Source organism: Petaurus breviceps, unplaced genomic scaffold, assembly GCF_028583685.1.
Source record: "Petaurus breviceps papuanus isolate PSGF00001 unplaced genomic scaffold, PetGlider_PUasm1.0 90919, whole genome shotgun sequence".
Classification (NCBI taxonomy): domain Eukaryota; kingdom Metazoa; phylum Chordata; class Mammalia; order Diprotodontia; family Petauridae; genus Petaurus; species Petaurus breviceps.
In genome coordinates, this window is record NW_027187378.1 from 40773384 (window position 1) to 40917562 (window position 144179).

Consider the following 144179-nt stretch of genomic DNA (forward strand, 5'->3'; position numbering starts at 1 on the left):
GCAAAGGAGTTGGATAGGGGATGTCTTCTCACATCTCCTCTGGAGCCATCTTGCTCTTTGTCATTTTGCACACTCACTTGTTTTGGGGTTGTTCCTTCCACTTACACTGTTGTGGTCACTCTGTATTGCTTTCTTGGCTCTGTTTATTTCACTCTGCCTCAGTTTCTATTCTATTCTATTCCTCTGCCTTCATCATGTACTGTTTCTTATAGCACAGTAATATTATGTTACATTCATAAATCACAATTTGTTCAGTCAATCTCTAATTGAAAGGTATCTACTTTGTTTCTAGTTCTCTGTTACCACAAAAAAAAGTACTTCTAAAAATGTTTTGGTGTATATGGACATCTTTTTTTATTATCAATGATATTCTTAGGGCATAAGTCTAAATTGTGGAATCTCTGGGTCAAAGAGCATGGTCTTTTTGTCACTCTCTTTGCATAATTCCAAGTTGCCTTCCAAAATGGTTGTATAATCAGCTGCACCAACAATGCATTGTTTTCCCACAACCACTCCAACCTTGACTTTTGCCATCTTTTATCATCCTTGCCAATTTTCTGGATTCAGGTGGAATCTTAGTATTGCTCTGATTAACATTTCTCTTATTTGGAGAATTCCTTCATTATGGTTGTTAATAGTTTTTTCAATTCTTTTTAGACTTGTTTGTTCATATCCTTTGATCATTTAGCTATTAAAGAATGGCTTTTGCTTTCTCTCTTTCTCCATATACAAATGTATGTACATGTACACGTGCATATATGTTTATATATGTATCTCTATTTGTTGTCTATATACATATATGTAAATGTTTATGTATATTTATATATCTGGGATATGAATCTGATAAATTTGCTATAAAACACATATATAAACATGTATGTATATCTATATTTCTTGGATACCAATCTGATAAATTTGCTACAAAGAATTTTTTTCCTATTCAACTATTTCCTTCTTACCCTAGAAACATTAATTTAGTTTGTGCAAAAGCTTTTCAATTTCATATAATCAAAATTATCTATCTTTTGTAATAGTCTATTCTACCCTTTGTTTGATTAAGAATGCATCTACCCAAAATTGTGAGAGACATATGAGCTGCTTCTCTTCAAAATTTTTATAGTGCCATCTTTAATATTAAGGTCAAATATCCATTTTTAAAATTTATTTAAGAATATGGCATAAGATGTTGGTCTAAACCTAATGTCTGCCAGACTGTTTTCCATTTTTCCCCGGTTTTTTTTTCAAATAAATTACTTTCCAGAGTAATTTATGTTTGGGAATCTATTGAACGTTGAATTATTGAGTTCTGTTGTTTCTGAATCTCCCTTGTCTGGTCTGTTCCATTGAGCTACTTCTGTATTTCTTTCTTAACCAATACCAAATGGTTTTAATGGCCACCATTTTCTAGTATAATTTGAGGTCTGGGAGTACTGTTATCCCTTCATTACTATTTTTTTCATTACATATTTCTCTTAATCTTCTAGATTTTTTGTTTCTCCAAATGAATCCTGTTCTTATTTTACCAAGTTCTATAAAGTATGCCTTTGCTAATTGATTGGTATAGTATTGAAATTATAAATTGACTTTGGTAGGATTGTGATTTTTATTATATGAGCATAGCCCTGCCTGAGCACTTAATCATCCTCCTACTATTTAAGCTGATCTTTATTTCTTTAAGGAGCACTTTGTAATTGAATCTATACAAGTATTTTGTCTGCTTTAGTATATTGATCCCCAGATACTTTATGCATTTTGTAGTTATAATCATAATATTAGCCAGTATTTATGAGTGCTTTAAGGTTTACTAAGTACTGTACAAATACTATTTAGTGTGATTCTTACAACAATCCTAAGATAGGTGCTATTATTGTCCCCATTTTAAAGACAGAAAACTGAGGCAGACATATATAGAGTGACTTACCCAGTATCACACAGCTAGTAAGTGTCTGAGGATAGATTTGAAGTCAAATCTTTCTGACTCCAGGTTCACAATTCTTTCCACTGCCACATCTTTGCTTATTTTATTAAAATCATTTTGAATTCTGTAACGGAATTTACCAAACATTTGTTAAAGTACCTGCTGTGAGAAGGTATTGTGCTATACATTGGGAATAGTAATGATGAAGACCTTGCTCTCAAGGAACTTAGAATTTTAAAATATATACATAAATAAGTAAGGTAAAGATACTAGGGTTAGTATGAAAAGTACAAAAGAAATGTCTAGGAATTGTGCTATGAGAAACAATCCTTTCACCTTGGTGGTGGGGGAGGTTATAGGGCATGAAGGAAAGACTTTAAAAAAAAGGCATTGAGTCGTGTGTGTGTGTGTGTGTGTGTGTGTGTGTGTTTTCAATTGTGGGCCCCATTTTTTTAATTCTGAAAGAATTTGGCATTGATTTTATACTTTTTTTCGTTTTTCAATCGTATTTTTTATTTATTTACATAGTATTTTATTTTTTCCAATTACATTTTGAATTTTAAATTTTTCTTCCTCCCCTCTTCTCAAGATGGTAAGCATAACTGATATAGGTTGTATGTACACAATCAATGCATGAGTCTTCAAAGAAGGAAGAACCTTCAGGAGGCAGAGATGTAGGTTAGAAAGGGGAACATAGTCCATGCCACCATGGGGTACTAATGTGAATCATGATACCCAGATTGGAGAAGGCAGGAGCAGAACAGAGAAAGGAAATAATCTAGTTTGGGCAGAGTGTAGAATATAAAAGAGTATGGAGAATCAGGATCACAGGATTTGAAGCTAGAAGGAACTTTAGAGATGGTCTGATGCAGGGGATCATTGAACTTGGCTTTTAAAAAGATTAATAATTCTAACTCAAGATAATTATTTTCCTTTGAAATACTATGTGTTTTATTTTATACATGTAAAAACATTATTCTGCTTCGAAGTGGTGGCAGCTTCTGCCTATAATCCCAGCTGCTGGAAGAGGCTGAGGCTGATAGCCTGAGTTGAGGAACTCTGAGCTTCAGCAGGGTTAAAGCCAAGGGTGTGCTGGCAAATGTTTAACAACCAGCTCTGCAAAAGAAGATTGCTGTTTTATGTTTAATCTACTCTATTAGCATTCTCCACTGCTTTCTTAAGTCTAAGGCAATCAACAAAACAATAAATCGAGCCCTAATTTATAGTATTTGACAAGCCAATCTGTCTCCAGTGTCCAAAGTATAGCACAATTATTGGGGAGGAGGAGGGCCTGTTATAACTAACTACCAGGCTGCCTAAAGATGGGCAAATCTTCCAAAGTTGGAAAAACGAGGAGGCTAGAACTTCCATGCTAACCAGTATTAAGATCAGAACTGTTGAGTCGTCACTACACTTCCAGCCTGGGCAAGGTAGGGAGACTCAGACTGAAAAAAATCTGGGAAGAGGTCCTTAGGTTTCAAAAGATTCCCAAGGGTTGCTTGACACATATAATAGGGTTAGAATTCTTGGCTAATCCAAACTCTTCATTTTGCAGATGAAAAAAAAAGAGGTAAAATGACTTGCAGAATCAGAATTCGAATCCAGCTCCTCTGACCCAGATTCAGGACTCTCGTTACACCATAGCTGGCAGTTAGAGCCAGACTGTGAGATTTCTTGAATGCCAGAACTAGTTGCTTAAACATTATTCTTTTTAGCAGGTAAAGGGGCTGGGGGGGGGGGGGGCGGGCTCAGTGATGGTTTTTTAGTAGAATAAGGACATGATAAGAGCAGTGCACAGGGGAGGTTACTTTGGTAGTAGTATGAAGGATGCACTGGGCATTTGGGGAGGTTAACATAAAAGTCCCGAGGAGGTAATAAAAGCCTGAACTAAAATGATGACGGGGTAATGCGTGTCCAAATGGAGAATGTAGGGGAATCTTTTCCACTAAATTCTCCCAGAAGAACGACTCTTCCTATCTGACTCAGAAACCTTGCACGACACAGTCCTATATGGAATGTGCAGACCCCCTATCTAACAGGACCACAGACTCTTGAGAGACTAGCAAGGCAGCCCAGCTTTGGTTTTCTCCTCTGCAGCAGTGGTAAAGGAACTACAAGGCCCAGCAGGCAGCTGCAGCGGGAGGAGGAGGAGATGGAGGTGGGGACTAGAGTCTCGTCTGAGTGAGCGAGGCAGTGAGTGAGCCTTCCAGGCGCATAGCCTTAAAAGCGCTCCAGTTGGATACTCAGGCAGCCGCCGAAGCTGCAGCAAGAGCAGCCTGGAGAGTCAGGCTGGGGCTGAGCGAGAGCCCGGACCTGAGCTCAGCCTCAGCGCGCCAAGAACCCGGGGAAGTGTACCTGGATCGCCTTCAGACAGTGTCCAGAAAAGACCCAGAGAGAGAGTCCAGGCTTAGCTTATTGAGAAGACTTCGTCTCTTCCCCCACCCCCCCACCCCAAAGAGCCGTTGCAGCTGGAGAAACAACTGTGACTGAAGACTTTTCCTCCAGTCCTGTGGATACATTGCCAGTGCCCACACATATACTTGGATCTGTACCGCAGCTGTAGCCGCCGTCGCCGCCACCGTCACAGCCTGGGCGCGCTGCGGAGCCGGGGCCCCTGTGGGGAGATGGAGCCCGGGCTGCAGAAGGTGTGAACCGTCCGAAGCCCAGGCTCTCCGGAGGAGGGGGATCAGGGGGTCCAGAGACCCCAGGAGGCGGAGGGGAGAGCCCTCCGCCCTCCCCCCCTCCGGCGGGCACCCGCTTCAACCCTATTGTTCCCGCCGGGGCTGGAGGCGCCGTGTAGGGGCCGCTCCCGGGACTTGTGCACCGGCTGCGGGGTTCTTGTGGCCCGCGGGATCGGGTTCTGTCCCCGGGGCGGCCAGTCAACTTGAGGGACCCGGGGGGCTCCAAACCACTGGAGCTGCGGCCGACTCTCCTCTAGGGGAAAAGCAGCCCAGACAGAGGTAAGAGTGACTGGGGCCCCTCCAGATACGAGGCCGCCTCTCCCTTAGTTCTAGATCCCCACGCCAGGAAGATTCCCTTCTCTCCGCCTGCACCATCCTCCTGGCGCTAGCTTAACGACCTGTAACCCTTCGGAGCTTAAGCTGTTCTCTGTGCTCGGGAGGTCTCCCCTCTCCTCACCCCTCATTCCCCCCTTTTGTCTCCCCTCCTCTCCCTTCTCCCGCTCGCAGTTGTGCGCCCCTACCCCCTCCGCGCCTCCCTTCCAGCTCGGCTCCTCCCGCCGCCCAACTTCTCCGCAAACTAGCGCCCGGGGTTCTGGGAGACTGCGGGGTCTGCAGCCTCCAGGCCGGGGAAGGGAAAGGGCCCGAGGGAGAAGGCAGCCGGCGATTCGGGGGTCGGAGGACGACTGAAGAATTGTGCCTGAATCTTGAGTAGTACTGCATTCCACTCCACCCCTCGTGGTGACTCACCCCCAATACTGCAGCAGGTAGCTTTGGTCCGACCACTGGATCGGACCAATTTCTAATCCCTTTTTCCCACTCCCAGTAAAGTCCGGGCCCCGATGTGTATGGGGGTGGGGGGGGGAGGGGAAGGAGAGATTGGTTGGATAGCTTTTCTTCGTTTAGTTTTTAGGGAGGTGGCGAAAGGTGGCGTCACTGAATGGCAAAGAGTCCGTTTTAGGGGAGGACGAGGAAGGTATTTCCTTTAGGGGAGGGGGTTATCTTTTCCTACGTAGTATTCCTTAGAGACGAAGGGAGGGAAGTTGAGGGAAATTGGAAGGAGCCCAATGGACGAATAAGCCCTTGTGTGGGTTGGGGGTGGATGGGGGTGGGAGGAGGGAGGAGGAGCGTTCAACTCAACTAATCTATCTGGATATGGGAGATGAGATGAGAATGTTTTGTCCAGTGCTGTTCACTTTGCAGTAGTCAACCTCACTCCTTTTTTTCTGACAAAGATCTGTCCTGGATTAATTTGCCCTCTGGCCCCTGTGTGATTTTCTGGAGAGACGGGCTGGCTAAAAAAAAAGGGGGGGGGGGGACCGGAAACTCAGTTTCCAGAGTGACACCTTTGTATAGTTTGGCAATCCGAGTTGGCTTCATCCCATCCCCCTTTCCTCTCTCACTCAACTGGGTGGGGGGTGGGGAGTGGGGGGTTGAAATCAGCCTGCTTCTGCTGGGACCAAAAGCGATTGGCCCATTTACAAAATGTTGCTGTGGTCTCTTTCTCCCTCCCCCCACTTTAAATTTTTTTAGTTTTCCAGATGTTGCACCAGTGAGCCCCATCTGGTTCCATTTCACCCAGTACAGGCAGCATTGCAAACACAGTGCCTAGCATTTTTCTCTGTTGCTTTTTATTCCTCTCCCCACCCCCCAAAATGCTAAGATCCTTCACTTTCCTCAGCGGCCAGGAGCTTTTCCTGCGCCTAAGAGATGGATGGGAGTAGGAAGAGAGAGGAAGGTTACCTTGGACCCCAGGTTATTGGAACTTCATTCCAGCGTCTTGGGTGGTAAAAATAGATGGGAATAGAAGCTTTGGAGGAGGAGGACGGAGGTGCTGGACACACATTTGGGTAAGCCACTCTCCAGTGGTTTTCTGATCCCCTTAGGGAATGACTCCGCAGGGACTCAGAGCTGATGGCAGACGTAACTCTCCAAAGCCCCAATATTCACTTTTGTGCTTTGAATGAAAAAAAAAAAAAAACGGGAAAGGTGTCCTACCCAGTTGGAGCTTGGATTCGGGGCAGGGGGAGGGGGGGGGGGCGAAGGAGTTCGGGGGGGGGGGGGGGGTGCAGTTGGCCTGAACTCTTGGGCTGCTGTTTTTTGGACTTTCTGGGAAGGCCGATTGCCCCTTTCCCATCGAGGGAGCCCCAGGGGGCCGTCCCCCAGCGGTGGCAGTCATGCGTTGCTTTTTCCACTCTTGCTCTGGAAGGCTGGTATGTGGCGGCGGCGGCGGGCGCTGGGGGCGTGTGAATGGGGCCAGGTTGAGGTGTTTGCTCTCGCTGCCCCTAGCGTAGTTGGTCTCTTTTTTAAAGAGTCTGGATTGCAGCCCCCGGAAACTAAAGTGACTCTGCCCTAGTATTTAAATAACGGTTACCGGTTGAAAAGTAGACGGAGGGTGTGTTGCGTGTGTGTCCATTCCTTAAACTAGGAGAGCTCCTTATGGTCCAAAGTTTAGTGGGGGAGGGAGAGAGGGAGACAAACTTCCCTCCTCCTCCCCTCCCTTCTGTCTCTCTTTCAAATTGAAAACACTTCTCTGGTTTCCTTCTCTGGGCGGTAGTTTTGGAGGTTGTAATGAAATCGCACTTTCTCTAGACATGGTAATTAAGGTGACTGTTTCCTCAGCAGATGTGCCCTTCTCCCAGCACCTCCGGACCCAGGCTTTTTTTGGTATACCGACTGCCCTGAAGCCTCAGGACAATTGGGCGGGTTGCTGCTCTCCCCCTCCTGTTCCCGCCTGTCTTCCCCCCCAACCCCCATCCTCAGCCTTTTTCCACCCCGCCCTTCTAGGATGATTTTACGGCCCCTTACGAAGTCCAGTTCTGGGGCTTTAATTAGCCCACTGGCCAGTGCTCTTTCTACTTTCGGGGAATGGATGAGCAGCCTTTGCCGCGAACTTGCCCTTATGGCCTTCCTAATGACTTGTTTACATATTTCCTCCCAGTTAGGGCTGAAGTTTGTCGGGAGCAGCTCCAGCCCCGATACTTTCTAGCACCCGGTCAGCATTCAGTGGACTGGAGAAGCCGCTATAGCGGCTGACTAGATCCTCCAACTATCTGTTACGTTGACTCTTAGTCATAGCTATAGCTAAGCGTTATGTCAGTTTTTAATAGAGATCGTCCAGATTCCCCGGCCACTCCCCGTACACGCTCCCTCTCAGCATGCTTCGGCTTTGGGGAGGAGGGGAGGGTAGATATGATGTATATTTTGGAGGGAAATGAGCATTCTCCCCTGTATTTTTTTCACCTACGTTAGAAAGTTTCATAATGAGCACTTTTGAAAGTGCGGCTGTAGCTCTAGAAGCACCGGACATATGGAATGTTCGAGATGGAAGGGACCTCAGCTTAGGGGTCATCCAGTCCAACCCCCTCGTTTAGCTAGTGAAACGCCTGGAGCAAAGACACAGTCAGAAGCCTAGAAGAACCCAGGAGTGTTGGTTGATGCCATTGTCCTGCAGATCCTGCAGGAAAAGGATTAGAATACATCCAAGCAGCCCTTGCGCCTGGGAGGGAAATTTTCCAGTCCATACAACCACCAGCCTTTGTCCCTGGTTGCTAATGAGCCCGGGAGAAAAATGAGGGTTGGGGCTTTAGTGCTCTCCTTTGGGGAAGAAGGGGATCACTGCCGGAGGGACCTTCATTTGGGTACTTAACTTCTGTTTATATTTTTGAAATTTTGTATTTACTTACCTTTCCAGTTTAAAAAATCAACCTATACTCAAGATATTCCTGGCAGCTTATGTGTAACTACAGTGTAGCCTCTCCATGCAATGATTGTACATTGCACTATTTTTACATAATTGTCCTACAGAAAGTGCTTCTGCCTTTTCCACTTTGCCTTATTTCCCATATGCTTTTCCATATTTCTCTTTGTATTTGTCAATCTTTATGGTACTGGTAGGGCTTGAGGTTTGTTGTCTCAGAAACAGCCAAGCTGAATTCTGAAAGGCTCATCCCCAGAGGGCTGGCTATCAGCACTATTTTTTTTTTCAGCCTCAACAATTCATGACAATCAAGGGGAGTTTGTGGCAGGGATAGAAAGGGCACCCTCCATCAATGAAATCATATATGCTTTAAGTGTGGTGGTATGATTGCAACTAGATGACTCAGTGGGTAAAAAATCAGGCATGGAGTCAGGAAGACCTGAGTTCAAAATGGGCCATCAGACACTAGCTGTGTGACCCTGGACAAGTCACTCTAATCTTAATTTGTGTCATTCCACTGGAGAAGGAAATGGCAAAGCCATCCAGTATCATTGCCAAGGAAACCCCATAGACAGTATTGGCATGCTGTGGTCCCAGGGGTCAAGGAGAGCTGGATAGGACTGAACAATAAATAGTTATTAATTACTTCATAGCATCAAGTAATTAAATTACTCCATTACTCACATTTCTACAGAGCACTTTCCTCACAACAACCTTGGACAGGTAGGTAGATAGTGCAAAAATTAACATTCTCCATTTTATAGATGAGGAAACTGGAACTCAGGGAAATTACATCCATGCCAGAATCACAAAGCTAGTCAGTGAAAAGAGAAGGAATTCCAACCAGGTCTTCACATCAAAGACTCAGAGAGCATCCTCTGCATCCCCAGGCCACCACTGGCTGTCCTGATTTTTGTCTTGCCACTGGACTTTCCAAAGAAGCGCACAACTTTGTGCAGCTCTACCTGCCTTGAATCCAATTCACACACAAGGCAAGATTCCACCCCATGACATCATTGGTCCTCTTCAAAATGAAGGACAAATAATAGGACCAGCACTCTCCGATGCAGGTTCTCTTTAGGGTACTACAACAGTCTATCCATCCTCCACCCACAGACAATAATGTTTAGATTTGTTTGCAGTTGTCACTGTTATAAATTTATAAGGTCAGGAAGATCTGAGTGCAAATCCTGCAGCAGACACTAGCAGTGTGACCATGGGAAAGTAAGTGTCACTTCTGTTTGCCTCAGTTTCTTCATCCCTAAAATAGGGACATTAATAGTCCCTACCTCCCCGGTACTTAAGCGTAGTGCCTGGCACATAATAAGCATTATATAAATATTAGCTACTATTATTATAAATAATATACTTAATTTGGTATGGGCTCTAGATGTTGGAAGGGAATTCAGGGAGTCATGACCCACTTATACCTGAGCTGGAATTCCTGACAAGTGACCATTCATCTTGAAGACACATCTTCCCCCAAATACACACTTGTTTTACCCATTTTCTTTTATAAAAGCACTTCAGTAAAGCCTGTGCTTCAGATAAAGGGTAGTTCATGTGTTTGGGGTCACAGATAACTGTTGAGGGTCACAGACCATTAGAGCATAGGATCTGGGCTTAAAAGAACCTTAGAATGTAAATGGGACGACCCCTGAATTTTTTAAAAGGGGAAACTGAGGCCCAGAGGGTTAAAGTCATACAGAAAACCTGGATTTGAGCTGAGGACTTTTAACTCCAAATCCAATGTTTCTCTCACTGGTACCTGCCTCTTTGATCTTTATTCTTAGCTCCTATTCAATCTTTATGGGTCCTATGGTCTGGGGGCTTCCTTAGAAAAGTTAAGGAGTTTCTCTTCTATACTTCAAACATTACAGCTTGAGAAAAGAAAGCAGATAGAACTGACTCGAGAAGCTTGTTGTGGAAGGGCCCGAGCTGGCTCCAGATGAGTTAACTTCCTCTTGTGGAATTCGTCTTACATTTCCCTTCTCAAGAGCCGTGTAAGAGATCTTACTGTAGTAAATATACTGTTTATACAATACTGGGTTGTAGGTATTATAGGTATCCCGTCCCTATAATTTTAGGTCAGATTCTAGAACAGGGGTGGGGAACCTGCAGCCTCAAGGCCTCATGTGGCCCTCTAGGTCCTCAAGTTTGAATGAATTCAAACTTTACAGAGAAAATTTGTTTGGGATTTGTTCTGTGGAATTTGCATTCAGTCAAAGGGTGGCACTTGAGGACCTAGAGGGCCACATGTTACCTCGACACTGCAGGTACCCCACCTGTTCTAGGGATTCCAAAGAGGATTTAATACCCAGCTTTGCTGAGATTCTTGTTTTTTTCAAGTTGTCTATTTTAGACAAAAATGTTTCCTCCTCCTCTTCTCCATTGTTGTAATACAAAACAGACTATATTTGCCTTTTTAAATTTCAGTAAGAACTGTAGTAGTGGTATAGTGAATAGAATCAGAGAGAATTGGGTTCAAAGTTCCACCTTTGCTATATATCGGCTGTGCTACAGTGGACGAGTTATTTAACATTTCAGCCCCAAAGCTTCTTTCTTAAATAAGTAGGAAACCAAGTGCCAGTCTGCACCAGTAGAGAGATTTTGTCACTGGGATCTCTGTTGTTCAGTTGTTTCAGTATGTCTGGCTATGTATATTGTTACTGTTGTTCACTTCCTTTCAGTCATGTCTAACTCTTCTGTGACCCCATTCAGGGTCCTCTTGACCAAGATACTAGTTTGTTGTTCCTTCTCCAGCTCATTTGACGGATGAGGGAACTGAGGCAAAGTTAAATGACTTGCCCAGGGTCACCCAGCTAGTAAAGCTGGATTTAAACTCAGGTCTTCCTGACTCTAGGTTCACGGCTACATCCACTGTGCCACCCAGCTGCCCTACAGTAAATTTCCCTATACTTTTTTTTGTTTATTTGTCCTTTTTGGAGGGGGGAAGGCAGAGCAATTGGGGTTAAATGACTTGCCCAAGGTCACACAACTAGTAAGTGTTAAGTGTCTGAGGCAGGGATTTGAACTCATCCTCTGGACTCCAGGGCTGGTGCTGTATTCACTGTGCCACCTAGCTGCCCCTCTCCCTACAATTAATAAAATCACTTCTCTGTTTCAGAAAAAAAAATTAACCTCAGCTGAGCAGTTTATCTGTAAAATGGGGATAATAATAATCCTTCCGTCTCACAGGTTGTTGTGAGCATCAAATGAGATAATAATCATATAGCACTTAGCATAGTTCCCAGCATGCAGTAAGTCTATAAAAAAGCTTATTGTTGTTGTTGTTGTTACCTGCCCAGATACATTCTAGATCATTTTATCCTAGATCCTGTCCTTTATGGAGAGATTACTTCATTTGGCCCTAGAATATGGCAAGGTATCTTCAGTTTCTTTTATTATTGTTCCTATTTTTATGTACCTATTTTATCCCATGCCTCATTGTGGTATAGAGGTGACCTTGCATTAAAGACTGTTCCAGAGAAGCACAAATCCTCCCAAGCTGGAAGGGTTTCAAAAGGCCCAGTGATGGATTGTTGGCCTGTTGTCCATGGGCCAACCTCACTTAATTCAAAGGGACTTACCACCAGGATGTTGACTTCCAGATGATGATATTTTTTCTACCATATCAATTCAGGAGGCAATTCAGGAATTCTGTAGAGTTGGAAAGGACGTTTGAGTCAAGGACTGGGGTTCAAACTCTGCCTTTGAAGCTTATCACTTGGGGGACCGAGGGATTACTTTGATTGGAATAGTTGGCCGCTAAATTCCCTTCCAGTTCTTGCTTCTGTGAAGTCACTTAAGCTCCCTGGACCTAATTTTTCTCGTTTCTAAGATGAGGGGGTTCAACTTGATGGCATCTAATGACCCTTCTACCTCTAAACTTAGGATTCTAAGAAAACAAGGTGTGGAGAGGTTGTGATGTGTGTTGGTAGGAAAAGTATATAGACTGAGGAAAGCAAAGATCCTTGAAACCTTGATAGAAGTATTTCTTCCCAAGGACATTTGGACCCTGTTTGTACAAAGACTTAAGAAAAATATTAGGATTTCCCTTGAGTTAAACAAAAAATTTTCAAGCTGAACTGCATAATCTCTTTCAAATGTTTGTTAAATGTTCACATCAACCACTCCCTAAACTAAAGTTTCTTTTTTTTTCCCCCATTCACTTTTGGGAAAGGTGACCATTTTTCATAAGATCATGGGAACACAGATTTAGAGACACAAAGGAACTTTCTAAACAGGTCATTTGGTCTACCCTCCTCATTTTACAGATGAGGAAACCGAGACCCAAAAGGATAAAGTGAGATCACTTCTAGCTGTGATTCTCTTACTTGTCTGAAGTCCCACGCTAGTAAGTGGAAGAACCAGAATTTGAACTCAGAACCTCTGACTGCAAATCCAGTGCTCTTTTCACTTTTGTTTGTAAGCAGAAAGGTTTATACTCCTGAATCCAGGAGGTCACTATTTTGATGCCTCTTGTCCTACCGGACTAAGGAAGTTGAGAGAATTTCTTTGTGGTAACTAGCTCCCTAGACTAGGATTATGGCTGAGTAAATGTGGGACTTTGGATTGTGCCATCCTTCAGCAGTCTGTCCCTTGCAGAGAAAGCGGACCTGAGGCCAGTTCCTCTTGTCAACCATCTTGCCTTAATGGACTAGTTCATGCTTTCTGCCAGTGCCCACTGATAGTCCCAGAGCCTCCTTCAAGAGAATCATTATAATATTGTGCAATTTCAAATCTGGAAGAACATGAGAGCAGCTGTCTTTTTCTGGTCTGGACTCCATGTTTGACATGAGGAGATGGAAGACCAGAGAGGAGGACTGATTTGCTCAAGTAGTGGCAAAGTCAAAACTAGGATTATAGAATCCAGATTTCTTTACTCCCCAGCCACTACATTACTTAAGAATAACCCCAGGGTGGTGTCCTGATGGTGTCCTGTCCTTTCTCTGATGTTTCCTGAGTATCTTCAGTCAACTCAAATTTCTTTTACTGAGATGTGACCTTCTTCAACTGACACAGAATCATTGATTGAAGAGATAGAAGAGTCTTCCACAGATCTTCACTTTCCCCTCTTTCCCTCCTCCTTTTTGATATAAAACCTCATTTCTTACTCCTCATATTCAGGTCCTTTGGGCTAATCAAAATCTGACAACCTTGGGGAATATAGCAAGAATTGTGGAAATTGAAAATAATGAACCATTGATCTGTATTGGACATTTCTTAGGGACAGAGCCTTTCCTGCAGTAGGTGGTAAGCCAGTTTTAGGCTGCTTCTTTGGAAAGTATCTACAAACAATGATGTTCCACCTGAGCTCTGTGCTAAGCATTCAGATCTTCCAAATGGGTTGTAAGAATTCATTAGTTAATGCAAAATGGACAAGATGGCATGAGGGAAAAGGTGAATGTTTCCAGGGGCCTTCAAAGCGAAGAAAGTGTGTTATATAAAAATAATGTTGGTCTCAGAATTTGGAGGAATCTGGTTTTGTATCCTTGCTCTGACACTCAACACTTGTGATCCTGGGTAAATCTCTTAGCCTCAATAGCCTTATCTACACAATGGGAATAATAATATTCATACTACCTCCTTTATGAGTTTGTTGTGAGGATCAAATGAAATGACATGTAAAACATTTTGCTAACTTTAAGCACTTTATGAGTTATTACAAAGGTTGCTTTACAAGAATCTTTATAGCTCTCCTTTCACAACTAACATCTCTGGATGTTAATGATAGGATGCATGTGTCTGCTGAACCATGCAATATTCGAAGATGGTAAAGGGCAATGAATGGGAAGTAATGCAGAACGAGGCTAATGGATTTAATATACAACCTCCTTGAGGTTAATGGTCTGAATTATTTTAATAGACCAGTATCCTATTTTTACAGGTAAGGAAACTGAAGCCCAGAAAGGCCAAGTGATTTCTTCATGGTCACACAGCTTGTTTCCTCCCATCTCCATTTTTAAAGTTGAACTTGGAAAAGATAGGACTTGGGCCCTTTCTGAGAAAGTGTCTTGAAATAGGTACTTTTTTGTTCCCCCTCTGCCTTCCTTATCTCAGGGATGACAGGAGATATGGGAGGGGGGGAGAGGGACCCTGTGGTCATCAGGGCCTGATCATTGTGAGGGGACAGGAATAATTTGAGACATGATTTTGCAGTGCCTATGGGCATAGTGAATAGGGAATAAACTTCAGAGTCTAGATAACCTGCATTCAAGCCTAGCCTTTGACACTACTAGCTATGTGACCAAGAGCAGGTAGCTTAATCTCTTAGGTCCAGGTTAACCCTCTAAGACTATGAATTTCAGAGTAGCAGCTGATCTGCTGGGAAAGGGAGTTACCTCATTGGGGAGCTCCCTAAACCCATGAAATCAAAGTATACAAACAAACAAAAACCCAGTGAGGAAGGGTAGCAGTCTTGTAGCTGACTGTGTTTGGGAGGTCAGGCTCTTTCTCCTATGTCTAAAATGGAAGATCAGTAAGAGAGCTCCTTCCTCAATTCCTGGAACATAGAACTTCTACTGGGATGAGGAAAGAGAGAATCGGAGGGAAGAGTTCTGTTGAATGATTCTCAGTTGTTTACTACCTGTCATGACACAGCCCCTTAGTTAAAATGAGCTGAAGTTGTGGTGAAGAGTGGGGACAGATGTGTGTGTGTGTGTGAACACAAGCCCGCTCACCCACTCCTGTGCTCACTCGAGAGAACATGTGCCCCAAGCCAAGAATTCATGGAGCCTGCTGCCAGCCAGCTAGCACTGACTCACTTGCAGGGGGCCCAGCCCAGCTCAGGGGGGGAAGCAAGGTCAATGTATCACAGGAGGGCATGTTCCAGGGAAGTGGGTTTTCTCAATAATTTAGGTGGCTTCTCAGAGCATTTAAGATGAAAGCCACCTGGTTGTGTGTGTGTGTGTGTGTGTGTGTGTGTGTGCGCGCGCCTGTATGTATATGTATGTGTGAGCGTGTATGTAGTCTAGTAGATTGAGTGCTAAACCTGGAGTCAAGAAGACTGGAATTCAAATCCTGCCTCAGACTTAATAGCTTATGTAACCCTGGGCAAGTCATATAACTTTTGCTTGCCTCAGTTTCCTCATCTGTAAAATGGGGGTAATAATAGCATTTACCTTTCAGGATGATTCAACTTAAGTGAGATAGCCTATGTAAAGCACTTTGCTAATTTTTAAATACCATATAAATGTTAAATAATACATTTGTATGTAACGGTGTCTATCTACATATACATAAATATATAGATGAATAGGTAGAATCTGCCCAGTACCCAGGAGGCCTCTTGTTTTATACATATTTAATCCCAGTGAGTGGACCCCAGAGGAGTAGATGGCCTTGCTTTTGTCTTCACTACTTGGAGAATTATATAAAGGAAGTCACAGAGGTGGTATGCCGTTGGCTGAGAGCCAGCAATGAGCCATCTTTGAGTCATGCCCTAATTACACAGGCCTCCCTGATTAAGCAGACAGCAGGTCATAGTGGAAAGGGCACTGGATTTATACTCAGAAGACTTAGGCCCAAGCAGTAGCAGTAGGGCCTTGGGGAGATCACTTCCCTCCTCTGAGCAAAAATACGGGAACTGGGCTAGATGGCTTCTGAAGACCTTTCTAGTTCCTGTGTTTCTCCTTAATCATCATTCCTAAGTTCATCCTCTAGTTCCACGATAACATCTAAGAAAGTTGTCTTTAGGAGCTAGAAAGGTTTGAGACTCTTCTGGTAAGTGAAGGCTAGTAGATTCTTCCTGATTCATCAGATCATAGAATCTTAAAACCAAAAGACTTTTTTTAGGCCTGTAAGGAATCTAACCCAATTTTTTCATTTTACAGATGAGGAAACTGAGGCCAAGGGTGGTAAGGTTACATTATAGGATTACAGGATTCAGAGCCAGAAAGAAATGTAAACATCACCTATTTCTGCTCCCTCGTTCTGGAGATAGAGAACTGAAAAAATTAAAATGACTTGCCTGAGATTGCACAGAGAGTTAAATTAGAACACAGAACTTATAACCACCAGCTAGTGCTCTTTCCTCTCCACCCTCACCACCAAGGTAATTGGTTTTCTGAGTGAATTTGGTGGTAATAATAACATTGCAAATATATTTTATCCTCAACAACCCTGGGAGGTAGGACCATTATTATCCCCATTTTACAAATGAGGAAACAGGCAAACAGATGTTAAGTGACTTGCCCAGAGTCACACAGCTTATAAGTATCTAAGGCTAGATTTGAATTTTGTACTTTCTGACTCCAGGTCTAGCGTTCCTCCTAACCACCCTATCTACCATGTTCTCTCCAGTCCCATCAATGGAATTGACTCTGAGTGAATTGTAATAACAATTTAAAAGTAGCATTTATATTGAGCTTTGAGATTTTTAAAGCACTTCACATATATTATCTCATTTGACCCTCACAAAAGTCCTGGGAAGTAGATGTGTCTGAGGCTGGATTTGAACTCGGTTCTTCCTGTGGACTCCAGATTCAGTGATTTCCTCCTGACTCAATGTCCAGAATTCTATCCAATTCACAATCTAATAATTGGTATCATCATTAGGATACTTGTGATTCTCTCCCACCTTCCTCCCTTCCCCTGAAAAAGGTTGTAAAGCTTTTGACCAAGTGATACTTAATTTAGGAGGTCCTAGTCCAGGTAACACTGGATTTCCTGGAATTCTGGCCTTATTGGCAACTTTGTGGCAAAATTTTTGAAGTCTTTTTGGTTTTGTATTTGAAACAGAACATCAAATACAGTATATATTATATATATATATATATATATATACATATATATATACATGGGTGTCTAGGTGTCACAATGGATAGAGTGCTGGCCCTGGAGTCAGGAAGACTGAAGTTCAAATCCAGCTTCAGACACTTCCTAGCTGTGTGACCCTGGGCAAGTCACTTAACTTTGTTTGTCTTAGTTTCCTTATCTGTAAAATGAGCTGGAGAAGGAAATGGCAAACCATTCCAGTCTAGAACACCCCAAACAGAGTCACAAAGAGTCAGATTTTACTGAAAGGACTGAACAACAATTCTATGTAGCATATATGTGGAAGTGTGTGTGTATACTGTATACCTTGTGTGTTATAGCTATACTGTATGCACAGTATATATACACAGTGTATAGGTTTATACTGCATGTACTGTGTTCAGAATGGGTGGGCATGGTGGTGAACACCTATAATCTCAGCCACTGGAGAGGTTGAGGCTGTTGGATCTCCGCCGTGCAGGAGTTTTGAGCTTGCATTGGGCCATTCAAAGGCCATGCCAAACTAAGTTCAGCACCAGTATTTTGAGCCCCTGGGAGCAGGATTCAAATATTGACCAAGGAGGGGTGAACAACTCCACATCATAGATGCAGTGGGTCAAAGCCCCCGAGCCAGTCAGTAATGGGCCCAGAAGGAGCCCCTACACTTTCAAACAGGGCAAGAGAGAAGACCCAGTCTTTAAAAAAAAGTCAGATACCTAGAGTCTAGTACCAGGATGGGGATAACTACCTCCATGCCTTAACAAGTTATCCCTTTACGCATAGCTTAAAATCGGTAACAGTTTAGGGGACTCCCCACTCACCCAGCTGTGCTGTTTTCTTCTGCAAGTAATGTTACCTCATCACTTTCCGATCTTCCTTTTCCCAGGTACACCTTGAGAAGGCGGGTCAAGCCCAAGGATCAGGTAGAGTCCCCATGGAGGTGTGGAGCCTTGTCACCGATCTGTAACCTCAGAACTGGGATGTGGAGCTGGAAGGGCCTCCTTTTCTGGGCTGTGCTGGTCACAGCCACACTCTGCACTGCCAGACCAGCCTCGACCTTGCCTGAACAAGGTAAGGGAAATAAGGGCCTGGGACCAGCCAGGAAAGCCTTGTGAGCCTTTGGTCTCAAACATGATTGCTCTGGGATGTGGAATCTCATCATTTAGCCTTTGATTCTGACCTAAGGGGACAGAGGAGAAGCAATCTCAGGGCTGAGAAAGGGTCTTGTTTTCTTTGTAAGAAAATCTTGTGGCATCTGAGCTAGCTTATTTGGGTGAAGTCTATTATTGGGGCTAGAGACCTTGGTGTAGTCTGTGGTGGTGTGAGGTTGTGGGAGGGAGCCCTGTGCTCTTTATGATCCTGCCCCTGGAGGGAGATGGTTTTGGCTGGTGATTTTGGAGCCCACTTCACCTTTTAAGAGATGTGAAAACATTTTAAAGTTCTGAGGAAGATCAGAGTGTCCTGACTGTCAAATTTGCAAATGAATGAATGATATAAATGCCCATTTAGCACTTGGCTCAGATGAGGTGGAATTTTGCCCAGGTCAGCTTCCTTCTCTTTCTGTGATATGGAGGCTTTTTTGGGAGCAAATTTGCCCAAAGGAAAGGCCTTGATAAAGAGATCAACAGTTGTGTCTGGGCCCCTGATATCCCAGGGCGACACACTCACAGACATACTTGCTAACTATCTTGGGCCATATACAAGTCTGAAGGACTTCAGAAGGACCAGAAAGTTTTCATAACCCAATGGGAGTAATGAACTCTGTGGGACTAGTATCAGTCTTCAGTGGGTCAAAAAAGAGTGGGCCAAAAGAAAAACAAAAGGCCAGGCAACTGAGGAATGGAAATGAGCTTGTAGCGATTCTGGGGGTTCCAGAAGTTCTTCAGAACAAAGATTCAGGTATGGTGGTAATTGAGTTCTTGAGGATAAAACATATTTGCAATGTTATTATTACTACCATATTCAGGACCAATAGGTCCATTTGTGACCTTCTGGCTGCTGGTCATTGCACAGAAATTGGCAAACGGTTGAGAAAGGACTTGGTTAGCTCATGCTTTGGGATAGACCACTGATGTCAGGGTATCAAGTGACTGAGACTTCTGACAAGTACACCAATTATGCATATGCTTCTTTCATCTAATAATGCTCTGGAACACATATGATTGCCAAATTCATGTCTCAGGCACCTACGTATGGTGCTTTGCAAGGCTCTGTACAAAGATGTTTCACAAACACCCGATGTTGAGGGGCTTGAGGTCTAACAACACTGAATAAGACATATAAATAATATCCATATCAACCAAGATCAATAGTATCAGTCAAATATAGTACATATCTACTGTGATCAGAATAGGAGCAATAGCGTTTAGTGGAAGGTAAATAGAGAGGGAGTCTTAGTAGACTGACCAGTTTAAATTAGGAGGAATCATCAAAATGATCCTCACTTCTTTTTGTTAGAGATGAGGTTTTATTTGTTTGAATGATGATAGGAAAGTGAAATGATTTGTGTTTGTGGGGTGGGGTGGGGGGGGGAGATAAAAGGAGGAGCCTGGGCAGGTTTTGGCATTTTCTCCCTTGGAATGCTCCTGGTACTTTGTCCCTACCTCCCTTATATGACCGTCATGCATAGGTTCCATCCCCTACCTCCCATTTCCCTCACTTGATTATAAATTTCTCAAGCAAAAGACACAATGTATGCCATGTGGCAAGTTATGTGTACATAGCTGGGAGCTTGTGACTTGTTGATTTGAATAGGATGTCTCTTTCAAGAAAAGTCAGAGACTAGAGTTGGAAGATTATCCAAAAGGGAACCACTTAGTAGTGTTATATGGGAGGAGCAGAGGAGGGGTCTCTGGTAAAAGTCTTTGGAGTAGGGCACACTGCTGGGACATAGGCTCTTCATCTATAGTCAGGCCTGAAGTTTGCACTGGTGATCAACAGGGCCATTCTGATGGTTCTCTATAGTACTTACTTGAGAGGTCACCTTATTGAAGAAGGCATGCAAATTCTGTTGCCTAGAAACCAGATGGCTCAGGACATGCTATTGCCAGTGCTTAAAACAGTGCCTAGCCCAGAGTAGGCACTTAAAAAATGCTAGTTGACTGACTTGACTCAGATCTACCCATTCTTTATGGTTGGCATACAATGGGTTGTCTTTTTTTTGTGGAGGGGGGAAGGCAGGGCAATTGGGGTTAAATGTCTGAGGGGTCACATAGCTAGTAAGTGTTAAGTGTCTGAGGCAGGATTTTAACTCAAGTCCTCCTGACTCCAGGGCCGGTGCTTTATTCACTATGCCACCTAGCTGCCCCAATGGATTGTCAACTGACAGAAAAAAATCATCTACCATGGGTCAAAATTGATCATGTGACTAAAAAGGGGACACTGTGACAGATCTATAATCAATCATGTATGTTCTAGTTGATCTCTTGTACTTAAATTTTTTTTAAAATCACCTTCAGAAGTATTAAGGGGGAGAAGATCAGTCAAATGTTTATTAAAAGTCTACTACAGGGGCAGCTAGGTGGTGCAGTGAATAGAGCACCGGCCCTGGAGTCAGGAGGTCCTGAGTTCAAATTTGACCTAAGACACTTGACACACTTACTAGCTGTGTGACCTTGGGCTAGTCACTTAAACTCAATTGCCCCTTCTCCCCCTCAAAAAAAAAAAGTCTACTATGGGCCAGGCACTGTGCTAAGCTTTCAATATACAAAGAAAGGTATAAAATAATCCCTGCTCTCAAAGAACTAACAATCTAATGGGGGAGACTAAATACAAATAAATATGTACAAACAAGCTATATACAGGATAAATTGCAAAGAATTCATATTCTATCTTATGGAGGTGATAGCCCCATTAATATTGTGCCCTGATCATTTCTGGCTGCCATCTTTTAGGAAGGACATCGAGGAGTTAGAGTGTCCAGAGGGTGTTAACCATAATGATGAAAAGGACCCGAGATCATGACATAGAAAGATCCATCGAAGGAACCGGAGATATTTCACCTCAAAAAGAGAGGATTTATAGAGGAATTTTTAGCTGTCTTTGAGTATTCAGAGGGCTGTCATATAAGAAGGATGAGACTTGTCCTCATCATCAGAGGGCAGACCGGAAGGAATGGGTAGACTGTAGAAAGAAGCAGATTTCAGTTTAATGTCATTTTTAGAAACTCTTTCTAACAATGAGTTAGAACATTTCTAACAATGAACAAAAAATAGAATGGGCTACCTCATTATAAGTTTTCAAGCAAATACTATATGACCATTTGCCTGAGATTTTAAAAAAGGGATCCTCTTTCAGGTGTAGGTCAAATGAGGTATGATAGCTTTTGAGGTCTGACCTAAGGGTCTGTGATTTTCAGTATCTTGGCCAAGTACATGTAAAATGAGTGGTGTTCATTTATATTATTAGAAATTTCAGAATATTTGAAGAGTTAAGTAAAGAGATAAGTATTCATAACCATTACCCTGATGAAACATATATCCATAAACTTTGTTACAGTACTAAATCCCAAACTACTGAAGGAAATGCCAGTACAGTAGTAGCTTTCTCCAGTTTAGGCTTCCTTGTAGAAACCTTAATAATCAGCGTCTGTTATGTTAACAGAATCATGGTTCTAGAAAAATTACAAAAGCATTTTCAAGCAAGATAAAGCAATTTTTAAAAAAAATATAAGCTATTGATAAAACATAATCAAATAAACATACAAAACAAGTAATAAAATAGTCTATAAAAACCTTAGCATTTAACAAAATACAGGAGACCCAAATGAAAGTTCCACAAGTAAAAATGGTTTTGTTCTCTGTCTCCTTCCAAAAATGTCTGAAGTGCTATTGCCTCTGGCTTTTATTTTTTAAAAATACATATATGTGTATGTGTCCTTTTAAAAAGAAAACATTATATAGATATGTAGTTGCAAACAATGTATGTAGACTCTCCTAGCTTTGTATGGTTCTTTCCTTGCTTTCTCGTATATGTCATTTATCAAAACATAGTGAATTTAAAAGCAATATTATTGAATTTTTCAAATGAAAATATGAACTGAAACAATCTCAAACATTACTGGCTTATGTAAATAAAAGGGAAAATGAAAATTGTTGTGCAGTAGCTTTTAGAATGAGCTATTGTTCCCAATGTTGTTTCCAATTACAAAACACTTCCAACTAAATAGCAAACAATTCGGTCCTTCTGAATAAATAATTTGTATTATTGTTAGACTGAATAAAACTGATCTGAAAATAGATTTTTTTTAAATCAGTGATATGTTTTTTTGGTACCATTAGTCCTAATCTGCTTTAAAAAAAATTGTAAAGATTTTCCTGCAAAGGTAGCAAAGGATTCTGCTGCTAATACATTTTCCAAAACTCCTGTCTTAAAGAGATGGGGCTACTCTGGACCTTCCTAGCTGGAGATGTTGGATGCTGAATAGTGAAGAGATGTAGGAACATAGTTGTGCCACAAGAATAAGAATATGTAGTTTGGGCCAGTTCATTCTGGTAACTTCTAAATGAATCCATCATATGGGTCCTCACTCCTTCTCATGCTATGCAACTGTTGTCTACATCTAAACATAAATCTGCCATTATCAGATCCACTCAACACACTGAAAATCTTCCTCAGGGTTTGGTAATGGTCATCAGAGCATAACATTTTATTGAAGGGACTCCATGTACTGAAAAGTGTCGGTAATTTGCCCTCAAGAAGAGTGGGTGATCCTTAACGAGATAGAGGTAGAATGTCTTAGTAGCAGCTAGATGGCTCAATGGATTATCAATGGGCCTGGAGTCAGGAAGGCCTTAGTTCAAATCTAGCCTCAGATATTAGCTGGGTGACCCTGGGCAAGTCATTTAATCCTTTAGTTTTGTTTTTGGGGGTTTTTTTTCCATCTATAAAATGAGCTAGAGAAGGAAATGGAAAAGCATTCCAGTTTCTTTGCCAAGAAAACCCTAAATGGGGTCACAAAGAGTAGATAAAACTAAACATCAAGAACGTAGTGGCCGGAACATTGAATTTAGTATCTGGAGACCCGGATTCAAATCCTGGCTCTGCCATTGACTGTGGATGAGGCATTTAACATCTTCCTTAAGTGGTAGGCATGTTCCCAAAGGAGCTGGATAAGATCCTTTCCCTGCTGAACAAAGTACAATTTCCCTGGATAAGGCTTGGATTCTCCTTGTTCTGGATCCCCATTGCTACATTGAAGAGGCCTTTGTCTTTGTACTCAAACTTAGAGCTTTGTAGTTGTGGGAGCAGTGATAATCACCTGTCTGATGCCATTTTAAGGATAGAGTCCAGAGGCTTGAACTGACCCTTGGGTTTGGCTTTTAAAAGGTGAGGTGGGGATGGGGGAGTCCAAGGAGAAAGAGAAACAAGGAGGAGAAGCTCTGAAGGCCATACAGATATCAGATTTGGTGGGAACCTTTAGGCTGCAATATCTTCTGGGTCTGTAAAGCCTCAAAATGAAGAAGGTTCAGTCCAGCAGGAAATCATGCACACCCATGAGGAACCCAGTCCTATTCCAGTCACTGGTCCTATAAATGTAAACTATTGTAGAGGTTGGGGCCAAAGAAGTTAGGTGTGACCTGGAGGAGGGGAGGATTGGCTACTGCCCTAAGGAAATTGGAGGAGAATTTTCCTGAGCATCAATGGGTTCAAATACAAGCACATTTTCCATTTGGTGAGGTTAAAGAAAACCATTCTAGTATCCATTGTCTTGTGTTAACCTAAACACTTACAGGGTCAAATTTTAACATTCCTAAGGGAAACCTTGGGTGGGAACCCAAGTATTAGAGATGATAGAGATTCGGGCCCTCAAAGCCAACCCCTTAGAAATATCAGGGGCCTGGGCCCACTTGGTACACCAAAGGACTGGACTGAATGATCTCTAATGTCTCTTTCAGGACTAATGTTCTGTGATATGCAAAGTATTTGTCCAAATTCTAAAAACAAAGAACCTCCAAAAAAAAAACCCTCAAACTCTCAGAATCCAAAAATTGAAAGGCTTTCCCTTTAAAAAAAAAAAAAAAGGTTCCATTTCTGAGCATTTTGTTGGTATTGGAAGCCCCTCCCCCAATTTAAAGCAGAGTCTGGCTAGCTAGCAGTTCACAAATGTTCCTGGGGGAGTGGGGAGGGGTTAGAGTTGCCTGTATTCACTTTCTGGCTGTTGTTGGAAAGTTTAATAAGGATTCCAGGAAAGCCTTCCCTCCCTTCTTCTCACTCTCCCTCTCTCCCTCCCTCCCTCCCTCTCTCCCTCTTACCTCTTCTCCCTGACGCTAAGCATGTTTTACCCGAGCCTATGCCCTTATGTTCCATAGAGGGGACCTGAAGGAAGGATTGATTAGTGAGTGGACAGAGGAGTACTGGTCTTGGGGAGAGGAGAAGGGGGAGGGCAGGGTATTTTAGTAAGGAGAGACAGCTTCTCTTCACTTAGGAACAAACATTAGGCCTTGGGGAAACAAAAAGGGAGTGAATTCAGAGTTGCTAGCAAGCCAGCATCATAGCACCAAGATTTCAGGTTCTGCCCGATTCCTTATAGAACAGTAATATAGGGGCAGCCCCTCAGGACCTCTCTGACCCAGATATGGGCAGGAGGTAGGGAGAGGGGGTCAGCAAACGGGATAGGCTGGCTCAAGGTACTTTGCTTCTTATATGCTCAGAAACCTGCAACCAATAAAAGGATTTATTGGGGGAGGGAAATAGCTCCACCCACCCACCCTGATTGAAGGAATCTGGTGGCTGGTTGAAGGAACTGGGGCAGGGGGAGGAAAAGTTGCAGTTAGATGGAAAAGCTGACCGTTTCCATTCCTGACTGCCGTCCCCTTGAATGCTGTGGACCACAAAGCAGGTCTTTGTCTCTATATTTCAGCACAAACCTGCCATGACAGGGAGGGGCTGTGTTGCTTGGTGCCAAAACCATCACCCTCCAACCCCAAGCATATAACAACCCCTGCTTTCCTTAGGCCAAGCTTCCCCTGCTTTCCCAGGAGTCCTCCAATCTGCCTTCACCTCACCAAATCTAAGTGCCTAGTGAAGAGAGTTAATTGGATACTAGAAGAATGTTAAAGACAGAGGAGGTTAGGAAGGGGAGTCACTGGACAACTCCTGGCCTGTCCTGATGGCCCAGAGTCTCATTCTCCGGTACTTTCCAAGCTCCCCTCTGTACTCTAGTCTTGGAACTGGAAGTTCCTGTCTTGAGGGCTGTTGCTGACTGGGGTGGGCCAGGCAGAACCCAATCCCAGGCAGTTTCTGCAGCCCCACTCCCTTGCCCCACCTAGGAAGTTTTTGCCTGGGAAAAAGCTTGTTTTCCTCCATTTCATATTGGGTGGTGAAAGAAGTTCAGGCCTATGCCACAAGGTCAGTGAAATTACTTGGGGCAAAAGGTGATGTTGAATAACCTACTTGAGATCAAAAATGGATTTGGGGCTTGGGAAAAAAAAAAAAAGATCTGGGAGGGTGGGGGTGGCAACTGGCTGCTAAAAGCTGCTGGATTTCCTCCAGCCCAGGTCTCCCAGTCTGGAGGAGGGTGGCTAGTGATCTTAGAAGGGATGGGTTTTTCCTTTTTTCCAAAGTAGAGAGAAGAGGTCAGGAGGATGGAGATCATGGCAGGCAATGCAAGCCTCGAGTCTTGTTGCTTGTCCACCTGGGGCAGTGCAGCAGAGTCCCTCCAGGGATGTATTCCTAGCTTTTGCCTCTGCATTGCTGTACCATACCATTCATTAGATTCACCAATTTTCCACTCAAGCTTTGCCAGCCAGCTCCTCGAGCTGAGGAGGTGGGGAAGAATTTCTCAGGGCAATCCTTCAGGGAGGAAAGAAAGGAACAAACTGTTAGAAGGGTTTTCCCCCTCCAGAATCAGGGTGAAGGGAAAATTAGTTCATCACCTTTTGCTGTTAGGGGCTTAGACTGAGCATGGATGGCTGGGAAAAACAGCACTGGTTGAATTAAGGGCCACTATCCTCTGGGAAGGCTAGTCAGCAGTTCTTGGAGCTTGTAACCCTTGCATAAAGGTCATGGGGTGCAGCCCAGCTCAGGCAGAGGGCTTTTCTTGGCCAGGCCGGAAGCAATGAGTGATGGCTTGTGTCTGGTGCATGATGGATAGCCTCACCCTAGGGAAGGAGAGGTGGAGAGGTGAGTTTGGGGAGCCATTATCCGGCAAGGCTGAGCCCTAGGGTCAGAGAGTGCAGCCAGCAGCTGGGCTCTGTTTTGTTTTTACAATGAAAAATTCTCCTGGGGCCTTTGCGGCCCTAGTTCACCTCCATGGACTCCACCTCCTTCTCCTCCCTCTCCTTAGGGCCTCAAAATGAGACAAATGCTTCCCCTGTCCCCACAAGCTCCTCATGACTGTCCTGGTGCCCTGGAAGAATCCAGCCACTCTGTCTCTCCTAGTTTCCTTGTGTTTCAGCTGCCCCTATTTCTCCTGACTCTTCTGGGAAGATGGAATGTTCTTCACACATATCACAAAAATCCTCTTTCCAGTGGTAGTAGCCAAGTAAATTAAGCAGAGCCTTGTGCCTTGTTAGTGATAGCCCCTTCAGCTTTAAAATGTTGTATTCTTGCCTCCAGAATTCACCTCTACCACTGATCCAGGATTTATGAAGTCAGGTTTGTTGTTGTTCAGTCGTATCTTGTGAACTATACTGTCCTTGAGATTTTCTTGACAAAGATACTAGTATTGTTTAACCATCTCCAGTGGAGTAAAGCAAACAGGGTTACACAACTAATAAAATCCAAGGTCGGATTTGAACTCAGGTCTTCTTGACTCTACACCCAGGGCTCTATCCACTGAGCCACCTATCTGCCTCTGTCAGATTTAGATTTTGCCAAATGAAATGACCCTGTCTTAATTTACGGAGCAGTGCCCCTAAGCAGAGAGTGCCAGGGTTAAGGGGTAAAGGAGCTAACCCACTGTTCCTGGAGTACAAGAAGACTCAGTTCTTGTCAAGCTTGAAACTCAATGCCTTTCTCCTGCCTAGCACATTATGGCTCTGCTGTGCCCCCTGGGATAAGTTGGGTAAGAGGAGGTGACTGTTGGGGCAGCCAGCTCTGCTATTTGAGCAATTGTTTCTGTGTTTCTCAGACATCAAATGTGTAGGAATATGGAATCCCAGATTGAGTAGTCCATGAAATCTTCAAGGAGAAAGATAGACTTGGTCGTAATGGGCCAGGGGGGTCAGAGTGAAAAAGACAGTTATATACTTACTGAACATAGTTTAAGCCAAAGTATAGCTTCATCTTCTTCTCCTAGGACCAAGGCATTTCTCTCACCAGACATTTTCTCATTGATTGATTGATTCATTCATTCATTCATTCATTCAGCACTTACCAGATCCAAAATAGTGTTTTGGAGAGTACAGAGATCCTGGTACTAGTAGTTATTGATTGGAACCCCGTTGTGAAGAGTGCTATGTTTGTCCCAGTGATTTCAGGGAGACCCCCCCTCCCATGTCCTGTGACTCCAACATCCCAAGGAATCTGCAGGGGGGGGGTGTTTTTGTGTTTGGGCGAAGGTGAAGAAGGCTATACAGGGTGTCCAGTTCCTGGTATGACATTCTATTCTATTCTATGAGGTTGTGCTGAGGGGACAGGTCTTTGAGTACCCTTACGGAGAACTTTTCCCTATCTTAATGTAATCACCAAGAGAACAAAGGCTTCATTGAAGCTGGCCACTCCACTGTAGCCAGAGACTGAGTTTCTATCCAAAGGGAATTTAGAATCTGATTCAAGGGTCAGAGGCCCCAAAGCAACTTTAACACCTGAGCATTCTTTGTATGAATCAATTAAAATCAATTCAATAAACATTTTATTAAGCTCCTACTGTATGCAGAACATACAGAGCTGGATGCCTGAGAAAATACAGTTTGGATATATCAGATTCCAGAATATCATGGTACCCTTGCTTAGGCTCTAAAATTTCCCAGATTGGGGGCAAAAGGGTCTATCTACTTTGTGAGAAAGGACTAAGTCTGAAGAAAAGGAAATAAAGAAAGGTCCTCTTAAGACTCCATACTAAGTCTGTATCAGTGGGGTCACTTCTACTTTTCTGCCAAACATGGATTAAGAGAATATATGATACCACCAGAACCTCGAAGGGACCACCTAGCACACAGGGTCTTACCCGCTGTAGGTGACCAATTAATGTGTACTAAATGAAACTTAACTCACCCACAGAAAAAATATCAGCAAAAAGTCAACATATGTTTCTTTTAAAAGTAATTTAATTTCATTAAAAAAAGAAATACAAAATATTTAGCTTTCTGGGTTTTTTTTTAAATTAAGAACAAGAACCAAACATAAAATTTAATTCAGTAAAACTACAACAACAACAATGGTCAGTTTCTTATAACAAAGGGAGGTAGGAAGAAGTGAAGAAAATAGGGGAAAGAAGGGAGATTTTAGAAGAATAGAAGAAAAAAGATAAGAGATTAGGATTGGTGGATGAAGCTCAACTGATTGAGAGGTGATCTTGTTGGAGATAAAATACTTTTAGAACTTGGGCTCTAGGCACAAAGTAAGTTACCCCCTGTTTGTCACTACTCTTTGAAATTCTTATTATTTAGCTAGTAGACTTTCCTGCAGTCTAGTCAATATGTATTTATTAAGCCTTTATAGTGCTAAGCCGGAGATGCAAAGAAAGTCTTTTTGCCCTCCAGGAACTTATATTCTAATGGAGAAGGCAACATGCAAGTAAAACAAACAAGATATATACTGTATAAATTAAAAATAATCTCAGAGGGAAGGCACTAACAACATTCAGAATGGGGAAAGGCTACTTGCAGAAGAAGGTGGGATTGTAACTGACATTTTAAGGAAGCCAGGAGGCAGAGATAAGGAGGGATGAGAATTCCAGGTGTGGAGGATAGCCAGTTGAGATACACAAACAGGAGATGGGAGTGTAATGTGTGAGAATGGCAAGGATGTCAGTCACTGGATCTTAGGGTAAGTAGAAAGGAGTAAGAGAGTATTATGGAGTGACAAGGATATCCTGAGCTTTAGGGAGATCGCTTTGATAGCTGAGTAGAAAATGGACTGGAGTGAACTGGGAAATCACTGGTTTTTTACCTCTAAACTTTAGTTTTCTGTGAGATTCTAAAGGTTTATGGGTATGTGAAGGAATAAATTAGGTTAAGCAGTTTGATGTAATTGAAATTAATCAACATGCATCTCTTTTTGTGATGGTTAAGAATTGGAAATTGAGGGGATGCCTATCAATTGGGGAATGGTTGAACAAGTGGTGGTACATGGTTGTGATGGAATATAATTGTGCTATAAGCAGCAGGAAAATCTGGAAAGATTTACATGAACTGCTGCAAAGTGAAATGAGCAGAACCAGGAGAATAGTGTGCACAATAACAGCAATATTGTAGAGTGATCAACTGTGAATGACTTGACTGTTCTCAACAATAATACAATGATCCAAGACAATCCCAAAGAACTAATGACAAAATATGCTATTTGCCTCCAGAAAAAGAACTAATATTGTCTAAATACAGACTAAAGCATACTATTCTTCGTTTCCTTTCATTCTTTTTTTTTTGTTCGAGTCTTCTTGTACAAAATAACTAATATGGAAATGCTTTACATGATTGGATGTATAAGACCTATAGCAGATTGCTTACCATCTCAGGAAGTGGGGAGGGCAGGGAGGGAAGGATAGTATTTAGAACTAAAAAGTCCAGCATTTAAATTCTACCTGAGACACTAAACATATGATCGTGGACAATTTCCTCAGAGCTTCATTTCACTTATCTGTAAAATGGAGATGAATCACAGAATTTGAGTTAAAAGATATCCCATCAGTCATCTAATCCAATCCACACCCAAAGGAATCTCCCACCATATCATACCCACCAAGTGGTTAGTTATTCAGCCTCTTCTTGAAGACCTCCAAGAAGGAAGAATCCACCACCTCCCAAGACAAACCATTTCATTTTTAGACAACTGGAATTGGTGGGAAATTTTTCTAGATATCAAGCCTAAATTAGTCAATTTGCAACTTTTTTTCACTCCTCAGGGTTCTGCTTTCTCTGGAGCCAAACAGAACAAATCTAATTCTCTCATCCACATGCTGTTCTTGCTCAGTCTCTATGTGACTTCATGGACTTTATTCATAGGGTTTTCTTAGCAAAGATACTGGAGGGGTTTGCCATTTCCCTCTTCATTGTATCCCCATTTTTTAGTTAAGGAACTGAGGTAAATAGGAGCTAAATCACTTGCCCAAGGTCATACAGCTAGTAAGTGTATGAGGCCAGGTTTGAACTCAGATTCTCCTAATTCTAGGTCCAGTGTTCTATCCACTGCAGCACCTAGCTGCCCCTCCTCCATACGATAGCCCTTCAAATACAGTATTTGAACACAGATATCATCTGTGTTGTTCCCAGCCTTCCCTTCCCACCACTACCAAGCTTCTTATCTCCAGGCTAAACATGCCCAATTCCTTCAGCCAGTGTCTCATAACCATTTTTATCCCTCCTAATGCAGCCCATGATCACATTACCTTTTTTTTTTGACCATCACATCACACTGCTGATTCCTATTGAGCTTGAAGTCTACTAACCCTACCTCCCCACCCCATTCTTTTTTAGAATGACTGCTATCTATACACACCTCCCTATTTTCTATTAGTGGAATTGATTTTTTGTACCCAAGTGTAAGATTTTACATTTATCCCAAAAGAACTTCATCTTATTAAATTCAGCCCAATGCTCTTGCCTGTCTACATCCTTTTGGATCCTGACTGCCATCCACTGCCTTAGCTATCCTTTTCAGCCTTGTGTTGCCTGCAAATTTGATGACCATACCATTTATGCTTTTATTCAAGTTATTGGTAAAAATGCTAGATTGAATGAGGCCAAATAGAAATCCCTGGGGTGTTTCACCAGAAACTTCCTACCAGGTTGACATTGCACCATAAATCACTGCCCAACTTTGCTAAAATATAGGTAAATTCTATCCACAGCATTTTTCTTATCAGTTTGGTAATCCTGACCAAAAAAAAAAAAAAGGCAAACTGGCTTAGTCTGCCATTTCTTGCTCTTGATGAAGCCCTTCTGGCCCTTTTTAAATCACTGCTTCCTTTTCTAGAGATTCTCCAACTATCTCTTTAATGAAATGTTGGAGAATTTCCCCAGGAATCAAAGTCAAACTCACTAACCTATAGTCTGTTTTCTTCCCTTTTTTAAAAAAATTGGGAAATTTTGAAAATTTGTTCTCTGATCTTGTAATACCTCTCCCTTTTCCCTGTCATCTTTCAAATATCAGTGACAAGGGCTCAAGGTCACATCTGACCCAAGGAAGTAGTTCATCTGGTCCTGGTCCCTTGACTATTGAAGGCAACTAAATACTGTCTTAATACCTCACAGGTGGGTTCTCTAGGTGGCTCAGTAAATAGAGCACTGGCCCTGGAGTCAGGAGGACCTGAGTTCAAATCTGACCTCAGACACTTAACACAAAAACTACCTGTGTGACCTTGGGCAAGTCACTTAACCCCAATTGCCCTACCTTCCCCCCTCCAAAAAGCAAAAAAAAAAAAAAAAAAAACCTCACAGGTGACTTGAATTCATCAAGGGCAGCTGAGTACTGTCTTAATATCTCTAGTACTTAAATGTTTGAGTTGTTATTAGAGGAAAATGGTCGGTTTATTGACTATATTTTTATTTTATCTAGCAGTGGAGTGCTAGACCCAGCTCATACCAGGATTGGTAGATTTTCAATGTAAACATTTATACCTTGGAAATGAACACTGCAATCAGGCCTCAGTTTATTATTTTATTGATTCTCTAGTCTTAAGAAAGTGATGGAGAAAATGTTATTAGTTCAGATTAAACTTAAATTGTATCCTGCACACATATACCCAGATCCCCCAGGGCTGGTTGTTAAACATTTAATACCCTTATCTGAATGTCACATGGTCAGGTTTAGAGATAGAGGAGACTAGTATCTAGTCTCAACTAACACCTTTTTATAGATGAGTAAAATTAACTCCCTTTGACATTCAAAAGTTTACTTTTATGCTTTGAATATTTAAGATTGCTACAGTGCTTAAAGATTAAACCAGCATTAATCTAGAAATGGAACATTTTCTACCTCATTCTAATTCTTTGGTCAAGTACAATCCTACTGAGAATCAGATACAGTGGCTGCTATAAAAGAATATTAAAAACTACTTCAGGAATAAATGTGTTAACCACTATTCACAGCTTTTAGAGGTTCTTATCACTTTCAGAGGCATCATCTGAACGTACTAATAACTCACCTCTATATTACAGCTTACAAAATGCTTTCACATTTTTCATTTGCTCCTCATAACAACCTTGTAAAGTAGATAAGACAGGTATCATTCCCATCTTAAAGATGAGTAAAAACTGAAGCTTGAAAGAGGAGTGATTTACTTACGGTCACATAAATAGCTTGTAAAAGGCAGAATCAAGACTCCAGTCAAGTTTTCTGACTCATAGTTCAATGCATTTTCAAAGAAATTAGTGAGACAAAAAACATTCAGTGCTTACTGTGTGTCAGGCTCTCTGCTGAGTACTGAGGATTCAAGCAAAGACAAAAGACAATGCCTGCCTTCAAGGAGCTCATAGTCTAATGGGGGAGACAACAAGCAAACAACTGGACATATTCAGGATGTATTGGATATATCCAGGATTCAGGATATTTTGGGTATTCAGGATAAAATGGAAATAATCAGTAAAGACAAGGCACTAGAACTAAGGGGAAATCAGGAAAGATTTCTTGTAGCTCATGGGACTTCAGCTGGGACTTGAAGGAAGCCAGAAGGTGATAAGAAGAGAGAGAATTTCCTTGTCAGTGAAATCAGACTGCTTCATTTTAGTTGTGGTAGAGGACCAGAAGGACATCAACATTTATGGAGAGTATGGGACTGGAGGGATCAGGGTTACATTTATGGCTGAAGAGCCACACAACCAAACTAATATCATCTTATCTTAGGAAGAAATGGAGTTGAGAGCTACTTCCTTACCTTCTCTGTTTTGCTGTTTACATGGAACTACCTGTTTTACTAGGTATTTGTTAAGAATTTTTTAAAAGAAAAAGAATATTTTTATTAGAGTATTGATTTGGGATGGCATGGCTAGATATATGTGACCAAAGCGAGGGAGGATGAAATTAAGTTGACAGCTAGTTCGTTACCTGTGTATTAGACAGAGATTGATGCCAACTTAGGGGTTTCTGAATGATGCCTATTGTTAAAGCAAGATTTAAAGTCACCTGAGAGCTATTACGAAATAGATTAATGGTCAAAGCATATGAATAAGCAGTTTCATAAAGAAGAAATGCAAGCTGTCAATATTACAATAATCATTAATCACAAGCATGCTCGGAATCCCTAATATTAAGAGAAATACAAATTAAAACAACTCGGTTTTCACCTCATACTCAAAGAAGACAGAAAAAGAAAAAGTTGTTGAGAGGAAAGGCATGCTAATTCACTGTTGGTAGAGATGTGAATTGGTCTAGCCATTCTGGAAAATTATTTGAAACCCAAAAGGTAGATAAACTGTGCATACATAGACTTAAATCCAGTGAAACCACTGTGAGGTCTAGACCCCAAAGAGATCAAAGAGTGACATATATAAAAATGTTTATAGCAGCACTTTTTTGTTGTAGCAAAGATTGGAAACTAAAGGGGAACACGCAACAATTGGGAAATGGCTAAATTATGGTACATGGATATAATGAAATAGTATTATATCACAAGAAATGACAAAGAATAAATTCAGAGAAACCTGGGAAAACTTGCACGAACTGTTATATAACAAAGTGTACAGAACCGGAACAATTTATACAATGACTATAGCATTGTAAAGGAAAAACAATTTTGAAAGACTTAACTCTCTGTTCAATACAGTACTCCGGAGGACCAGTAGTGAAGTGTGTTACCCATCTGCTGACCGAAAGGTGCCAGCCAGATTCAAGTTGTAGAATGAGAAAATATTCTAAGGAAGGCATGAGCAGTGTGTGGATTTGTTTTTGCTTGATTGCTTGTTGGTTACAAGAGAGATATTTTATTTTCTTTAAGTTGGGGAAGGCAACTTAAAGAGGAAGGGGGGTTAGTTATAGATATACCAATTTTAAAAGGGAAAAAGAAAGGAAAGGTGGCCATCATGGCATTAAAAAAAAAACCCTAACATCTGAAGAAAGTTCAGAGGCAGATAAGACAAGCAGGAAATTAACATGTTAAGATAATGTATACCTTTTAAAAAGCAAGCTGGATCAGAATATCAAGGTTTTATATACAATCCACTTTTTATTTTCTTTGTACATGGAAATGTTCATGTTTGTTGGTATTTTTCACATTCAGATTAACAAAAAATAAAAAAACCACATAAGTGGAAAACTAGAAAAGATCTTAGATTTCACCTAATCTTAAATCCTTTTTATAGCTCATGAGACCCAGTGGATTAAATTAACTTGCCCAAGGTCATTGGGTCCACTGGTGTCAATGCCTAGAGCAGAATCCAGTCCTCCTTACCTCCAACACATATTTATTCCACTATGCCATGTTACCACCATGGACATATCCTCAAATAGTCAGTCACTTTTAGAATTTCAAAACTTTGAGGGATCTCAGAAGCCATCTAAAGCCAACCCTGAGTTATATCTTCCCCAATAATTGGCTGTCTGGCTTCCATTTAAAAACCTCCAGTGACAGGAAACGTACTATCTCATCATGGTGGTCTTTTGGACAGCTCAAGTTACTAGAAAGTTATTCTATATTATCATGCAAATATGCCTCAGGAATTTTCACCCTTTGCCCACTATTTTGCCATCAAACAAAATCAGTGCAGTCCTGTTTCCCATACCTGAAGACAGCTATCACGTTTTCCTAGGTCTTTCTCTTCTTTTTCTAAGGCCATATACATCCCTACTTCCTTCAACTCATCATTATAGGATGATTGCCCTTGCCATTCTGGATGTCCATTGAAGGCCTGTTAGATTCTAAGCTCCTCCATTAGATTCTAAGTTCATTGAGGGAAAGGACTAGCTTTCTTTTTTGTAATTGTATGTCCACTGATTAGCACGGGGCCTGGCACATAGTAGTTTCTTAATAAATGTTGATTGAATTGGATTGGTTCACTCCAAGTTCTCATCCACATTCCTAAAATGTGGTGCCCAGAGATAATCCAGAAATGTTCTAAACAAGGCAGAGTTTGAGGAGACCTTCACCCTGGATTGTATGCTTCTGCCGACTCAGCCTGAATTAACAGTAGGAAAGCATTGTGTCTTGATGTGAATTTGCTTTTGGACTTTGTTAGGGAGCCCTAAGTTGGAAAGTCCCAACCTCATTTCTGACATTTGCCATAGATGTGACTGAGGGTAAATTACTTAACCCCTTCAAGGCTCAGACAATCCTCTAAAATGATCTACTGAGTTATAAAGACAGCTGATTATCCTATCTGAGCAAAATACAGTTCATATAAATTTATATTTGCATTTTTGGCTGCCATATCACAATATTAACTCATTCTAAGCTTGCAGACCACAAAAACTCCTGGGACATAAGTTCATCAATGTAGAATTAAAAGAAACCTCCTAAATCATCTTATATGATCAATCCCACTACTCTAACTCTTACCTCCATTTTACAGATGAGGAAACTGAGGCCCAAAGGAGTTAATTGGCCTGCCAAAAGTCACACCAGTAATATATGGCTGAGTTAAGATTCAAATCCTGGTCTCCATAACTTTAAACCACTATTCTGGGTGTCCATCTCAGGACTCACTCCAACTTTTCTACACGCTGTTGTCTAGTCATGTGTCTTTTATCTTGTATTTGTGGAAGTGGCCAAGTAGCACTGAAGAAAGACTGCTAGACTTATAGTCAGGAAGATCTGAGTTCAAATCCTGCCTTAGACACTTAGTAAACTTGTTACCTTTGGCAAGTCACTTAATTCCTTTGGTTTTCAGTTTCCTAATCAGCAAAATCGGGATAATACCTATCTCAGTGAGTTGTAAGATTTAAATGAGATTATATATGCAAAGCACTTTGCAAATATTAGTGCTATACAAATGTTATCAAGTTATTGTACAGATGATTTTTTGAACCCAGGTATAAAGTTTTACATTTATTCATATCAAATCCCATTTGATTAGATTCAGTCAATTATTTTAATCCACTAAGCTAATTTTAGATCCTGGTTCTGTTGCTCAGTATATTACCTATCCCTTCCACCTTTGGGTCACCTGAAAATTGATCCACATGCTATCTGTAACCTTCATCCAACTCACTGACAAAAACTGGACACCCAGTAACTTAAGGAAAGTTTGTAATATTATGATTTAAGTGACTTTAATTGGAACTGGGACCTGGGTGTAAATCCCCTTAGGATACCATCACACATCCTAGGAAGAAAAACAGGAATGTCAGGAAGCAGGTTGATGCATTGAAATTGCTGAAAATGAGTGTTATTTGCTCATACTGTTTTCTAATCCCCCAAGCAAGTGAGGATCCAGGGAGATTAAGCTTTCATGGGAATACTAGAGAAGAGATGAAAATTCAATCCATCCTTCATACCCAAGTAATATTCCTAAAATACAGGCCATTTTTATTCTTGTGTTTTAAAATTTTGGGTGCTTTTTCATCACCTATAGGAGAAAGTTAAAAACCCTTTTTGCCTGGTACATAAGGCCTTTCATCATCAGACTCCAATTCACTTTTCCAGTCTTATCTCACACTATATTCTCTTTTACATATTCTTCTGTTCTTCTTGCCTCCCTGCATTTGTACTGGATATCCCCCGTGCCTAGAACACACTCCTTCTAAACAGTCAGCATTTATTAAGGGTCTGCCATATGCCAGGTGCTGTTCTGCAAATCTTACTTGTGAAATCTTTCTCTTTCTTCAAGGCCCCAGCCAAGGTACCGTCTTCCTCCATTAAACTTTTCCTAATTCCCTTCCACTCCTAGCTAAGATCCCTGCTCAAATCTCTCTCTTCTATGCTCCCTGTGCATTTATCACATTGTAATTAGAGCTGTCTCTAGATACCCTCTCCCATATCCCATCCCCTCCTTAGATTATAAGATGTTTGAGGGAAGGGACTTTAATTTTGTCATCATATTATTCCCATTGTTGAATAGTGCTTTTGCAGAAAATAAACCCTTTAGCAAATGTCAGATTGAACTGAAAATAGTTTCCATCCCACTTAGATCTGCCTCTAACCATACCACCTCAGAACTGAAGGTTTGTGGTGCAGTGACTCTATCCACTATGTACTGGACTTAAAGTCAAAAGATTGGAGTTCAGATTTGGTCTCAGACTCTACTAGCTATGTAACCGTGTGTAAATTACTTAACCTCCCTGTGCCTCAGTGTCCCCTTATGTAAAATGTAGATAATAATAATACCTACCTTCCCGGGGGTTTTGTGAGACATGAAGTGTGAAGCGTGCTTTACAAGCCTTAAAATATTATCTATTATCTAAATCTATTATGAGAGGAAGATCCCAATGCTATATACTTTATCAATCTCAATTTCTTTAAAAACAAAAAGCAGATCATGATATCTTCCGAGTGAAGAAATTTAAAAAGCAGGCTGTTTGTGTCATGTCTGTGTCTGGAATAGCTGTGGAGATGGGAGCCGGGACAAGTACTGAGAATGGCCAGGTCTCGTGATTCCTTCTCTCTCAGGTAGATCGAAGAGATAGGAGTTGTTCCCTTCAGGCCAAACTTGGGGCTTCCAGGGTATTCGCCTCTGAGCTTTGGAGTAGGACTCCGATGCTTGGCAAGGGGCATTTCTCATCTTTGGCCTGCTGGAACTCGATTTCTTACTCCCAAACCACTTCTCTTAGCGGGAAGGGGAGAGAGCCAGGTTAGTCTGCTAGTTAGGAGGAGAGTGGGGCTCCTGGTAGGGGGAAGGGCAGCTCTACATTCCTTTCTTTGAAGGAACCTGACCAGCCTTTAGGGTCAAAGAACTGTGCTGAGTAGGAGCAGCAGTATTACCATTCTCCCGTTGATTCATCTCCCAATTTTCCCTCCCCCCACCCTTAATGATCTTTCCATTACAGAACCCAGACCAGGAAGTTCATGACAGGTCACAGCTGCAGACACATGGCTGGGAGACCTCAGCTGGGCCAATAATGGTGGGAGGGTCCTTTAGCCACACATCTCTTCCCACCCCCATTTCTCTTGGCCTCACATTCCACCTCCCCCCCACCCCCAACTTCTCCAGTAGTTTAAGGAGCATTTCCCTTAACAGGACCTGAGGGAAGTAAGGGACCTTGCTATTTGTAATAAGAAGCTTTACTTAAGTTGGTAGCCTATTGTATTCATCTTAGAAAGTGGGGTTTTTGTTTTTGTTTTTCTTCAGCTGCAGGCAAGGGCCGGCCTGCAACCTTCACTCCAACCTATTCACAGAATTGTCCGGTGTGAGATACCTTGTTCGATGCCATCTAGGTGATGCAGTGGAGAGAGGACTGGACCTGGAGTCAGGAAGACCCGAGTTCAAATCCAAACTTAGACACTTAAGTCACTTAATTTGTCTGCCTCAGTTTCCACAACTGTAAAATGGGGAGAATAATAGCACCTATTTCAAAGGGTTGTTGTGAGGGTCAAATGAGGTGACATTTGTAACGTGCTTAGCACACTGCTGGGCACACAGTGGGTATTTAATAAACGATTGTTTCCTTCCAATTAAATCTAAGTCGTTAATCAGGGTAGGGAAGACAGGTGGTTGAGGTGAGAGAATATGGTTGCTTTTAAGTCCAGTGCTTTCCCCAGATACTTAGCTTACTGATCGAGGCTTTAGCACCTTCCTCAGTCCTCTGGAAGTAGCTGGTCTTGAAACCCAATCCAATTCCACAAGCATTTTTTAAGCACCTACTATTTGCAAGGCTGAGGAAGACCAGAATTCCAAGTCCCACTTTAAGTACATCCTGGCTCTGTGACCCTGGGCAAGTCACTTAAGACCTCTCAGTGCTCTAGATGGCACTTAAGATTGTAAGTTGAAGAGAAGATCTGAATTGGTAGAGGGAGTTTGTTCCTGTATCATCCGAATTATAGTTTCAAAGCCTATCCCTATTTGCAAAACACCATGCTAGCTGATAGAAAGACTAAACAAAAATAATCCAGCCCTCTAGGAATTTGCACATGGGGGGGTGAAAGGAAGAAAATATACAAAATGTAAATCTCAGGCTTAAAACCTTAACAGCTAATGAAGTTTTTTTCCTATTTTCTGAAGTTCGGTATCAGCATTCAGCCTAGGAGCTGGAAGAATGAGATTCTAGTCCTTGTTTGCTCACTAGCTCTGTGGGCTGCAGCAAACCACTTAGCCCCAATTTCCTCATCTGAATAATGCAGATAATAATACCTGTGTGTGTTTCATTGAGTTGGAAGGATCAAATGAGATCAGATATGTAAAAGACATAATGTTAGTGATGTAAGGTATTATTATTCTCTTAAAGGTCCCTCCTGTATCCTAAGGGGTTGCAGCCACACAGAGATTACTGGTTCCAGAAGCATTCCTTTTGACTTTTCTTTACGAAGGTGCAAAGGCAGGGACATCCATTTGGTGCCAGATTTGATAGTGATGAAGATAGGTTGGAAGGCAACCACTTTGAACCATCTAGTAAGTAAACTTACCTCCTGGAACAGTCTTGTCCCTCTGGGATCAAGCTTTATCTAGCCAAACCCATCCCTCATCTTGGTAAGATGGCAAGAGCAGGAACAAAGTAGGCGGAGATCTTAGTTTGGGGAGTCTTGGTATTAGGACAGCATTGTTTTCCAATTTGTCTGACGTGAACCTGGGAGACTGTGAGTATGGGGAGAGGGTCGTTTTGCGGGGAGAGTCTCTTAAAACTTGCTATTAGGTGGGCACATTCCTCTGCTAATCACTTAATTACAATCCCTTGCCCACAACTGGAGAGAACCACACTCAGTTGTGGGAAGGGAAAGAGGAAAGGTATGGATGAGGAAGGGGAAAGGCCACCAGCATAGAATATTATTAGAAGCAGGCCTTGGAGGCCACCACCCTAATTTATAAAGTTCCTCTACCCCACTATTCTTCCCCAATAACTCTCCTCTTCTTTTTCTACCTCCTCACAAGGTCTACCACTTCTTGTCCTTCCAACCCCAACCAAAATCCTGGCCGATTTCCCAAATGGGGGTCACTATGCCTTTCCCTTCTCTCCCACCCCCATTTCCTCTTTATCCTCTGGGGCTTTTGGTAGACTGCATGCTCCATATGAGTCAACAGTGTGATATGGCAGACGGGAAAAACCAACCAATCTTATACTAGGTTGAATTAAAAGAGGAGATATAGTGCACACAACAGCAGTAGTGGGGGTGACAGTCCCACTGTACTCAGCCCTGGTTGGAATGCCATCTGGAATATTAGGTTCACTTCAGGGCACCAACTTCAGGAAGGACATTGATAATCTAGAGAGCTCCTACTGGAGGGCAACCAGAATGGGAAAGGGCTTGAGTCTGCATTAAATGAGAAGTGGTTAAAGTAATGGGATGGAGAGCTTAGACTAGGAAGACTTGGGGGATTGGGGGGGGGGGGGCGGTGTGGAAGGGGAACCTGAGGGCGATCTGCTCTATGAATGAAGGACTGTCTTACAGAAGGAAGATTAGGCTTATTCTGTGTGACTCCTGAGAGAAAGTCAGGTTTGGGCTCTGGGAGGAAACTCACAATTCATTAGAGTGATCCCCAGTAGAATGGGATGCCTAGTGAGACTGCCCCTCACTGTTGGGGGTGGGGGGTGTCTTAGAGCAAGAAGTCCACTTGCCGGGGAAACTGAAGGGTTTGGCCAGTGAGCATCTTCCTGGCTCTTGAGATGTTGAGGGTCCTACGATTCCCTGCACCCCAGCAGCAGGAGCTCAGACGGTTTCCTCTCTCACAGCCGGCTTAAAGGAACTCAGAGGAAGAGGAGGAGAGGAGGGAGGGCGCCAGGGACCTTAAAGCCCCCAGACCATTTGCTGCCTGGGCCCAGGCCCTGTACTAAATTACAGTGACGAGGTGAGACGCACAAAAGACAGAAATCTTTTTTTAATAAAAACAAAACAAAACCCCAGACCCCTGACCCCCCCACCCCCAAGCCCCTGGGCTGCTGAATGGTGAGGGCTTCCTGTCAGGATTAGCAGGGCTGCTGGGCATGTGTGTGCTGCCTTTTCTCTTCAGGAAATACCTTTAGTAAGCCCCGGTGGGGTCGCCATGGCAACGAGAGAGAGGACCTGCTGACAGAGGCCATTCAGCCGCCATTGTTCCCCCAGCCCCTTTGTTGGGAGCTTTATTGCTAGCCCTCTGGCAAACACAGCAGTTTGCACCGTTTTGTCGGGCTGAATGTGGAGTTTTTACATTTTAATGGGATCCTCTGGCAGCCGCCCATTTGCATGCAAAATGCTTCTTCCTCCTTTCCCTCCTTCCATTTAAAAAAAAAAAAAGGCCTATCTTAACTCCAAATCCCCAAGGCCTGGAGAGGCTGATGAATGCTGCAGAGCTTAGGGGTATCGGCCCCCTTCCTACCCCTCTGCTCCCCATTTCCACAGCATTCCTTCCCTCTATGGGGAGGGAGAGAAGCAGTCATGAAATGATGGTGCTCTAGGACTGCCCACTCCCCCAGACCCCTGTGCACGGGGGCTTGGGTGATTTCACCCCATCTGGTCTGGCCTTTGCCAGACCAAAGTAAGTTTTCAGTTCCATTTCAAAGCCAAAATAAAGTAATAAAAAACCTCTACAGAGGGTTCCCGGAGCCCTGCTGTGCTGCTCTGTCTTCCTTTTGAGCTCCTTTCAAAGCCACCCTGAGTTCCTCCCCCACCCACAATTGCCCCCTCATTTAGCTGGAGAGTTTGTGCCAGGATTGTAAACACCCCTAGACCACCAGTCTCCACACCCCCTCCTCACTTAGAAAGACCTTTCCCGTCAAATTTCTTCTTATAACTAGAAATACTCAGCCAGGAGTAGTTATTAAGAAATGAATGACGTCCTCAGTCCCACCCTCTTAGTACTGATTGAAGAAGTATGGATTTTTTCTGATCCTGTGGGCCTTTTACTAGCACTCAACAGCATCCTGGGGCTCCCACGAAGCCCAGTTACTAACAGCCGAGTAGATCATTCCTGAGGCATGAGCCCAGCAAATAGCAATGATAGCAGAAGCAGTGGCATATGTCCTTACTACTGCAGAGACAGACACACTCAAATACCCAAAGAACAGAGCTTTATGGGATACTTCAGGGATCCCTGACTTCACTGGTATAGATACTCCCCGGGTGCCTTTGAAGCTGTAAGAGTTAGTCACCAGGTGACTGATGGCCCAGAATCGACTTCTCTAAAGTTATCTTGACTGGTCCTCCCAGAACAGACACACACGAGTCTTTTATTGGGACCATCACTAGAGGGGGAAAACTGCCTCAGTTTACACACATTATGCTGTCACAGTCTTGGAGACAAACCTTCTCTTGGAAGAGTTCTTTACTGAAGGGATATGTGAATACGTGAATGATTACAGTAAAAATTATGTGAGTTAATGCAGAAATGAAAGACAGTATGAAAGGGGATGAGGAATGGAGTTAAGGAAGACTTTGAAAAGTCCCCAGCTAAAATATCCACCTTCTTAAGAAAGAAGCCTTTCCCAGACCCCCTTAACTCTGATAACTTCCCTCAGTTTATCATATTTGATTTGTACTGTATATATCTTATTTGTACATAGATGTTTGCATGTTGTCTCCCATTAGAATGTAAGTTCTGAGAACAAAGACTGTCCTTTTTCCTTCTTTGTATCTCCAGCACTTAACACTGTAACTGACATATAGTAGGTGCCTATTAGATGCTGATCGACAGACTAGAAAGTTGATTTTTATAGTAGTTTCCATTAGCCATGGATTTTATAAGAATGTACGCACCCTGAGGACAGCAGAGACTTTTCTGTTTTTCTTTGCCTCCCACCAATGACTCACATACATAGTAGCTATATAATTTGTTGAATGGATAGATTATTATTAGAGAAGAGAAAAGGAAAAGATTAATTTTTTTAAAAGGCATTCCTGTGTATATGGGGGATGTGTGGGTAGATGAGGAGAATTAGTAAATTGTGGGTGGGGCTATGTTGGAGATTATAGATAGAGAAAGGAATTTGCAAAGGAATAAGGGAGAGATGTAGAGGGCAGCTAGTTGATAAAAACCTCAAAACCTAGGCTTGAATAATTTAGATTTCAGTTTATATTATGTTTGATATGAACCACACAACTCAGCATAGTTTAAGTTTAGCCTGGTTTAATGGGAAGAACGCTGGACTCAGGGTCAGAATGCCTAGGTTGGAGTCCTAGCTTAACTTCTTACTAGTTAGAGTGATCTTGGCTGGGAAGCAGGGTACAAATATTAAGAGTACTGGCCTTTGGAGTCAGAAAGCTTGGGTTCAGAGCCTACCTATAACTGGCAGCGTGTCCATGAGCAAGTCACATACCTTCTGTGGGCCTCAGTCTCATCTGAAAATGAGGGAATTGGATTAAATGAGCTCTTGGGGTCCCTGTTCCAGCTCTAAATCTGTGATTTTAGATACTCTTTAAGGTATAGTCCAACCCAGATGTCATATGATTATATAATTTACTTAACTACTTTGTGCCTCAGTTTCCAAATTTGTAAAATGGGGGGCAATGCTCTCTATACTTGCCCCATAGGGCATTTGTGGGGAATCAAATGTGATTATGTGTGTGTGTATATAAAACTTTTTAATTCTGTGTGTGTATAAAATTTAGTTGGATATGTATTATTAGCTTTATCTCCCAGAACTAGAGTGTAAATTACTTAAGGGATGGGGTTCTTATCTTCTTGTCCTTCCCTTGTATCTCAATATATCCTTATTCTTTGATATGATAGGAGGTATTCCAGGGACGATTAATTCTTTTGTCCCAATAACTCTCAAAGTCTACCTACTAAATTACAGAGGGGTTGTGAACTGGCCTTGTTAGCCAGACAAGGAAATCACAGCTCCTTGAAATATCAAAGAGGAAATTTGAGCATTTTAACGATAGGAGAGAAGGAAGAAAGTAGACTAAAACAAGCCAGAGAGCAGATAAGTTAAGATTCTTATGAGGTGAACAGGGGTAAAAGGCATAGTCCAGATGTAGCCATCCTGGTGAGTTAGCTTTTGAGAAGAGGAAGGACATATCTAAGGAGGGAAGGAAGAAGGGTTCTGGGGAGAGGGTGACTAGCTGCTTCTGCCAAGTGTTCTTAACTTTCTTCATGAAATAAAACAGATCATTAGAGGTCATCAGCTGTAAGCTGTAATCGAGGCTCGGAACTTGAAGAGAAAGAAGGATTTGGGGAGTGAGCCAAGGAGTCAATAAAAGCAGAAGGAGAGCCCTGTCAGTCTATGGCTAAAACAGATTGTAATTGGAGTGGGGCAGGTCTGCCCTCTGCATTGTAGCCTTACCACTGGTTTATGCTGCACAGGGTCCTATGGCTAGAAACAGAGCCTGGGGCTGATCTTTCAGCCCAGGACTTGTCAGGTGATCTGGGTTCTAGTCCTACCACTTAGCTGCTCAGCCTATCATTCCAGTCTCTCTGGACATTATACCCCTTCCCTTACTCTGCAACCCTGACAAACTGGCCTGCTCAGTGTTACTCACTCAAGACACAACACTTCACCTGCCATCTCCCATCTCTATTCCTTTTCATTTTTTGTTTGTTTGTTTGTTTTTTTGGAGGAGGGAAGGCTGAGTAGTTGGGGTTAAATGACTTGCCCAAGGTCATACAGCTAGTAAGTGATACGTGTCTGAGGCTGGATTTGAACTCAGGTCTTCCTGACTCCAGGGCTGTTGCTCTATTCACTGCACCACCTAGTACCCCCTGCATTCCTTTTTGATGGCCTTCCCAAGGGCCTGGAATTTGCTGCCTCCTTGCCATAATGTCCCTCTCTGTAAGTTGCCCCTCACACACTATCTTTTGCATAAAGGCTTTCTTGTTTCCCCAAGTACTCCAGGCCCTCCTTCCCAAACCACCCTGCATTTAATTACTTTGTGTGTGTATGTACTTATTAACTTCATATTTTGTACGTAATTGTAGTCTCTCCACTAGAATGTAAGTTTCTTGTGAATAGAGGTTATTTCATTCTTTGTACTTTTATCCCCAGCACCTAGAATAGTGCCTGTTAAATCGTAGGTGCTTGCTAAATAATAAATGACACCAGGGAAATGACTTAAATTCTATCTCCCAATTACACAAACACTTAGTTGTAAGAAAATTTAGGACGACACCCACTTAAGAGGAATATTGATTGGTTCTACCTTGTAGGATTGTTGTGTGTACAAAAAGAATGTGAAAGTGTTTAGAAAATTCAAATATATTGTAAGGTGGAAATCAGTCCCGGAGCAAAGACCCTAAGGCCCTAAAGGGAATAGTGCTCCCCAGAGTTTACCTTGGAATCTTAAGCCAGCCAGAAGGCTGTATGTGTGTGTTAAGCCGAGGATCAATGGCCTCGTTTGTCCAAAGAAGGTGGGTGGGAATCAAGAAATGGAAAGTGTGTGGGCTGAGAGGAGGTTGTGGTCTCTCTCAGAAGAGGTAATACTTTTTAACATCCTTCCCCAGTTCTCAAAGTTGCCACCCAACCCGTCTTTAAGCTATGCCCTCTAGTCTCCCCTGACTTCCAAATTGGAGAGACTTTGTAAACAAACTAGGTAGGTAGTAGGATCTGAATATAAACAGTTCTGCCTCAATCAATTAACAAGCATTTATTAAGTATTTACTTACCTTGCCTCAGGCACCAAGTAGTGGTAGGAATACAGAGAGGCAAACAAACAACAACAAAAAAAAACCTGGCCCCTGCCGTTCAAAAACTTATATAATCTAGCAAAGATAGCAGCATCAGTAACAGGGAGTCGAATTACATCTGGATGGGAATAGGAGAAAGAGAAGCAGCTATGTTATTTTCCCAGATGAACCTTTTATTACCTGATCATAAGATCTTTTACATCCTTTTCTAAATTATGGGGCCTTTAGGTGGTGAAATGGATAGAGTGCCAGGCCCGGAATCAGAAGGACTCCTCTTCCTGAGTTCAAATCGGGCCCCAGACCCTTACAGTGTGACCCTGGGCAAGTCACTTAATCCTGTTTGCCTCCGTTTCCTTATCTGTAAACGAGCTGGAGAAAGGAGTGGCAAACCATTCCAGGATCTTTGCCAAGAAAACCCCAAATGGGTCATGGAGAGTCAAACACGACTCAACAAAACTATGCCGTATTCTTCCCTTTCAGGAATGTAAAAGTCTTTACTGGCTGTTAGTAGCCAAGGGGATAAAGAGAGCCCTAGAGCAACAGTATTCTAAACTCTTCTGCTAATTCATCGTTCAGTTGTGATCCCATTTGGGGTTTTCTTAGCAAAAATACTGGAGAGGTTTGCTATTTCTTTCTCCAGCTTATTTGACAGATGAGGAAATTGAGGCAAACAGGGTTAAGTGACTTGCCCAAGAGCACACAGCTAGTGTCTGAGGCCAGATTTGAACACAGGAAGATGAGTCTTCCTAACTCCACACCTGGCACTCTATCCACTTTGAAACCTAGCTGCCCCATCCACTAACTAGCTGCCTAATAGTAACCAAGGCACTTTACCAGCCCTCTGAGGTTCAGTTGAAGAGATTAGACTAGATGGTTAAGGCTATTTCCAACTCTAAAATTATTTTAAGCTGCAGCAACTCATGAGGATCATTTATTAAGGCAAGGAGGGGTTTTTTTGCATTCAGGATTGGTGGAAGGACCACTCACACTGATGAAATCACAGCTTTGAAGGAAGAAGTAGGGAGTGGTGTTCTGGAATATTTCCTAAATATGTGAAAGCTCTGTGGTTTTATCAGAATGGGGAACCACAGCCTATTTATGATTTAATAAAGGAGTTCTTTTGGCAATTGGATGATGCCTATGTAATTCCCTTCTCAGAAAAATGTTGGAAAAGTGAAATTTCAGTTAGAGGTTAGTGAAAATAACAATGTTTGGGTTTTGTTTGTTTTTTCTCCATTCAAATTCACAGACTCCTGGAAATCTAGGGTTCTTTAGGTCCCAGGTTAAGAATTCATGTGTTTAATAGATAAGTCAGTCCTAAGGAATTGCCTGAGGCACGTAAAGATAGAGGAACTTCGCCTGAATCCCAAAGCTACCGTGTTTCCCCGATAATAAGACACTGTCTTATTATTTTTTTTTGGAAAGAAAAACACCAGAGGGCTCATTTTCAGGGGAGGGCTTATGTTGTCCTGCCTCTGCTCTCAATGGCACTAGCAAGCAAATCACTGGGGAAGAACAGGATGACGCGCTCACTGCTGCAGCTCTGATTGGATGCAGCTTGGAAGGCGGCGTGCGTTTCACGGGGGGGGGGGGGTGGGCGGGGGAGGCGGTGCATACAGAGGGTACATAATGTAATGTGTAGCGTAGGGGATCACCTTCACTACAGTAGCAATCTCAATAGGGCTTATTTTCGGGGGAGGGCTTATTTTAGGGGAATCTTACACAATACGGGGAGGGCTTATTTTCGGGATAGGTCTTATTATCGGGGAAACACGGTAGTAAAAGGGATCTGAACTCAGGTACCTCTCCAGACCTAGCAGCTACAGAATACTATAGTCTGCCTCATACCCCCAGAATATCTCCTACTGATATTTATGTAAAAACATGGAGTTTATGTTAATTAGTGGTTATATCCCAAGTATTTGATCAAGTTGGCTTTTAGGAACAGGGCTAATATATTAATTTTTCAAAGTTTGTGTAGCTAACATTTTTACCAATATTGTCTCATTTGCTCCTCAAAACACCCCTGAGAGATTGGGGCTATTATTATCTCATTTTTACTGAGGAGTTAAGTGAGGCAAGCAGATGCTGAGTATCAGGGTCATATGGCTAGCTAATAAGCCTCTCAGGCAGGATTTGAATCTGGACTCCAGGCCTGACCCTCTATCCACTGTGCTACCTAGCCACTTCTGGGTATGTTCATCCATGTTCCTTGTTGACATGCTACATGGGAGAAAGGGTGTTTTAATGGAAAGTGACTTGAGTTCAAGTTCTCCCATTGCCACTATCACCTGTGTGACCTTGGGCAGCTGAAAAAGGAAGGTGTTGGGGCAGCTAGGTGGAATAGTGAATAGAGCACCCACCCTAGAGTTAGGAGGACCTCAATTCAAATAAGGCCTCAGACACTTAACACAAAAACTAGCCCTGTGACCTTGGGCAAGTCACTTAACCCCAATTGCCCTACCTTCACCCCTCCAAAAAAAGAAAAAGGAAGGTGTTAAACTAGGTCTGAGGTCCTTTCTAGGCCTACGTGTATGATGCTATGAATACACCATTGTCATACTCTTTACCCTTGAATTCAGGGATTCTTTATATAAAGGTCCTACCTTTTCCTCCATAGCACTTTTTGAAGACAATCTTTTTTTCTTACTTCTCCCAACATGAGCCCACTCTCTTGCTGTCGGCCCTATTCTCTTTTGTCCCTATGACTTAGACCATCCTTATAAGTGCTTTTGTGGGTCTGCTGAGACAGTTCCTTCTATCTGGAGAGCCTTTCTCTCTACTATTCAAAGTCCCACATTCTCTTTTAAGACACCTCTCTAATTCTACTTCCTCTATTAAAAATTCTTCTATTATTTTCCATTTCTTTCATATTCTAGTATATCTTCTAATATTTTCCATTTCTTTAGTATTCTAGTATATCTTCTATTATTTTCCATTTCTTTCGAATTCTAGTATTTTTTTCTTTGTTTCATGAGCAATGAAGAGACACATGGTAGGTGTGAGCATTCTGCAATGTATAACTAAATATACTAAATAAATTCAAGAACACATGAAAAGCGTGACATGAGGGAAATGTATGATAGGAAGAAAAGATGGGCTGGCCTTATGAGGGTAAAGGAAAACAGAGAGCAAGCACCCTCCACTGATATCCTCAAGATATCAGGAGAAAGTAAAAAAGGCTCCCCACCCATCCCTACCCCCTGGTAAACTTAGGGGAAGATGCAGACATAATGGACAGATATGGATGGGTTTTGATTTACTTCATTAGAAGGGGCATCCAGATCAATGAATGGAAAGAGAAATGACTCCAGACCTGGAGTTCTTAACCTTTTTTTTTTTGGTAGTATGGACCCTTTTAGTAGTCTGGTGAAACCTAAAAACCCCTTCTCAGAATAATGTCTCTACATGCAGGAAATAAAATTACATAGGGAATGAATTATGAAATATATTTATCAAAATTTAAAAAAAAACATGGACTCTAGCTTAAGAACCCTTGCTCTAGATTCAGAGAATCTGGGTTGAAATCTCACCTTTGATACCTACTATCATCTATGGGCAGGCCATTTCATTTCCCTGGGACTAAGGTTCCCCAGCTTTACAGTTTGAGTGTATAACTGTGATATCCTTTGAAACTCTAAAGCTATAATCTCTTGAGATCTCAGATCTATTTGAATATATTTCAGGTGGTTTTTAAGTCATGTTTCTTCGAAGTCAAGGAGACCATGTCCTTTCATATGACCTTTTTACAATGCTTACCACATAGGTTCTAGTCTTTTCTTTTGCCACTAAAATAGTAAGGTCTAGATGCATCTGAACCTCTCTCTGTCTCTGTCTGACTCTCTTCCCCCATTTGAGAGGAGCCTCCCCCAAGACACCCCGACCAGGAACACACTGCCTGGTAAAAGAGACAAAAGTTTGTGAAGAATAGCCTGGACCTGTTGCCTTATTATGCCTTGGACCAGAGTACTGTATGGCAAGGGAAGCCAGTTCTGCCACCAGCAAAATGCCACACCTGTTGGCTTGTTTTAGGTTACAAGGCAATAGTGTTTGGGGGAAATGGGAAAGAGATGGCATTAAAAGTATCTTACTTTGCATATACCCAAGAAGAGAAACAAATCTTTTCTCTGATTTAGGGCAAACTGGAAAGGGAGTCTACCCTAGAAATGTACTGTCTTCACCAACTATTGAGAATCATAGAGAAGTGTGTTCCTGTCCTTGTTAGTCTTCAGTCCACTTAAAATATGGCATTTTACCGAATCTTTTACAAAAATTAAAAAGCAGAGAAATTGGTGGACGTAAATGTGAGAAGGAAATGAAGAAGGTATCCAGTAGAAAAGATGTTGACCATGTAGGTATTTATCTTGGTTGTCCCTGCTTCTGGACTTAAGTTACTTTAAGGGTTTAGGCTGATCCCAACACCTTAGCAGGCTCCTGTGTTCTCTTGCCATACTCCTTGAGGAATAAGGAAGCATTGACTTAAGGAGGTGAATGTAAAAGCAATGCAGACTCTTAACTAAGTATTTCACTAAGTATGTTCAGTCATTTCAGTAAGGCAGGCTTTTGAATATTTCCTTCCTTCTTCCTTTTCTTCTATTCTTACCCTACTAACCCCCAACCCATGATTACTTTCCATTCCAGCCAAACAGGGCTATACATTATCCCCCATTCTGATCCTGCCCTAACCTATCTCCTTGTCTTTGCCTATAATGCTCCCTATGTATGGAATGGACTCCTTTCCACCTCCATCTCCACTTCTTAAAATCCTTCCTTTCAGGATCCAAATCAAGTACCCTCACCATAAAGATTTCCTTGATTTTCCCCATCCCCAGCTAAAAGTGATCGGTCTCTTTACATTTATCAAAGGACTTTGTGCAGACCTCCTCCTTTTATTTATTACCATCCTTTTTGTGGCAATTGCATGTGTATATCCTGACCGTTTCCACCTCTTATTAGGTTGTAAGCTCCTTGAGGTCCTTGAAGTAAATTGGGCCCCATTTAAAATCCTGCCTCAGATATTTACTAGCTATGTGATCCGGGGAGAATCAACCCAACTCTCTGCCTCAGTTTCCTTATTTGTAAAATTGGGATAATAGCACCTACCTCACATAGGGTTGAGGTGCAGATCAAATGAGATAATGGATGTAAAATGCTTTGTAAACCTTGGAGTGTTAGTTCTTACATCATCTTTATACTCCTAGTGCCCAAATACAGTTCCATGTAATAAGGATAATAATAAAGGCTTGAATTGACCTTGTGTCCTGAAGTCTACAACTCAAGAATCTTTTTCCTTTTCCTTACAGTAGTAATAATGATAGTACTAGAACAGTGGTGTCCAACTCGAATAGAAACAGGGGCCACTAAACTGTATATAAGGAGCTTCCTTTTGACATAGAAAACCACATATCAACATTATTTATGTTCCATTACATTTTTAATTAATTATGTTCAATATTTCCCTGTTGCATTTTTGCATTGCAGCATGTTGGACGCCTTTGTACTAGAAAATCACAGAAGCTTAGAGGTAATTTGTTCCATACCCATCCCTGCACATGGATTTCCTTTACAATATTTTCAATACCTAGGCTTCCCCAGAAGATTCTCTGTCTACTACAGCAGCCCATTTTACTTTCAGGCAGTGCCAATCATGAGGACGCTTTTCTTCATCTATAGCGGATCAGTCCAAAATTTCCCTTCTTCTGACTTCCGCCCTCCTCGTTCTGCTCTCTGCTCGGCTTTGTGACAGCCCTTGAGACATCTGAAGGCGGTTTATGATGTCCGCTGTCGTGTTTTCCAGCTATACTTCACCAGCTCTTTCAATGTATCCTTATATGGTCTTATTTCAAGTACTCTCACTATCCTGATTGCTTCCTTTTGATATACTCTGGCTTGTCAATAATTGTCACCTGGTTCTCCTAACATAAGTCATTTCCCAATTAACTAGGCTCTTCCCTCAAAACAGTGCTGGGATTTTGGTTTCAACTGAGGCTGACCTTCAGCCTGTCTCTCTTTCACTCCAGTTTTCTTAGCTATAGTAAGCTCAGTTCCACACCACTTCTCATCTCATGCTATACACCTGGTTGGTGACATAGAAGAACAGTCAGGTGCCTAGAAGGCCATGGCTGCTCATGGTTGGTGTGGGGGGTAGATGAAAATAAGCTAAGTATCCTTGACTTAGCTCCTAATAGTGCACACTGAGACAAAAAGGAGAGCTGGGCAGTGGGAGCTGCTGATTGGTTTGGAGGCCATGAATCAGTAGCTTAAGATGGCCTGTAGTCCCCAAATCAATCCTCCTTAGATAGGCGAATAGAAAGATGGACATGCATTTGAAGAAATGGAGCCATTAGCTTTACAGCATTGCTGTGATGCATCTTTATGTTTGTCTGACAAACTGAGAAACCAAGCTACAGAAAGATCACAGTGAACAATGATAAAAAGCACTAAAAACAGTCTTCAACCCTAGGTTGTCATTAGTACCCCTAAGTTATGTTATTGTCAGAGGTGAAATTCAGTTCAAAAGAGCATTGAATGGGAAAATTATTGACCATCTACTATATATCTAGCACTGGGGAGGTGTGTGAGGAGGGATAAAGAAGAGATATAAAAAACAACGTGCCCCAATTAACATTATCTCTTTTTTGAAACAACACAAATACATCTGATAATTAAATAACAGGGTAGTCAATCAATAAACATTTATTAAGCACTTACTTTGTGCAGAAACTGTGCTAAACTCTGGGAATACAAATGCAAACAGAAAGACAGTTCTTGCCCTCAGGAAGCTGACACTCTAATGGGAGGTCACTCCTAGTACCCACAAGAGGTCATGATAGGGAAATTCCAGAGTCCTGGATGAAGATGAGAGGAATAAAAGACTCGGTTTGGGTTTGTCTGGCCATTCTCCTTAAAAGAGAGGTTCTGGGAGGAACCAGCCAATCATAGAAAGAGGCCACAGGGGCAGACAGTATTTCCAGTGTGAGAAGTCTGGGGGTAGAGTAAACTCCAGAATTCAGACTCTGGATATGTACAAAAAAAAAGCAAAACCAATTCCTGCCCTCAAGAAGCTTGCATTTTAGTGGGGAGAGGAAAATATGTGTGTTTATGTGTGTGTGTGTGTATATATGTATGTAAGTGTGTGTTTGTATGAATCAGAACATACAATATAAATACAAATGAGGGGTTGGGGAGTGGGGACCAGGAAAGGCCTCCAGAAGAAGGTGGTACTTGAGTTGAATCTTAAAAGAAAGTTAGAGAGGGATGCTAGGTGGGGCAGTAGATAGAGCACCAGCCCTGGAGTCATGAGGACCTGAGTTCAAATCTGTACTCAGATACTTACTAGCTATGTGACCTTGGGCAAGTCACTTACCCATGATTATTTTTTTTTTAAAGAAAGAAAACCGGAGTAGAAATTAGGAGGGAGAACAATTACAGTCATGGGGAAAGTATGACTAGATCATAATGCACATGGAGACAGTAGAACAAAAGAAAATTAGAGCAGGTCAGATTGGTTGGGAAGAACTTTAGATGCTAACCAAAGGACTTTATACCTGAATGTGAAGGCAATAGGGAACCGCTGGAGTTTCATCAAGAGGACGTGATATAGCGTAAGATTAAGATCCAAAATGTGTTAGATTGATCGAGGTGGTATGGTATGGTGGGAAGAACTTTGAAGTCTTGAGTCTGGCCTCGACACTGCTGCTCAATGTGTGTGTGACCTTGGTCAATCCATTTCCTTTTTTTCTGGGTCTTCGTTTCCTCATCTGTAAAATGAAAGAGGTTGTTGGACCGTGTGACAACTTCCAGCTCTTGGATCAGGCTTCACAGAGCTGGGACTTCAGCTAGGCAGTGCAGGATGGGGCAAAAATCAGATAGGCAGAGCGGAGGGAAGAGACCAATAGATAATAATAACAAGGATGAGTAATGTAACGGCTCAGTTACTGGACTGGGGGTACGGTGTGTTGTTGGCAAAGGGTCAGCTGAGAAGACATTTGACTGGAACATAGCAAGAGACAGAAAGAATGCTGACTTGGTAGATTGGATCCAGATTAGGGGAAGCCTCGACCAGCCTTGATCAGCCTTGCCAGACCAAGGAGTTTTCATTTTACCATAGTATAATCAATGTGTGTTCTTGAGCAAGACAGTAATAAGATAAAAGCACTTTAGGGAGATTAATCTGGCTGCAGCATGTGGGGCCAATGGAAGCCGGTAAAACTGAAGTCAGGGAGGAATGAGATGGTGAAGGCCTGTACTTGGGAAGAGACAGTGGGAACCGAGAAAAGGAGACATTCCAGAAACATTTGGAAGGAAACTTGGAGCAGCAAAAACAGCACAGAGGGGAGAAAAACTGGGCCTGGAGGCCTCTGCGCATATCAGACAGAAGAGTTTTGTTTGCAGACTGCTCTGGGGACAGGTGGGAAGCATTTTGTCTTCAGTCCAAGTTGTAATGAGGCAACGACTGTCTCAGCAGGGCCCTGTCTTCTTTCTTTCTTTTTTTCTTTCTTCCTGGGGAAAATGCCATTTGCTTTCCTTGGCACCTCTTGTCCTTGGGACCTGTTGAAGTCAAATATGTGATGCCAGAGGCTAAGAATTTGAGTTTGCTGTTTGTCCAAAGGCTGGTAACTTGGTACGGATCAAGAGAGACAAAATATTTAATCAGTGAGGTCATTGGAGGGAAATGAGACTTGATCAATAAAAGTGTTTGCTGTTTTCCATGAAGGGTGGCTGACCTCTCAATTGCTTCTTATTGCCCAAGGTGGACAATACTTCAAACTTTTAAAATATGAAGAATAATGTCCTTTTCTTTAAACCACAGAAACTTATTTTTAAATCATGTATATGATCTATTTCACCTTGGTATTTTACTCAGTAGGATAGATGAAGGTTGGGGGTCATGCTGTCAGATCTGTAGGATAACTGTCTATGGGCCAGAGGATTTCTAACAGATGTTTCTCTGGCCCCTCCCCCCCTTCAGAAAGGGGTTTAAAATGCTTGGGGGTAGGAACATGATTATATAATTGTGATATTTGTATGTATAACTACTTATATTAACAGAAGCTCTCTAAACCCCTGCTCTTTACTAAGGGGAGGGAGGTCTATTTTAAATGAACAGTGCCAAATATGAACATTTCAGTTTTGTACAAACTGTAAGCAAAATATGTGGTGGTAGAAAAACACTAGATTTGATAGGCAGAAAACCTGGTTTTTAATAATGGATTTGACACCATGTTTGACCTTGGGCAAATCACTTGGTTTCCCTCCTCTACAAAATGGGGGGGGGGGGCACAGTGAGAGGTCAGGTAGTGGGCTTGATCCCTAAGGTGCCTTTTCAACCAACAGCAACAATCTACAATCTGCTTTTATACCTTTCAAAGTGTTCCTTGATCCCTTGTCAAGGAAGAGGGTATTGGGTTCTCTGTTCAGTGGCTTAGACTGGACTTCTCAGCATGGTATGAAGTGTTTGGGACCCCTTGGATCTGCCCCTGAGACTGTCCACAAATGCTATAGCTATGGGGAGAGAGTTGTGATGCATGCTACAAGTAGAAACACCCAGGAAGCAGGTTCCTTAGCTTCCATATGAGTTAGGAGGAATGAATAGCATATTGAGTTTAAAATTTAGAGTAGGGTAGTAGACAGGAGGATGAGGGATCTGTACTTACAGCATTGAATATGGTGGAAGGAAATCAATCCTTCATTTTCACTTTGAAGAAAGTGGGTCAGGGGATATCAGAGTGATGTCAAAGGACCGGTCACGTCCATTTCTTGGTATGTCTGTACATCTGTATGTAGTGAAGGGCAGGAGTTGCTAGTTGGTAGAGGAAGGTTGTAGGAACTTAGCAGGGGGACTTCTTGACCCTCAGCTGCTAGGACCAGCTCTCTGAGTAATCAGCTCCATTCTTCTGTTGCCTGTGAGGAGAGGTGGGTGAGGAGAGTGGACTCTGTGGAGTGTGTGTATGTGGGGGTGGGCTGGTGTAGCTTGAGAGAGGAAGCCTGAATGATAGGATGAGGAGAAAGGACCTTTGTGTACAAAAGCCTCATGCTGCCAGGGCAAGTGTGGGGCTTTGCGGCAGCTGCTAGCCTCTGTTTCTAATATTGTAGAACGCTAGGAATCCTTGGGCCCCGACACCTGTTAGCTGGAGGTTCTCCTAAGCTGACCTCTCCCTGGCCTGTCACTCTCACATAAGTGTATGCCTTCTTGTGCCAGACCCCGCACTCTATGAATGATTTAAGCATTCTCCTGCCCCCCCCCCCCCACCTCCCAGGTAATAAGCTGCCTTCTTCAAATTTGGTGGGGGAGGAGGAAGACAGGCAATGCTTTTCTTTGGAACAGGGTGTGTTCGGCTGTCATTAGGGAATGGGACAAGAACAAGGTAGTGCTGGAAAGGGAATTGGGGCTGGCCTCCAGGAAGTGACGACTCTTGGCAGCCAGCCAGTAAGTGTGAGGAGAAAAGATACCCGGACTGCAGAGGGATGTTGGGGCAGGCGGGAGGAAGGGCCTGGAATAGCTAGCCTTTTCCCTTAGGAATGAGGGAAATGAAACGTGAAATGAAATGCTTAATGCTGCCGCAGCTGCTTTCTAACTTTTGCTTTTTTCTTCCTATATTCTATGAGAGAGTCAGTTGGGAAGGAGGTGGAGAAGGGGATGCTGGGCCAGTCCCCACATTCACCCTTTTGATTTCGTGGCTCCTGAGCTAGTGGTCCGTTGGGTGCCATGGCTCATACTCAGCTAGCGTAATGCCCTTTGTCTCTCCCCCCTCTTCCTCTCTGTCCCTTCTGCCTCTGCGGTGGTGTGTGGCCCCAGCCCTGCCCTGGGGTGCCCCCGTGGAAGTGGAGTCCTCTCTGGCGCACCCTGGTGACCTGTTGCAGCTTCGCTGTCGGCTAAGGGAGGATGTTCAGAGCATCAATTGGCTGCGGGACGGGGTGCAACTGGTGGAGAGCAACCGCACTCGCATCACTGGGGAGGAGGTAGAGGTGCGGGATGCCGTCCCCTCGGATTCCGGGCTCTACGCCTGTGTGACCAACAGCCCCTCAGGCAGCGACATCACCTACTTCTCCGTCAATGTCTCAGGTTGGTAGCATCGCACCTCCCCACCTCTCTGGTAGTCTCACGGGGAGGTGATGCTCCCCTACTCTTTCATGGTTTCCTGCACCCCTGCCCACTCTGCTTCAGAGCCGCTGCCCACTAACCTCTGCTGCCCGCCTGCCCACACTGCCTGGCTTAGCTCTCAGGTGCTGAGAGCCCTTTGGAGAAGACGTAAGGGCCTCAAGATCTTCCTTCTCTTCCCTACAGCATTGGCTGACTGCTCCTACACAGTGAGCACCTCACTGAATCCTCCCTGTCACAGCACGCCCAGATCTCCAGGCACTCAGTTGGGGCTCAGCTGCTCACTTTGGACAGCTGATGTCCTTCAGCCTTGGTGCACGTAGCACAATAACCCCATCTTGGTGGAGCTGTCGGAGTGACGGGCACCAAGGAACCTGGCCACATGCACAGAGAATACCTGTGGCCATTTTCCTCCCCAGCTGTTGCAGGGAACCAGAGGGCTCTGTGGCATTGGCCTCTTTAAAGACCCCAATTCTGCCATTGTCAAGGTGCAAGAGAGGGATCTTCACCAAAGCAGGGCTCAAGGGGGAAGGACAAGGACTTCTGGGAACCATTCATTAATCTCTGCAGCGGGCATCATTGCAAACACGCTCCTACCGAGGGATACATCAGCTCCTCTCAGAAGCACTAGGAGGGACTGGAAAATATCTGACATAAACTTGGATGGTTATTGACAAATGAAACTGACCACCTGGGTGGGATTGGAAGGTCTGTGTTGAGGACTCTTCTTGTTCCTGCTCAGGATGTACTTACTGGAAAGTGGTACTGTCAGAGGCACTGGCATAAAGAAGGCTTTTTGCCTTAAAGAAAGGCAGGTCAGAAAGCCCTACTTGTGACTCTAGAGAAGGGTACTACTTCTTTACTTACTGTGCTGTCACAGTGGTCTGAGGTGTGAGCTATCCCAAAAGGGATGCAGGGTCCCTGGCAGCCATTGCTATGTCCCAAATCATCAGGGATACCTGTGGTCCCTGGAGCTAAGATGGGGGAGGAGGAGAGATGGTTGATATATATCACCATTTTCATTTAAAGGATGGTAAGATTTTCTGGGCAGATTTAGGCATGGAGGCAGGGACAGGGCGTGGGATGAATCTGAGTGAGGGAGTGGGAGTGGGTGTGTGAACTTGTGGTAACTATTAAACTGTTGCTGTTATGTTACATTGAAAGTTAGTCATTGAGGGTAAGTGGCTTTCGGGGGGGGGGTCATCTATATTTATGTCTAACAGGGAGACTACTCCCTGGACAGTTAGTGCTGGTATGGCTTAGAGAGCTGGGGGCACACCCTTCTTCCTTGGAAATAACCTCAAGTGCTTTTTCCTCTTCCTTCACAGATGCTCTCCCTTCCTCAGAAGATGATGATGATGATGATGACTCCTCATCAGAGGAGAAAGAGTCAGATAACACTAAGCCAAACCGTACGCGTGAGACACTGTTTCCTACCTTATTACCTGTGGAAATTGGGGGCTTGGAGCAGGTCAGGGTGTGGAGAGGGGGAAGGTTAGAGTTGTACCTGCAGATTGAAATCTGCATAAGCTCTGTGGAAAGGCTAGAGGGTACTAGGTACCCCAAAATGCACAGTTAGTTACCTGGACACATGGCGGGCTTTGATGGTACATGGCTGTAAAATAATCCAGCCGGGATTAGTGCATTTGGGGCTAAGTGGGTAGTGCCAGTCACTTTTCCCAGATAGTACACCTGGCATCAGGGTCATTCCTGGGAGATGTGTCACACAGCACTGACCCAATACTCTTGCTTGCTGGTCTGGCTGATTTCCCCTCTACTTTTCTTGGTTCACCCTTGGCCTTGGCAGCCGTGGCTCCATACTGGACATCACCAGAAAAGATGGAAAAGAAATTGCATGCGGTACCGGCAGCTAAAACAGTGAAGTTCAAATGCCCGTCAAATGGCACCCCTAACCCCACTCTGCGTTGGCTGAAGAATGGCAAAGAATTCAAACCTGACCACCGGATTGGGGGCTACAAGGTGTGGTTATATGGGGGGGTTGTTGGGAAGATGAATAGGGGATGTAGGAACAAGAGCTGAAAGGGGGGCTGCTGAGAGCAGACAGCAAGCATTTATTAAGGGCCTATTATGCTAAGCACTGTGGATACAAATAAAGGCAAAAGACAATCCTTGTTCTCAAAGAGTTCAGTCCCTAACAGGGGAGACAACTTGAAAACAACTACATACAGAGAAGATAGTAGCAAGATAAATTGGAGATAGTCACAAAGGGAAAGCACTAGGGAGGTCACAGGAGAAAGACTTCATGTAAAAGGTGAGATTTGGGGGACTTAAAGGAAGCCAGGAAAGCTGGGAAATGGAGATGAGGAAGGAGAGGATTCCAGATATGGGGGACTCTCTTTTGCGAGGAATAATAGGAGATGAGTGTCACAGGATCACAGAGTATACGGAGGATAATAAGATGTAAGACAATTGGAAAGATAGGAATGGACCAGGTGAGGAAGGGCTGTATAAGCCAAACAGAGGATTTCATATTTGATTCTGGAGGGAAGGAGGGAACCGCTGTCATTTATAGATTGGATGGGGAAGGAGGCAGGGGAACATAGTCAGACCTGCTCTTTATAGGAAGATTGTTTTGACAGCTGAGTAGAAGGTGGACTATCATGGAGAAAGAGGGACTCTTGCAATAGTCTAGTCATGAGGTGATGAGGACCGATACCTGGGAGGTAACACTTTCAGGGAGAGAAGGGATCATATAAGAGAGATGTTGTACAGATACAAGGAACAGGACTTGACAGTTGTGGGGTGAGAGAGTGAGGAGTCAAGGATGGTACCTAGGTCTCAAGCTGAGTGAGTGGGAGGATGGTGGTGCCCTCCAAGTGACTGCTGCTTTGTAGTTAATAAGTAAGAGGAGAGTTAGGAAGAGGGGAGGACTTGGTAGGAAAGAGAATGAGTTTGTATTCCTCAAATACAACACAGTACTAGGCACATAGTATTTGCTCAGTAAATACTTGCATTTTCTCTCCACTCTGTTCCTACCTGTCCCTTAAAAGAACCTGAAATAGCCACTGCCAAGTTAAAATGACACTTTTTGCCTGTTTTACCTTCCGTTTCATCTTTTCCTAATAGTAATATAATAAGAAAGTAGATTCAGATCTGGAAGGGGTTTCAGGGCTCATCTAGTCCAACACTTTCATTTTACAAATTGGGAAACTGAGGCCCACAGAGGTGAATTGATTTGTCGAGCTTTACCTAGATAGTAAGCAGCAGAGCTGGAATGCAAGCCTACATCCTCTGAGTCGAAATCTTTCATTCTTTCCACTGGACCAGTCTCCTTCCCTAATACTAAGTTACCAGCCTTCCTTATTTGTTGATTATTCTTGTGGACCCTTATTCTTCCCCTAACCCATTTTCTTTCCTAAAGAACTTAAAGTAGGAAAACAAAGAGGAAAGATAAAAAACATAGAAATATTGAAACTTTTTTTAAACCTCACTGGTACCTGTCAGTTAACCAGGTATATATTTTACATTGCACATTCATCATGCTGTGTTTGGATCTGAAAAGTATGAAGAACAAATACCCAGTACTACGAATGAATTTATTTGAAAGAAACTTCAGGGCTCTCCCCTAGAGTCTGAGAGGTGGGATTGGGATGATTGAAAGTTGAGGCATCGGGGTGGCTAGGTGGTGAGGAAAGCAGGGGCCCAGACACTTAACACAAAAAAACTAACCGTGTAGCCTTGGGCAGGTTACTTAATCCCAATTGCCCTCCAAAAGGAAAAAGAAAGTTGAGGCATTAGGTCTTTATATGCCCCAAGGATAGCTGTAGCATGGGGTTCCTACCAGACTCCTAGTAAGGCTCTTTCTGAGGGTAGGGAACACTTAACTGGAGCATTTCACTCCTCTCACTGTTGCTTAGGGTGTATAGAACCCAGAAAAGAGCCCCTCATCGCAACAAAAACCTTTGTGTCAGAAAATATTTGTGCCCCATCATGGGTGATAGTTTCTTTGATAGAGAACTGGACTTGGAGTCAGGAAGACTAGCCATATGACTTTGGGCAAGTCACTTAACCTCTGCTTGCCTCAGTTTCCTCATCTGTAAAATAGGGATTATGATAGCACCTACCTCCTAGGGTCATTATGAGAGATCAAATGAAATAACATGTAAATCACTTTGCAAACCTTGAAGAACTATATAAATTACTGTTATTTTTCCCCCCTGGGTTGGAGGGATGAAAGCATTAATGCAGAGGGCTGGTTCCATGCTGTGTCTGGTTCACTCTTACTTCCTTTCAGGTCCGCTATGCCACCTGGAGTATCATAATGGATTCGGTGGTGCCGTCTGATAAAGGCAACTACACTTGCATCGTAGAGAACGAGTATGGCAGTATTAACCACACCTACCAGCTGGATGTCGTGGGTAAGGAGAATACAAGAACGAGGGCTGGGCTTGTGAGCTGGACTGAGCAAAGGGCCAGAATGAGGAGCTTGGGGAAAAGGAGGCTGGAGGTGAAAGAAATTACTCCCACGTCTCCTAAGGGCTCCTTGAGGGCAGAGACTCATCGTCCTGGCTCCCCAGTGCCTAGCCGTTATTTCTCACTTCCAGTGAAGATGGTAAAGGAAGTAAAAGGAATGTAGACATGGGAAATAGAGATGTCCCGGAAACAAGGTGGGCTATGGGCTTGGGGTGTGAGTCATGGATGGATTAAGACAGTCCTTCCGAGGGTTTTCTTGATACGAAATTGCCAGAAATGAAACATCTAACAAGCAGGTATTTAAAAGTTTTGGAGTCTTAGAAACTGGTTTTTCTTAGTTAACTGAGTCTTTTTTCTGAGGGCCAGTGGGAGTGAGACCTTTTCTGACTCCTTGAATTAGAATGCAGTGAAAAGGCTCTTCTTCCTTGCTTTTAAGTTACCCTCTGGGAGTCTGGTCGAGATTAGTGAGTCAGGAATGGTGGCTAGGCTACAGCTCTTTTTGCTTTCTTATGAGACTTGAATTGCTTTGAGATATGACTAGGTTTTCCTGCCTCTCTTTCCCCTTCCTCTATGTAGAGCGGTCACCTCACCGGCCCATCCTGCAGGCTGGATTGCCTGCCAATAAAACAGTGGCTTTGGGCAGCAACGTGGAGTTTATGTGCAAAGTGTACAGTGACCCACAGCCTCACATCCAGTGGCTAAAGCACATCGAAGTGAACGGGAGTAAGATTGGCCCGGACAACCTGCCATATGTGCAAATTCTAAAGGTAAAACTGGTCCCAGGACTTGGAACCACTTTTCATGGGCATTGTGGTCTAGGAAGGAGGCAATGGCTCCCAAGCAAGGACACATTGATACGCTTTTCAAGTCCCCTTACTGTTCTTGAGCCCAGGTTCCTTTCCCTCTAAGCACCATCAGTCTTATTGAGGAGAAAATCCTCTTCCCAGGGATTTGCAGTAGGGGAGGTGGGAGGGGAGGAGGACTAAAGGTGGGAGGTGGGCTAGGGAGAGTAATTTTTCTGTGACATTTTGGTTCCATCTTTAGACTAGACCTTCAAACAGGGCCTCTCCATGCCCTTTCCCTATTCTCTCCTTCATATTGAAGTCACTGTCTGGGAGTTAGGGTAGTAGAACATCAACTTCAGGCTAGCAAAATACTATGTACAAATTCTCAATCACGGAAATGCTCTCTCTTCCCTTTGCTCCTAAGTACTGACTTCCTTAGTCGCTATCATGTACCCTTTCCCTTCTCTGCTTCCTCCCCCAACCACATGCCCTTTGGCCCTAAAAATCTGCTTCTCCATTAATCCTAGCGAAAAGATTGCCCAAGTCCCCATAATGGGTCTTGCAATAGGTAACCACCAGAAGTCAAAAACATTCATATTGTTGTCCTTGAATTACACGTACCTCATCCTTCTGCAGCCCATCTGTCCCAGGCTTAAGCCTGACCTTGCCATTGGTTCTGAAACTGGTCCTGCTTATAAATGGGACTGTGGATGTGCACTTAAGCCGTCCATCTCTTTCTGCTGTACCCTATCCAGTCCCAGAATTTATATAATACATATATAGATACACATATATACACATGTATGTATAGGTATATATACATATGTATGTAATGGGAAGGTAGGTAGCACAGTGGATGATAAGAGTGTCAGGCCTGGAGTCAGGAAGACTCATCTTCCTGAGTTCAAATCTGACCTCAGATACTTATTGGCTGCGTGACCCTGGGCAAGTCACTTAACCCTGTTTGCAAGAAATGACAAACCACTCTAGTATCTTTACCAAGAAAATCCCAAATGGGTCTAACAAAGAGTCAGACATGACTGAAAAAACTGAAATACATACATACATATATACATGCATACACATACATATATCTACACAATATACCTTTATATATACATACACATACACCCATGGATATGTGTACATATGGAATATAGACTGAAGCAGGAACATTTGATTTGAGGGGGATAGCTAGTGTTTCATTTTTGAGGATTTTTATGTTCATTTTTTTTCAGTCAGATTTTTTTTAATTTTTAAGGGAAACTGATCCTATTGTGTAAAAATTAGAAAAGATGACAGATTTCATTTAATCACCCCTTTCCCTTAGCGCCTTGCACCTGCCTGGTATCCAGCCGGGGGCTAAGCATGGTAGTGCGCACATGTCTGCCCAATTGACTGGTATGTAATTGGTTTATTCCAGCATTCGGGGATTAATAGCTCAGATGCGGAAGTGCTGACCCTGTTCAATGTGACAGAGGCCCACAGCGGGGAGTATGTGTGTAAGGTTTCCAATTATATTGGTGAAGCTCGCCAGTCTGCGTGGCTCACTGTCACCAGACCTGTGGCAAAAGGTAACCGGGAGATGGGGCCATCCTATGCCGGGAATTTGGTTTAGGCCCAAGTCGCTGGGGCAAACGGAAAAGTCAGCCCCAACCTCTCCCTGTTTTCCTACTGTGTTTCTGGTGCCCAGAGCCATGGAAAAATGCCTGGCATGGGCGGCTGGTTTGGTTTGCCTGTCATGTTGGTTCCTACTGGTCCTTTTGCCTTCTGTGTTATTCCTTTGCTCTGTGTGTGTATATATGAACATATGTATGTATGTGTATGTATGTGGGTGTGTTCCTATGTGTGCTTTCTCAGTGTGTTATGAATGGTACTAAAGGCAGTGTGATGTAAAGGGCACTGGACTTGGAAATCAGAAGATCCAGTTTTGGATCCTACTTTATTATGTGACCAGGGACAAGTCATATAAAAAAATATCTCATTGAGCCTAAGTTTCTGCATCTGTAAAATGGGCGTGATCTACAGTTATGGTACCTACCCCAAAGGGCTTTCCTGAAGCTCAGATGGCACTTTACCAACCTTAAAATTATGATATAAATGTCAAGATCAGAGTTTAGGGGACATGCCGGAGGATGAAATCAGCTCCTACCATCTCAAGGCAACCTCTGTGAGCTGTATATGAATCCAGTTACCCTTCTTTCCTCATGTTTGTGCCTCCTCACCCTGTCTCTCCATTAAACCAAACAGCCTCCCACCGCCTACCAGGTCCCATTTCTCCATGCCGCCCATTGCCAGCATGCTTGGATGGGCCAGGGGGTGCCAGCATCCGGTGAAGGGTTATAACTAGCCGTCTTCTTGTAGGTCTGCCAGAGTTCTTCCTCAGGCTCTCTCTCTCTCTCTCTCTCTCTCTCTCTCTCTCTCTCTCTCTCTCATCATTCTCTCTCAGGTCTCACTGCTGCCTGGGATTTTTTTTGTTTTGCAAAAACAAAACATTGGGGAGCATTTTTCATCTTCCTCTTCTGCCTTTTTTATTGCCTCTCCTCCCACCATCTCATTGTCCTGGAGGTCTCATGCCCTATGCTTGTCCATTTTGCCCCTGTTGTCTCTTTTAGACGGCCGGTGTTAACACCACTGACAAAGAGATGGAGGTGCTTCACTTAAGGAATGTCTCCTTTGAGGACGCAGGGGAGTATACATGCTTGGCGGGTAACTCTATTGGACTCTCCCATCACTCTGCATGGCTGACCGTTCTGGAAGGTATATACTGTACTTCTCCTCTCGATGTCCTGCCCCTACCACAGGCACGGAGGGAGCATGCATTGCAGGTCTTGGAGAAGCCTAGAGCCTTAGGAAGACAGAGGAGGGTGGGTGTGGACAGTGGAACTAGGCTTTGCACCAGACCCTGCCTTGGAAGTACCTACAAACACCACCACCCCTGACTCCCTCCAACTGTGAGAATACAGCCCTCTGGTGAGAGTGGAGCTTTCCTTTTTCAAAAGCAAGGAATCTCCTGTTCATACATCCATAGCTGGCTCTCTCCTTGGCCAAGGCAATGCATGCTTGTAGTTTGGATTTAACCTGTGGCTGGGTGCTCTTCCAGAGTAGACTCTTTCCATTCTTATGTCTGATGCATCCCCCACCAAAAAAAAAAAAAAAATCAACACCACCACCATTTGGAATTGAGAATCCCCTGGTGATGTCATGTCTAATTTCCATTTTTCCCCTCAAACCTAAGTGGTTTAGGGGAAGAACCACTACATGCCAGGGATATGCTTCTGTCCCATGCCAATTCCTATAATCATACTGTCTTCAGCTGTCTTAAGCATGACTTCTCTCAGACAGGCTGTACCCATTTTCCCTATTTAAGCCAGATGTGACCTGATGTTAGACAGGAAAGGAAGGAGTCTGTTCAAGGTGGTGGGATGGTTTATGTCCTGGGGAATGGAATCCCTTACTGCTGCCTTTGGAAGTCTCTTGCTTGGGGATTCTGACATTTTTTATTTTTACTGTCATTGCTGCTACTGCTACTGCCACTGCTTTTTATTTCCTTCCATGCTAGTACACGGGCCCAGCAAAGACTGATAATGCCCAGCTAAAAGCAGGGAAGACTCCAGTGTTTATTGTTGTGACTGTCCTCATTCTGTCCATCCTACCTATATCCCTCCCAATCGATTGTTTCTGTCCCTTGACCTGGAGAAAAAAACAAAACAAAACAAATTCTTCTCCCTATTATCTGCTTCACTTTGGTGAAATTGTGTTCCAGGCTCTGTCCTGTTGAACTAAGGCTGAGTATCCTGACTTTCTAGGGGAGTTATCTAACGGTGTGTTTCCATGACGCAGTAGTTTATTTGGAGGGCAGGTGTAGAGAGGCCTGAATCAGTGGACAGGGGGTGGCATTGTGTGCAGGGGTTTTTTTCCAAATGCTCCATAGTCTGTCCATGCTAAGAAAGGTGTTGAATTATACTGACAAGTGAAAATTGTGGAGTATGAGAGTACGGAGAGGGAAAAGAAGCATGACCTTCCCACCTCTCGTCCTTTGATTGTAGGAGACAGGAGCTTTGAAATGGACTATGGGCAGAAGTGGGGGGAATCCTTTCCAGAACATTTTCTAGAGTTTATTTTTAAATCTAGATACATGAGTTTGGTTATGAGTTGAGAACATAAACATTTACTATTTTGGTTTGATGTGACATGAAGGTAATAGTATATAGTAGGGATGAAGGATGGGGTATCAGAGCTATATATTCAGCAGCAGACCCAAGACATGTGCCTATGTTCTTTCCTTTCCCCTTCTGTTTCCTGAAGGACAGTGTTAGCCAAACAGGACAGCTCAGCTTGGAGTGCTTCCCCCTCCCTGGGTGTGGGGCGTGAAGCACAGAGCACTTCTATCCATGACGGTAGTCTTTGGGGAGTCTCAAAAGTTGGGTGGTGCCTAATCTATTCTGTGACTGGGGCCAGGGTCTGACCAGCCTCCATTCATTCAGCTCTATAAGCGCCCCCTCCGGGCAGGGGGGGAAGGGAAATAGGGAAGGGCTATTTTTTTCTTATGGAGTTGGGGCCCTAGGAGGCTGGTACCCCCCAGTGCCTGCTGACACCCTGTTCACACCGACTCAGCCCTGGAGGAGAGACCAGCAGTGATGACCTCGCCTCTCTATCTGGAGATCATCATCTATTGCACGGGGGCTTTCCTCATCTCCTGCATGGTGGGGTCTGTCATCATCTACAAGATGAAGAGTGGCACCAAAAAGAGCGACTTCCACAGCCAAATGGCTGTGCACAAGCTGGCCAAGAGCATCCCCCTGCGCAGACAGGTAACAGAAAGTAGATGGGGGGTTCACATTCTCTCCCTCCCATGCCCAGCATCCTCTCTGTGTCCTCCACTACTCCCTGAATTCTCAAATCCTGTGCCCTACACTTACCTTACCATTTCCTAGCTTTGCCTCCCTACTTCTGAGGCCGAGTCAGCTAAGCTCCCAAGTTAGAGTCATAACTGTCCCCCCTGAGATGCAGCTTCTCTACCCATTGCTTTCCCCAGTAGTTTCCCTTCCAAGGCTCCAACGCCAAGCCTTTGACTCAGCTGAATATATGAATTAGGTGTTGTCTGGGCCTGGGCATGCCGATCAGAGTGTCATGTCTAAAAGGGTTTCCAGCTGTGCATGTGGAAGACCACATCAGGGTCAAGCCCCTAGGGGAAAGTCAGAGGTGCAAGTATGCAAGAATGCGTCCTGAGATCTTTTTCTCATTTACAAAAATTTTATGGGAATTTTGTAGAAGTCTGAAAGGGAAGGCTTTTGAACTGGGTGATAACTCTGGGGAGAAGAAATGTTTTAAGGGTTAGGAATCTCTCGTGTGGGCCAAAAAGTTATTTACAGACACTAAGCCCCCACCTGAGTATAAAGGCAGAACTGCTATTGGGGTGATAGGATAGACTAGCATGAAACCTTAATAACTGTAAGGGATCTTAGAGATTGTTTAAACCTCCCTCTTCATTCTGCAGATAGGAACCCGAGGCTCAGATAGGTTAAAGAATGTGCACAAGGTCACTCAGGTGGTCTGAAGAAGCTCTGGGTATACATGTGTTTTTGGAGTCACAGGACTCTTCTCCTCTCTCCTGTGCCACCTTAGAGATGGACAATAAGTAGATAAGATACTGATGAGAAATTCTGGCTATAAGAAGTAATTTATTCCTCCTCCAGATGCTGAATTATCCAGCCTCTTACCCCCTTTCTGCTTCCTTGAAGGGTAACCCCACTCTTTTGTTATAGGTGTCTGCTGATTCCAGTGCCTCCATGAACTCAGGGGTCCTGCTAGTTCGGCCTTCACGCCTTTCTTCCAGTGGGACCCCTATGCTAGCAGGTGTCTCTGAATACGAACTTCCTGAGGATCCCCGCTGGGAACTGCCCCGGGACAGGTAATTGTCCATCCTCAACTTCCTGCAAAGCTCCTTGGCCCCTTCTCCTAGGCCTTATATCGAAAGGTGAAAAAAAAAGTGCCCACAGGAAGTTTTCTCTATTCATTGCTCTGTATTAGATAAAAGCAATGACCTCCTCTGAGGGACTGTAGCACAACAATCCTCTCTCCCCCCACTGTCTGTTCTCAAACAGGTTGGTTCTGGGCAAACCACTGGGAGAGGGCTGCTTTGGACAAGTAGTATTGGCAGAAGCTATTGGGTTGGATAAGGATAAACCCAACCGGGTGACCAAGGTGGCAGTGAAGATGCTGAAATGTAAGTGACATGTTTCACTAAAGCTGCTTCTTTCTATTTTCCACAGTGTAATTTTCTGAGCAGAACTATAAGCCTCAGGCCAAGAGAAACATTCCAGCTTATCTGCTGCTCCTTCCCCCCTGCCACATACAATGTGCTGACTTGATTGCCTCTGTTCCGGACATATTCTGGGATGTTTCCCTAGTAGGAGGTGTTCTTCATTTGCTACTGGCCTAGGCTATTGTCCCATTATTTAAGATCCTACTGTCACCTCAACTTTATTCCTTTGGCTCTCTTCCCTACCTTCAGCCCATCTTCCCCACATCCCAAAGATGTACATACATAGGGAAGAAAAGTAGGAATGTGAGGGAGTGGGAAAAGGAGTAAGTCCTGAGGGAAAGAAGCTCTTCAAGACTGACACTACCTGTCTTTCTATCTAAAGCGGATGCAACAGAGAAGGACCTGTCAGATCTGATCTCAGAAATGGAGATGATGAAGATGATTGGGAAACACAAGAACATTATCAACTTACTGGGGGCATGCACACAGGATGGTATGACCTGAGGCTTGTCAGAACAGGGTTAGGGAAGCATCTCTGTGGGCATATCAGTAATAAGCTGTCTCAGTCATTCTTGGGAAAAAAATGGGAGACAATATTGCCTAACCAGCCTAAAATCAGCAGGATACAGACTACATGTGAGAGAGAACGGAAAGTGAGGAAAGAGAGGAGAAGATGGAAAGAAAGATACTGCTATTTCCCATTTGTGGGCATTAGCCAATCATGGGGCTTGGAAACCTATCTAGGGCTATTGGGGTGGGGGTGGTAGTGAGCTAGAGAGGCACGCTGCTTCCAGGTCTCATATGTTAAGTGCACTTGCATTTCCCTAGTGTCCACTGTTACTCATGCATTATGATTTTGTCCCAGTTTGCTTCATGGCTGCCCAGGACCATTCATTCTGGGTCATCTTTGAAGGGTAGGGCTTCATAGAGTGCCTTGAACTCCCAATGCAAAGCAGGAAAATCTTGACTTATATGGAAATTTTTAGGGATTTTGGAGGGAGATGGGGATGGTATTTGGCTCCTGACAATTCTTCTAACCCCTTCTTCTTTATGCCTACCAGGCCCTCTGTATGTCATTGTGGAATATGCCTCCAAGGGCAACCTTCGTGAGTACCTGCAGGCCAGGCGGCCCCCTGGGCTTGAATACTGTTACAACCCCAGCCATGCCCCAGAAGAGCAGCTCTCCTCCAAGGACCTAGTGTCTTGTGCCTACCAGGTGGCCAGGGGCATGGAGTATCTTGCCTCCAAGAAGGTGTGGAATCTCAGGCCAAATGCACTGTGTATAAGGGTAGAAGGTGGGGAGTGGAGTGACTTTCTCTAGTTCTGATTTGAGAGCATCAACCAGCTTACCTAAATTTCAGGTATAAATTTAATCCTTTAATAGCTTTCCATTAAATAAGAGTCCATTAATTCTCTCAGGTTATAATTTATTAGGCACCAACTACATACACTGTATTAAATACTTAAAGAGATAAAAAGGCAGTAGAAGGCACAGTTCATGGTCCCAAGGAGCATGTGATATAATTGGGAGTCAGGATTTAGGTGCTACTTTGCATTACTAAGGATAAGCACAGCTAGGTAGGGCAGTGGATAGAACACTGGGCTTGGAACCAGGAAGCCTTATCTTCCTGAGTTCAAATCCAACCTCAGACACTTATTAGTTGGCAAGTCACTTAACCCTATTTACCTCAGTTTCCTCATCTGTAAAATGAGCCGGAGAAAGAAATGGCTAACCACTCCAGTGTCTTTGCCAAGAAAACCCCAAGTGGGGACACAGAGAAGTCAGACATGACTGAGATAACTTAACAAGAAGATTACTAAGGATCATAACATAGTAATGTTAAGAGTTGGAAGGGACCTTAGGAATCAACTTCTTTTTATCGATGAGGACATTCTCAGAGCTAAAGTGGGTGACTTTCCCTAGGTGACACTGCTAGTTAACAAAGAGCCAGGATTTGAACCTAAGTCTTCTGACTTCAAATTCAATACTATTTCTACCATAAAAACACATGAACACATAGACTTCAAAATGAAACTACACTATCTACACAAAACCTAAACATTTATAGGAAAGTAAAGATGAAGACTAGGACTGTTAGGATGAATACAAAGCCTGCAATTAGATAGCATCATCTTCGTAAAGATGGCAGTTTGTTTTGTTTTCAGTGGTTAATTTTACAACAAAAATCAACAGCAATTTATATATATAGAATTTTCTGAAACCTGATATATTCAATTTTTACTAGTTTTTTGCATATTTATTTTTAAATTTTTTTCAACCAAATGCACCTTCTCTTCCTCTCACCCCCCCCTCCCCCAGTGTTTTTATATGGTTAATTCTATTTTTGTCACCTTAATACTGAAATTTCCACATTTTTATGTTCTTCATATTTGTCCTTTCTACAGCAATACCATAAATCATTGTACTACTATTTAAATAGCCACAGTCTACCTAGCCAGTTCCCAGATGTTGGCCAATCAGGCTGTGCAAAGAACTCTGGACTGCTGGACTTAGAATCAAGAGATATATAATTTCAGGCCTTGCCCTAAAACTTAACAGATATGTCACCATGAGCAAATCACGTTTCTCCTAAGAATCTGTTTCCTCATCTGTAAAACAGGAATAACAACAGTACTTACCTCACAGGGCTGTTTTGAAGAACATGAGCACTCCATATTAGAGACTTACCTGTGCTTCCCAAGACTGGCTCTTGTTGTATGTTGATGGATAATTTTCCAGAAAAGAAGTACCCGTTTGTGGTGCTGCTGCTAGTGTGTGGAACTTTCCCCACAACACTGAGATTTCACACATTTTTTGCTAAATTAGTGGATCTACTAGTGGCATCCTACTGCTTTAATTTGCATTTTTTAAAATCATCAGTGAGGTTAGACGTGTTTCTTAGAGGATGCTCACTGTATTCCCATTGGTCTGCTCTTTCACCATTCGTTCAGTCAAGACCATATATCACCTTTGTTGGTTTGTATTAGCTCCATGTAAAGTCTGAAGGTCAGGGGTGAGCAAAGTTTTAGAAAAGCAAAGGGAGAGGTTATGGCTGAGTAGAGGGAGAAGGACATTTCCAGGTATGACACTATGTACAGTGTTTTAGAAGAGGGGAGAGGGGATGGTTTGTTGGATATATCAAATATGAATGGGCATATACAGAACTGAGGGAAGGAGTTTATAAAGCTGATAACTGTTACAGGCTCCCCTCCTCCCACCCCAGAATTCTACTCTCTGCTTCCATCTTTAGTGCATCCACCGGGATCTGGCAGCCCGGAATGTCTTGGTGACTGAAGACAATGTGATGAAAATTGCAGACTTTGGTCTTGCTCGGGACATCCATCACATTGACTACTACAAAAAGACAACCAATGTAAGACAAAATGCCTTTTTCCCATCTGTACCCCAACTAGCCTGCTTTCTCCCTCTAAGATTCTTCCTCCTGTCATCTCCCTTGAAAAACTCCACCCCTTCTATTCAACCTTCTCTGTAGACCTGCATAACTGCACTCTTAGTTCAGTTGCTCCCCAGAGGAGGCTGTATTTCCCAGATGGTATGGTGGGAAGTACTGTGGATACTCACTCTAGTCTCTGGACATTTCTACTGCCTCACATACATATCTCTGATTTCACTTAGTTGCTTCATGCTTACTGTATACGTGTAGGGTCGGCTGCCTGTGAAGTGGATGGCTCCTGAAGCACTGTTTGACCGGATCTATACTCACCAGAGTGATGTGTGAGTTGGCAGTAGCTGCTAGGATGTGGGATACAGAGATGTGAGCACAGGGAGGTCTTGGATCTTGGATAGAATCTGGTAGGGAATAAGATATACCTGCTCATTTTGGGATTGGGCAGCCATGTCCAGTCTGGGAGAAATACCTTCCAGTACTCTCAGAAACCTATTAGATTTCGAGTGATGGGTATGTGGTACTTTAGCGTAAAAGGTTCTGGATGGTACTACCCACTACTTAGTTCTGTGCCTATATAGACCCATTGAATCTGTGCTGATATACAGGTGGTCTTTTGGAGTGCTGCTGTGGGAAATTTTCACCCTGGGAGGCTCCCCTTACCCTGGTGTGCCTGTAGAGGAACTTTTCAAGTTGCTGAAGGAGGGTCATCGAATGGACAAGCCCAGCAATTGCACCAATGAACTGTAAGCACAAGGACCAAAATGGGGAGCTGTGAAGGAGAGTGAAAATGCATGGGGGGATGGAGAAGCTGGTGGGTCATGACAGGGCTGATGCAGAGAATGCCCTTTTCTTCCTAGTCATTCTCTTCTTTCTCTTCCACCCAACCTACCTATCTTATCACCTGGCTACCTCCCATTCTCAACCTTGCCCCAGGTACATGATGATGCGGGACTGCTGGCATGCAATTCCCTCTCAGAGGCCTACCTTCAAGCAGCTTGTAGAGGACCTGGATCGAATTGTGGCTCTGACCTCTAACCAGGTACAACTGTCCCCTCTTGGGCTACAGGAACATCCTAAAACCAGCAGCCCAGATGAATGACTTCTATCCAAGGTTGAAAAAACTTCCTCTCTAGCGCTTCAATTTTCTAAACCTTTGTAACTCTCCCATTCCCCACTTCTTTTCTCCCAATTCCTTCGAATGTTATTGTCTTAATTTTTCCTTGGATTTATCTGACCTCCTTAAGGAGAAGAAAAGGCTGTGCCTCCCCCGTACTATGCTCATTGAAATTTCTCTCTGCCTGTCATAGGAGTACTTGGACCTGTCAGTGCCCCTGGACCAGTATTCACCCAGCTTTCCAGACACCCGCAGTTCTACTTGCTCCTCTGGAGAGGATTCAGTCTTCTCCCATGACCCACTGCCTGAGGAGCCCTGCTTGCCCCGACATCCGGCCCCACTGGCCAATGGGGGACTCAAACGGCGCTGACATTCCCCCACAATGAACTCCACAAACTGATATCCTTACCCCTGACTCTTGGTTGGGCTCATCTCCCTTTTTTCCTTCTCCCTGCCCACAGGAGTTGGCTGCCCATAACTCAAGGCCTTCCCTTTATTACCCATCTCTATCCCATTGAGCTGATTTCTCTTCCATCAATTAACGTCAGCCCCTTCTGCTGGGAAAAAGGGAAAAAGAGGTACTTCCAGTTGGCTACTTCATTCCCCTTAACCTTGGGCTAGGACTTCTCCCTCCCTGGAAGGGAGAGAGAATGGGGAGTGGGCATGGAAGTGAGGCTTCTTACTGGGCTCTCTCTGGTACTGTTTTTATTTTAACCTACAAGTCTCCCACATGTTAGTGGCAGGTGCCTTGTCTTCAGGCTGCAGCATGGGGAGGTCAGTCAGTGCCTCAGGCCCCCATTGAAGGTGACCTCAGCTCCAGAAGGGTGGTACTAGTGGCTTATTAATTCCAATACTAATTTGCTTTGCTGACCAAACACACCTGGTACCAGAGGATGCTGGGGCAAAGGCTGGAGGCAGTCTGTGGCCCTGGGGCCCAGCCCCATCCTGGGGCTTTGTATATAACTATGAAGAAAACACAAAGTGTATAAATCTGAGTATATATTTACATGTCTTTTTAAAAGGGTTGTTACCAGAGATATACCCATTGGGTAGGGCGCTCCTAGTGGCTGGGAGACATCAGTTGCTATATATTGAAAAAAAGAAAAAAGAAAAAAAAGGAAAAAAGTTTTAAAAAAAGGTCATATATTTTTTTGCTACTTTTGCTGTTTTATTTTTTTAAATTATGTTCTAAATCTATTTTCAGTTTAGGTCCCTCAATAAAAATTGCTGCTGCTTCAGTTCTATATGGGTTGTATGAAAAGGGAGAGAGGAATTTTGGGAATTAACTGAAAAAAATGAGATTAATGTGTACTGGGGGCTGCACTGTCTTTGTAAAGGGCTTATGCCCTATAGTTCCTATTTACCCTTTCATTCAATTAAGTTTAATTCAACAAAAATGTATTAAAAATGCCTCCTATATGTGCAAAGCACTGTTAGGCCCAGAGGATATCAAGAAAAATCCATTCTTATGTCTTCTGAATCTTCTCAGAGGCTACCAAGGTCTCTGGTCCTTCTGGAATGGTCTAGGGATAGTACACAGGAGTGGACAGGAGTCTTCTGTTGATGGGATTGGGCATCAGGCCCAGGCCAAAGCAGCCCTTAACAAAAGACCATTTCCTCATAGGAAGTTGTTGATTCGGGCATGCTCCAGGACAGTCCTTTGGGCAGGGCTCAAGGAGTGGTCCCTGAGGCTCAGGGTGGGGATCCATATCTTCCCAGGCCCTGAGGTTCACCACTCCTCAATCCACACCACAAATGGTTCTCCCTAAGTCATACACCTCAAGTACCCAGGTATCATCCAAGCCTCTCCCTTGGCAACATCACAGATTGAGTACTGCCTTCCTAAGGCTCTTTCTATTCAAAATCAAGGTTGGGGGGGGGGGGGAGGGGAGTCACCCCTCCATGGGGGTGGGGATCCTCTGGAGGTTTGTCTGTTTATAATTGTGCTTTCTGCTGCCACCTGCAGGGCCATTTCCTGTACTGCCAGCCAAGCCTCTCTGTACCTCTAAAGGCTCCTCCACCTCCAGACTTTCTAGAGTTCCCGCCCCCTGAATGTTCAGGATGTTGCTCGTTCCTTTGATTTCTATAGGGAAGGTGGAAACAGCTGCTTTAATGTTTTATCTTTGAGTTGATCATTTTGTTACAGCTCAATGCTGACACCTGGGCAGTTGTTTCTCTGTTATCCTTGACTCCTCTCTATCTGTAAAACTGTCAACCTTACTACAATTTGATTGTGTGTGTTTGTGTTTAAAAGAAGCATGATCTAGCGGACAAAGCCAGGAAATTAATCTCAGCTATAATACTATTTACTATGGGACTTTAGACTGGTCCCTTTCTTCAGTTTTCCCATCTGTAAAATAGTGCTAATAGTCTCTGCCTTGGCCCTACCTCACAGGAATGTTGTGTGAATGGATGGAAAAAAGTCTATCAAGTGCTTTATGCTCCTTGGGGAGAGGTGCTGGAGAAAATACAAGGCACTATTACTATAAAATTGATGTCCTTGCTGTTATTACTTAAATCACCCATGAATTCCCAAGAGGATTGAGCTGGTTGTCAAATGAAAGACAGTTCGATTGAGCTGATAGGAAATGAAATGGTAGCTTCACTTATATGATCAGATTGGGTCTCCTGGGGCATAGAACACAGTTTATCTAATGAAGACATTAAGCTGAAAGAGAAGCCTGTCAAGGTGTTTAGTCTACCGAGGGTTAAAAGATTTGAGTCTAGGATCACAGCAGCACTGTGCTGTGTGTATATTTAATCAATACTACATTGGACCTTTCCAGTCTCTTCTAATTGCCACAACAGAAGGACTCCTTTGTCCCTGGGCGCTGCTAATGCAACCTATTGATCTCAGGTAAGTAAGATTCAGCATCAGATGAAGCAAGAAGTCAATTTCATCAATAATAATAAAGTTGCAGTGTTTACTAACTACAACTATAAGAAGCCAGCAAGCTAAAAATCTCATTCACATTAAGCAAATTGGCTGTCTGAGCCTGCAGTCTGAGTTTACAGGTGTGTAACAATGAGAACTCTTTAACCCATGGTTTAGCATTACATATAACAACACTATCTATGTGATAGGAACTATAATGATTAAAATATAGAATAAGAATATGGATGTGGTAAATGCAGATTCCTAAACAGAGCTACTGAAAACACCTACTTTAGTTATCCTAGTTAACTCTTCTCTCCTCTCATCCCCCCCACCACTATGGGACAGGCATGGCCAAATGTGAGGATTACAGGATTTTTTTTTATAGAGTATGCCTATAAACTATCATCTAAGAGAATACTGGGAGTGAGTAATACTAGATAAAAAACACCACAGAAAAACCTGGCTATATCCATCTATCAGTAATGGGGAGAAAAAAGAAAGACCTGTTATCAGCCTTTCTTCTTTCCTAGAAATAATGAGTGGGAGTGGAAAGGGTAAATATATAAGCCCTAACAGTCAAGAGAAAACTGCTTCTAGACTAATAGTGATAGCCTTTCTGGAGCCATTTCCCTTATTAAATGATATATGTCTTGGCTCATCAGAATTATATACATATAGCATGTCTTTGGCTTTCTAAGATCCAAATGATGAAACTTGTTAAGATAAGTTATGCTAAGAATAGAGAATGGTCTTTCAGTGTCCAGAAGGAATGAAAAGGTTAAAAGTGGGCTGCTGGTCAGAACCAGTCAAGGGCTCCCCCTAGGCTTAATTATTCCCACTCTGCCCTGGGAAAGGACTGAAAGAGCATCCTACTAGTACCTATGAATCACTGGACAAGAAGACGATTGAGCAAGTTAACTGGCTAATCTTCCACATTTAATCTTTAAAATATGAGCTAAGTAAACTTTAAAAAAAAAAAAGAAAAGGAACACCTCACCACTTTAGAAATGTAAAAGTTTATTGTGAATCACCTTGCTAGACTAATGGCAAGACTCCATAGAAAGTTGCATTAGCACAGCAGGGGATTCTTAATGCTCAAGTAACTAGAGTTGATTAGGAGTACAATATGGAAATCATCCCCTGCTGAAAGAGTCAGGAACCAGTTTAAAGTGCAAATTATTTCTAGTTATGAAATAATAATGTAAGTTACTCATTTAGGTGGTCCCAGCCAGTTTGAAGGACAAAATTTAAGTTTCACTTGGTTTTTAAATGGTACCCAACTAACTGCTTTCAATTTCCAGGAAATAAAAATAACTAAATGTTACCAGCAAGCCTGGTAACATTTTTCATCTCCCAGATCCCTGAACATCTATTCCCTTCCTCCCTTCTCCAAAACTGAGAGCTTTTGGTCATCTCTGTGGCAATCTTCCAGCAAAGGAAGTCACCACTAAAAAAAGTTTTTAAGTAATAAATAAGTATCTGAACATAATATTTGTTATTGGGCAACACAGACAAGGACAATTAGACCTAAACAACCTCCACAACTAACAAAAAAAAGTCTGATTTGTGAAAGACTTAAATAGATCAGGGAGAAAAAAAAAACAAAACCCAAACAAACAGTTAAGCCACAAACCCTAATTATGTTTCCTAGCAAAATGATGGCTAATGAAAGCCATATGTGCTAGCATAGTGGCAGCTCCTTTCCAGCCTATCCTGCAGCCATTCCAGGGCCAAAAGGAGATGTCAGACAAAACGGCCACTCCTCGGCCAAGCCCTGCTGACTGCCAATGGGTTTTAACTCCTCACTCCCCTCTATGAGGCCTTCTCTTCTGTCCATCTGAGCAACACCCTTTCCCCTGTCTTATAAGTTAATTGATTTTGAGTGCTTTGCACCCCTTGCAAAAAGACCATGAGTAAGTGGCACCAACATTTCAATTTAAGGATAGGAAATGTGCATATCAAGCCACTAGCAAATCAAAGGTCTGCCTGAGAAAGAAGGGTTCAGGCTAATAAAGTCGTTGCTATGCTTCCAAAGGCCCCAGCCAAGATGCCATGCTATAGAAGGCTAAGGTTGTAAAAAACCAAAGGAGAAGCCATTCTATACAAAAGATTTTTCCTTTCAGGGGTGTTGCACAAATTGCAGATGTCCAAAAACATGACCACTGCAAAAGCTACACATTACACAATTCAGTCAATAATAAACGGGTGTCTTTACACATCTACACTTTGTGGAGTTAATTTACAGTGGAGTGAACAGTGGCAGAGAAGAAATGGACTTTCTGAAGTATGTGAGCTTAGATTCACTGCTAACATCACCTGGGGTAGGTTTCAGGGCCTCGAAGAGTACAGCTACAATGATGAAACTGCTATATTCCGAAGAGGATACACACGGCCCAGCCTGGAGTTCCTTTACCTACTGAGGTAGGGAGATGGAGTGGGTGACTGGATTACAGCATCATCTTCATGTGGCCTTAGACTCCATTTGCACTACTAGCCTTGCTGCTTTGGGATGAGGTTTGTGATTTGCCCTGAAGAGTATAGATCAAAATAAAACAGAACTTTAGAAGGAAGCCATAATTTCAGTGTGAATGTTCTAAGAGCCAAAGGTTAATTTCCTTAGGTCAAGTTAGATCAAACCATTCTTATTTTACAATCTAGTATCAGAGTGTGTCTTACAAATAAATCAACAAGCACCTATGCATCTACTATGTGCTAGGTGGGGAGCAGAGAAGTGGGACTGTAAGAATACCAAAACAGACCACCTTGAATGCTTGAATGTCCAGTACCTGGACATTATCCCTCTGTCTGTCCAGGTTTTCCATCACCAGCCCAGAAATATACTGACCTTCAAGGGGAGGACTGCTACTTTGTTTTCTCTCTGCTTGAATCACTAGCCTCTGCTGATTTCTTTACTGTTTGTCCTATGCTGTGGTCCCTACTTCCTATTCTAGCTGGGGAGTTTAATCATTGGTGGAAGAGAGGGCACCCAAGTGACTTTTACACTAAATGTCTCTGGAAAATTGGCCGAAGGGTGGAGGGGAGAGAATACACGTAATGCCAAGATTTAGGTTGTTTTCCTAATATTTCTTGACATAAATGTCCTGTGTAAGATTCACCACATGTGGAAACAATTTCTAATTGGCAGAAGAAAATAAGGATGTGCCTGTATTATAATTAGTCTCTAGACTTAGCATGTTTTAAGTTTGATACTTGATTGCATTTGTGGATAGTTTACTTAAAAAGGTCAAATATGTAGTGGTTACAGGATGACTACACTTCAGCCTACAACATCCTGTTTAGAAGCAAACAAGGATTATGCAGTGTTTCACAACTACACTAGTCCTAGACTCTAAGTGCTCTTGAAAATAAACAAAAAAAAAAAATAAGCCCTTCTGATGAAAATGCTTACTCTGGAAGAAGAAAGAGATTTTTCAGGTAATGAAACAGGTGGTGGTGGTGCAGTAGGTGGCTGTTCTTTAAATTCTTCCATCTGAAACAAGAAAATCAGATATTGTGTTAATGAACTTAACAATTCAATTCAGACAATACAGATGTCCAGATTCTAGAAGATGCTGTGTTAGTTAAGTCATACACACATTGTGACTACAAGGAAGTTCTAATAAACATTTTTTTTCTTATTCTGGCAGTGTCCAAAAATAAAGCCCGGAAGCAAATTGAACAAAGCTGAAACATACTGCTTTCATGAGAATGAACCAAACAGTGAATTAACTCTTCCTTATTAAAATAACTGTTGGGTTAGCATTCCAGTTTGTTCAAAAGGCTTTTACAGAAAGAAAAAAACCCTGCCAAGTTGTCTAACTTTTATTCCCTAAAGTTGAAGTGCCAAGTCCACCAGGGCTTTAGATTCATGTAAAGAAGGTGGTATTTCTTTAGGAGCTTCTGCTTTTAGAAACTAAAGAAAGGTAACTTTGGTGTTAGTATTTTTATGCTCACCATAATAAGTCTACTGTCCAACTTGTGGGGTTTGCCTCATGAACCTTCCTGGCTAAGGAAAATAGTGCTGGAAGCCTAGAACATGCTAGTGATATTAGGTTTGAAAGTTAATTAATGTCCTCAGAGTGGGGAGAAATAACAATTGCTTTGATTATGGAAGTAGATGACAAAGAAGACTTGCTTTAATTGAAATGGCTGGGTCAAGAGGTAACAGAAATCATCTACTTCAGGCTGGTTTCATCCTATCTTTTTAAACTTTTATTGGCTAACTAGCTGGGGTCCTTATAATTAGCTCCTTCCCCCAAATAAATAGCACATATTTAATGTGTACATGGTAATTTTAAAAAACTACTGTCTGCCTAGAAGTCCAGAGAAACACTTTGGCAATAGTCAAAGCCTTTTAACACTATTAAATCCCCCAATTTCTCCAACTATACCCTTTATGAGCATGAGAAATGAGACAGAGAGGGGCGGCCAGGTAGCACAGCAAGTAACAGCACTGGCCCCAGTGTCGAGATGACCTGGGGGATTGAATCCAGGCTCAGACACTTAGCATCCACCCAGAAACACCTGGCCATGTAACCTTGAGCAAGTTACTTAACCCCAATTGCTTTAAAAAAAAAAGATATGAGACAGAGAAATATAAATTTAACTTTAGGTTTGTATACACTATATAAATCAAATGACATACCAATATTTGTACTTATTAGGCATTAAAAGGACACTAATAGCTAATTCTATACTTGTTTCAAAAAGAAGCCGTTCTCAATTATTCATATGTCTCTAAAATTTCAGCAGTATTGGTCCATCTCGGTCAAACAGAAATTTGGGGAGTTGTCTGTTTTTTTAACAGATTTCAGATGAATGAGATAATATTTGTAAAAGCACTTAGCCAAGTGTCTGGCACAGAGTAGATGCTAGATATTCCCTTCTCCACCTTTTGACAATTGAGGGTCGCTGTAGTCAGTGATATGCGCTTTTTTTTTGCTTTTTGGAGAGGGGAAGGTAGGGCAATTAGGGTTAAGTGACTTGCCCAAGGTCACACAGGCTAGTTTTTTTGTGTTAAGGGTCTGAGGTCAAATTTGAACTCAAGTCCTCCTGACTCCAGGGCTGGTGCTCTATTCACTGCACCACCTAGCTGCTCCAGTAATAACCTTTAAGAGACATAATAGCCAATATAATTCATCTATTTTAATCAACAGTCTAATACACTTTCCCTTCAAGAGCAAAGCAGGAAAAATAAAACATGCTATTTACAAGAACACCAATAAATGAAATCACATAAGAATTCATATTTATGCCTATTATTTGACAAAGTATAAGGTAAGTTAGCAGAATGAGAATTAGAGGGCAAAAGAAGATAGAATGTTTCTCTCTCAATTCTAGTTAATTAAAAGTCTATATGCCAGCAAATACTGAATGTCTTATAAGCCATGTTTTAAGAAAAGATCAATCAGGCTGAAAAATGCTCATCGTTATTCTGGGAAACATATTTGAGTACTTTGGTATCTTGTTTTGTTTTGTTTTGGAGGGGGGATGGTAGGGCAATTGAAGTTAAGTGACTTGCCCAAGGTCACTCAGCTAGTTTGTGTGTGTGTGTATGTGTGTGTGCGTGCGTGCGTGCGTGTTAAATGTCTGAGGCCAAATTTGAACTCAGCTCCCCCTGACTCCAGGGCTGGTGCCCTATTCGCTGCACCACCTAGCCGCCCTATTTGAGTACTTTGGAAGACAGGTGCTGTACAAATCCAAGGTAGTGGTAATATTAATTTGTTACCATAGTCCTCTAAATCCTTTATGGGATAGAAAGTCTTATTTTATAACTAAGGAAAGCTAATGCTAAAGATGGACAAGAAAATATAAGATAATCAAGGTATCTGTGAGCATATGATCTTATCCCTATGCTCATAGTTTTTGCTCCTCTTTTACTGTACCCTAAGGTAAGGAATCCCCCTAAGGGATGGGGGTAAAAATAAACCATCTCTTCTAGTCCAGAGTGTCTTTAGGAAACCAAGTCTGGTCCTAGATGCCTGTGGCTTAGATGCCCTCTTGGGGTGCTGGAGCATTCCCAAGATGGTTTAAGGATTCATATCTGCTCTAAAATAAATTTAAAAATTTGAACGAGTCCCTAGATCACCTAGAAACATCCTCCAGATCAGACCCAGAATTGGATCTTATCTCGGGGGTCCCTCCAGAAATGGGTTAAATTTAAACCTACCTCTGATATAGTTAAGAGGATAGGAAGGAGGACAAAGGAGTTTGAATATGAACATTTACCTTGGTTATAAATTCCATACTACATCTAACAGAAGTATTTTATATCTAAGTGATTTCCCCTGGTTCACAAGAGTTAGCAAAATCCTCACTCTTAGCTATTTAAGTATTTGGAGCCATGCAGCAGCATCCCTTTCTCACCAGTGAAAATTATGAGTCAGACACTTAAAAAGGCATCAGAGCACAGAGATGTAAAAGTTTGATTCCCTAATGGGATCACACTAGAAACACTGTGCTTCATTCAGTTTTGTGTTCCTCCATACTAGGAAGGTAAGTTTAAGAGAACACTGCAAATGAGGATGAAAAAAAGAACTTTAGCTCAATGCATCACTCTTTAAGGGATTCAAATTTAGTAATTTATAGAGACTGAGGTCCAGTGATGCTGGCATCTTTGTTATCCATCACTCCAAACTCTCCATCTCCTGACAGCATTTTACTCTGCCTCTCCACCTCCTGGCTTCCCAGAATTCCTTCAAGTCTCAGCTGAAGTCCCACAATTAGTCTTTACTAGTCCTCCTTATTCTCGGTGCCTCCCCTCTGAGGCTAACTCAATTTATCTTGGAGATATCGTGTGTGTGTGTGTGTGTGTGTGTGTGTGTGTGTATGTTTGTACTTTCTTTTCTGCATGCTGTCTCCTCCATTAGACTACAAGCTCTCTAAGAGCAGAGGCTATTTGTTTCTTGCCTTTCACTGTGCCTGACACATAATAGGTGCTTAATAAATGCTAGTCGATGGACAGAAATATAGAATAAACTCTAACAGGTTTAACCAAGAGGAAAGGCTTTGAACATAGCCCTGTGTGGCTAAAGCAACATATTAAAAAGATTATATACTATCATACTATTGGATTGTACCAGGAATGAAGGTTTGGCTCAATATTAGAAACATATGATCAGTCATAATAACTTTTTTTTTTGCTTTTTTTTTTTTTTGGAGGGCAATTGGGGTTAAGTAACTTGCCCAAGGTTACACGGCTAGTTTTTTTGTGTGGGTGTTAAGTGTCTGAGGCGGGAACCAAACTCAGGAACTCCTGACTCCGGGGCCAGTGCTTTACTCACTGCGCCACCTAGCCGCCCCCATAATAACTTTTTGAAATCACATGATTCTACTAATAAATGTAGAAAAAGTTCATAAAATACAATACCCATTTCTGTTAAAAACACTAAAAAACAGGAACATAAATGAACTTTTCTGAAATGTGGTAAATTCACCTACCTAAAACTTAAGAGTCAGCATTATATGTAATGAAGAAATGCTATAAGGCTTTCCAAGGAGAAATTAAAAATGTCCATTATCAACACTATTATTTGAATATGGTACCAGAAATGCTAGCTATAGCAAAAAGACAAGAAAACAAATTAAGAGAAAAAGTATAAGCAAGGAAGAAACAAAATTCATGGTCTTTGTAGATGATAAGATGATTCACAAAAAGAAACCTGAAGAAAAAACTAAAAAATCAATTGAAACAGTAACTCCAGCAAAAGGCTTTAAAATTAATCCATATAAATTATCAACTTTTTGTGTATTACCAATAAAACCTAATAGGAAGAAATAAAAAGAAAAATGCCATTCAAAATAACTTCAAAAGATGTAAAATAATTAGAATCTACCTAACCAGATGCATGGAAAAAATATATGACTACAACTACAAACACTCTAGAGAAAAAAAAAATTAAGAAATCAGAGATATTAATTGCTCATAGCTGTATTATGTCAATATAACAAAAATCATCATACTATCTGAATTTACTTATTTAGTGCCATATCAAACTACCAAAGGGTTATTTTATAGAGCTAAAAATAAAAATCATCTGGAGGAAAAGAAGCTCAAAAATCTCAAGGGAAATAATAATAATTTTTAAAGTGGGAAGAAGGGTGGACCTAACAGAATCAGATCTCAAATTATACTACATAAGCAATAATAAAAAATATTTGGTTAAAAAAATTTATGTTGGTTGGTGGAAAAGATTAGGTGTACAACACACAGAAGCAAACAAATATAGAAGTAGAATTTAATCGATAAACCCAATGAACCTACTTACTGGGGCAAGGATTTACTATTGGACAAAATTGGAAAGCAATCTAATAGAAGATAGGTTTAGGTCAACACTGTAGACCACATAACACATTAAGTGAAAACATGGCAAACATAAAAAGTCATATTATGAATGAAGTAAAAATAAAGGAAAGAAGATATCTTTCTCAGTTGTAGATAGGTGAAAAATTCTCAGGAAAACAAGGTAAAGAGAATTATAAGAGAGAAAATAGACAATTTGATTACAAAAAAGCTAAAAATCTGCTATACGACAAAAACAAAGAAAATTAAAGAACAATTTAATAAATATTGATGCAAAAAATTTTAAATAAAATTTTTAAGTGAAACTGAATAAAACAAAATGTAAGGAGATTATAGCAATATATATCACAAACCTCATACTCTATGACCAAGCTGGATTTATGTCAGGAATGCAAGGTTGGTTCTATAAGTATAATTGACCATATCAATAACAAAAATAGTATCATTATATCAGTAGATGGAAAAAACAGCTTTTGACAAAATACAACTCCCATTTCCATTAAAAAAACACTAGCAAGCATAGGAATAAAGGAAGCTTTTCTTAAAATAGTAAGTAGTATCTATCTAATACCAAGAGCAAGCATTATCTATAATGAGGATAAACTAGAAGCCTTTCTAATAAGATTGGGGGAAGCAAGGATATCCATTATCCCCCATTATTATCCAACATTATGCTAGAAATACTAGCTATAGCAATAAGAAAAAGAAATCAAAAAAATAAGCACAGGCAATGGGGAGACAAAACTATCACTTTTTGCAGATAATATGATGGTATACTTAGAGAACCTTAGAGAGTCAACTAAAAAACTATCTGAAACAATTAACAACTTTAGCAAAGTTGCAGGATATAAAATAAACCCACACAAATCATCAGCATTTCTAAACAGTACCAACAAAACCCAGCAGAAAGATATAGAAAGAAAAATTCCATTTAAAATAACTGCAGATAATATAAAATTCTTAGGAGTTTACCTACCTCCTAAGACACATGATGGGGTGCTTGGGCCCCAGTCCTAAGATCACATCTCTGGAAACCACCCAGTTTCTCAGTAGGCCCCTGAGCTGTGAGAAAATTTTTTCTTGTTGCAGAATACATTCTCTTACCAGAACAGACAGAGGAATGCCTGGTCCCAGGATTTTTGTCCCAGGCTAGCCCAAGGATTCTCCCTCACGAATGCCTTTCTCCCTAGGGCATGCCTGACTGACAACTCCCTCAATGTCTTGTATATTTCCTATACTTTCCCATCCATAGCTCCCAAAGACACCTGGACCCCTAGATTACCTAATTAGCATCCCTGGCATTCTTTCCCATACCCCTTTTCTATGTAATCCCCAGCACCATCTTCATTCTCTCGAAAGTTCCCTAAGGTCCGTTGCCCACTTTTGCTAAAGCAAAATAAAAAAATAAACTTTTTGCCACTTGACTAAGAGAAGGATTGAGTGTGTGAATTCATTCTAGGCAACTCTGCCTTGACGTTTTCGGGGTCCCAGAACCCCAAACCTCGTCACACACACAGGAACTATATGAACACAATTATAAAACACTTTTCACACAAATAAAAACAGATCTAAACAACTGGAGAAATGTTAATTGCTCATGGGCAGGTTGAACCAATATAATAAAAAAAAAACACCTAAATTAATTTACTTATTCAGTGCCATATCAAACAAACTTTTGCTAAGTTTTCTTAAGGAGAAACTAATACACTGTTGTTGGTGGAGCTGTGAACTGATCTAACCATTCTGGAGAGCAATCTGGAACTATGTCCAAAGGGCTATAAAACTGTGCATACCCTTTGATTCAGTGATACCACTGCTAGGCCTATATCCTTAAGACATAAAAAAAAGGAAAAGGACCTATCTGTGCAAAAATGTTTATAGGAGATATTTTTGTGGTGGCTAATAAGTGAAAATTGAAAGGAAGCCCATCAATTGGAGAATGGCCACACAAGCCATAGTATATGATTGTGATGGAATATTACTGTGCTACAAGAAATGACAAGCACAATGATTTCAGAAAAACCTAGAATGACTTACATGAACTGATACAATGTGAAGTGAACAGAACCAGGAGAACAGTGTACACAGTAATAGCAACACTGTATGAAGAAAAACTGAGAATGACATAGCTATTCTCAGTAATACAATGATCTAAGACAATCAGTCCCAAAGCACGAATGATGAAGCATTCTATCCACTTCCAGAGAAAGAACTGATATTGTTTGAATACAGACTGAAGCATGTTATTTTTCACTTTTTCATTGTTTTTTCTTTTATTCAAATTTTCTTGTACAAAATGAATAATATGGAAATGTTTTACAAGACTGCACATGTATAACCTATATCTGATTGCTTACTGTCTCAAGGAAAGGAGAAGGTAGAAAAGGAAGGAAGAATAGAATTTGGAATTCAAAATTTAAAAAAAAAGTGTTAAAAAATTGCTTTAACATGTAATGAGGGAAAAAAATAAAATATATATTCTTCAAAATCTGATACTGGATAAGAAAAAGACACCTAGGTGGTGCAGTGGATAGTGTGCCAAGCCTGAAGTCAGGAACACTCAACTTCCTGAGGTCAAATCTGGTCTCAGACACTTCCTAGCTGTGTGACCCTGAGCAAATGACAACCCTGTTTGCCTGTTTCCTCAGCTGTAAAATGAACTGGGAAAGAAATGGCAAATCACTCATATTTGCCAGAAAACCCCCAAACCAGAAAACAGTCAAAAAGAGTAGACATGACTGAACAACTGGATAAGAACTAGAGAGGTTAATCAATGAAATAGAGTAGGCACACAATATTCAGAAGCAAATGAAAATAGGAATCCATTGTTTGATAAATCCAATTTGACAAGAGCTGCTGAGAAAACTGGAAACTAGTCTGGCAGAAACTATGCATAGAACACTATGTCACAACATATACCAAGATAAGTTCAAAATGGGTACATGATTTATCATAAGCAAGTTAGGAAAGCATGGAAAAATTACTTGTCAGATCTATGGAAAAGGGAAGAGTTCATGACCAAAAAAGAGGTAAAGAGGATCACAGAAGGTAAAATGGATAGTGCTGATTACATTAAATTTAAAAGGGTCTGCACAAACCAAAACAGTACAGCCAAAATTGGAAGCAGGAAACTGGGGGGAAATTTTATAGCAAATTTCTCTGAAAAAGTTTCATTTCTCAAATACATGGAGAACTGACCGACATTTACAAAAATAAGAACCATTTTGCAATTGATAAATGGCCAAAAGATATGAACAGTTTTCAAAGAAATAAATCAAAAGTTATCAATAGTCATATGAAGATTCTCTAAATAAGTATTAGAGAATGTAAATTAAAACAACTCTGAGGTAACACCTCCCACCCATCTGATTGGCTAAGAAAACAGTAAAGGAAAATGATAGATGCTAGAAGGGATATGGAAAAAATAGAGACACTAATGCACTGGTAGAGCTGCGAACTAATCCAATCATTCTGCAGAACAATTTGGAATTGTACTCAAAGGGCTATAAAACTGTGCATATCCTTTGACCCAGAAATTCTGCAACTAGGACTACACCCCAAAGAGACTTTTTTAAAAAGAAAAGGATCTATATGTATAAAAATATTTATAGCAGCCCTTTTTGTGCATGCAAAGAATTGGAAACCGAGGGGATACCCATCAATTGGGGAATGTCTGAATAAATTATGACATATCCATGTAATGGAATACTGGGAAGACTTATATGAACTGACATAAAGTGAAGTAAGCAGAAGCAGGAGAATGTTGTACACTGCAACAAAAAATACTGTAAAGATAATCAACTGTGAAATAGCTACTCTGATCAATACAATGATCTACGAGAATTCCAAAGGACTCATGATGAAACATACTATCCAGCTCCAACAGACAACTGATAGACTCAGTGAAACATATTTCTTATCATCTTTATTTTTCTCGACCATGGCTAATGTGGAAATGTGTTTTACATGAGTTCATATATGCAGTGGATAGTGTATTTCTTGCCTTTTCAATGGGTAGTGGAGAGTATGGAAGAAGAGAGAGAATTTAGAACTAATATTAAAAATAAGATTATAATTAAAATAAATTATTTATTAAATTATTAACAATATTATTAAATATATCATCAAATATTTATTAAATTATTAAATATATTATTAAAATAAGATTTAAAAAGAAAAGAAAATCTATATCAAAAAATCAATGCTATTTAAATTAAGAGGAAAATAGTTTAACTGGGGAAAAAAATCTTTAGGGTAAGTTTTTCTGATAAAGATTTGATATCCAAATACAAAGGAAAGTGATTCAAATATACATAATCAAAAGTCATTTCTTAATAGATAAATGGTCAAAAGATATGAACAGGCAATTCTCAGGGGAAGAAATCTAAGCTACCAACAACCACATGAAAAAATGTTCCAAATCACTAAAAGATAAATGCAAATTAAAGCAACTCTAAGATTCCACCTCATAACCATCAGATTGGTAAAGATGACAAAAAAAAAATGAAAACTGTCAGAGGATAGGCATACCAATGAATTGTTGTTGGAACTATGAATTGGTTCATCTATTATGCAAAGCAATTTTAAAGTATCCGAAAAATGTCATTAAACTGTGTATACTCTTTGACTCACTGGTACCACTATTGGACATGTACCCCAAATAGATCACAGAAAGTAGAAAAGGACTTATATATGCAAAAAAATGTGTTTATATATATATATATATATACATATATATATATACATATTCATAGTAGACCTTTCTGTTATAACAAAGAACTGGAAACAAAGTATTCATCTGTTGGGAATGGCTGAAGAAATCATGGTATATGAATTAATAGATATTAATACACCACAAGAAATGACAAAAGAAATGGATTCCGAGAAACTTGGAAAGACTTTCATGGAGACAGCTAGGTGACACAGTGAATAGAGCACCAGCTGGCCTCAGACACTTAATTAGTTGTATGACCTTGGGCAAATCATTTAACCCCAATTGCCTCACCTCCCCCACCAAAACAAAACAAAAACAAACAAAAAGACCTGTATGAATTGATGCAGAGCAGAACCAGAATAATTTATACAATGATTACAACATTGTAATGAAAAAACCTTTAGTGACTTAAGAACTCTAATTGGGGCAGCTAGGTGGCGCAGTGAATAGAGCGCTGGCCCTGAGTTCAAATGTGATCTCAGACAATTAACACAAAAACTAGCTGTGTGACCTTGGGCAAGTCACTTAACTCCAATTGCCCTACCTTCCCCCCTCCAAAAAGCAAAAAAAAAAAAAAAATTCTGATCAATGTAATAATGATCAACAATTAATTCAGAATACAAATGATGAAGCATTCTAACAGCTTCTTGAAAGAGATGATAGATTCAAGATACAGAGACATATATTTTCATATATGACCAATATGTGAATTTGTTTTACTTGACTATGTTTATTTGTAAACATAAGGTTGTTTTGTTTTCTGAAGAGAGGGAGAAGGATTTGGGGAAAATAGAGGCTAGTAATTCTGATACAAAAAAAAAAAAAAGAATATAAGAAAAGAGGATCCCTGAAGTATTTTGAAAGAATTTCTACTTTTTCAATGAAGTTACTCTCTCCAATGAGGCAGACTCCAACCCATCCATGCCTGCCCATTATGTGCAACTTTTGTCCATGTATTCTCAGAAGTTTGCCACATGTACATCTACTTAACATGCAGAAGGCCTTCTTTGCTTTCTCCAGAGACTAAGATAAACTCTCATTAGCCAACTTTCATCCCTTGTTCTTGCCATATGAGCTGTCCATCTTCTCTACCATAAAATTCCTCAATGAATCTTTTATTCCTACTCTTCAGAGTTCTTCATTGGTTTTATGTTGCGGCCTGCTCATATTATGTGTCTCTCCATTGCCCACTGTTTGATACTAATGTTTAGTTCCTAGGAAGCAGTGGTTTTCTACATATCAACACTGCACTGGTAAAATGTTAATACTAAAAAGATGGGTCTTAACTCTCATAGGAATCTTGGAATCAGTAAAAGAGCTTTGTAATTTCTTGAAAACAATACAGTTCACTCTCCTCCTCCTCCCATTCTAGGTCCAACTCTTTATCCATCTATATTGTCTTTCTTTAATATACATACTACTGGAAAAGTTCTAAAGGGTGTCAATCTAAATGCATGTTGAAATCTGGGCAACAAATGTTCTTCATCCACTTGGATTTCTTATGTGGATGGACTAGCCAAACTGTTTGGAGTGATTACAAGAGCCAGGAGGCTCGCAAATGCTCTGGGCCTCAATTTAATCAGTACAATGTCATCCACAAACAGTAGCATCTGGAGGATTTTACTCTCCACAAGGAATCCTTCTCTGACCTGAACTCTGTACTAGATCTCCAACACAACAGTAAATACTGCTGTTATTAAGTATATATAAATGAAATAAGAATCAAGTGAAAACAGAGCTATTCGTACTGGCCTAACAGAGAGAAATTAGTACTAAAATGAAGTTAAGTGAAAGAGAAACTTAACTAAGAAATAGCCTAATAGAAATCTAAATATGAGAAGAAAAAGTAATGACAAGCCCTTGGCTAGAGATTATTTAAAACAGGCCAAACCCCAAAGAGTATTTATTTAACAAGTGCTAACTGCACTGGATATGGGTAGAGACAAGTGTGCCCATGGATAAGTCTCGGTTATGACAGAAGTACAGATTCTCTATAAATCAAATTACTCACCTCAATGTTTGGAGAAATCTCAATAGGCTTCACTTCTACCAGATAGAAGGTACGGGACAACAACAACAGAGAAGGAGGGACATTCTCTTTCAGATGGAGGTCCAGCCACTGAAGGATGGGAAAGGAATGAAACAATAGAAAAAGCTCTGAAAAGGGCCCAGGGAAGCTGTTCCTTCCCTCTATAAGCTTCTCTTTTAGCTGTTCAAAGGCTCCAGTGACTTGCTAGTCCCTAAGGCCTTATAGGCACTTTGTATTTCTGACATGCTAAGGTCCTTTATTCCTTCTTTACAAATCACAGAATTAACTGTAAAAGACCTTGGTTGGGGGGGAAGGTGAGTTGATAATTTTGGGGTGGCTAGGTGGCACAGTGAGTAGAGCACTGGCCCTGGAGTCAGGAGGGCCTGAGTTCAAATCCAGCCTCAGAGACTTAACACAAAAACTAGCCGTGTGACCTTGTGCAAGTCACTTAACCCCAATTGCTATCCAAAAAATAAAATAAAATAAAAGACCTTAGAGATCTACAGATGTGGAAAGTGAAACTTAAGAGAGGTTAAATAACTTCACACAGATAGTTAAGTGGTGATAGAACCAAGATTAGAATCCAAGTAACCTGAATCCCACAGTCTATGTTCTTTCTACCATATCAAGCTACTTCTTTAACTAGTGGAAAAAATGAAATCACTAATGTAGCAGGTAAGATGAAATAACTGAGGAAACAAAGATTCAAGTTTATCAATTTATTAAGCAATGTATATCAACTGCCCAACAAATAGGGACCAGTAGCCTCCCATAGCTTTGGCACTAGACCTGATTTCTAATTGGAGAAAAGATTAGAGACTAAGTTGGGAGGGGAAGAGTAAACAGGTACAATTTCCTAACTCAAAAAAAGAGTTGTTGGGGCGGCCAGGTAGCACAGCAAGTAAGAGCACCGGCTCCAGTGTCAGGATGATCTGGGGATCGAATCCGGGCTCAGCACCCACCCAGAAACACCTGGCCGTGTAACCTTGAGCAAGTTACTTAACTCCAATTGCTTAGGGGCAGCCAGGTGGCTCAACGAGTAAGATTACCGGCTCCAGTGTTGGGATGACCTGGGGATCAAATCTGGGCTCAGATACTTAGCACCAAGCCCAGAAATAACTGGCCGTGTAACCTTGAGCAAGTTACTTAACCCCGATTGCTTTAAAAAAAAAAAGAGTTGTCCCACTCTTCCCAAGTGTCTGTGGACAATCAAGGAATATGGAAACAATAAGTGATTGATCAGTACAGGAATAGTTTTCAGATAAGACATGAGTTCCTTGAGATGCATAATTGTGAGAAAACTTCTTGCATAAATCTTAGGATCTAACTGGGTTTCTGGTCAGCATAACCTAGATTTTTAGTTACAGGTCTTTAAGTAGCAGGTAAAGGTGGTCCAGCATCCCAGTCACACAGGGATAGATTCAAACAATGCCACAAAGTTCTCTCACAATTCCCACAACTGAATAGTTTGGGACTAGACCTATAACTGAATAGAAAGGGAACTGTGCTAGCTCCAGAAATGATTCACAAGATGGAATCAGTGTGGTACATTCAATTCCCACCAACACTTGCTCAAATCCCCTCAATTCCCTCACTAGAGAGGCCACTGTCAGAACAAGACTGCAAATGGTTATGGTATGAGGTTCCTTGAACTTCTCAAAGCACTGAACAAATATTTTAAAATGTGATTAAACACCTATAAATCTGCTTATCACCTAAGAAAGGAACTAGCTAGTAGTGCTGGGTCAGTTCACAGAGGCAGACACCCTGAGAGCAATTTGTCCTGATATGGGTTAAAAATTTAAAAATGACAACTGTCTCTATGCCCCAGTGCCACTCTCAGTGCCCTTCTATATGTGTAATGGAAATGCAAATTTAAAGATCTCCCCTGCCCCTAGGCCCTTTGATAGGCTTAAGAGACTCTGAGAACCTTCCTAGATTTGAAAATATATTCTGCCCCCTAATAGGCTGAATGTGGTCACACGGAGCCTGTGGCAGGAGGCTTCATTTTCAGGAATGCCCACATCTTGATGCTGAGTGATTGGGCAGTGGGTCAAGAGGGTGGTTACATTCTCTGACCCAGGAGAAGGCTATAATCCCTGATGTGAGGCTTTGCTTTGGGGCTTACTTTGAGAAGTGTTGTGTGATTTGACCAGATGAGACTCTGGGCAGCCATTGAGAGCCCCCCAGCTTTGAAAAACCCAGATGTTGATGCTTCCTTCTCTGGTAACTGTGATTTGGTATGGAATGGTTGGACAGTTTGGAAGCCTGTCTGCTTGATCTGTTTCTCTGTCTTGTAACTTCTGTCTGTATACTCTGAAGTTCAGGGTGCTGACCTTTTCCCCCTGAACTAGGTAAAGGATATATGTTTGATTGATTAAAGTAAGCTTGTTAACTCATTTTGAGTTGCTTTCCTTTAGAAAAGCAGATCTAAGACCCTGTGCTGGCAGCCACCCTGGGGATGCTAGGGTGCTAGCTGCTACAATATGCTGTTTTGATCCTGTAGCCAGGGCTGGCTCTATGGAAAGAAAGCCACACTAGTATAATCAATCAATAAGCACTTGTTAAGTGTCTACCACATGCCAGGCTTTGTGCTAGATGCTAAAGATACAAAGACAAGAGTAAAAAAGCTTTCAGGGAGCTTATATTTTATCCAGGGAGATATGTACATATCTAGTTACAGACAAGACAGATACAAACTGATTTTCAGAGGAAGAGTACCAGCAGCTGGGAAGATCTGAAAAGGCTTCATGCAGAAGATGGTACTTGATCCTAGCCTCGAAGGAAATCCCATAGGAATTTTTAAGTAATAGAGGTGAAGAGAGAAAATACATTACAGGTCTGGGGGGATAGCCAATGCAAAGGTATAGAGATAAGAACTAGTGCTGTTTGTGAGGAAGAGTAAAGAAGGACAAGTTGGCAAAAGTATATAATATGCTCAGGCCTTCACTTAAAAAAAATCACTTTGGCAGCTCCTTTTCCCTCCCCTACAAAATTATCTAGACTAAGAGGATCTGCTGAAGTTACTAAAATTCTCATCAGGAATCATGGATCAAGTCTTTAGCTTAAGCCCCCAGGGTTAAAACGCAAATATGCTACATATAGATGGGCTTCCTCACATTATAGACTTTGTCCCTTCTTTTAATCAAGCTGGAAGATACCCTGACTTTCTAGATGTCCTATTGCAAATCAACTATTTCTTAGTGGTGAACTGAAATAATAGGAAATATAGTTAGTTTGGAAATTGAAGTTTATGCTACAGTGGGAAAAGCACTGGCTCTCAAGTAGTACCTGAGTTCAAATAATACCTCTGATGCTGTCTGTGAGAGCTTGGGTAAGTCATTTAACATCCTAGGCCCTCAGTTTTCTTGTGTATGAAATGAGGGGTTCAAACTAGATGGCCCCTGAGATCAGCTTTCAGCTCTAAAGTAATAATCCTATGATGCAAGGGCAGCCATATCTGGTACTAGATAATGGGGAACTTCTGAAAAGAGCTCAAGGAAGCAGCTACTTGCCTGTGTGAGCTGTTCTCTCAATTGCTTCTCAGTGAGCCCCAGTGACCTCATCCCTCGGGCTCTACAGGCACTTTGTAGCTCAGAAACACTCAGGGCATTCACTCCTTCTTTGGCAATTACCTAAAAAGAACAGAAGGGTTGACGGGAGCCCTTGGGTGCCAAGATAACCTAGGCAGAACTATCCAGAGGCTATGACAAATAGGGTTACTGCTCCCAAGCTTGTAGTCTATGGGAGCCCTGAACTGTTGCAGTCACCAAGAAAACCTTACTGGTAGATGGGGGGTGGGGGGGGTGGGAGGAGTAAGATGAGGGGAAAGGAGTGTCCTCTCTTTCCCCAGGATATGAAAAGGATCTGAAGCATTCAAATGAATCCATCAAGTTAAAAATTCCCCTCTTCACAGACAATACTTAAGGCAGTATGCTGCCTTCTGTTGATGTCCCTTTGCCTTTTTGGCTCTCTCCATCTGTCCCTGATGTTTAGTTTCATCTTTATAAAAATGTCTGGAAGAAAGGATTTACCCCCATAATCCTGCATCTAAACTTCAGAACTAAACTCAAACATGATTACTCCCCTTAATGCAAATGATGGCTATGACAAATCCCCAATGCTGATGCAGAAAGAAACTAAGGAAAAGGTATGCTGGAGAGATCCTTGGTGTTTCTAGGAAACCTGCCCCTTCTGATCTCCTTTCTTTTAGATCATTATCAACACTTCTTCCATCTTTTTTAAGTAGCCTGTTTGGAGCCTGTAACAAAGGCAGTGTCTTCCCCAATGTATTCAAATGTATTGGATTTTATCTCCCTAAAACAACTAAATTGTGCTCAGTCACTCTTCCTGTGGTACCAAATCCATCAGCAGAAAACAGATTTGGTTAATAGCAGCATGGAAGAAAAGTGAGGTGGTGAACTTTCCCTGTCAGTGTAATATCAGGATTGCACTTACTATTCCTTCAAGTAGACACCTATCTGCTCTAAGTTAGTCTTAGCTAAGATAGTGCAATAAGTGACAGCTTGCCATACCCTTTAAGAGAGAGTTCAGGCAATGATAAGTTGCTAATGATTTTAAGTGAGAGTCAAAGGAGTGACTGCAGTCATGAAGGGGACCCAAAGGGGTGCTGAGGGGGGAAGTTCTTCATTCACCTTGGCTGAAAATCTGCCATTAAATAAGTAATTGATGCAAATACTTCGTTATTGGGCTAGCCCAAGATAATGAAAATTTCTTGCTAACGCTATGAAACTAAGCTATGAAAGCTAAGTTAGGCTCTTACTTCATCATCTGATTTTATAGACTTCAGTTTCATCAGAAGCTGAAAGCGGAGCAGGTTGTTGGTTCCAAGGGTCTGAAGTTCTAAGAGTTTGCACAGGGCAACCAGTAGAGGTCGGTCTAAATGTTCCAAAGTTAGGTCACACTCAAATAGCTTGGAAAACTGAACAATCTCCTTTGTGCTAGGTGTATGGCCTGTCTGGACCTATGCAATGGAAAAAAAGAGGCATTCAAATATGCTTACTACTTATTTGAGCCTCCCCCAAAGTACCCTCTGTTTTAAAGTCATATTTCCTAGAAGAACTTCTAAGCACTTACTGATAGTATCTGATGGCATTATGTTTATTTTATAAACTAAACCCCACTACCCTACCAATAGGCAGAAAGAAGTAAATAAACTTGCCTGGGGTGAGTGGAAGAATCATGAGTAAATCTCGAGTTTAATTCTGTTCTATTCACAAATCTAAAAAGTTTTATGAACATTATCTATATATAGGTATATATATATATATATATATATATATATATATAAATACTGACATTTCTGTTACTGAGTGAAGATTACCATGCACTGTAATTGTGTTATAAAGGGGAAACTAGTATACTATTTCACCCGCTGAGGCAGGTTTATTAAAGATCTATTAACGTGGCTTATATTTTTGCTACACTCTGGAATTTATTCATTAGCATACTAAATGATGACCAATATATTTCATTTGTTCATATGAACATGTATACATATATATTTCTTTCACTTGATCATATTCATATGCTGTGGGTATCCACCTCTATTTTCATATCCCTTTCCACCTGAAGTTATTTGTCTAAAAGGCTGACACCTGTTTTACATAGGATGAAAACTGTGTAGATGCATCTCCTAATTTGGAGCCTTTTCCCAACTTGGCTCTGTTCATCCTTGCCATCTCTGTAATAGTTTCTTGGAGAAATTTTGCTAGTTCCAACTTTGCTGCCATTTTCTTTTTCTGTTTTTCTTCCTTAATTGTAGAAAAGGGAAAGAAAATAAATTTTAATCTCTTCTTCTTTGACTGTGTCTTAACAAACAAGGTGGGGAGAACAGGGATTATCAGTTCTAACTGGTCACTGCTACCTCCAATTTAATATATTTGTCTTTTATAAGTTTAATTTAAAAAGCTATTAGGGAGAACCAGTTCAGACAAAAGGTAAAACTTTATTTTATAATTTGTCACTTTAATCTAACAACTTTATTTCTGTGTATCTTTATTCATTAAATAATAGTTGATGTGTGTAACCCAGGGCTGGGGAACCTACAGCCTCAAGGCTACCTGCAGCCCTCTAGGTCCTCAAGTGCAGCCCTTTGACCAAATCCAAACTTGCTCTGTGATGTTTAGGTTCAGTCAAAGGGCCTTACTTGAGAACCTAGAAGGCCACATCTGGCCTCAAGGTCACAGGTTCCCCACCCCAGTATAACCTATAGCAGATTGCTTACCATCTTGGAAAGGGAGGAGGGGAGAGAGGATGGAAAAAATCTGGAACTCAAAATCTTATAAAAAATGAGTGGTGAAAACTATTTTTACATTTAATTAGAAAAAATAAAATACTAAAACAAAAAGTAGTAGTTGATGACCCCCACTATACCTATTTTAATCCAAAGGGCACTCTTAAATGAATGCCATGGGTTAGAATGAATTGTAATAAATGGAAATTATGGAGAATGATTTTAGTTCAATTTGATGAAAAACCTTTTAATAATAAGAGCTATTCGAAAGTACAGAGGACTACCTCATAAAAGACCATAAAACTCCTCATTGAAGATATCCAAGTAGAAACTGAAAAACTGTTTTTTGAAGATACAATTGAAGGGAAACCTAAATATGTCTGGGTTGGACACTAGCTCCTTCCAATTCTGACATGCCATGATTCTGTCTAGTATAGAACTCATCAAGGCAGTCATTAGGACCTCTTAACTTGACAAAACCAACCAGGGTTTCTGTTGGACAAATATCTTTTACGGTAAGTCCCAGATCTGAATGTTTTACTCCCCACGTTGTAACCAAATATGAAGCTGAATGAGCAGAGTAAGCATTTAATACACAAAAGAGTATCCTATAAAGGCTCCTCTAAATAATACTAAAAGAGTATCCTAAGGCTCCTCAATTCATTCCTTAATATTCAGCTCTGAATAATAAGGTTTTGCTCCTTTTTAGTGGTTAGTTAACTTTAAGGTTTAGCTCAGAATCTCTATAATACTCTAAATATGTATTATATAAATCTGATGAATGACTGGTCTCAAAGCACCCTTCCACCTCTAGATCTATGATCCTATGACTCTTCCAGGAATGTGAAACAAATGTGGCTGGTGTGGCAAATCTTAGTGCAAAGAACTCTCGTGTCCTGTGAGGCAGCAGCAAGTTCAATTTTCTGGTCTCAAGAGAAAAAGTCCAGAGGAGTTCACAACAGAATCTGTCAACAGAGAGTATATCTAGAAAATACAAGCACAAAAATGAGGCAGAAAACCAGCCAGGAAATAAGTGGAATTGTAATGGAAGTATAAAAGTTTACAAGCTGTATAAGAAAAAGGTGGCAGTATAGAGAGATTGTCATTATTTTATTAACCATATTTTTGGGCAGTGACTACCTAGGTTAAGATCCATAGGCACTGTATCCTTTGATACAGGATCAAAAGATGCAGAAACTACTCCCCAAAAGTTTGTCTACTAGGAAAAGCACACTATTAATAAATTAAATGAAGGAAAGTGAGTTAAATCTCCCCTCAACAAGTTTAATATTCTTTTTGTTTTTTGCTTTTTTTTTTGGAGGGGGAAGGGCAATTGGGGGTTAACTGACTTGCCCACAGTAACACGTCAAGCTTAATATTCTTTATTAATAGTGGATGGGCATTTTTAACACATCACTTCAGCTACAATAAGACGATGAGTTACAATAAATATTGGCTAAGATCAGAAAATATTTCCATGCTCTAATGCAAAAAAAGATAAAGGATTCATTCCAGTTTTAATGGTCTTTTAACTAGGTGGGTTTTTTTTTTTAAATTTTAGTATATTAACATCATTTGAGTTGGTACTCAATGAATTAAGTTAGCTCATTCTAGTTTTGGTTCATGATTCCACAATTTAGTTCCTGGTAGACTAAAGATTTCTGGAGGGCAGAATTAGGAATACCCTTCAATTTAATCCTGAACTTTGTGCCTCAAAAATATAAAACTACTAACAATTCCTGACTCATCTCCTATTTACATATCTTCTCTTCCCATGAAAAAGTTTTATATATTTATCATCTGAAACATATGGCTTTGGGTTTCACTGTCATTAGAAAACTGACAGGCCTATATATTAAACTGGGTGATTTGTACACCTATACAGTTATTTTCCCTTCTTCAAGTCAGGATGATTCTTTTAAAAGACAAGATCTTACCTTGATTTTATAACAGAAAAGAAAAGGAAGTCTGAGATTGTTTCCCAGAAGATGAACTGGGGGCAACATTCATATCAATTATATTCTATAGCAGCTCCTTCAATTTTGCTATACCTCTGATACATAACTGAAAGGCTACATTATCCACAACAGATTATGATTATATTACAGGACAATCCCTCTAAATGCCAGCAGGTATATGTATCAAGCTAGGTTCCCAAATAAATCTACAAGAAGACTTCACTTTCAACCTTCATGCAATCATCCCCAGGAAAATCTACAGCAAACACAATAAAGGCTCCCTCTCTTTTGATGGATTCCCAATGAAGGATTCACCTGGCAACAGTTTATTCTTTTAAATGACATAATAAAAGTTGAATGTTGTTTTGTTTTATTTTTTAGGGAATAAACAAGTTAAAGTACAGATATACATACCTTTTTGGATTCACTTTCAAAAGTTGATGGCAACATGTCTGGAAAGAGTTTCAGAAATACTGGTAACAGTAATTCCATGAAAGGCACAATTATGAACACGATAAATGGAACCAGGCGGAAGAGATCAACACAAGTTCTCAGCAGCTAAAGAATTAAAAGCATATGTAATGTTCATTCTTTTAAGACATATCAAAAAGTTGCTTTGGGTTCCTAATGTGTTAAAACCCAAGACAGATTTTCTGCTGCTGCTTCCAAGACAGGATGTTCCCTTTCCCTAAGGCTCTGTATGGATATTTATTATATATCATCAGGGAAACCTATATTAATCAAAACATGTTAATGGGATCTCACTGCTTTCATCTAAGACAGAAACCTCTACTCTAAAAATGCAGTATGTTTTAACACTGGTTCTGAAAACATGTATATACTTGAGATACTGCTAGGTTTGCCCTTAGAAGGACAATTCATATCTGAAGTCCCTTGGAAAGCTGACATATACCTTTTCTCCAGCTAAATAACTAGAAGCATAGGTTAAGTGACTTGCCCAAAGTTAAACAGAAAGTCAGTAAAAAAAACCAAAAACTTAAGAGTCTTAGTCCTTTCTTTTCACAAGTAAAAAAAAAGAATCCCTTTGAAATTTTAACATGTTAGTTGTACTCAAAATTTAGTTTCCAAATAGTTAGTTTCAACTTCACCCTTCCTCTTGCCTACCCTTCGTCTCTCTCGTCTGGTCAGCACCTGTCCATGTAATAGTCTCCGTACGATCCTGGCAGCAACTTTGGTGTCGATCCAAAGCAAGTAAAATCCATTGTAATAATGTTTAAGTTCATCCACAATTTTTTGTCTCAAAGACTTCTTAACCTCCTCAGTCTTAATCCCTGTTTCTTTTGGGGTTTGGGGGCTTGCTGTTACTGATTTTTCCATGGTTTGTTTAGGCTTATCTGGGAAATCTTGAAGCCAGCATGTGGATGTGTGTAGTTTTTGTATTGCCTTAGTTCGTAAATGAGGTAGTTTGCTGCTTGATTGAATAGGATACAAGAAATTTTTGCTTCCATAGTTCTTCACATAGGTTTGATTTAAATGGGAGTCTGCCAGTTGAAGAAATGAAACTGATGGGGAATATCGAGGGTAGCTAGGGTGAACAAAAAGGTGAGGACCTCTAGAAAAAAGGAACACTGCTGAGTTAAGCATATACTTTTACAAATTTAACGATTTTTTTAAGTTTGTATATTCTTTAGGCACAGTTTATATAACCACTTAAAAATGAAATCAGGATTTTAACCCCATAATTTAAGAATAAACAACATAAAATAGTTGGTTATTATTCTAATTTGTGGCAGCATATTCTGATGCTAAATTAAACAATCCATCAGAAATGTTAATAAGAAATAAAATTTAACTTAAATAAGAGAAACTGCTGATTGTGGAAAAAAATCTTCACATCAAGTATTTCTGATAAAGGTCTAACTTTCAAAATATTATAGAGGATTTATACAAATATATAAAGATCATATATTTGTAGCTGGAAGGACCCACAGAAGTCATCTAGTTGAATCCCCTTACTTTGTTGAAGAGGAAACTGGAGCCCAAAGAGATTATATGACTTGCCCAAAGTCACCTAGATAGTAAGTGACAGTACCGGGATGTAAACCCTGTTCCTCTGACTCCAAATCCGGCCCTCTTCCCTCTGCACCATGCTGAATAAAACTGAGATTCATTCCCAAATAAAAGGTCTTAAGTGATCAAGGGATATGAACAGTTTTCAAAAGAATAAATGATCAACAACCATGTGAAAGCATGTTCCAAATCACTGATAATAAGAAAAATACACATTAAAATAACTCTAAGGGGGCGGCCAGGTAGCACTGTGAGTAAGAGCACTGGCCCCAGAGTCGGGATGACCTGGGATTGAATCTGGGCTCAGACACTTAGCACCCACCTAGAAACACCTGGCCGTGTAACTTTGAGCAAGTTACTCAACCCCAATTGCTTTAAAAATAATAATAATAATAAAACTCTAAGGCTTTAACTTCATGCCTATCAAATTGTCAAAGATTATAAAAGACAGAAGAAAGAAGGGCTACAAGAAGACAAACACACTTATACACTATTGATGAGCTGTAAATATAGATCCAACCATTTTAGAAAACAATCTGGAACTATACCAGATAAAAGACTCAATTGTCTAAACCTTTTGACCTATCATACTACTACTATGCAAATTATGGTATATGAATGGAATATTATTGAGCTGTAAGAACAACATATATGAGGAATTCAGAGAAACAGGAAGATTTGTATGATGATGCAAAACAAAATCGGAAGAATCAAGATTACAATACCTAATATGATCAAAAGAATGTCAAGGATAACAACAGTAAAAGACAAAAGAACTCATCATCAATCCAATGACCAATCTTGACTTCAAAGAAATGATAATATATACTTCCAACTTCTTGGTAGACAGGTTATGGACTACAAATGCAAAATGAGGCATGTGCTGTCAAGTATGGTCAGTGTATTCATTTTATTTAACTATATTTCTTGCTTTATAAGGGAGAAAAATGTTAAGAAATGACAACAATGTATAAAATAGGACTTTAAAAAAAGATGTTAATATATAAGTCCATTTCTAGGAATAACTTGCTATCATAGCAATTAAAAGCTCTGAAAATGGCTGGTAATACATTTTCCAACAGGAACCACATTCAAAAAGTTGTGCTATCTTATAACTCCACTGTCAAATAACAGGTAAAATTATAGTATTGGCAAGCTATTTTTTCTGGTAATATAAACATTCGTTTAATGAAATGCCTTACTTTCTATCTGGTGATTAACCATTCACACAAAAGCATTAATTACTTTGTTTCATGCCAGGAATTTCCTCAAATAATATGCACCTACAGAATGCCCTTCACTTTAAGATTCCTGGAGAGCTTTTTATGAACATGAATCAGAAAATGTCAAGACAGATGGTACATTCCAGCTATATAACATCCCACATCTCAAGTTAGACCAGTATACCTGATAGCTTAAAAATAAAAATGAAACTGGTACTGGCAAAGAAACTTCTCATGGGATAGCTAACAGCCCATCTTTGCTCCTATTATTTTTATAAGTACAAATACTGAGATACAGCTCAGTTTAGTGCAAAGATTTCTATACTTGGAATCAAACACTGGGTTTGAATCCTGGCTCTGACACTTACTTGTTGGATGACTACGAACAAGTCACTTAACCTCTTTGAGCCCCAACTTCCTCATCTGTAAAATAGGGATAATACTTACCATAAAGGATTGTTATGAGGAAAGAGATTGGTAAAACATAAAGTGCCATAGAAATATAAAATGTTATAACTGGCTCTCAGTACCTAAAAGTACCATGTAGAATTTACTATATATCCCCAATCATAAATCACAACTATTTCACTGTTAGATCCTTTGCAACTACATAATATAAACAGAATGGTTAAAGCTTCAAAGGAATTTACTGACCATCTATTCAAATTCTCTCAATTAAATATTTTTGAGCATTCATTTCAAAGGAAATAGAAAGCTTTATTACAGAGAAGTCAAGTAAATATATGTCAATTTTCTAAAACATGAAAATATTGGGAAAACCCTATAAAATAGGGGAAAACATTAACTACTGGGGTCTAGTCCTAGCTTTGCCACTAATTTACTATTTAACCTTGGACAGAATACTTCATCTCAGAGCCTAAGTATGTAAAATGGAGCTCAAGTATCCCTAAATTTACACCCAATTCTCAAATTCAATGATATATTTCCTCTAGAAAACATTAAGCATGTCAATAGAGAGTAAAAACTCCCAAGTCTTACCTTGTTCTAGCAATAGCAAAGAGTATATTACGGCCACAGAAAGCCATATTTTATATTGGTTTCAACTGGTCAACAAAGGGACCTAGGCAAAAGGAACAGGATATGGTTTAGTATTAAAGAAGTCAGCAATTACAAAGATGATGAGATTTTAATGAGCAACTACTACAAGGCTAGAATTGTTTGCATATTCTTTTCAAGATATTAAAACTTCTCCAAGTTCAATATTCTTAACTATCATAAATACACTTGCCTCTGGCCTTGACAGGGTTGTTTTTGAGATACTAACAGAGCCTGTGGAAGGCAATTTTAGTGCAGCTGGAAAAGTATTGGGTTTATAGATTCAGAAATCTAAGTTCAAGTCCCTGTTCTGCTATTATCTGTGTAACCTTAGAAAAGTCAGTTAATCTCTAATGCTGTTTTCTCATCTGAAAAGTTAGTTAATAGGCTACACAAATATCAACATTATTTGAGATGATGATGATGATCTAGTTCCCAATTAGGTTTTGATTCCTTGTTAGTGGGCCTCCTGTAGTAACCTGCTTGCTCAATTACCAAATTTCCGAATATAAATATATACCGAAAGTTAAATTCCCTGGATTTCAATTCAATAGACATTAAATGCCTACTATGTGCACTGTGATAACAAGCGATGGATTTGTCATTTTCAGCCTTTTGCTCTTAGTCACCCTTCCGCAATTATAGAAAATCAAGTGTCATTCTTTTTATTTATGCAGTATTGAAGATCTACACAGTTCTTTCCAGTACCTCAAAATAAAAAAGCCTAGTCTCCCCTCCGGTGATTAGGCAGTTAAGGGAAACCAAGCCAGACTTTGTTGTATTTTAATTAATAGAGCAGTTTTAATTAAGACTGCCTCGGACTATTTTTTTTCAACACTGGACTATTCCTGTATACACTCCCAACAAGTCCAGGACTGGGAGTGCAGCCAGAGAATGAAATATATCCTCTTTAAGTGCCACTTCTGGCCAGCACCCTTTCAACCCCACGACTGGAAGCTTTCCACGGAGGTTCATTCAAATGTTCCTCTTAAAGATCAGAGGGAGCAAGGACACCTGAGGTCAGGCAGGTGATAACCCTCGACTGGCAGGGGTCAGGTCACTTCCAAGGTTCTGGGGTCAGTTAAGCTGCACAGGTGGTGGCAAGCCGTGCTCTGCATTTCACGGAGGTGGGGAGAGTGTCAGAGGCTAGCCCATGGGTGGGGAACCTTCGGCCTCAAGTCCGCACTTGAGGACCTAGAGGGGCACATGTGGCCTCGAGGCCGCAGGTTCCCCACCCGGGGCTAGCTATTGCGGTTTCCCCCCGCTTCCTCCCTAGGAGATGTGGAGGTAAGGGGAGAGGAGGTTCAACCCAAATGCTCGGTGGGTTACCTCCAGTTCTGGAAGCCTCATGACCCTGGTGCAATTGGTGTCCACAGGGGTGGGTGGGCGCGGGTGAGCGTGGTTCTGTGCGTGGGGTGGGCTCTGGGTTTTGCTGGGGGTCAGGCCCGGGAGGGAAAGGACTAAGGCAAGGGACTGGCAGACGTGGAGGGGGTCGGGAGGCGGGTAAAATGGAGGTTTGAATTCACGGGCTCAGAAGAGAGCGAGCGCAGGTAGCTGCAGGGCCGGAGTCCGAGGAACCAGGGGAGCTGAGAAACCTCGGGAAGGAAGGCGGGCAAAGGCCAGCCTCCGTAGGCCGGCCCAATCCCCACACGGGCTCAAGCCTGCGGCCTTCCCCGCCCCTACCTCTTCCGCCCGACCCCTCCGAATGGCTGCCTCACTCCGTCCTCTGCCTTCCCAGCCCTCCCCGCGCTAGACGGGCCTGAGGCCAGAGGCTACGCGACGTTACTTCGTCCGGACCATCCCGCCTCCTACGCCATCTCTATGGTTCTACCCCCGCCTCTCCCCGAGGCCGTTGTACTGATTGACAGCTTCAGAGACCAATCAGCATGCAGAGCCTCTAGCGGTTTGGGTCCCTCTGAGCTCTAGACGTCCAGGGCAGGGGTCTGGCCTAGTTCCTGCCCAGTGAATGACTTATAGGATTGGGTTGCTGAGGGGAGGCACAGGGGGAAGGAGAAGAGGAGGGAGGTGTCAGGTGCACCAGGCTGTGAAGGCTTTGTGGCACTGCCAGTCTCCAGCCCTATCCAGTGGGAACGCTGGATGGATCTTGTCCCTCACGGTACTGCTAGCGTAGCTTACGCAGGTCGCCATGGCAACCACCGTGGCGTCGGGCGTGACATCACTTTTTATAAGTCCCCTTATTCGTGGTCATTCAGATGCATGAGGAAAAGTTCCTCTGTCCCTCTGTCCGCTTTTGCTTCAATGCTGTTCTTTAGAGAGGGCTTAATCCGAACCTTGATTCAAGCCTCTAAAGAAAGGTGTTTTCCAAGACTTTTGTGATAGTCTATGAAGCATCCATGTGCTACCAGACCATTGCTTATTTCTACGTTCTCTCTTCCCTCCCTTGATAGTTTTTAGAGCTTAGAACCTAGGGCCAGGTTCCCCACCCCTGCTCTAAATGCTATAGTCATTTCAACGAGGCACTGTCCACCCTGGAATACTTTAGCCCTCCTTTTTCCCGATGTTTACAATCTGCTGATCCTCAACCTGGGTCATCCTCCACCCCTATCTCACCACCCAGTGTTGCTAAGGAAATAATGAAATAGTCTTGATTAGATCCACCACGAATTCATGCTAACTGCAACTGAGCCCTTAACCAGTGTAACAAATCTTTCATTAATGTCTTAATTATTCCCTATCAGTCCCCACAATGATTGTTCCAAACTTTTCTTCTTGCCCCACCTCCACACTTACATCGGTAGAAGACTTTGGACTTGTATTAGACCAAAATGATTGAAAATATCCGTCACAAGTTCCTTTATCTCTCATCTTTCACACAGGTTTTGACCTGACTGCAGCCATCTTTTCCTCTGCTCATCTCAGAGGATAAGGTGGCCCTTTTAGCCAAAGTTAACCAACTACTCCATTTGTGCCCTTGATCCCATCCATTGATTGATTTATTTAGTCAATGATCATTCATTAAGCACATACTATGTTTCAAGCATTGTGCTTGATGTACAAAGACAAAAAAGAATCACTAATGTAATAATCAAAGAGGGTACGAACTGCAACAGAAAGTGCTCTAAGCAGGGAGCCAGAAAACCAAAGTTTTGACTTACTTGCTATGTGACTTTAAACCTTCTGAGCCTCAATTTCTTAATTTGTAAAGTGGAAACGAAGACATCTATCCTGTCTAATTTGCATAGTATGTTGTGAGGATATCATAAGATTTCATCAAGAAAATTCTATGAAATAACTTAAATAACTGAAAAGCACCCCACAATGTTATCATCATCATCATCATCAGTACCATTTACTTAAATGTTTTACATATACTATCTCACTTTACTCTCAACAGCAAACCTGGGAGGTAGGTGATATTTTTGTCTTCATTTTACAAGTGAGGAAAAAGAGGCCCAGAGAGGTTAAATGATTTTCCTTGAAACACACAGAGGATTTTCTCACTTCAGATCTAGTGCTCTATACATTGTACCATCTAGCTTTTATTAACTTGGCAATTACTGCAGAACACAACATTTTATTGAAATTATTTTTTACAGATATTGGGTTCTATCAAATTTATTTTGAGCCTTGGCACTGAAATATCAACATTGACTAATGTTGATTATGAATCAACATTGACTGAATCAACAATCCTTCCCTCTGCACTCTTGTTGCATTGTGCCTTTAACAGCCTGAACAGATAAGTTACCATTCCTACTTTCCAACCCCCTACTAACTTATAAGTATGCAAACCAAATAGAATCATAAGATCTTGAAGCTGAAAAGAATTTCAGAGCACATCAAGGAATTTTCAGTACTTCCCAATTATACAAATTTCATGATACAATATAAAAAGCACTTATATAAATAGTAGCTGTGAAGATGGTGGTGATGGTAGCTTACCATTGTGTGGTACATTTCATTTATTCCATTGCATGGAATTCTCTCCATCTAACCTTAGCATGAAGACCTCCAATGGTCCATTTCATTTGCCATACCTTTAATTAGTAGAAAATTATTTCTTATATCAAGTTGACTGATGTTTCTCTGCAGTTTCCCTTCATTTCTTCTAGTTCTGCCTTGTAGAACCAAGTAAAACAAGTCTTCAATTTTCTTTTTCCCAACTAAGCAATTCAAGCTCTCTCAACCAATTCTTACGTGGCATGGCTTTAAGTTCTAATACCACCCTAATTGCCTTCATCTAGACACGTTGTAGCTAGTCAACATTTTATCTAAAATATACAGCCAAGAACAGAACATCTTACTCCAGATATGGCCTGACCAAGCCAGAATATAATAACAGAGATATTTCCTTCCTTGTTCTGGATTAAACATTCCCATTAATGCATCTTGAAAGTACCTTAGCATTTTAGACTGTCACATCACACTGTTGACTCATGTTGAACTTGCAGTCCACTATAAGTAGTTGGATTGGGGGGAAGAGGAAAGGGTTGGGTTCATCTCCTTAAAGATTTTGCTTCATTCATAATAGTAGCTTATAGCTAGCATTTATATAATACTTTAAAGTTTGCAAATTTTATGTGACTTCATCCTCACGACAAACCTGAGAGGGAGATACTATTTTTATCCCCATTAGACAGTAGCAGAAACTGAAGCAAACAACTTAAGTGATTTGCCCAGAGTCATGCAACTAGTAAATGTCTAAGGCTGAATTTGAACTCAGGTCCTCCTGACTCCAGGGCCGGTGCTCTATTCACTGCCCACCTAGCCACCCCTCACCCCTCATATTCAATCCGTTTCCAAATCTTATTATTTCTTTCTCTGTAATGGTGGTGGTTGTCCTTCATTCTTGAAGAGAACCAAAATGACATCATTATGTTAGAGTCAAGCTACAGTGTGTCCAACTATGTATGGCTGATCAGAACAGTATGATCTTGAAATACTCTACCACAAGTCAGGCACAAATAGTCCATGTGAACATTTGGGGTGAATTATCTAAATTTGTGTATCTTGTATTTCTTTTGAGTTACTTCAATTCTGATGAGGGCATGCCATGCCATGCCATGCCATGCCATGCCAGTGTCTCCCATGTCACACAATCAATTCCAAAGTTCTTAGGAGAAACCTTGAGCATGTCCTTGTATCACTTTTTCTGACCATCGTGTAAACACTTGCCCTGTGTGAGTTCTCCATAAAATAGTCTTTTTGGCAAGGATACATTTGGCATTTGAACATGGCCAGCCCATCAGAGTTGCAGTCTCTGCAGTAGAGTTTGGATGTTTAGCAATTAAGTTCAAGAAAAGACCTCAGAGTTTGGTACCTTATCCTACCAGATAATCTTCAGCATCTTCCTACAACAATTCAGTTGGAAGTGATTCAGTTTCCTGGCATGGCACTGGTATACTGTCCAGGTTTCACAGACATATAACAATGAGGTCAGCACAACGGCTCTGTAGATCTTCAGTTTAGTAATCAATCTAATACCTCTTCTCTCCCACACTTCCCTTCAGAGCCTCCCAAACAAAGAGCTCTGGCAATGCATGTGTCAACCTTATTAACAATGTATACATCCCTGGAATGTACATCACCAAGGTAAGTGAATTTATCCACAGTATTCAAAACTTCTTTGTTTGCTGTAACCAATGGTTCCACATATGGATAGTGTGGTGCTGGCTGATAGAGCACTTGTATTTTCTTAGTGGTAATTGTTAGGCCAAAATTAGCACAAGCATCAGAGAATTGATCCATACTTTGTTGCTTCTCAGCTTCAGAGGCTGCATTGAATGCACAATGATATGCAAACAAAAAATCAGCACCAACATTCCTTCCACTTTAGTCTTGGTTTATAGCCTTTTCAAGCTGAAGAATTTACTATAGGTGCAATAGCTGACCTTGATGTATTCATTATTATTGTTCATTCTTTGCTTGTACTTTACTTTTGATGGAGTTAAATGATGTCTTCTTAGAGATGGATGAATAATCCTGTTGGTAAATCCTGAGGAGTCCTCACTTTTCATTTAGTAGATTCTGAATTTCCCCATCATTTTGTCAAACTAGTCTTGATGTTTGCAAGTGTTCTGACCCACATGAGTAAATGCAGTGCTGTACACCAAATCTCTGAAAGTTGCCTACTCCTTTTCTGTTCCACTATTGTCAACTGTGTGTTGGCTTACCTTTCCCTCCAAGTTAGCAACAAAACTGTTCCCACTCAGAAAAGCACTCTAATCTGTTGGCATTATTTCTTCTGGTAGTCATTTTGCCTTGGGGCCACTGCTTTTGTTGAATACAAACATTTAACTTGGAGAGGTTAAGATCAGTGCAGCACTATCCGACACACATTGCCTTCATCACTCTCACATCCTGTCTGTCTCTTTTCCTTACAATAACCTAGCCTATTAAATGCCAATGTTTGCTTCTAGGGTGCATCCATGAAGTTTTACTGTGTTTAGGTAAATGGAAGACAGTGTTGGTGATGAGAAGGTCATGAGATGCACAACTCTTCAGTAGTAAGTGACATTGCTGTTGTTGTTTCCAACTCCATTCCTCCTAAGGATTCCCTGCCATGTCTGGTAGTCTGTGCCTACACTAGCATTAAAGTCACCCAGAATTATGTTTGTCCTCTTTTGGCATATTGATGATAAGGGTATCTAGGTCTTCATAAAATTTTTCTTTGACCTCTTCGGGGTTCATCACCGTGGGCCCTGATGATGGTGGCTTGGCATTTTCCTGCAAGTGGCAATTGCATTGTCATGATCCTGTCGTTCACTCCTTTTGGTAGACATGTAAGTTTATTGACTAGATATGTTTTAATTGCAAAACCTACACCAGCTTTACAGCTCTCCCCTTCACTGCAATCCCTCCAGAAAAATATGTATCCAGCTCCAACTTCAGTAAACTGGCCTTCATTTGTTTCACTCAGGGCTGCTATTTGGATTTATACCTGCTGAGTTCTCAACACAAGAAGTGTTGATCTTTCAGGTCTATTGGATTTTGTGTTGTCCATAAGTGTGCACACATTCCATGTATTGATGGTGAGTAGAATCATCTTTGTAGAAGTTCTTGTGCATTTTTTAATGTTTCATCCATAGGGTGGACCCCACCTGCTGCAGTAATCAGGCCAGGGTTGGGTAAGCAGGCAATTTTTTAAGTTTATTTATTTTTAGTTTTCAACATTCACTTCTATAAGTTTTTCATTTTCTCCCTTTCCTCTCCTCCCTCCCTCCTCAAGATGGCATGCAGTCCATTAAACATACTTTCGTATTAGTCATGTTGTATAGAAGAATCAGAATGAATAGGAGGAACCACAAGAAAGAAAAAAAACAAAACCAAAAGAAAAGAAAATAGTCAAGCAGACAATTTTTAAGGCACCTTTTCTAGCCCCTTCCTCACACCAGGAGGTGAGCAGTACAATCCTTAAAAAGCTGCTCAGACACCCAAGGAGCTGCTGAATCCCACTGCTGCTTCCAGTGAGAAGGAGACCCTATGGCCTGGGCCACCTGTGTGCAGAGTTGTGACTGCAGCTCCCAGTATATCCATACCTGCTGCTTTGTCATTTGCCTGTCACCACAGGACTTTGAGATAGGTAAAAATGGTAAAATGGTATGGGTGATATCTTTTGATTTCATAAGTAAATTGGATTTAAGCAAGACAGAGTTGCACAAAGTCATTGACTTCACTCTCTCTTCTGGAGTCATCATAGTCCAGTAGCAGGACAGAGTCAAGAGGACTGGTGATGTCTCAAGATGCAGTGGATGACCTTGGCATCTTTGATGTCTGACCAAACTCTAAGTGATCCATCCATAGCACCTGCTTTAGCTGCCTTCATGGCTGTTGGAACAAATTATTCCCATCAGCCCAATCCACGAGGGGAGGTCTTCACATGCTGGGTGTAGACACCCCCCTAACTCACTGATGGGTTTGAGACCCCTCTGTTACCCTCAATCCGGTTTAGTCCATCTGCCAAAATGGTTTATAGGGGTGTGGCCACTGTGCATTCTATCTTGGAGCCACAGGTGGATGAGGTGAACACCAGGGGTGGAAAGCAACTCTAAAAAGGGCTTATAGCCCTCATACCAGAGGTAGGAGTCTTCTGTGAACACATCCCAATGAATAGCTAGAGAGATAAAGGAATAGATAGATAGACAGACAGACAGACAGACAGACAGACAGACAGACAGACAGATAGATAGATAGATAGATAGATAGATAGATAGATGGATGGATAGAGAGAGAGAGAGAGAGACAGAGAGAGAGAGAAATAGCTTTCTCTGTAATATCTCATATATCTCTCCTTTTCTCCACCAACACAACTCTAACCACTAACATAACTCTAGTCCAGGTCCTTATCATCTCTCATGTGATCTAGTGCAATAGCCTCCTAATTGGCTTCCCTGGCTCTTCTCTCCCCACTCTAACCCATTGTAATATAATGTCAAGGAAACTTCCCAAGGTTCAGAATACCAGCATAGGTGCTCTCCATTTTACTCAGTGACAAACCAAGAACAGAGAAGATCAAAACATGACATCATTCAAAATACAGCATTTACTAAGTGTGATTAAATAATCTCCAAGTACTACCCCACCCCAGGACCTTCCAATCATTCAATCAATTACAAAGTCCCTGTTCTAAATACTACTCCACCCCTAGGCTGTACCTTCATTTAGTCCACCACAAAGCCCCTCTTCTCAAATGGAGATTAGTTTCCAAACATAAGTAAAGTACCTTCATTTGTTCAATCACAGAGCACAAAAAAGTCAAAAGTTCCCCACCCCTGGATCACAATTGAATCTACCCCAGAGTTACATCAAGTTTAAGCTCAGCACTTAATACCCAAATGGAGTCTTTTCTTCTTCTTGACACGAGGCAAGTTCTCAGCAATCTTAGTTCCTGGGGAGACAAGGCTTAGCAAGGCCACAAGATACATTGCCAGTCCCTTCATTAATTCATCCTCTGTCTGTAGAACAGTCCTAGAACCCCTGAAAACATTAGCAAAACCCTCTCCCAGGATTTCTGTAAACATACAACAAGAAAATCCTTCTTCAGGGCTTCTGAACCAACAGAAAGGTTCCCAGACTCCTGCAACAACAGCACTGTCCTTCACCAGTGGACAGTATTCACTCTGTCTGCAGGACAGTCTCCAGACCCCTGCAACAACAGCACTGTCCTTCACCAGTGGACAGTATTCACTCTCTGTCTGCAGCACAGTCTCAGGAACTCTTAGCCAACAGCCAGGTTCCAGGACTTCTTCAACAAAAGGACTGTCTTTCACCAGTGGACAAATCTGGCAAAACAACATCAAAACAGACAGACAAAGTACCAGCAAAACAGCCATGTCTCCTCAGTCCTTGGCAGCTCAGGGGGCAGGTCTCAAAAGTCCAGGGCAATTCAAAGTGGCCCCCAGCAATTCTCTCAGTCTCTCTCTCTGCCTCCACGAGGGTGCTGCTTCCAAAAGATTCTTCTGCCTCTCTCCTGTGTCTCTCCAAATCTGCATCACCAGATCCTCCCAGTTCAGGACTCTCTTTTTACATCAACAAGTCCATCCCACAGGTGGGATTAACAAGCTCTGGGTTTTAACACAATCAATTTGAAAACCAAGCCAATACAGGGGAATCTTTATATTCCATTACTATCACACCCATCCACCATTTAGCTGCAAAAGTGATTTTCCTTAAGTATAAATCGACCATTTTATCCCTCTACTCAATAAATTCCAATGCTACCCAAGGCATCCAGAAACAAATATAAACTGTATTCTTTGTCATTTGAAGTTCTTGAAGCCTGGTCTCCCCATCATTCTAGTCTCTACTTGCTGTTCCTCACACCTGATGTTAACACCATCTTCTATCTCCATGCCCTTGCTGTCTGTTCCACGTACCTGGAATGCTTTCCCTCTTCACCTCCAGCTCTTAGAATACCTGTCTTCCATTACTAACCAAGGGCCAAACTCTCCAGGAACACTTCTTCTCTAAGGAATACTTTACATCTAATATGAATTTTTTGTCTCAGATTGGGTCTCCTTATCTCATCTAGACTGGAAATGCAGGAGCCACTCCTAGGCCCAATCCCAATTGGGACTGGCACAAAAGCTTCAACCTTCTTTGTTTTTCTGACCTAGGCAATTTACCTCTCCTTAGGCAGCCTGGTGGACTTCTACTCCCTAAGGTTCACCATACCATTGTCAGATGTTATATAGAAACTCGGTTGCCTTTGGCCTTACTGCAGCTCAGAAAAGCCTAAATTCAGGTGAGCCATCAGCTTCAGCTTCTCCACAGCAGGGACAACGGTATATGCCACCATGCAGAGCCCATCTACTGATTTATATATGTTCTTTCCCCAATTATAAAGTAGATTCCTTGAGGTCAACTGTTTTTACTTTTTATGCAAATATATGTTATTGGAATATGTAACTATAAAAACGTAACTGGCCCACGGCTGTCATGAATGAACAGATATCTGATCCAAGATTTGGCCCACACCTCTCCAAGAAAGAATAAAATTTCTACCTTTATGGGGAGCAGAAGGTGGTCCATGGCTGGGAGTTTGCACCTTCTTTCTTCTATTTCCAAGAGGTGCATTAGAATTATGTCTATCCACTACACTTCAGATATTGGTAGTCTAAGGTGTATAATACTTTGGGATCCAGAATAAATCCTTTCCTTGATTGCTCTCAATAGAAATATAACATTCAATTTACATTCTATAGTTATCTCCTTCCCACCAAATGCTGGTTACATAAAAAAAAAATCACATATAATGTGACTAACTACATTCATCCAAGCAAACAACAAATAGATGTAGGAAAGTTAAAAAGATTAGAATAGACCGAATAATACACAAAAGTAAACAGCCCCTTTAGCTTGGTGGAAGTTAAAGTCTCATCTCAAACCATGAGTGAGAATCACCAAGGAGAAATCCCCTCGCTGCAATTTCTAGTTATAAGTACTGGAAGTCTAGGAATATGATAAAAAACCAGCTTCCCTTACATGTCTGTAACTCTGAGAGGTACTGATAGTCATTCAAAAGTTCATACTGGCCTCTCATGACCATCTCTCTTTCTTTCAGAAAAGGCTTTCCTGGGTGGCTAAGTGGCTCAGTGAACACAGCACTGGCCCTGGAGTCAGGAGGACCTGAGTTCAAATCCAGCCGCAGACACAACACACACACACACACACACACACACACACACACAAAACTAGCCATGTGACCTTGGGCAAGTCACTTAACCCCAACTGCCCTCCAAAAAGGAAAAAAAAGAAAAGACTTCCCTTCTCTATCCATGAACAATGTTTTGATTCAGATAATATTTTGACTCAGTTTTCTCTCAATCAGGATTCATATGCCTTTATATATATGCAGTGTAACATGTGTATAGGCTTTCCCTCAGAAAAACCACCCCAAGCTTGGGCAGGAAGAAGTTTATACTAGTCTACCCAATTTCAAGCACAGCAGCTTGGACATAGTGAATGTTAAATAAGTGTTTGTGGAATTGAATTGGTGAAAGAGCCTTAAACTTGAGAGTATGAAGACATGGTTTCAAGTTTAGCTCTGACACTAGACTTGGCCAAGTCACACCATTTCTGTAAACCTCAATTTCTTCATCTATGAAAGGGGATTAATAATACTTATATTACCAAACTCAAAGGGTAAGGAAAACACTTTGTAAGAAATGCCAATTTTATTAGTAGTATGTTATGAGAACTCTAAATAACCATTCTTAATTGTCAAATCTGATCGTCTTTTCTTAGTCCTCATTCTTCTTAACCTATCTGCTGCATTTGACACTGCTGTCCACCTTCTTCCTGAATACACTCTCCTCTCAGATTTTTGTGACACTCCTCTCTTCTAGTTCTCCTACTCCTCTCCAACCATTCCTTTTCAGTCTCTTTTGCTGGCTCATGAGCTACAGCATGTCCTCCTAACTCCTGATGTTCCCCCAGAGTTCTGCCCTAAGCTCTCCACTCTTCCCTTAGTGACTCTCTTTATAAATTTGTTAGCTTACTTTGATTTAACTATCAACTCTAATCAAATAACTCATAGAGATGCATATCCATCTATAATCTTGCACCTGAATTTCTGTCCCACATTAACAATTGCTTATTAGATATTTTATACTGTATTTCCTGGAGATATGTCGAACTCAACTTCTCCAAATCAGAACTCCTTATCTTTCCTCACAAGCTTTCTTCTCTTCCAAACTCTACTCTCTTGAAGGTACCACCACTGAGATATAACTTCAGCATTTTCTTAAACTCCCCTGTTTCCTTCATCCCATATATTCAGTCAGTTGCCAAATCTCACCATTTACACCTTTACATCTCTCACATCTGACCCCTTCTTTTAACTCACACAGCTACCATCTTAGTCCAAGCCCTCATCACCTCTCACTTAGCTTATTTCAACAGTCTCCTAATTGGTTTCCTTGTCTACTATCTTTCCCCACTCTAGGTCATCTTTCACTGTCAAAGTAATTTTACTTAACATAACTCTAAACATGTGATTCCCCTACTCAACCAATCGCAGGGGCTATTTTTTAAAAGCATAAAATATAAACTCTTCTGTATAACTTTTAAAGCCCTTCACAACCTGTCTCCATACTGTTTCCAACCTCATTGGACATCACCCCATACACACACACACACACACACACACACATTTGGCATTACAATGAACCTGTATTTCCATTTCTCATACATGCCACTCTCTGCCAAGTCTCTATGGGTCTACACTAATCATTCCCCATGCTGGATCAATTTCTTCCTTATCTCTGCCTCAAAGTCCCTTCTCTTCTTTTAAGAAACATCTCTAATACCAAGCCATTCCTCTTTCCCCCCAATGTCTAGGATTCTCCCTCCCAAACTACCCTGTATTTAACTGCTTTGATTTTATATGTACTTAATAGTTTTATATTTATGCTGCATATACTTATATATCTATTTGTTGTACCCTACCTCTTTTAGAATTTAAGCTCTTTGCAAGGAGGCATGTTTTTTTCATTCTTTGTATTTGAACCCTCCCCACTGCTTAGCACAGTGCCTGGCATATATTAGGCACTTAAATGCTTATTGACTGGTTGATTGATTAAACATTGAAAAAGTCTACACTGAAATAATTCATTAAGGTAGCCATGATGAACCTCCCAAACCTATGGATGTTCTGAAACCCTAAATCCTGGGGTATAACCCTGAGGTATCAGCAAGACAAGGTGAAAGAAATAGGAGTGTCACTGACACACTTCAAGTCTTCTGCTATACCTTATCTGGTCCCACATTTCCCTTTCAAAGGAACTAATTTCTTCTGATTCATAGCTCTTGCTCATCTGGGTCTTTATAAGAAAGAAACATGGTGGGTGCTAAAATTCAGTCCGAAAAGGAAAACACATTTGCCAATTAGATGGATTGTTAAGTAATTGGCCTTCTGATCTTGACCACTAGAGGTCCTTTCATTCCTATTTGATGCCCAATAAACCAGGCAAGGACAATCACTTTACTACGAGTTTCCAAAGCTGTATTTTCCTGAGTGTCCCATTACCCTTTCCTACCCCCTCCCTCAGTCAAATTCTTGTTGTTGAACTTAAAAAAAAAAAAAAAAGGCTGGGACTCCCTCTCAGCTTTGTTGGAAGTGCAGTAGCCACTCATCATTACTGTTCTGCATGGGAGTCTTGTTTCCAACCTGGGCTGGTTCACCTTTCCTTAGGCCCCCTGCTATACTTCCACTCCTGGGGTTCACCATATTGCTGCTAGATTATTGCAGTCACCTGACTAACTTAGTTCACTGAAACTCAGAGCTTCAAAGCTGAAGGTTATTGTGAGGATCAAAATGGGATACTATTTGTAAAGCATTTAGCACAGTGCCTGTCAAATAGTATTGCGGTTGTTGTTGTTGAGTCATGTCCAACTCTTTGTGACCCCATTTGGGGTGTTCTTGACAAAGATACTGGAGTGGTTTGCCATTTCCTTTTTCAGATCATTTTACAAATGAGGAAACTGAGGCAAACAAGGAAGACTCATCTTCCTAATTCTAAGTCCAGTGTTTTATCCACTATACCACCTAGCTGCCCCTTCCCTTTATTTATGGGTAGTACACCCCAGTTTTTTGGAGAGATGTTTTGTGCTATTCTTACTATTTAATCCCAGTAAATTTTATTTTCTTTAATCAGTAAAAATCTACCTTCTCTCCCTTCTTTGTCCCCATCTGAGGAAGAAAATAAAATAAAACCTCTGTTCTCAATATATATAGCCAAGCAAAAACATATATACATATGCATATATACATATATATGCACACACATCTCATTCTATGCTCTGAGTCCTCCACCTTTCTATCAAGAGGAAGGTAGAATGTTTCATCATGAGTCCCTTTTAATTTTTTAGTCTTTTTACTTAGTTTTACTATTTCTTGTTTTCTCATGAAGTCATTAGCTTCTATTTGGTCCATTCAAATTTTCATTTCTAATTTTTAGGGAGTTTATTGCTTGGGGAAGGTTTTGTTATACAAAGAGATTAATTCCTTTTCCAATTCTTTCCTCCATAAGTCTCATTTCTTTTGTAATTTTTCTTCTAGTGCACTAACTTCATTTATAAAAAAGCATTTTTTATTCTTAAAAAAACAACAAACTTTTGTTTCATCTCTTCCAGGAATTCTAGTTGAATTTGTTCCTGTTCTGTGTTTTTCTTTGAGGCTTTGCTTTTAGATGTTTTGGAGTCATTCTCTTTTTCTAGTTTTGTGTCTTGAATGTCCCCACCATCATCAATATAATAGCTTTTTATGGTGAGATTATTTTCATGTTTGCTTGTCTTCCAGTCTACTTCATGACTCTGGAATCCTGATTTTATTAGGGCTAGGCTCTGCACACTTCTGGAGGGACTGTCTGAAGTGCTCCTGCTGCTGCTTTCTTGGGAGTATATTAAGTGTTATTCCAGGATCTTAGGGACAACTCAGCCTGGAAACCTGCAAGGTTTCATTACTCCCAAAATGGCCTGATCCAGGGTTGTCTGATTTATCTCCCTGGTAAGAGCTCTACAAGTTCCTGACCTGGGTTTGGGTTGAGCAATAGACTATGATTTTTCTCCATTTGGAGATTCAGTACTATAGTTGTACTTAGACACTATCAGTCAGCTAGAAAACTCTCTTGTCTCTGGGTGACAGAACTGTAAACTTCCCTTTGTTCTGGGATTCTTGCCCTGGTTATTCCTTTGTAGGCTTCAAAGTGGGCTGGAAATTGGAACTGAGAACCAGATCCACTCCTGGAATCAGAACCACACAGCAAATAGTTGCTTCTGAACTTACTCTTTGCTCAGAACACAGTCTAGCTTAGGGCTTCTCAGTCTGGAATGCCATCCTAGGCACAGGTGCCCTCATGAGTCTGTAACTTTTATCTGGATAGTGAGTAACAGAGCTGCCAATTCACTCCTGTTGTAGCATGTTACTCAAATTAAGCCCCTTTACTCTAAATCTAGGACTTCTTGCCCTGATGCACAACCTCTTCCTGTGCTAGAATACTCTACATAGTACATTCCTGGCTAGACTCTATCCCCAGTGTCTGCAGAACTCTCTATCTCCCTATGCTGCCCTAGGCTGGAAAAATAGCTCACTTTGATTTTTTTTCCCTCAGCTTTCCTAATGAGGATTCTGTCTAGTGTGTTTTCCAGATCTGCTTGCAGGAGGCATCGGGGAGAAGGATAGAACTATCATAATTCTTCCTTTTGGCCTACCTGGATGATTATTAATGGGAAGCACACTGATGTGAGCTCATGAACATGTTAGATGTATCACTTCACAGGGTTAAACCTAAAGTCCAAAGGGTAGTAGTGACCACCCCCCGCCCCCATCCAACCTACATAGTATAAATTGGGGGAATACCCCATAGTGGGTGTTAACTGTGCTTAATATGCAAATACAACCAACCATACTAGAAATCCTTCAGTGCTTCTAAATCAGCTGAAGGGTAACATGTAAATAGCTACTAATTCATAATCCTTTGCTCATAGTGGAGACTCAAATGGTTAATCTATGGCCCAGAACCAAAGCTCTAGATTTAGAGATTGAGGTAAATCCTGGGGGCTTCTCACTAGGCATTTCTTTTTTTGATTTGTGTACCTAAACAGGATTTCCACTTGAGGACATAAGTATTTAGACTGTTGTATCTCTAGATTCAGGGTTTCTATGGGGAACATGGGAACTTGGCTCGTACCTAGGTCTCCACAACCAAAGGATAATGGCCTTTATTTTCCCAGGTTAACAAGGTAGGTCAGGCTTTATTTGTGATAAAAAGCATAAAGTATCATAGATCTAGAACTAAAATGGAACTCAGAAACCATCTACTTATATTTTTTTCATTTTATTTTTTGTTTATATACCTACTATGTGCCAGGCATACGCTAATCTCTGGGGCAAAAGACAGTCCCTTTCCTTAAGGGGCTCACAATCTAAATGGGGAAGACAATATACAAAAAGAAGCCGAAGAGCAGGAGAAGCAGAGAATAGAGGGGAGGAAGGGTATCTAGTATGAGAGCATGATAAGGTGTCTGCCCTGACCTCCTACCCTGAAATAGAGTATCTAGGAGGAGCTGTCCAATGTCCACTTTCCACCTTCCCCAGAGTGAGGGAGGGGCCCAAGGCACAGGAGGTACTGAGGAGGTGTGAATTTCAGAATTGACTAATCTTTCAGGAAGAGGAGTTTCTCGAGATAATGGCAAAGAAGTCTAAGTGAGCAGCCAGATGGGAAATGATAAGGTGTCTGCCCTGGGCCTCCTCCTTGGAGGTGAAAAAAATCAAAATAGCTTGTTTTCTCTTTATTTCTTCCCTCACTGACCTAAATAGCTCTCCAGACTGGATAGTACCACACTGGGACTAAATGGTTTAGGAACTTTGTGAGATTCTGCCTTAGATGGGGCCTCAGGTTTCTATAGCTTGTTCCCAGGAACTCAGTACTGCTTGACTGCTGCCTTTCTGTGACCTCATGATTTCCTGGAGGAATCACTTTGCTACACAGGCTTCCCTTTGAGCACCTGAATTTATGTGTCTGTGACTGGTTTCACAGTCAGACCTCTCATCTCCAGTTCTGTCAATCTGTTTGTCACCAATTTAGAGGCCATGTACAAGGCTATAGCCTTGTGTCTTGTGTATAGCCTATAGTGTCTGAATTGTCCATGAATAAATCAAGTCATTGTTAATATAGAGTATCTGTGGCCAGGTAAGTTTATAACTGTATGAAAGGTCCAGGTATAGTCTTGTCAAGGTAATTTAACACTTCAGAAAAAGGGATTTAGGAGGGCCTTACTGGGCTTCTCATGGACACAAACTCTACAGCTGACCTGTGGGGGATAAGCTGAAGAGAAATGAAAGGCTTTTCTATTTCACCATGGCCATACCGTATTACCAGAAAAGGAAGAGTAAGCAATCTCATTTTGAAATGAAGAGAAAACATCCTTGCCCCTGATCCAACTTCTCTCCTTTGCCCCCTTTGCCACAATGACATCCATTTACCTAAAGTCAAGTCTAGGGGCAGCTAGGTGGCACAGTGAATAGATCACTGGCCCTGGAGTCAGGAGGACCTGAGTTCAATTCTGGCCTCAGATACTTAACACACACACAAAAAAAACTAGCCTGTAACCTTGGGCAAGTTACTTAACCCCAATTGCCCTCCAAAAGGCAATCAATCAATCAATCAATAAAGTCAGGTCTAGTCATGTTTGAGACTTTTCCAAGTTTTAGGGTATGTGAGCAGCTTTTAGATGCCTCATTTAAAAGTTTTAAAAAATGTTTTATTGATACCTTTTGTTTTTATGTCACAATAATTTCTAGATACATAGCCTGTCCTCTAACTATACTAAGCTTTGCCTTTTACAATGAAAAATAGTTAAGCAAAATCAACAGATACAACTATGTCAGATAGTGTATCCAATATTTCCCTATCCATATTTTCCTGCCTCTCCAAGGAAATAAGAGGGATACATTTCCTTATCCAGAACAGAGATTTTTTTGTTATTAGTCTAAGTAAGAATATAAGCAAAAATTTCTTCCTTCCCATAATCCCTTTCACCCTACATATGGACACCATCTTTCTGTTTTTTAAGGTGCTGTTTATGCCCCCCTAAGAATTTCATAGGATGCTAAGTATTGAAGACTGGAAATTATTGCTTTTAAAGCTTTTTAATCTTAAGTATGATAAAAGACTAAATAAAGTTATTATCTCTGGGCTTATTGTTTTATAGGAAAAGACTATCTCCACACAATCTTCATTCCCAAATTCCTATTTTGCAACTCTCTTGGGTTATACCTTTTATCTGCTTCTATCCTAAAAAGTACTTTTATAGCAAATAAATGTGTATGTGTATTTAGAGGAATTACCAGTTGAGAGACCATGTGTTGCAGTCTATAAAAAGCTGACCCAGAAAGAACAGGGTTCAAGTTCTGCCTCTGACATATACTGGCTGTGTGACCCTGGCAAGTCACTTAATTTTTCAATATTCTAGTCAACTCTTTAAAGACTATACATTGCAAAAACAGATACAGATTTATATTGGTAGAAGGTATTCCTCTCTAGGAGCTTACCATACTAATGAAATCACATATCTAGTCAACCCCCCCCCAACTATTAGTATTTTCTGAGCCCCAATATGCTCTTTTGTATGCTGTCTTCCCCCCCTTAGATTGTGAGCTCCTTAGAGAAAGGGACTGTCTTTTGCCCCAGAGATTAGCACATGCCTGGAACACAGTAGGTATTTAATAGATGATTAATGGTTAAAGACTATACATAATATTAATCATATTGGAATAGTGCCAGGCATTCAAATCCAAAAAGACCACAAGCAATAAGTAGACCAAGACCAACCAACCAACCAACCAACCAAATACTAATCATCTGCCTTGTATCCTAAGAATTTTTTACTCTCAATTTTTGGTACAACAAAGCATATTAGAGTCCCAAAAATACTGATAATAGAAACTTATATAGTCACTTAAATAGAGTCACTGATAAAATTTTTGTAATAGTACTGATCATTCCTCATCTTAATTCTGACAGGAGCCTAAGGTTTAAAAGGCATGAGCTCTTCAGACCAGAATTTTATAAATCTAAATAAGTCAATACTTCAATTATATGAGTATATCCTTCACATGTAGATCTAAAGTCATCTATGTTTTCTCACTAGGTATAAGAATTAAGATTCCTATCTTTACCCTTACATAGACCCTTCCTAGGAGGATCTATCCAATTCTTTGGAGGCATTCTCCTAAGGTTTTGACTATTTCATGGATACTAAGTATTATAAGAGTAATTTACTTTTTTTTTTTTTTTTTAAAGCTATCGGGGTTAAGTAACTTGCTCAAGGTTACACGGCCAGGTGTTTCTGGGTGGGTGCTAAGTGTCTGAGCCCGGGATTCGATCTCCAGGTCTTCTCAACACTGGAGCTGGTGCTCTTACTCGCTGTGCTACCTGGCCGGCCCGAGTAATTTACTTTTGCTACATGAATAGACCACTTCTATTTCTGGACTCACATGTCCTTGATGATAACAACAAATAAATGAGTACTTCTCTAAAGTAAGGGAGTGACTGGGAGGAAACTTTTCATTTAATTTGTTTGAGTGGTGTTCAGGACATTCATTTATAGTCCAGGAATTCTTGCAACAGCAGCAGAGATTCAGCAGTACATATGCTCAAAGATGGTCAGCTTTGTTGTTCTCAACACTGAGGTGACCAGTACCACTAGTTTTCTTATGCACATGCTGCTTGTGATCCTTTCGCTTTTGGACTACCTTTGGAGTTCAAATGCTTCTAGACATTACTATCAGACATTGTTCCACTAATTATGGTCAATATAATTAACGTGCACACCACTGCAAGGTTTTATTAACTCATCACAAAGAAAAGAAAATTTTTTTTTTGTGATATAACTTTCATAGAGTAGAGAGAGAAGAGCATTTGAGGACGGATAGTAGAACAGAAGCTCTCACACAGCAACTGGTCTGACAGGGTCTGACAGAAAGAGCAGTAGAGGGCACTGACAGCTCAGGCACACTGAGAAACAAACTGGAAAGAAGCTACGTGATCTGCATGGAACTCTCTGAACTCTGAGCTCCCCAAGCAGTCCAGGATATAGTAGAGATGCTGACGTACTCGACATTACCCACAAGCCTCTGAGTCAATAGTTATAGCAGGAAGAGAGTCAGTAGAGGCCTAGATCCCTAGAAGAGATGTTTGTAGGCCTTCCTGAAAAGAGAAAGGAGGTGCAGTCTTTGCCATCTAACGATTACAGTCTGGCAAACCACTCCATTTCAGGGAGGTGGGGTGGAGAGGAAAAGATTGTCCCTTCAGGGTCAGATCCCAAATAAACACTATCCGGATGACAGAAGCATTCTTGACTTATATTCTATGACAGGTGCTGGAGGGAAGACATAATGCAAGAAAGCACTAGGATTCTGTTTAATCCCCCAAAGCTCTTAAGTGTGCACATTTGTAAACTGACAGTCCTCTTACCCAGAAATCTTCAGTGCTACACTGTAAGAATGAGTCTACATTATTACAATGCTTTTCATCTCTCAGCTGCCCAGTATTTATTATCAGAGAATAGGTTATAGCTACAATGTATCCTCAGGAGACAAGACCCTTAAAAAGTCCGTCTTTGATCCTCTACGAGAAGCGGGGATACTAAATAACCTTTTCCCTTTTACTTCTCTAAAACATTAAACCTACACCTTTCTTGTGTTGTTTTTATTTTCTGCCTCCTCTCTTACATCACTCTTCTCCCTGGCTTATAGCGCTCACCTCACATCTTCATGTTCTGCCCCGTTTCCCGTTTATTCCCTCCTTTCACAACCTCACACGCTTCTTTCTCTCTCCTCCCCACCCCACCCCATCCCTCTCTATTCGCCTCTTCCTCCTTTTTTTCTCTCTCTTTCCTTCCCTCCCGCCCCATTATGAACTACACTTCCCAACAGGCATCGCACCCCTCGGCCAATGAACGCGTGAGGATTTGGCGGCGGTGGCGGCGTTGCCCGAGAGAAGTGGGGGGTGCTTTGTGCGCGGCGGCGGCGGCGGCGGGAGCGAGCTAGCGAGCGAGTGAGCGAGCTAGCGACGACGACGACGGCGAAGGCGAAGAAGACGACCAGGACGGGGGGGCGTAGAAGAAGACCGCGGCGGGAGAGTGAGAAAGCGAGCGAGCAAGTCCCCGAGACCCTCTGCAGCCGCCGCCAGCCCCGCCGCTCGCCCCGGGCTCTTCTTCGGCAGCAGCGGCTGCGCAGCCACCCCACCCCCCCTCTTTCCTCCCCCTCCCTTCCCCCTCCCCTCCCGCAGCTCCTCTGCCCCTCCCCCACTCCCGTCCGGGCCGCGGCCCCATGGTTCGGGCCGCGATGGCAGCGGCACCCGGCGTGGAGGAAATTTAGGCCGGGGATTCATGCGGCCTGGCCTGGATCCGACTCCTCCCCCCTCGGCCTTGGCTGTGCCCCGCGCTCCGGCCCCCCTCCGGGCCCCCGTGTCTCTCCTGTGATCGTACTGACACGGCCGGGGGGTTAGAATGGAACAGACTGAAGGTAAAGTGGCGCCGCGTGCGAGGAGGGGCGGGCACCCACCCACGCCCACACCCACCCGGGGCTGGCTGACCTCGAGTGGGGCTGGGGAGGAGGGGGGGCGGGGAAGGGAGAAAGGGAAAGAAACGGAGAGGAGAAGCCTGTGGGGAGGAGCGGATTGGCTTGGAGGCTGTTGATGGGGGCTGGGAGCGGGAGGATGGGGAGAGGAGGTCGAGTGGGGCTGGGCTGGGCCAGGGGAGAGGAGGTGGGATGGGGGCGGGGAGAGGGAGAGAGTTGGGGGAGGGGGGAAAGGAAAAAGAGGGGAGGGTAGGGAAATGGAGGGGCCTTCGCGAGTAGTATCCGAGGTTGGGGAAGGGAAGAGGCGTCGGAGGGCTTACGTGGGAGGGAGGAAGGAATGGAAGTGGAGGGAAGGCTGGTTACGAGAAGAAATTGAGGGAGTGGGCATAAAGGGCTGGGGAGTTTGGCATCTATGGGGCGGGGGATAGAAGAGGTGGGGTGGAGGAGAGGGAAGGAAATTAAGTGAACGACGAGGAATTGATAAACCTTGAGCGTGGGAGGAAATGATGGGGTTTGGGGACTGATGAAGTGTTAGGAAGGGAAAGCCTTTTGTTCCTATTTTTGTGTATTCCCTGCCGTTTCTGTCAGGGCTAGAAAGGCTAGTGGTTATTCATAGTGCTGTTATCCTTTCTGGAGTGAGGTGGTACAGGTTTTATTGTGTAAAAGTGGGGATTGTTTTTTTGCTTTCCTCGTTCTAGCGTGGGGGGACGGGGTGGGGATGGAGGGTGGGAAATCTGTAGAAGCCAGGACATAATTTGATGGGTTTTGTGAGGAAGTGAAGACTGTTCAGATTTAAAGGGGGTAGGGGCAGCCATGTTTGTTCCCAGACACTGCAGTGTAAATAAATTTCCCCCTCCCCCCAAATACTAATATTAATCTGGATGGTGTCAGTTGAGGTCATTAACCCCTATTCCCCTTCTGCATGTCAACTCTTTTCCTTGCCTCTTGGGTCTTTCAAAATAATCCATAACCAGCAAAGTAGGTGGTAATAGTCTCCCGCTTGTATGTGTTCTGCTTTTTTTCCCCTTTGCTTTTTTCCCTTTTCCTTTCATTTTAGGTTGCAAACAAGACATTGGAGTGGGGAGAACTGCTGCAAAAATTAACCCTTTTTTGTAAATCTAAAAAGAGATATAAGCATAGAATTTTAGTCAATAGGGCTTTTTATAGTGACAATACAGATATATTTCCCCTCCTAAGATTATGAAGTTTTTAAATCCTAATAATTACAGTTACCTTAGAAATGACAGAATTAACCGTGTTTTCTGCAATTCTTAAAGCAAATAAGGAAATGAAGTAGGTTACTTTACTTGGTCTAAGACTCTTGGAAAAGAGCAAGTGGTGTGTTCAGTGTAGGAAGACCTGTTTGTGCATTATCTATCCACTTCATTTTAAATCTAGGAAAATAGCAATATATGTGTTTCACATTGTGTTTTTGAAAACTTTGCTCATAGGTTCAAGATGTGTTAAGGAAAGTACTCCTTTCACAAAAACCATTGCTCTTCCTCCTCTCCAGCCCCCACCCTTTCTTCTTGCTTTTATGTAGATAACCCACTATAATCCCAAAATGCCAGTACAGTGCAGTGATGTTTGAAGTAAGCATGCAGTTCTTACAACCTCATTGAGGTGCCAATTATATTTAAGTGGGAACTTTAGGTTACTCTAAATAGAAGTAGACTGTTGTGACTTCTGAATTGATGCAAATATAACTACTTGGGATGTTGACATGGTCACTTATTCTAATAACTCATATTTGGATAAATTAGTCTGAGTTGAGTATTATGACTGTTAAAAAGTTAATTTAACTGGAAAGCATAGCATTGTAGATGTAGACCTGAAAGAGCCCTTAGAAGCCATGGAGGCCAACCCCCATCATTTTACTGGTGAGGAAACTGAGGCATAAAGAAGTTAAGTGGTTTGACCATTCACACAACAAGTATCTGAGGCAGAATTTGAATTCAGGTCTCCTTGACTCCAAGTTCAGTATTCTATTCACTACACCACCTAAGATTTTAGAAGTAGAAGATATTTTAGTTATGATCTAGTGCATCTTTTTTTTTTCTTACAGATAGGAAATGGTCTGGAAAAGTTAAGTGATTTGTCCAAGATCTCCCGGTTAGTTGTGGCAGGGCCAAAATTTGAATTCACATGTTCTAACTTCTAGTCTGGTGTAATTTTTTTCTATTCTATCAATTTGTCTAGTTTTTTTTTCCTTTTCCTAAAGGATTAAAAGGGGTCTGTGGAGTTGTTGAATTGAAACATCATGTTAAAAATGATGCTCTCTGTCATTTCAGCTGTGAGAGATTCTAGAATTGACATAAAGGCCTAATATAAAATAAAATGTGGATGCTTAAACTATATAAATACTTTTATATAAAACAAATACTAATTTAAAAATTTGGAGTATTTTGTTGCTTAAAATGCCTGAGTGTTCATACTAAGGATTAAGATTTAGAAAAGGTTGTAGAATTAGTTAATATGCTTTTTTAAAATGTGTTTACATAAAACATTTTCTTTCATACGTACTGTATATATACATCAAGTGCTAAATTGTGGGTTATAGAGTTTAAGTAGGAGACAGTATAGTATGGTAGGAAAAAAAATACTGGTAATGGAATTAGGAGACCTGGGTTAGAGAACAATTAACTGCCTGTACCTGATGACTCAGTGACCTTAGGTAAGTCACTACGTTTTTCTGAACCTTTGTTCTGTAAAATGGGAGTAATACTTGATATTGTACTCCAGGGAACTGTGGCAAGGAAGAATGTACATAAAGTGCTTGGTAACCATAAAGTAATATATAAATGAATTGCTATTTTTTCTAAATGATACTAGGACCTCATGGAAGTTATTCTCTTCTCCCAAACCCTGACCATCCTAATTTTACCTTTCCTACTTCAGTTATTTGTACCTCTGTTGTCCTTGTTATCCATACTAAAAATTGGAAGTTATCTTTGACTCTCACCTTTTCCTTTGTATAGGTTGCTAAAAATAATCCATCCCTTCCTTGCCATTTCCACACTACCACCAGTTGAGACACTCATTACTGTGCTATCGTTGTAGCATTATTTCCTTGGCTTCTACTCTGTCTTTTACACTACTGTGCCTTAGTAGTTTTCCTCTTCTACGTGAATTTCCTAATATGCCCTTATTCCTTAGCCTGGCATTTTTAAACCTTTCATTGTTTGCTTCTGATATACCTTTCAACAACAAATATTTATTAAGTATCAACAATATCTGAGATATTGTGCTAGATTCTGGGGGTTACAAAAATAAGTGATATAGTCTTTATTCCCAAGGAGCTTACAGTTTAGTCAGGGAGACAAGTTAGATTAAAAATAACTATAATGCAAAATAGAATAGAAATACATAGGTCAGATACAAAGATATAGAATCATGATCAGTAGGACTTTGCAGCAGACTTTGGAGATGGGTAAAAGGAAGAAAGTATAGAAGAAGGAATCAAAGATATCTCTCAATTTTGAACTAAGCTGACTGGAAGAAATTTTCAGATATGGGAAAATTAGGTGTATTTGCTTATCATTAAGAGAATTGCCAACCTTACTTGCAACTTAAAGACTTATAGAACTGCCTAGAGCACGAGACGGTGTAATTTTCACATGGTCACACTATAAGTATGTGTCAGAAGTGGGATTGGAACGCAGGCCTTTCTGGCTTTGAGACCACTATGCCATGCTGCTTCTCCACATAGTATTTAATACATTTGTGGAATATGGATTGGAATAGAGAAAACTACATGGTGGACATGGAACTTAAGCAAGGAAAAGATTTGAATGGGCAAGGAGAAACATTGGGGTCAGTAGCCAGAAAGGCACTGTAGATAAGGTGATATGAAAAGAAAAATGGTGTCTGAGGGCTATGCTCTGGACAGGGTAAGTTTGTTTGGGGAAGTAGTGAAAGGTGAAGTTGGAAGGCATTTATAATGTACAACACTGAATTGTGAGTCCCCTTTTCTATATCATTACATAACAATTATGTGACCTAAGACAATTCCTTCCCTAGTCTCAGTATCTTCCTTTCTAAAAGTGAACTTCCTGTTTAACAGGGTTTTTTGTGATGGTGATCTAAAGTACTTTGGAAACTATAAAGAGCTATATAAATATCAGCTTTTTTTTATAGGCAGGGGTAAAGTGGTTGGAGCATATCATAAAAATTCTGGATTTTATTCTTTCCAGACCTACAGATTGTGTTTCTTATTTTCTTGGTTCCTCATTTTACTCAGCAGTAAAATAGGAAAAGGTGAGCTGGGTTCTGACTTCTGCTACTTTTTAATGGTAGTTAATCAAAAAGATTAATATCCATTTAGGCCCTTTTCAGAAGCAATTTGTTGTAACCCTATTGAAGTCTTACATATGTAAATTAACATTTTGCAATGATAAAATGTTGGGAACATGTGTGAAAAGGCAAGTGAAAGAACTGCAGGGTTGGCTGGGGAAAAAAATTTATCATTGTTTCACTATCAGTACCCTCTTCTATGCAAAAAGGTACCCCCACCAGCATTCCAGTCCCTTTGACAAGTGTACATCTATCTCCATGATATTGGAGAAGAATAGCTTAGGTTACTAACTATTTGTATACATAGTAGTATCTAGTGATAAGTAAATTTTGTTGAGAGAGTGTTGAATCATAGAGTTTGTATTGCCTCTTTTTAAGAAAAAAGCATAATTAACTTTTGGTTTTCAATATTCTTTTCTAGAAGATTTTTTGTTTTAATTTTCTCCCCTTCCCTTTCTTCCCCTCTCCCCAAGATGGCCTGCAATCTGATATAGGCTCTACTTATATATACTTTCATATTAAGCATGTTTTCACATTGGTCATGATATAAAGAAGAATTAGAACTAATGGGAAGAGTCAAGAGAAAGAATAAACAAAACAGCAAACAAAAGGAGAGCAAATGGGATGCTTCGATCTGCATTCAGACTCCAAAGTTCTTTTTCTGGATGTGGACAGCATTTTCCATCGTGAGTCTTTTGGAGTTGTCTTAGAACCTTGCATTACTGAGAAGAGCCAAGTCTATCAAAATCAGTCATACCACACTGTGGCAGTTACTGTGTACAGTGTTCTCCTGGTTCTGCTCACTTCACTCAGCATCAGTTCATATAAGTCTTGAAGTCTGTCTGCTCTTCATTTCTTATAGCACAATAGTATTCCATTACATTCATATAACACATCTTGTTCAGTCATTCCCCAATTGATGGACATCCCCTCAATTTCCAGTTCTTTGCCACCACAAAAAGCTGCTTTAAATGTTTTTGTACATGTGAAGCCTTTTCCTGTTTTTATGATCTCTTTGGGATACAGACCTAGAAGTGATATTGCTGAGTCAAAGGGTATGCACATTTTTATAGCCCTTTGGGCATAGTTTGCATTTTCTCTTGACCACAGTGGAGAGTTTAAATGTAAATAAATGATCAGGAATAAGGGGGGTTTTATCAGCGGGTGATATCACAATTATCCATGCAGTAATAGGCAGCTTGACATAGAAGATAGTGATCTTGCTTCTGAGTCAGGAAGAGTTGGGTTGAAGCCCTCTTTCGACACATACTTGTGACAGGTCCCGAGCAAGTCATTTAACTTCTCAGTTCCTCAGGCATTTCTCTAAGACTATAATTGCAGAGCATTAATAGAGAAGTTTCCTCTAAGAATGAAAGTTTCCCACCCACCCCCCCAAAAAAAATGTATTGGAGTAAAGTTAAGAAATTATCCTGGTCATGACTATTGCTTGAAGTATTGTAGTTCTCTTCAAGTTGGTCACCTTGCTTCCAGTTTCTCCTCTTTCAGGCCACCCTTTACGTAACTGCCAAAATGATATTCATGTATGGATCTGACCAGGCAACTTTTCTGATCAGTACCCTTTTTAGTTCAGGGGTTCTTAACCTGCGGCCTTCAAACATTTTTAAAAAAATATTTTGGTAACTACTATTGCAACATAACTGGTTTCCTTTATAATTTTATCTATTTCATTTTATACACTTGAAAACATTTTTCTAAAACAGGGTTCCATAGACTTTCCATGACACAAAAATGGTTAAGAACTTTGCTTTAGTGACTCTCTCTGTTGCCTATTGGGTGAAATCTTTCCCTTAGCAAATAAGACAACCAAACAACAGCTCCAGTCTTCTTTTCACACTACTCTTCTACAGACACTGCATTCTAATGAAACTAAAAAAACTACCTGTGTCTGTCCTGAATTATTCTGCTTGTGTGCTAATAGATTTTTTCCACCTCTTCAGTTGTTGAAATCTATGATTTTCCTCTAGGCCTAGCTCAGATGCTCCCTCCTCTAGGAAGTGTTCTTTTCCTCCTAGGATTTAGAACTGGAAAGTATCTTAGAGTTCATCTAGTTTAATTTCTTTATTTTACAGGCATGGAAATTGAGGCCCAGAGATGGGAAATGACTTGTCTGAGATTGCATAAGTAAGTTGCTAGAATTTGAATCCAAGATCTTATGCACTTTCAGAAACTGCAAAGTAAAACAGTACTGAAACAGTAATGAGGATTCTTAACCCAGTTTAATTTGTACACATATTGCATCCACTTCTGCTCTCTGTTCCTCCTACCCAGATAAGATTGTCAGCCTCCTGAGATCAGGCACTGTCTTGTTTTCATCATATAATCTCAATGCTTAGTATTGTTTTGCGCACAGTAGGTGTTTGATGAATGTTTGTTGAAAGAATGCTAATGAATACCTAGGTTATTTTATGATGTTATTTTATAAAGAAAATACTCGTATTCTAATTTTAGTTTTTCTTCAGTGTTATGAATACATATTTACCAATTTTTTAAAATTAATATTTTATTCATAAATAGAAATTATTAACAATAATTTTGTTTGCATTTAATATCCACTCGTGAAAAGAATTGAAATGAAATTTTGTGCTTGGCCTTTTTACTGTATAAGGTTGTTAATATCTTCTGAAAATAGAAAATAATAGCTGAAAGCTCTTTTTTTGTTCCTTTTGGAGGGTGGAAGGCAGGGCAGTTGGGGTTAAGTGACTTGCCCAAGGTCACACAGCTAGTAAGTGTTAAGTGTCTGAGGCTGGATTTGAACTCAGGTCCTCCTCACTCCAGTGCTGGTGCTCTATTCACTGTGCCACCTAGCTGCCCCAAAACTCATTATTTTTACATTGCATATTCTTCAGAATTTTCTAAATTTGTCCTTATATTTTTTAAAATGAGCCTCTAAAATGAGTTGTATGGTTTTACCATAATCAAGATATAGTAACATTATTTAACATTAAAGTTTGAAAACAGCATTTGTGTGGGTTGCTGCAAAAGTCTTGAACTGGATAATGTTGAGATTAAATCTTTGTATTTGAGTACTTTGGCATTTAAGAACACTTAAGCACTTTGCAACTCTTAAATCACTATATAAATGTCAACTATAATTGATAAAGGGCAACTAAGATGATTTATTCCCTTATAAATAATTGTTAATATTAGCTAAATTTGACTGCAAATATGGAAAAATTATTTTTTTACCCTCTAGCTACTTTTTATACTTACGGACTGAGAACCTTGTTTCCCAAAATTACCAATTATAAACAATAAGAATTTAATTCACCTTGGGCAGCTGCACAGTAGATAGAGCCTTGGATCTGGAATTAGATCTACCTGTATTGATGCTTATTTAATTAATGATGCATTAGGCTGACTAGATTCTTTGGACAAAATTGTATTGTTGGCCTGGTAGAATAACACAGAGATATGAAGAATCTATGACTCTGGGTTTCAGATACTATAAAATAATTGGTTTCATAATTTTATAGCCAGTGTTCAGAGGTGGGATTATAGGGTTACCTATATGGAGAAGAACATAGACTGAATGTTCATTCTATTCATAGAATCTGTATTCTAATAGAACTCCAAACTGGAAGATTATTATTGAATAATATGAGAGTAAAATATTGTCTTGGAGATAAACTAGTGTAGTAAAAAGAATCCTGGGTTTGGAATCAGAAGACCTGGGTTGGACTGACTGACTCTGCAGTTTTTATCTGTTTGAATTTGGGCAAGTACTTCACTTCTCACTTTCCTTATTTGTAAAATGATGTGGGTTTAAATCAATGAGTTCCAACTCAAATAGAAACAGGGGCTACTAATCTGTATATAAGGATTCTTGTGGGCTGTATGCTGACTTGGTTTTAGAATGTAATATTATCTATATTTTATTGTATTTTTATTTTGTTAAATATTTCCTTTTTGTATTTTAATCTGGTTTGGGCTGCTTTGATAGTATTGTGGGCTGCAAGAGGCTCTTGTGATAGAAACTTCTGGGTCAAATCAGGGCTTCTAAAACTTTTTCCACTCTCACCCTCTTTAGCACCTCTTAAACTGTGGGGCACGACCCCCCATATAGGGGACGACCCACAGTTTAAGAAGCACAGGATGACCAGTAGCTATAAAACCATGATTTTTTTTTTCATAAATGGTACAAACAACAGTACTGTGCCTAGAGTTATACTATTTTTGTATCACTGTTCAATATTCATTCTAGTGCGTTTCCTTATCAAAAATGATTCTGATTCAGATTTAAAAATGAAATCTTTCAGTTGTGATTTTTGTATAGCAAATGACTTTTTGAATCCTTCTTAACCTGACATCAGAATGTCATTAAATAGAAATTAAGCCTTGACTCTCTGATATCAGCATAATTTGTAAAAAGAATTAGTATCGGGGGTGGCTAGGTGGCACAGTGAATAGAGCACTGGCCCTGGAGTCAGGAGGACCTGAGTTCAAATCCAGTTCCAGAAACATAACACCCCCCCCCCCCAGAAAAACTAGCCATGTGACCTTGGGCAAGTCACTTAACCCCAATTGCCCCTACAAAAAAAGAGAAAAAAAAAAAAGAATTAGTAGCAATGGTATTATTTGACCTGTTTTTTGGATACCCTTTTCTCACAGCGGGCTTTTAGATCTCACACTCCCTTTGGATAGGTGTAGAGAACTTTTTTTTTTAAGCAATTGGGGTTAAGTAACTTGCTCGAGGTTACATGGCCAGTTATTTCTGGGTGGGTGCTGAGTATCTGAGCCTAGATCCAGACAGTGGGGCCGGTGCTCTTACTCACTGAGCCACCTGGTCGCCCCTAAGCAATTGGTGTTAAGTAACTTGCTCAAGGTTACAAGGCCAGGTGTTTCTGGGTGTGGTGCTAGGTGTCTGAGCCCAGATTCAATCCCAGGTCATCCTGACTCTGGGGCTGGTGCTCTTACTCACTGTGCTACCTGGCCGTCCCATGTAGAGAACTTTTAAATAAGGGAATCTAATGTGAATACTCTTATTTTTCTTATTTTCCCAATGCCATAAATGTAAATACTGTGCTTTAAAGAATTATTTATGTTTGCTGTCTGGCAGATGGTTGAATTCTAAGCCCCCTTCCCCTGTAATAGGAAAACTTGGAAACAATTTCCATGACATGATGTGGGGTTGTCTGAAAGCCACAGATTCATCTCCATTTTCATCTATAACCTTGCTATCATCTCATCTTTTTCTTGTTTTTTTTCTTTTCATATCAGTATTGTTTGTTACTTTCAAGATCTAGAAGTATTGGAATATAGCAAGCTACTTGCTATGATGTACTTGTTTACTGGATAACCTTGGTCATTATCTAGACCAAGGGTGGGGAACCTGTGACCTCAAGGCCTCATGTGGCCTTCTAGGTCCTTGGGTGGAGCCTTTTGACCGAGTCCAAGTTTTATAGAACAAATCCTTTTATTAAGGGGATTTGTTCTGTGAAGTTAGGATTCAGTCAAAGGGCAGCACTTGAGGACCTAGAGGGCCACATGTGGCCTTGAGGCAGCAGGTTCCCCACCCTTGTTCTAGACTAAGGTAAAAATATACTAGTCTGGTCCCCCCCCCCCCAAAGAATAGTTTAAAAATAACTTTAAAGTTTTAAAATGGAGACATTAAATTTTCTTATATTTAGCAATAGTCATTTGAGTTGATATTGTTATACTTGAAAATACAGATTAGATAATGTAGAATGTAATTTCCTTGAAGGCAGGAATTCTGTTGGTTTTGTTGTGTCACTTGCATCTAGCACAGTTTCTTAGCATCCTAAGTGTTTTTAAAATGTCTGTCAATTGAATTAATTTTGCATTAATGGATGTGTATTTTGCAGTAGAAGGAAGGGCTAGAATCCCATATAGCTACTTTGTTGTTGCCTCTTCACTTAGCTTTAAACATTTAAAGGTGGAAGAGGAGAGAATATCCCAGTGTCTCCCCTCCCCCATTAAATATAAGATGATTTGAATTTACAAAAGAGATCATTTAGGAGACTATTATTTATATAAAGTATTTATCACTCTAAGAAAGACTTTAAAAGAACAGCTAGTGATTTAAAGTGCATTTTGATTGATAAAAGATGTGTTATGTGTAGTTAACTTGTATAATCCTTTAGAATTATAAACTTTTTAAGGTTAGTAGTATATTGTTCTTTCCTCAGTACCTACCCCATGACTTGTGTCTGTGATTTAGAGTTGTAAGGGACTTGAAGGGAATAGTCTCCAAAGTAGGGTGTGTGTGTGTGTGTGTGTGTGTGTGTGTGTGTGTGTGTGTGTGTGTGTGTGTGTGTGTGTGTGTGTGTGTGTGTGTGTGTATAAGTAAAACATTTCATTGGGATATGCAGAGAAAATATTAGAATTGTGAGCAGGACAGTGATTCAGTCCACTTGTAGTCATCACCTGCCACTTTTGCTCTCTTTCACCTGTTGGCTTCCACTGCAGTCAGTGGCACAGGCTTCTTCCCAGGCAAACAGATGTGCATGCAAACATTCTCCACCTAGTATCAGACATGCCCCTGCCTTTCTTCCTTCACTTTTGCCACAACAACAGGACATAGCTCTCTTAAGTCCCCAACCCAGGCAAAAAGGTGGGTTTTTTTTTGGTACTGTTAAAAAAATATTGTTCATATTGTAATTTTAATCACTAGTTTTGTATTTTTATAATCTACATAACAGTAGTAATGTATAATTTATAAATAAATATATATTGGGATATATGACACTAAAACATTTGGAGACAAATGCTTTAGAGGTCATCTGTGTTTATTGTACTGGTAAATAAACCCATCTAAACCAACTCATCCATAGTACATCTTACCAGTCAAGCAGCTTAGTGTGTAGCATGGTATTGAACAATTTTTCCTCAATCTCAGATTAAAAAACCACTCACTTGAGTACTACTCTCAGTGTGAAAGCAAAAGTGTACTTTACGTGTCTTAATTTGGAAATGCCACGTGGAAATATATATAAACCATTCCCAGGAATTATTTTCATTATCATTTAAAAGCTTATATTTGGGGGCAGTTAGGTGGTGTGGTGGATAGAATACTGTCTTTAGAATACTAGTCTCCAGGACCTGAGTTCAAATATGGCCTCAGACACTTAATAGCTGTGTGACCCTGGGCAAGTCACTTAACCCCAGTTCCCCCCCCCCCAAAAAAAGAAGCTTATTTTCAAGAAATATTTCTACTCCCCGGTGCTAACTGTGTGCAAAAAAGAACAAAACTAAAACTTTGCTTCTTAAGGTAGATAATTCAGGGTTCCTGGCCTCAAGGAATTTTCAATTTAGTAAGAAAGACAAAGTCTGTCTATAAAAACCTTAATCAAAGTAGAACATAAGTAAATAAGAGGTGTACAAAGTATTATGAGAGTTCCAAGGAAAGAGAGAATTTCTAGGATTAGAGGAATCAGGGCAGATTTCATGGATGAAATAGCATTTATTTGAGTAAGGCCTTGAAGGGTGGATAGGATTTCAACAGGAATGTAGTGGGCTGGGCACTGAGCAGTTTCCAGGGAAACAACACAAAACAAAGACATAAAGTTAGGCCAAGCATTGTATATATGTGTTCATATGTTGATGAATTATCCATTTTGAATCTCTGGTATTGGGAAAAAATATGCTAAGGTAGCAAAGTTTGGTTGGAGTCAGTTGGTGGAATATCTTTGGATCACAGATTTAGAATTGGAATGCATTGTGTAAGTTATCTTGTTTAGGGCCCCCCCCCCCATTTTACAGAAAAGTAACCTTCAGACATGTCCTGGCTCATACAGGTAAATAGCAGAGCTAGGATTTGAAGTTAGCTTCTTGGTCCAAATCCAAGACTCTTTTCTCCCTCACAGTGCTGCAGAACCTTTGGCATTCTTTGGATTACCATTTCCAAGCTTATTTCAGTGCTACCAGAAGCCACTGGGGCAAGTTACACAACCATGTTTCATAGGATTGATCATAGTATTTAGAGCTGAAAGAGCCCTTAGAAATCATCTGGGCTGGTCCCTTCATTCTTCAGAAGAGAAATCCATAGAGGTGTCTTGTTTGAGGTCATTCAGGTAGTAAGTGTAGAAATATTGTCTAGGAAACAAGGTACTCTCTCACTCCAGAGCCTATGGATTTTCTCATTATACCATACTGTTTTTGGACTGTTTATAGGTGAATGATACTGTATTTTGAGTGACTTTTGCTGTTGACTATTGAAAAGTCAATCTTAAATTGTCTCCAAATGGTAATCCTTTTTCTACTGTGGTGTCAAGAACAAAGGGAAAAGTTATTTAGAACTATTGGGTAGGGCAAATAATGTGTTGATTTTCAAGTATTTTTTTCGTGCTGGTAGAATCAGTTTTTAGTGATATTGTTTAGGGAGGAATAAATAAGGATTATGAGGCAGCCTAAAACTATTTGTACCTTGATGGCATTGTAGTCAAGTGAAGATAATTTTGACTTGAATTTCACAACAAAGTTTGTGGTTGTAGTAAATGAGTCTAGTTTCTGTGTTCTATTGCACTGAAATGCCTCAAGTTATGATAGCAATATCTAGATGGCATTATCTAAATGTCCTTGCCTTTCCTTCTTCCTTTTAACATTTGTGAAATGGTAAATGTCCCCTAATATGTGAAACATGACAGCTTCAGGAAATAGTCTAGGTTTCTCTCTGTCAAGTTAGACAAATTGTAGGATAGAAATAAAGATACACTGATACATTTTGTAATGAAAGAGAAAAAACTGAATTCACGATTTTAGGAGGAGATAGGGTATGATTGAAGTTTGATCAATATTTGCAATTGAGGCCACACAGTTTCTTAATGCAAATTTTTGTGTATAGAATTGGCATGGGAAATCATAAATATGTAACATACCTTTTGTAGATTAAATAAAATGTGTTTAGATATGGTTATGATTAATGAAATACAAATTCATTTTTAAATTATCTCTGACTTCATATTAGTAACTTTTTGTCACGTATATTCTCAAAAGAATAGTTTTTCTACTGTCATACAGGAGTCCATGGCATATATTAACATCAGAAAGAGGAGCTTACCAGATTTGCTCCTCATCTTTTCCCCCTTTTTAATGGGATTTATTATTTCTGGGATTGTGGGAAAATTACCTATTTTGTGATTAAAAACTAATGTAATATTTTTCAAGTTTTTACATAGATGAAAGTGTGTGTATACATCTCACTTTCCTTGGGCACTTCTTTAAAAACTAAGTTACAGATGAGTTGCTAATCTTCATTAGAGGAAATAATTTCTATAACAGAAGTTGCTTATAACACAGCACCCTCTAACCTGCAAATAAAACATACACATACTTTTTAAGTAGTTTCTTCACATACATCCTCAAAATTTGTAAAGAATTCTGTGTATAATGAAAAATTTTAAAATGTTTTTTAATTAAACTCTTTCCTCATTGCTCCTGTGATTTTTGCTATAACAACTATATTTCCTTTAATATGTTTCCATGTGATCCACTACTTCATTAAGTGATAAATCCATAAACAGTTTCCTTTATCAGTATTGAATAACTACTAGCAGTGCAGAATTTGAAATTAGTGGGTCTGAGCTAGAATCTAGGCCCATAGACTTGTGCCCAAATGATGGCTGGGCAAATTATTTCATGTCTTTGAACTTCAATTTCCTTGTCTATAAACTGGGAATAATAACCTTGGCACCAGTCTACCTTAGAGGATTGTGAGTAAGATAGCCTCATAAACCCTAAAGTCATGCACATAGAAACTCATGTTGCATTCATGAAATAAGTGAAAAATAAGCACAACTGTAGCTTCCAGGAGCATATCTTTTTTTAATTTTTAAAAAAATTTTATAATTTTTTAATCCAAAATCCATAGAGATTACTTACAGGTGAAATAGCTTGAAGTTTACTCCAGCCTCTGAGTGGTTTCTTGGGGTTAGTCCTGGCTTAGGTCTCACATTGAATATAGACAAGGAACTAAAATGATAGTTGCCTTACCTACCACATTTGTAAGGATCAAATTCCATAATATATTAAGCTTTTTGTAATCATAAATCAATAGTAGATGAAACCTATAATTAGTAATTAAAGTCATTAAATTATTTAAAATATTTAAATTATCTAAGATAATTTAAGGTATTTCTGTTTTGTTACATGGAAAACTAACAACTTTTCGATTAGAAATATTTCTACCAATGGTTGGACATTGTCAGAGTTATCAAAAACAAAGTGAACAAGGTGGCTAGGTGGCACAGTGAATAAAGCACTTGCCCTGGAGTCAGGAGGACCTGAGTTCAAATTCAGCCTCCAACACTTAACACAAAAACTAGGTGTGTGACCTTGGGCAAGTCACTTAACCCCAATTACCCTCTAAAAAAACCCAAAGTGAACTCCTAGGAAACAAGTTAGTTTTTGTATTTCATCTCTTTTTGCTTATTAAGCAAGATTTACCCATTCATGTAGTTCTATTTTTGGTATTATAAATCCTTTGCCAATAATTGATTGCTACCTGTAATGACTGATATTGCTGACTTAATGAACCTGCCTAAACTGTGAACTGAAGTGTAAATTATGAATTTTGTGATTTTTTTTTTCCCTCTTAGACACCTGAATGCGGATCAGATAATACCTTGAACTCTTTTGGAACTTATTCAACATGGGCTTATGAGAATAAACAGTTGTAAAATCTCACTGATGAATAGTTTTGACAAATTTCTACCTCTTTCTTTTCTATATTGGTGCATCCTGTAATACTGTAGTTGATGTTATTTATTTCTCCCTTTGAAATTTACTGTAAAGATTAATGAGAGAAAGCTAGGTGGTGCAGTGAATAGAAAGAATTCTAGACCTATGGTCAGGAAGACCTGAGTTCACATATGGCCTCAGATAACTTGCTAGCAGTGTGATCCTGTGCGTTTAACTGTTATCTATCTTAGAAAATTTGTAAAATTTTTGGTAATGGTAACACCCACTTCTAAGGGTTTTTGTGAGGATCAAATGAGATGTGTATAAAAGTGCTTTGCAAACCTTAAAATACTATATAGTTGCTAGTTGGTGCTGTTGTTGTTTTTATTATGTATAGTATGAATGCAGTAGAAAGAGTGCTCTGTATGGAGTTTATTGTTGTTCAGTTGTGTCCAACTCTTTGTGACCCTGTGGACTCATAGTATGTCAGTACTATCCATGGAGTTTTCCTGGCAAGGATACTGGAGTGGTTTGCTCATTTCCTTCTCCAGTTGATTAAGGCAAACAGACTTGCCCAGCACTGCACAGCTAGTACCGTGTTTCCCTGATAATAAGACCTATCCAGAAAATAAGCCCTCCCTTTACTATGTAAGATTCCTCTAAAATAAGCCCTCCCCGAAAATAAGCCCTATTGAGATTGCTACTGTAGTGAAGGTGATCCCCTGCGCTACGAGCTGCATCCAGTCAGAGCTGCAGCAGTGAGCGCATCATCCTGTTCTTTATTGAATTCATTATTGAATAAAGGTACATTTTTTTGTTCACATTTACCTGTTTATTAAAATTGCTGTCAATGTTCATTAAAATAAGCCCTCCCCTGAAAATAAGCCCTCTGGTGTTTTTCTGTCCAAAAAAAAATTTAATAAGACAGTGTCTTATTATCGGGGAAACATGGTAAGTATCTGAGGCCAAATTTGAATGCAGGTCTTCCTGACTCCAGACCCAGCTCTCTATTCACTCTACCACCTAGCTTCCTCCTATTAGGAGTTTAGAGGACCTGTATTCTAATTCTGGCTTTGTCACCTGTTCTCACTGTGATATTGGTCAAATCACTTAAATTCCCTTAATCTCAGTTTCCTCATTTGTAAAATGAAAATGTTGGACCTTTGAGATCTCTTTCACTTCCAAATCTCCAACATTAAAATCTCACAATAAATGATGAACTATTGGGAATGAGAGGTAACTTGAGCACATGACTCTTGAAATTTGTAGGGATAAGTAATTTGAGGTCCAACTTTTGATTTTGTTGTGTGTGAAAATGATTTGTTTAGAATGGTACCACCATATGTGAAAGTCACTTTCCTCATAAGCTCTTATAAAAATTTCTTTCCTCCACAGATTATTGAAAAGTTGGAAAGAACCTTAGAAGCTTAATAAGTTGTATCCAGGTGATAAAATATAGAATTGTTAAAACAAAAAATTGGTAAAATGTGTTACTGTCATCAGTAGTTAGAGTTTGTAGTAATCTTTTGAGTTGTTAGCCTCTTTTTTTTTTCCACATTAGGCAAGTGAAGGCAGAGGTTATATAATTAGCACAGTTATTTGTGTGCCATTGGCAAAATTGAGATGAAAATTGCCAACTCCTTGCTATCCAGTCTGTTGTTTTGCCTTTTGAGCCATGTATCTTCTCAATGTGCAAACATAAGCATTTTATTGACATAAAATTTTTTTTAACTTGAAATTCATTTGAGTTGCTTGTGGGTAACAGAAACAGAATGTGATTCTTTATTTGTGTATAATAAAATAAATGACATAACTTTTTGTTGTTGTTAACATGCTAACATGGTAGATGGGCAGAAGGCATTTGTTCTCAACATGGAAATTCTGTTCCTGTTTTAATTTCTTTCAGTAGTTTACTATTTTAAAGAAATAAAAAAAACAAATCTTTATATTCAGTATCCATATAATCTTTCTTATTCTGTAACTAAGATTTCATACTGAGTCACAGAATATGAGTTGGAAGCAGTGTCAGAGGCTTGCTAGTCCAATTTGTATGCAAGAATCCCTCTATGATATGCTGACAAGTAGACATAGAAGCCTTTAAGACCTTTAATGGAAGTGGGGGGGGGGAGGCAGAAGCTCTCCTGGGAGAATGAATTACTTCTTGTGGCATCCCATTATATTTTGGATAACTCTTAACTATAAATTAATATTTTTCTTTATATCAATTTGAATGCTTCTTTGCATTTTCCTTATTACTTCTAGTTCCTCTGTCCTCTGGAGCCAGGCAAAAAAAAAAAAATGTCTCCTACTCTCTTTCACTTTGCTGCCTTTTAAAAAAACTCGAGAACATCACCAGCTTCAGCTTCAGAACAACACCAACTTCAGCCAATTGTTCTAAAACATGATGAGTCCCTTTGCTTCCTGGTCTCCAGTTTCTGGATGATCTGTTTTAATTTTCTAAGTCATATGTAACACTCAGAACCAAAATAAAGTTATTAATTGGAAAATATAGGTGCTGTGTCTAAGGATTTTTCTGTGAAATTTCTATTAAAATGCCTCATCATAGTATGGAAGTGACCCTGAGTTACCAAAAACTTTGTCAGTGGAGTGTAACTGGCATCCTCCCTATTAGCAGTCTCAGAACTGGTTGCTTCCATGGGAATATTTGGGGGACACACTGTATGTCACCTATAGCAGTGGATGCCACTTTTTCTTTGAGATAAAATGAAGATGTTTTAAAATTGTTAGTTTGACCCAATATTCTAGATGGCTCAATCTCAATTTAAATAAAAGTTTTTTCTTCTTCCTTATGTCGTAGACATACAAATAAGATAAATAAGATTAATAAGTATGTGAGGAAACTGAACTTTGCTTCAGAAAGGTGCTGTGTAAATCTGTGCTGATGGTTGGGGATTGTAGAATTAGTATGTATTTTTCCAAGATAGCAAATATATTAATTATAATTTGTTAATTGCTATATATTGCTATATATATTCATAAGAAAATTGGTTTGCTGTTTATTTGAAGCTTCTGTAAGAGTATGTTTAAAAATAAATTTCACCTTTATTTTTTGTCCTTTTCCATGTGTAAAGCTTTGTATACATACTAAGTTGTTATAGCCTCTTGTTGTTCAGTCATGTCTGACTCTTTGTGACCCCATGCACCATGGCATGTCAATATCATCCATGGGGTTTTCTTGCAAAGATACTGGAGTGGTTTACCATTTCTTTCTCCAGAAGATTAAGGCAAAGAGAGATTAAGTGACTTGCCCAGGGTTTGAGTTTCTAAGGCTCAATTTGAACTCAGGTCTTCCTGACTCCAGACCCAGTGCTCTATCCACTGAGCCATCTAGCTGCCTTCTCATATCTACTAAGGAAACACAAAAATCTTCTGAGAAAAACATCAGCAGTGATTTTGCACTTAGTTATGGTAACAGTTCAATTTAACAATCAAGTACCTACTTAGGTGCTGAGGCACTATGCCAGGAACTGGGAATACAGAGACAAAACTAAACAATCCCTGACCTCAAGAAGCTTACATTTTATTTGGAGAAAAACTGTGTGTATACACACATGTATAAACAAAATTATTCAAAGCAATTTACAGAAGGGTTTACATGTCTAATATAATGGGCAATTTATAAACTATAGAACAGGGGTTTCAAAGGGTAGGAAAGAATCTGATGGGGACACCAATTCAATCAATTTGATTTTGTTCCTTATTTGTGTTATCTCTTATTATGGTTTTAAATCTTTTGTTTAATGATCATACCAAGTTTAAAATCACTCATCTCTTCTACAAAGATTTATGGAAATACTAGGTAAGCAAAATTCCAAATTTGATTTGGTAACACATAGTTGACTCCTATGAAATGAGTTGATAAATTTTCATTGTTTCTAGGATATCAACTTAGATAAGCACAAAACATCAACTCAACTGGATGGGACTTTTCAAAAAGTGGCCAATTAGAATTATTCTCCTAATTTTAGATAATAAAGTGAGGAAACAGTGTTTTGGGATTGTTATTTTGTGCCCAAAATTTTTGTAACATGTATTTGGTTAAACATTTAGGTATTAGTGGTAACTTAATTTTTTTTTTATTAGTGGTAACTTATTACCAACTTGTTCTGGACCTGCTTTTGAAGCTAGTTGGATTTTTTTTAATAAACAGCATAATTTCATATAAAATATAGATTTTTTCCCTCCAGTTTCTTCATCATATACAACATTTTTATGACAGAGCATCACATTTGGTGATATAATAACATTAATTTTTATTGTCACTTTCCATCCAGATATACATCTGTGAGAATAAGTTTTAAAAGCAAGTATATTTTCTTATCCCCACTTGGTCTG

General features: G+C 40.9%; 3 protein-coding genes across 22 annotated transcripts in view; 2 read left to right on the plus strand and 1 right to left on the minus strand.

The window, feature by feature from the left end:
- The first annotated feature begins 4086 nt into the window (after nt 1-4086).
- FGFR1 (fibroblast growth factor receptor 1) lies at nt 4087-75374 on the plus strand. 14 transcript variants are annotated; one of them, XM_069075883.1, is made up of 18 exons: nt 4087-4878; nt 17940-18124; nt 56570-56836; nt 58201-58290; nt 58680-58852; nt 61128-61251; nt 61883-62073; nt 63515-63665; nt 66709-66911; nt 67860-68005; nt 68199-68320; nt 68742-68852; nt 69421-69611; nt 71611-71733; nt 72025-72095; nt 72375-72512; nt 72703-72808; nt 73077-75374. In XM_069075883.1, exons 2-18 carry the CDS (start codon nt 18034-18036, stop codon nt 73251-73253), a joined length of 2475 nt encoding a protein of 824 aa, XP_068931984.1. In that variant the 5' UTR covers nt 4087-4878; nt 17940-18033; the 3' UTR covers nt 73254-75374. The 14 variants fall into 14 exon arrangements, with proteins under 14 accessions (XP_068931984.1, XP_068931976.1, XP_068931980.1 ...); XM_069075875.1 differs by lacking the exon at nt 4087-4878 and adding an exon at nt 6143-6446; XM_069075879.1 differs by lacking the exon at nt 4087-4878 and adding an exon at nt 6143-6446 and having other exon boundaries at nt 66709-66905.
- A 2483-nt stretch (nt 75375-77857) lies between these two features.
- Nucleotides 77858-105002, minus strand: LETM2 (leucine zipper and EF-hand containing transmembrane protein 2). Of its 3 annotated transcripts, XM_069075893.1 has the most exons (10): nt 104660-105002; nt 103274-103355; nt 100146-100593; nt 99435-99578; nt 96425-96580; nt 95590-95790; nt 94322-94441; nt 90789-90896; nt 79171-79251; nt 77858-78289 (listed from the first exon to the last, which is right to left on the minus strand). In XM_069075893.1, the coding sequence occupies exons 2-10, from the start codon at nt 103318-103320 to the stop codon at nt 78233-78235; spliced, it is 1362 nt and encodes a 453-aa protein (XP_068931994.1). In that variant the 5' UTR covers nt 103321-103355; nt 104660-105002; the 3' UTR covers nt 77858-78232. The 3 variants fall into 3 exon arrangements, with proteins under 3 accessions (XP_068931994.1, XP_068931993.1, XP_068931992.1); XM_069075892.1 differs by lacking the exons at nt 77858-78289; nt 79171-79251; nt 90789-90896; ... (1 more) ...; nt 95590-95790; nt 96425-96580 and adding an exon at nt 96755-98027; XM_069075891.1 differs by lacking the exons at nt 77858-78289; nt 79171-79251; nt 90789-90896; ... (1 more) ...; nt 95590-95790; nt 96425-96580 and adding an exon at nt 96755-98046.
- Nucleotides 105003-124587: 19585 nt separating this feature from the next.
- Nucleotides 124588-144179, plus strand: part of NSD3 (nuclear receptor binding SET domain protein 3) — a 158979-nt gene continuing 139387 nt past the window's right edge. For 3 of the 5 annotated variants that reach the window (XM_069075899.1, XM_069075897.1, XM_069075900.1), the window contains exon 1: nt 124589-124820. The gene's annotated coding sequence lies outside the window, so the exon portion shown is untranslated. Of the gene's footprint in view, nt 124821-144179 lie in introns of all 5 variants that reach the window. The other 2 variants (XM_069075896.1, XM_069075901.1) reach the window with 2 other exon arrangements.

Coding starts and splice junctions, on each gene's coding strand:
- FGFR1 (XM_069075875.1), top strand. CDS start 6,394: ATGGGAATAGAAGCTTTGGAGGAGGAGGACGGAGGTGCTGGACACACA. Junction 18,125..56,569: donor CTCGACCTTGCCTGAACAAG/GTAAGGGAAATA, acceptor GTGTGGCCCCAG/CCCTGCCCTGGGGTGCCCCC. Junction 68,006..68,198: donor TGGGAACTGCCCCGGGACAG/GTAATTGTCCAT, acceptor GTTCTCAAACAG/GTTGGTTCTGGGCAAACCAC.
- LETM2 (XM_069075893.1), bottom strand. CDS start 103,320: ATGGCTTTCTGTGGCCGTAATATACTCTTTGCTATTGCTAGAACAAG. Junction 99,579..100,145: donor CCAGACGAGAGAGACGAAGG/GTAGGCAAGAGG, acceptor TTAATTCTTTAG/CTGCTGAGAACTTGTGTTGA. Junction 90,897..94,321: donor TGAGAGAACAGCTCACACAG/GCAAGTAGCTGC, acceptor CCCATCCTTCAG/TGGCTGGACCTCCATCTGAA.